The following is a 121,313-nucleotide window of genomic DNA, read 5'->3' as shown; positions in this document are numbered from 1 at the left end:
CGGATAGCAGGTTTTTACAGCCAGGCCTTTTCTCCAGGAGCTCAGGGGGTGAAGTAGCAGTGGAGTAGAGTGGTGCAGGTAGGTTCAAATCTCCATAAAAGAGACTTGTACTGACTTTCAAGACAACATGCTCTCTCTCTCTCCCCATGTGTTATTATTCATTTAAATAATATTTTTTATTTTTTATAATTATAATTTCATCATTAACTATTATTAAGCTATTAAGTTTATTGAAAATTTTATAAGATTATTTCATACTTATAACCCAACCTCAAGTTTAATAAATTAATTTGATTAATTTAAATTTTTGTTATTCAATTTAATTATTTAATAATAGATTAATTAAGAATTAAATTTTATGATTTATTTTTGTATGTTTTCTATAAAATTATTCTTATCTTATGACTTGGGTAATAAATTTAGCTAGTTAATTGTGATTGGCCTGAGTTGTTTTTATGTTTTTTTTGTATTTTTTTTTTAATTTTATATTTCAACATCAGATTGATTGAGAATTGATAACTATAATTTGTTTTAATTTGCTTTTAATTTGGTTATCATAGTCTCATGACCCGAATCGTGAATTTAACAAGTTAACATAAATTGATTACAAAAAAAATTTTAATTAATTTTTTTCAGTTTCATCATTCAACATTAAGTTTGTTGTAAATTGAGTTTCATGATTTGTTTTGGTTTTTTTCTTATAAGATTATCGTGATCTTATGACTTGATATACAAATTGATACAAGTTAACTCAGATTGACCCAAATCAAATAAATATACTATTGTCTTAATAATTATTAAAAAATCTCATCTTTAATATTTATTTTGAATTAAAATATATTTTTAGCAGTAATTTATGTTGCTTTTAAATTCACTTGATATAATGTTAATTTATGTTGCTTTTAAATTCGCTTGATATAATGTGCATGTATATAACTGAATTCAAGAGTTAGATAATAATACCAAGTTAGTTAGAGTTCAAAATGAAAAAAAAAAAGTTCTAAAGTTTTGGGGACCAATTCGTAAATGAAGAAAAAATTGAAACATCCTTTTCATCCAAGTTTAATCCAACCAAGCTGGAGTGCTTGTTGTCAGCTTTAAATCCGCAGAGTGGTTGCTTAATTTGGTAGAAAGACGAGAAAGAAATACAAGGGAAAAAGAGGAAGAGAATTCAAGAGAGAAATCTAGAGAGAGGTGTTTTGAGGTCTGGATTCTATGTTCGTTGTCATATCTTTAAACGGAGTACTCTCGCACCTTAAACACCGCTCTCCAGCATCATATATAGCCCTTGAGTACCCAGAAACGCAGACATTGATTATAGAATTCTACATGGATATAGCAGAGGCTTTCGCAACACATCCGGGAACGGGACCAACACTGCCTCTGGGCAAGTCGATCAACCGGCACAGGTGAGGATTATCGTTTGGATCAAACGCTGTGATTGTTTTAGGGGAAAATGCAAGCCAATGCTTTGTGCTGAGGAGGGTTATTGCTGTAGTTGGCGTGCCAGGAATTCAAGGGAGAGATTTGGCGATTTGAATCCAGGATGGTGTTTGGATGTTACATGGAGACACATAGGAATCCGATTCTGAGCAGAACCAGAACGTAGGTACTGATAAAGAAGGTCCCATGCTGCCTGCTGGCAATGAATCTGTTCGTGTCGACCACCCGATCCATAACAGGAAGCTGCAAAGAAGGATGAGATGTAGGAGAAAGCCACCGCTTGGATACAGATTTGGACTTGAATATAGTCTTATAGGGAAGTAAGTATAATGAGAATCAGCATGCACGAATCGATATTTATATTTTACTCGTAATTATCAAATACAAAATTTAAATATTTTTGTTTTATTTATCCAGTTTTGAGTTTTTATTTGAATGTATTTTTTAAAATATTATCTATAGTTTAACCTCGATTAAAAAAGTGATATTATATATTATATTATATTATTTAAAAGAATATAAATATTATATATGCGTGCGTGATACAAATATCTAATTTTACTTGTGCGCATCAAATTTTACTTGGCTTAGATTTTGAATAGAGTTTGATAATATTCGTATTTTATTAGTTAAATATCTTAAAAACCTACTATTTAAATGGTTTAAATCAATATCTATCAGGTTTAATTTAAATTACAAATACTTTTATAAAATCTCATCACCATATCACAATTCAATAAATTATCCAACTTGATAATAGACATAAACATGCTTATCGATCCCACCCCTCTTGCTGCTGCTGCTGCACTCTCTGATCCCACTCTCTTTTGATGCATTGTCTTTCTTTCCATGACTAGTAATCTAGATTCATGTTTTATATAACAACTACAACAACCCCCAGGAAGAATTTGTGGCCTTGCCTTTGCAGATATCCAAATCTCGTTATATATATATATATATATATATATATATATATAGATATATAATAACAAGGTTGAAAAGCAAACTAGACAGAGAAGTAACATAGAAAATAGCTGTGTATCATTTTAGGAATCTAGATTTCTTGGCTTGGGTGCTGGTGTTAGGGATATAAATGAGTAAACTTAGCTGTGTAAGAGTTTAGTTTAAACTAATTTGTTAGGATATAATTGGTTGAATTGGACCTGTAAGCAATTTTTTTTATTAAAAAAAACCTTGAAAATGAGCTTGTCGATCCAGCTTGTAAAAATGTTAAAGAAAAAACAAAATGTTTAAAATTTTATAAAATAAACTTGTTTGTTTTAATAATAGATAATGTAGTTTTTTTCAATTCAAAATCCTAAAAAAATAAAAAGCAATGCAACTATGAGAGACATCCAAAATAATTAGTTCTTATTCATCCCAAAAAAGATAGAAAAATATTGAATATGAAGTAATGTAATAATATTGAATATGAAAACAAGAATAATAATAAAAAACTTCTTATCGAATTCAAATTGTTTGTGAGGTGGAACTTTTATGATAAAAAACCTGTCATCCATCATGAAAGTGTCTATCATAGTGTTTTTTAAGCAGAATTTTCTCCTCCGGAAACTCAATGATCCTTTTATACGCAGGACAGATCTTGGTAGATTTTTATTATATATGTGCGAGGTATCTTATCAAGGAGCTCATTACTAAGATCTTCAATAATAACTTATAATAGCTAATCGCTAAAAATTATTGAGATTTGATATTAATTAACGTATCAATAAGTCAGAGGTAATGAAATCTGTCAAAAGCCAGAACCTTTAAGGATCAAAATAATTTATTCGACATCTAAAATACTTTTGTTTTATCCATTAATGCAAAACAATTATTACAACTCTTTATACATAAAAAAATAAAAAAAATTGTTAATACAAAACTAAAAATATCAAACTAAAAAAACATAACAATAAATAATATAAAAAAACAATGAGATCTAATATCAACTACCATGATCAAAAATAAAAAATAACGAGATTTGTCGAGCATCAAAATAACTTATTTGAAATACAAAAAATATTTATTTTTTATTTATTAAAGTCTCGCCTATTAAAAAAGTTATTAAAAATATAGTTATTAAATCGATGATTAATATGGCTAAGAAACCAGATTTGGGTTACATGGGTTGACTTGAGGTAAACCTGAATTAACCCAATTTAAAAAAAATATTTTAAATTTTAATATTTCATATAAAAATAAAAAAATAATCTATATGAATATAGATTATACATGTTGTAAATAATGAAGTTTAAAAGATTATTTTAAAATATTTTTTATTTTACATTGAAAAAATAACATTTTTTTTTAAGTTGAAGTATTAAATCAAAAAGGTTTTTTATCCCACACTAGAAAAACACAATTGTTTTTCTTATGAATATATAGTATATATACTAAAGGGTTTTAAATTTTATATTGAAAAAATAATTTTTTTCTTGTGAATATAGAGTAAATAAAATATTATTCTAGTATTTATATAATAAAATTTAAAAAATATTAATAACCAACAAAAAATTATAAAAAAAGAGGGATCTCTAATTGGAAGAAAACAATATTTGAAAAAAAAAGTTCTTTGTCAGGTTTTATTGGATTGTTCGGGTCATGGATCAATAAGATTTTGCTCAATCTAATCTTTTATCTTATTTGGACTGGTCTTGCTATTAAATCAATTTGTCAGGCATGTCTGAATTTAATAATTATGATTAAAACCTTCCATAAATAGAAAAAAATAGAAAACCTTATAAATAAAAAAACAAAAATATGAAACCAAAAAAGCATAACAATACTAAATAAAAAGATAAAAGATAAAAATAAAAATTTTAAACTAAAATAAAGAGAAAATAATAATTAAAAAAATTATTTTTTCAAAAATCCTTACGTCTTAATGAAATACATTTTTTAATAAAATAACAAAAATAATAAAAAAATATGCATTACACGAAGTTTATAAAATATAAATATCTATTTAAAAATCCATGAAATATACTATTTTTGTAAATAAAAATATGTTATTAATTTTTAAAAATTAGTTTTAAGAAAAAAGCAGGAAATCACATCAACCGTTTTATTTATCAACATTTTACCCATTTTCATCACCAATCCATCGAATTCGAAAACAAAAGGTAATTTTACCAACAAGAAAAGTGAAAAACAACTCTCTTTCATATTAAAAAAGAAAAGGCAGTAAAACTGTAAGACTGAAAAAAAATAAAATAAAAAAGGATAATAGTAACGGACAAAAATCCCCAAAACCCTTCCCACTTAAAAACACCTATCCATTTCTCACGCTTCCCTCCTCGCTCATTTCCTTCTTATCCTCCAAACATGGCCGGCGATAACTCAGCAGACCAAACCACCGACTCACCCGACCCGAACCCACAAGAAGACCCTAATGCTGATACCAACAAAGACAACAACCTTTTTTCCTCGTACTCCGACTCCGACTCCGACTCCGACTATGACTACGACTACGACTACACTCAATCATCCACCAACCAAGAGGACGGCGTTGTCACCTACACCAGGCCGGGAGATGAAATCCCAGAATCGGAAAACACACCGGAGAAAAACATTGCGCGGTTCGCGGAGGTCTTGGAGAGCAAAAGGATGAAGAGGATGAAAGAAGAAGAAGACAGAAACTATGTTTTTTACGAGGATTTGTTTGATTTTCCAAGGGACAAAGAGAATTGGAGGGAAGAGGATTTGAAGGAGCTGTGGGCTGACCCTCCATGGGAATCTACGAAACCAGGGTGGGACCCAGTGTGGGCGGATGAGGAGGATTGGGATATTGTTAGGAAGATGAAAGAAGAAGGGAGAGACCCGCCTATCGCACCTTTTTACGTGCCTTATAGGAGGCCTTATCCGGTGATTCCTGATAATCATTATGATATCTCGAATCCGAAAGCTGTTATTGAAGAACTAGATAGGATTGAGGAGTTCTTGACTTGGGTTAGCTACATTTTCGAAGATGGTAGCTCGTAAGTGCTTGTAAAGCTTGCTCGTTGTTGTGTTTTTTGTTTTTTGGTTGTGTTTCGTTACATAGGTTTTGGTTCATTTTTGATAATTTGCTTTGTGGTTATAGCTGCGTTGGTGATATTGAGAGCAATTGGATGAATGGTTGGTGATTTTTGCTTGGTTTATGGTGGGATTTGATCTTGTAATATTTGTATAAATGCGTTAAAATCTGCGCTGGTGTTCTTAGAGGAATTGGATGCACGATTATTCCAGTTTTTTGGATGGGGTTTCGCGGGATTTGATCTTGTAATTTTTGTATAAATGCGTTTAAATCTGCGTTGGTGTTCTTAGAGGAATTGGATTCATGATTATTCCAGTTTTTTGGATGGGGTTTCGTGAGTCTATGTTCAATTCCTGTTGATTATTTTCGGTGCGAAGAAAACGGAGTATGTTGTTTCGTGTACTGCTTTGTTACGTGTGGTTCATAATTCTTCATTCAATTTAAGTTGTTAAAGGTGATTAAACCATGGTATGCTTGCTAGCTTGCAATGAAATTACACACCACAAAACGTTCCCTTAGTTTTGAGATGATTTCAATAGTGATAATCGGATGATTCAGTTTGTTTTTCGATTTTGAACTCTTCATTTATTTGTCTAGTAGCTTAGGGTGTGTGTGTGACTAATGGACTGGACTTTATTTATCACAGTTATAATTTACGAGGTTAATAAAATATGCCTTTAATTGCTCATGTACAGTCTGGTCTGGATGTATATTTGATCCTTTCTATGATCTCTCCATCCTAGTTCATCACACGAGAATTCTTTTCACCAACTTGTTATATCGTGTTTTGGATTTGTAAAGGTATGAAGGCACTGTTTGGGATGACTTGGCACATGGCAAGGGTGTTTATGTTGCTGAACAGGGGCTTGTCAGGTTTGTACTCTGTCTATCTTAAAAGTTGCACTTGCACTTATATTTATCCATTGGAAAGTTAACAGAAAAGTGACACAATTTGATGTACACTGTCATCAAGAAAATAGAAGTGCTGATGCACTGCGATTATAGTTCTCTAGCTAGTACATGGCATGTTGTTATCAAATATCCAATACAATTTAAACTAGCGTGTGAGTGTCTGAGATTTATGCCTGCATTAAAAGTACTTTTTTAGAAACTAAGAACTTGGAGTTATGAAAAACAAAGGAAAGAAAAAGGACCGCGTGGCAGATAATTATTTGACTTCATCCTAGTCTTTGAATGATCATTGTGATTTAGCAACCTTGGAAAAAAGAGGAAATAATGTTGTATGGTAGATTTATATAGGAAGCTTCGCCATAGCTGAAGAAACCCCTTCATGATGTGCAAAGACTGTATCTAGGCTCCTTGGATGCAATTTAGTAATGAAAATACATGCTTTTTCAGCACCCTCCCGCTTTTTCTTTTTTCTTCATAGTAAAGTCAGAAAAACTCCAAGCTTACCGAACAGTCAATTTTTCATATGCTGTTAGAGAGCTTGCCACTTTCACAGCCCCTGTATGTCTAGATTTTGATGTGTATTAGGCTCCATAATTTTGAAACCAGGATAGAAACACTTTAAAGCTCTATTTATCTATCCATCATCAAGAATTTGCTTGGCCTATTAGCAATGCGCCTTCTACTCAGACTTTTATGTTATTCCTTTACTGTAGGTATGAAGGTGAGTGGCTCCGGAACAACATGGAAGGGCACGGAGTGGTAGAAGTTGATATACCTGATATGGAACCTATACCAGGTTCCAAGTATGTTCACGATCCGTTTCTCTCATAATCATAGTATGGTTAAGGTGTGATCTTTTTCCAAACAGAATAAATAACTTGAGTTGGTTATGACCATCTTTTCAGGCTTGAAGAAAAGATGCGTGCTGAGGGAAGAATTATATCTAGAGATTTTATGTCTCCAGAGGACAGGAAATGGCTGGAGATGGATATTGAAGATAGCATGCGTCTGGCTGGAGGGCAGTATGAAATACCTTTTTACGAGAATGATGAGTGGATTAGACAATTCGGGGAAAAACCGTAAGTTCTTTGTAATCAGCTGTGAGTTATTTTTGTTTTCTGTTATTGTTAGATTGGTTCACATCTTTTACCTAAACTTTTTATGTTTTTCAAATCTTCAGCATATCTTAACGTCAATCCCATTGCTTGCCTAAGTGCCTGGTTTCTTCCCTTTATCTGAGGGTCAATGAGTTGGCATGCTACTTTGGTTTGAACTTGAGATCACGTGTGTTGCATCCTTTCAAAGTTATCCTTTAAAATGTAGTTAGAAGCTGTTTCCCACTTAGTCTTAGTAAGAGCAGGAAATTGTAAACAGGCCTGCTGTTTTAAGGTGAAGATACTTCTCTATTTCCATTTTGCATACACACATTTGGTGTTTGTGGTACCATTGCCATAACCCATAAAATCCCAAAGAGGTGAACAAAACCAAAGTTGAATTTCAAGATCACAATGACAGCATTGGAGCATGTGTTTACTAACTCCTTGGGCATACCTCCCATCTTACAAGGATCCAATCGAAGGCAATGAGTCAAGGATTCTGCTCTCCAAACTGCTAGAAGTGATGGCCCTATAATCCAATGACCCCCAAAAAACTGAAAAGATGGAGAAAATCTGATACGCAACTAGGCAATGGAGTAATAGATGATCATCAATTAACCATCTTTTTGATGCTAAGTGATATACTTGTTTGTTTTTATTGGTGTCAGTATGAACGATCTTTATCTGTACAATTATCTTTTCTAAAGATAAAGAAGTGCTACTGCATTGTATGAATCTTTTGTTTTTTTCTCATAGAAGACATGGATTTTTATTTTGGTGAATGCATGTTTCATGTGATAATTAATTAATGTTGATAGTGTTTCTATGTCAGGGAGAAAGGTCGGTACCGTTATGCTGGTGAATGGAAGCATGGTAGGATGCATGGTTGCGGTGTCTACGAAGTCAATGAGCGCACCATATTTGTAGGTTCATGAAATATTAAAACCATATTTCAGAGCTCGGCCTGTATGTAACTTTAATGCTAATCTGTTGAAGGGTCAACACAAACTTGGAATAATATCGGGATCCAATTTTTCTCTGTTAGTGCTCCGTATCATAAGAGAGTTGATATTTCAAGTAACAAGTGGCAAAGTTGGAAATGATTATTTAAGACTTGAAATTAAATCAAATCCACTGGCTTGAAAGTATGCACTGTGGTGATAGAAATGTCATGAACACAGATATGCACAACCAATAAATTTGATGTGTGTAATTGGTCTGCTCTTTTTTTTTTTTGTGTGTTTTACAACTCTTAATATTTCAGTAAAATTTCCATTCCTGGTAAAGTGTCAAAGTAACTATTGCTTGGTCACTTTGCCTGGGTGGAAGCCATGGGTGTAACCACAAAGCTGCAGGTGGAGTCTTGAAAGCAATTATTTCATGCATATATGTTGAAGGATATACTGTCTCCAAACCTTCCTTCCCAGCACTGCACTGTGGCAGGACCATAACTGGATAACAGCTTTTTTGTTTTTTCCATTTTAATTTCATAAAAGAGTGACCCCCTATTTTTGGTGTACATACAGGGTAGGTTCTACTTTGGAGAGTTTGTAGAGGATGCTACTGATTGTGATGAAGACATTTCTGCGGTATGTTATCACTTTCCTTTAAAGGTTAAACTTTTCTAAGATATTTCTCTTACAAAAAGGTCTTACAGGTGCACGCAGGAATAGCTGAAGTAGCTGCTGCAAAGGCTAGGATGTTTGTCAATAAACCAGATGGAAGTATGTCTTTTTTACTCCAAATATCGCGTTTAATGGAGAGTAGCAATAGAGTTATGGAATAGTAGCAATTGAGTTACAAAGTAATGCATCGACTGGGCCTGGAAAGTCAGGGTTTGACTTTTTTGTTATGTGGTGATAATCAGTAACTGATGAAATATAATATCCATTTTGTGTAATCACGTAGATTATACTGTACAAATTGACAGACAACACAACCTTGGTTATTGATTTAGAGATGCACGTATGATGGCTGGCCAAGGTATATGCTGTCATATCTCTCAAAAATATTATCGTCATGGATACAAAGTCTTCTTGTTAGATGTGGCTGGTAAAATGTTCTTTGGAGACAGGATTCAAGCATTCAAACTAAGCATCGTAACATCATACATGTTGAAGCATGGGAATTGGGAATGTAGGATATAGCACTGGGTTTCAGCCTGCTTGCTTGAATGCTTAAGCTTTTGTTCATCTTTTAGACATCCATGTTTCCCCCCACTGAATTATGACAATTAATGCCTCTAATCGCAACTGTCACTAGATTTATAACTGCTAACTTGCACATTTGCGTATCCAATTTTCTATTGCAGAGTTCTTCCATAATGTATTGATTATGTTATCTCTCATTTATTCTTCTTTTGGTATTATGTTTGCTCACAGTGGTTTTCTATTGCAGAATTCTTCCATAATGTATTGATTATGTTATCTCTCATTTATTCTTCTTTTGGTATTATGTTTGCCCACAGTGGTTAGGGAAGCGTTTGGTCCATATAGTGATCCTCAACATCCCTATTTCTATGAGGATGAAGATGTATGGATGGCGCCAGGCTTCATCAACCAGTTCTACGAAGTAAGTTACTTTGTTTACCTACTTTTAGACTTATTTTTAGGCCATGGAGAGGATGAGAACAAATGTGCTTGTTTGGCAGGTACCTGATTATTGGAAAAGATATGTAAATGAGGTAGATCAAGAAAGAGAGATGTGGTTAAATTCCTTTTATAAAGCTCCACTGAGATTGCCTATGCCTGCTGAGCTTTCATACTGGTGGGAGAATGGTATCATCTCTCTCTCTCTCTCTCTCTAGTCCTGCGAGAAATTTTGCTTGTGGCTAGTTGTATGGATAGGTGTGCAACTTCATGATGCATGCCTTTTCATCAGGTCATTAAGAGTTTTCTTCTTCTTGTTTATGTGCTTCTCTTCAAAACAAACACGACATTAATTTGCAAATGAAAATAATATTAAAATGTCTCACCTTTTGATGCCAAGATAAATTGTCTTGTGCCCTCATTTTGTTCTTTCTTGATCCAGGCATTTAGCATGCTTTTATGGAGCCACAACCAGTTAATGAAGATAGTCCAATTAACTTGTTTTTAGGCTAGTTGCTAGTGTTTTCCTGGTTCAGTCCCAATGCTGCTTGTTTTTTTTTTTTTCCCTTTTTGTTTGGTGCTTACTTTTTTACATTCTTCTGGACAGAGGAGACTCCTGAATTCATTGTTCTTGACAAGGAACCAGAACCTGATCCTGAAGATCCATCCAGGCGCATATATACTGAAAATCCTGTCATCTTACACACACCAACTGGACGAATAATTGATTGGGTTGAGGATGAGGAACATGGGGTTCGGTTATTTTGGCAGCCATCTCTGAAAGATGGGGAAGATTTTGATCCTGATAAAGTTCAGTTTCTGCCTCTTGGTTTTGATGAGTTTTATGGAAAAGAGGAGGTGATAAAGAAGGAAAACATATGGCAGCAACTTCTAAAAAGAGCTGATAATGTGTGCAAGCTGGTGCATGGTAAACTAGAGAAATGGACTGAAGAGAAGAAGAAAGCTAGCGAGATTAAAATACAGCTGTATGAAAAGGAACTTGAGTTGATAGAGGCTGAATTGTGTTTAGAGGAGACCATGGAAGACTTGGATGAGGAGCTGAAGATGAGAGAAAAGGAGGAGGAAGAGGAGGTTGAAATTGGTTTGCAGGGGGGGGAAAGTACCTTTGTGTCACCTCAACAGGAGGAGAAACCTCTAGCTAAAGATGATGAAGAGGAGGAGGAGGAGGAGGAGGAGGAGGAAGAGGAGGAGGATGTTACACCATCAAGTTTTGGTTCTGTGACCCAAGATGAGGACCCAACAAAGAATGACAAGAAAGGAAACAGACCTGCAGGAGCTCCATTTTCTGCATCATCACTGTCATTTGCTTCCTGTAGTCTTCTTTCAACAGTAAGTTCAAAACTCCATGAATTCTTTTCCATGTGCTTAGCAGTCAATCTGAATGCCCTCCAACGTTTAGAAAAAAAGAAGCTGTAATATGCAAGGTTTGACAAATATCTGCTTTCTGAGGCTTTACATTTCATTAGAAGGAAAATATCTGCAATGCCGCTGATTTCTTTTTTGGTTCAAGTTACCTGACTAGTCCTGATGCATCACACCATCCTCTAAATATCCAAACCATGATTTTTTTTTCACTTTCCTATGCATAAAGGTTACAAAGTATTTGTTGAATCTCGAACACCATTTGTCTGTTTGTTTGGAATAAATTAGTCAAGGGTTAGAAAAAAGAAAAAGAAGCGCCTATGATGTATCAATTCATCCAAATCAGATGGATTGAAAAATGTAAGCTTGAAAGGTAGGATTGATCCTTCTTTCCTTCCTGGGGAGTATATCTATGCAACCAAAAAAGGTGATCTTTTTCTCCATGTCTTTTCCTCCCTGTTCATCTATCCATCTTGTTTGCCACCCCTTAGTAAATGGGTTATGAGATTTGCCGTTCATCAACTTCTGGAATATCGATTGGTTTCCTTTGGGAGATGTATTTTAGTTTGACAATGCAAGCTGTTTGGTTTAGGCTAGAGTGGTTTGATGTTCAGTTCTGTGGATGCTTAGTTTTATTCTCCCATCAGGAGATGACTTGTGTTTTAGATGGACTTGCATGCAGTTATATGGATGTTCTTTTCTTTGTGAAGACTTATTTTTGTATCTCCCCCTTGTGATCTGTTGACCGTTTCCTATACCTTTTCCACTGGCTTGACTTGATTTTCTCATTCGGCTGGTTTGCAGGTTCCTTCTAGGCTACAACAATCGTTTTTAACATGGAAGAAAAGATTGCCGCAGAAGGCAACTCCTTCCCTTTGTGTAGAATGCCCTAATGACCTCTCTGGAATGGTTAATTCAGTCTGTTTCCCCCCAGTCCTCGGCCAGAAGGGAAGGTTGAGAGCTGAAAGCTGTGCAGATCAGAGGATTCAAGCTACAAACCATTCCATTGGAAAGATGTCTCGGTTACATTCCTTGTCACGAATTCTATCCCATCCTTCAGCTTCTGTGAACCCCAGAGAAAATCTAAAAAAGCCACGAAAACAGAGGCATCCTTGGTTGCATGCAGCACCAGAGAGAGATTCAGACACCATATTGTCATTGCACACACAATTGTATTATTTAGAATCATATACTAATACAATTAAGTATGAGCCTTTCCTCTCTTAAATTAGATAGGAATTTCATGATATTGCAAGATGGCCAATTTTGTAGAGACCACATTTCAATTTTTTGGCAAAATGTCTATGTACTCTGTATTTTGGTTTCCTTCGGATAAGGTGATGGAACATATGAGAATGCAAATTGTTGGAACCTGGAAGTTTGGATGTTTCTGGCCATATAACGGTGCCTGCTTTTGGATTTCCGTGGCTGCTGTGAAACCCCACGGCTTCTTTCACGAGTTTTCTTTCGATGCAAGTATTGGTAAGTAAAGCTTCAAAAAACGTTTCTTATTAGTATCAGTTGTTGAGCCCCAAGATGGAGGTGATGCTGTCAAAATGGGCTGGTGTGTCTTTACCTTTCGTTTTTTAGCAGTAGGATCCAACCACTAAAAGTAGATTGATTATTCCCGCCCCCACTTATCTTCAACAGAATTTTGAAAGCTGGCTCAAGTCAGCAGCGGCTGCCGATGGAGACAGACGGAATATCAGCAATTACTGAAATCTCTAGAGTGCCTGTCTGCCTGATAGTGGCAAGACAGAGGGTGCTCTCTATCTTTAAAGGGCCTTATGGAATCTGTGGGATTGGAATTGAGTAATCGTTATCTTGGGGTTGTTTATTTCTAGTTTGATTGTGGCATTGTATCCTCATCTGGACAGGTCATGGCTCACATTCAACCGATCACTAATTCCCATTTGTGACTGCTGCGGCCATTTGGAATATCCATGCAACATATATACTAGCGGGATGGACATGGCTGCACCTCGTATTTCAATAATTGCCTATGAGAACCATTCGGTGTGATCAAATGGGTTTTTAGTCTTGGGTGATGATTGGTGGTGAAGGCCATGTATCTCAAATGGCCAATCTCTAGGTCAATCAATCAATTCAGACTCATTCCAAAATATTGTTTGGATAAAATATAAAAATTAAATTCTAAAATTTGATATAACCTAATTTTATCTAAATTTAATATAGCCAGTTATATTATGAATTGACATGTTGAGTTAGCTAGATTATAAATTAACTCCTCAAAGTACTTGAATTTAATCAAGTCTATCTTTTAACATTGTTTAAATAAACCTAATTCGAATCCATTTTAAGACAATGGCTCACAAGAGTTTTACCCTTTCTAACTACTAGAGCTAACTCTATAGCATCTGACACAATAAAAAATAAAATAAAATAAAATAAAATAAAAACAAAGAATTTATGTGTATATTTTGTCATAGAAAAATATTTAAAATATTTGAACAAAAATTCAGTTATCCGTCCGTGAGTGTAGAGTTGAGTTCCTCTAAAAGGATAAGAATGATGGGCAGAGCAAGTATCAATTGACATAGATCTTTTTTCTTCTAATATTCAGTTGACATAGGTCTTTAAATTTTAAAATACTATAAACTCTTGTATCTTATATTTTGGTTGTCTTGAGATATATGAGACAGAGGTAGAGATCATATGTCTCATGTATATTTAATTTTGAAAGAGCAGAAATTCATTTTAACACTGTTCTATATATATATATATATATATATATCCTTGTCTTAGTCCCTCTATCAAACACATTTATGTTATTTATGTATATGTTTTTTCTATCCTATAATACTAACCAAATACAATCCTTGTCTTAGTCCTTCTATCCTATATTACTTTTCTCCAAATTTCTTATTTTAAGCTCTTTATTATAATAAATATCTACCCCAACTAGGTTCTGAATTTCCTTTTTGTATTTATTTTTATTTTGTTTATTATCACATGCTATCCAATGGAGATTCACTAACACTTTTCTTGCCTTTTTTTTTCTTTTACAAATAAAATATAGACCAAGTATTTGTAAAGCATGAGGCAGTATGCTCTGGGACCATGATTCAATTTTGCACGCCCTGCCAAATTGGCAAATTGTTCACTACAAGACTACTCTTAAAGGGGGGACCAAAGCCTAATTATAGTGACCGTGACTCAAATTGATTGAATTCAATTTGGACACCTTAATCCCTTGTGAAATACTATGGTGTCACGGTCTGAATTGCAGCTGCGCTGTTGACTAGTTGAAGCATCCAAAACCCACCTATGAATTTATCAGAACCATGTTCATCTTGAAGCTTAGGATTCTAAAGAACTTCTCATCCATGCTGAGGCAAAACTCAGGTGCTGGTGATCATGCAACTGGTCTCAAGGATAACTACGTAGGAAGAAGGAAACTTCAAGGTTTTCATTTTCAGTCTGGGAAATGAGGACATATAATCCCCACCCTTCTATTACATATTTGTGTCTAAATAATAAGAAATTATTAGCTATTGAAATCTTTTGTGATCGCCAATTATTATCCACTTGTTTTTTTGTTTGTTTTTAGATTTATTGAAATCGAACCCTTTCTAATGGAGCTACGTACTATCGGGATTCAAATATTAGAATTTTCTGTCTTGTGGACCTGCTGTTTGCGTGTTCTTGTACTTATCTTCAACCCTTTATGCCTATGATCAAGAATGATCTGGTACTGCCTATGATCAAGAATGATCTGGTACTTGAAGTATTAGCCTAATGATAAAAAAAAATTGTTTTTTTTTGTATTTAGATTCAAGCTTCACTATACACGTTTATTATTCCTACGATCTTATATCTTTACTGAATTTGTAGAATATCTGATAAACCATGAAATTAATTGTGATACGTATAAATTAGTCCATATATCTATATAAATAAATAAAAATAATCTAGATAATAAGTAGACGTAAGATTAGACCTTTGTCCTCCTATTTATCTTTTCTAGTCTCAACAAATGTGTAGCCTTTGTTTACCCCCCAAAACTAAGATGGCAGCCTGGGAATATTGCCAACAATAATAATAATACTGGAGAAATTATTTCCCAAATAATAATAAGAATAAGAAGAAGAAGAAGAAGAAAAGAATATACACCAAGTTAAGTGTTCCTTTGGGGTGGGAGAGCCGTCAATGTTAGCGCAATCAAATATGATTTGAAGACCATAAATTATTGATAATAAAGCCATGCGACAAAACCATGAATAAATTTAAAATAATTACGAATGACACGGAGAAGTTTAGTGGAATTGGTAATGTTTTGTGTGATGTATTCTAAATAGTATTTGGATACTTTCTAGATATGTATAAAAAGATTGAACTACGGGAGATATAAATGATATATTTTCATGTATGAATGGTTTTGAAAGTATAAAAATCAATTTTAAATTTTGTATTAAAATACTATACTCAAACAACAACCGTAGAGTTTAGCATGCCCTGATGCTATTAATGTCAATAGCTTGGATTAATTTTATATAAAGTATAATTATTCATTCGAAAAGTTAGAAGTGTACACGGGTTTTCTAATTGTGTGGAAGAAATACTCATGAATATACTAATTTAAATGTAAATGATTTGTTTAGAATCCAATCATGGAATATCTCCCTCTGATTTATATAAAAAAACAAAACATCTACTTCAAGTGGTCTTGTAATAAGAGTTTAAAATTAAAATATTTGTTTTTTCTATAATTTTAAATTTAAATATTGTAATTACTAATATGATAACTACTAGAGATCTACATAGTCATTAATTTATAAAATCTAAAAAATTAATTAAAATGCATACAAGTAAATGCAGATATTCATATTAATTAAAAAAATAATATCAACTTGAAAATAACTTAATCATTAAATAAACACAGATGTAATTCTTGTTGTTGATACTTGGAAGAAAAGAAAGAAATCTCAGGGTTAATTGCTTGAATTAAAGATCAAGGCAAGACACTCCAAATCTCAATCTTTCTTTTCCTCGAGGCTATCTTGTTTGATTTTATCCCAATCTTTAGGCTTCATTGGCCTTATCCGAGTTATAAGCATTCTCTAAAATTATTGTTTATCTGTGATATGAAAAAAACACATATCGGCATATTAACTTGAGCTCCTTCTAATCCACTCCAGTGCATGTATGCATGACTTGGGTTTAAAGCAGAGATAAGACTGCTTATACATAGCTCATCAACCCAATAATCAATCATATATAGTTATAATTAAACTAAATCCAACCTGACATGTTATTTCAAAATATTCATGACCGGAATAAGATTTTAGATTGATCTAAACACACCCGTTTCAAATCCGGCTATGTCATTTCCACTAATCTAAAAAAAATAGTATTGTTTTAAGAAAAATGATTAATCAAAATTTACTTCCATATGATCCATAAACTAATCTAATAATTATGGGTTACATTTTTTTTTAAGGTGAAATTCTTGAAACAATTGGATTCTAAACAATACATTTCCGCTCAATAAATAGATTTGTTTTAATGCCGAAAAGATTTATTACAATGATAGCCAAAAGAATAGGGAAAGAAGACAGAGTATCGGTCTAAACATTTCACTCTTAGGTGATAAGGCTCAGTCAAAGTGAATCCAACCCGATGTCAAGACCAAAACGTTGGAGCTGTTCTCCGCTAGCTTCCTTTTCTTGTACTAAGAAAACCAAGTAGGTTGCTGGAAACTTGGAATATCTCAAATAATGAGGCGGTCTGCTTTAATAGATTAATGGGAGTATCTCTCATACAACAAGAAATGAGTTTGATGCTCTAATTTAATATAATATAATGTTCCTCGGATAGCTTGATTGGCTTCATGACAACAACATATGTATTTATATATATATATATATATGGATGCTAATAAACCTCTACACATGTATTTTTATATATATATATGGATGCTAATAAACCTCGTAACTTAAATCAAAACGCAGCTGCTTCTATCATTGTAATATTATATGTGCAAAAATAGAAATAAAAAAAAAACAGTAATTTTTTACTCAACTATTACTCAGGCCGAGTCACTTAAAAAGCTTAAAAAAAAAAAAAACTTAGATTGATTCTAGCTATTTTTTTAAAAAAAAACTTAGATTGATTCTAGCTATCAACTTGCAATTTAAACTTTGAATTAAATTAAACTTCGAGCTGGGTTTCAAGAACTATTATAGAAGATATAACCAAGCTGAATTTGTAGCTAGCAACTCGACAAGAACGGAAAATTCAGTCCTTTGAGACCAGACGCAATCCCATAACCAGATATACATAGCTCGTTCTTATCCTAGCATGCAGTACGGTCTTCTTTCGCTTGTTAATCGATATTCAATGAAAATATCACAAATTTCTTGGCCTAGCTATTCTTCCTCTTACGTTGTCTTTCATCTTTCAAATCTTTTATATTCTCGCCCACGAGTCACCAAGAAGTCATACGATTATGTATACACACTGCAATCCTGGGTACGTACCTCTTTGACCCTTCCTGCTCATGCACAGAAAATATCGAACTTCTCCCAAAAAATAATAACTAAACAACAAAGATAAAAGTAATGCAAGTTGCGTAAAAAAATCTACAAAGTCATTTTTTGAAAAATATCATGCACGGGATTGAAATTTTCTTGAAAAAGAATCTTCTGATAAGATTAGCATTCAAAGGATACTACCTTGTTTTATAATATATTCTTTTCCAAATCCGAAGAACCTCACATGGGCAATCCCACTCATAAATAATTAAGACAAAAGCTCCCTTAAAACGTGATTTGGATATTATCAGCGATTTATCTGTAAGAAAAAATAAATATGAAACTAATATGAAGTCTCATGATTTGATAATATTATAAAAAAGTAATAGTAAGATTCCATTCTGGCAAGATGTACTTTAATTTGGTTAATAAAGTTGGCCTGACACACCAAACATACACAAACTTTCTACTAATCTCAATAAATTCTCCTAACAATCAAGGAGATTAGTTCATATCCTTAGTTTTTTAGGTTTAAATCACTGGGCAATTATTAATAAAATATATTAAATATACCACATCAATATAGAATATATAGTTTTAAAATTGCTGGAAGAGTAATTTATTTTTAAATAAATATGTCATAGTATTAAAGAAAAACATAAATTTTTAACTGCCAAAAGAAATATACAAAAAATAACGGTTGAAATTATATATTTTTTTAAATTTAAAATTTTTATTTAAAATTAATTTTTTTATGTTTTTAAATTTTTAATATAAAAAATAATTTTTTAAAGTAAAAAATATTATTTGAATATATTTTTAAATTAAAAATAATTTAAAAAATAATACACAACTTTCATTTAATTTCGGTCCCTTTTTTTCCTTCACAGCTAAGTTGTCAACTGCAAAACGCAGACGGCTTCCTTTTTGACAAGGTAGTAAACAATCCCGTCTGATTTTCAACGCAACTAACATAATAATTGATGCCATGACAAAATGCAGAATCTCGTATGGTTGATGTTAATGACAGGAAAACAAGCCACATGAAATCAGCATCGGTCCAATCCGGGGAGGTTACGTGGGGTTATCTAACCAATAGTCTATTTACACGTTCCAACATACGCGTGCTGGAATTTCTCGTCGCCCAATCCCACCACGTGGTTGCGGGACCAGATATGACCCACACGATGTTTGACACGTGTCTCGGAGGGTGCCGACTAGTGTCACACTCCACCGCATTTACCTCGACGACGTCGATTTACAATTTGGGAGAGAAAAAACACACCATGCTAGCTCCTATATATTGTTGTATTGTCATTTCAGTTTTATGTTTTCATCTATTTCACCTCAAATATAATGAACAATAAAGGATATTACCCTTAAATCCATTTATTGTTAACAATGGTTAAATATCTGTCTATTTACACGTGTTCGCTAAAGTGTTTTTATTAAAAATACTAAAAGAATTCAATATATTATAATAAACAATTGTATCACCAAATAATTGTAAATCTTCATTTTATATGAGCCGGTGAAGTGGAGAAAATTACTATAATTTGACGGTAAAAACGTCTTTTAAAGTATACTAGAACTTATAATTTAATACAAGTCGAATGAAGTATTTAACAAGTGGTTAGATGGAGACGTGGCATTGTTCAATTTTCATTCTATTTGGAGTAAAATTGATAAAACCAAAATATTTTGGACTCAAATGATAATAAAGTAATTGCTTAGGAAGCTAAATTAAGGTTGCTCCTTTGTAAAATAGAGGATTTCAACGCTGTTTCTGTGATTTTGATCTCGACACTTCGAGGCAGTGCCTAACTGAGCAGCCAACTCTACTCTTACTCTGACTCACCACTAGTAATATCCACACGTGGGAAACATATGACCACACGCAACAGCCGTTCTCTATCTGGCATCTCACCATTTCTCAGACCACCACACAGAACAAAACCACCGCACGATCACCATCCACGTGTCAACCACAAATCGCAAAGACCAACAGTTAAGTTGGACACCATCCCCACACGTTTAACACGCATCAGTAACAATTTCAAAAATTACCACACACGCAACACACGTCCTTAACTACCGGCAATTAGCAGTCAATAACACTCCTCTCTGACCGTTGATCGATTAAGTTAAACCTAAACCGTCCGTTTTCTCTCTGCAACCGGTTATAGCAGATAATTGAAAAGAAAATACGTGCTAGTTTCTTTCCGTCCTCTCCATATAAATAGGCAAGCGCTGGCAAGGCTTTTCAGCCCGGAATGCCCATCTCCTATAATTCGCTTCTCAATTGCCCCTTGGTTTCCTTTTATTCACGGTCTTGCATTACAGGTTATGATAGTAAACAGCTACCGGAAACCTGAGAGCCAGCGCTCCTCTCCTGCTCTCGGTTTCCCTCGCCCGCGTTTCCTTCGCTACCGCCGTTTGAGGTAACTGGTGAAATAGAGTAACTGGAGGGAAAGAGATCTTTTATTGTATTTTTATTTTTTCGTGTAATAGCCTTACTGTCGCTTAAAATTATGCCTCCAACACCAACAAAGGGTTACCGGAGAGGAGGAGGACAGGAACTGGAAAGAAACAGGAAAAATAGGTTAAATGAAAAAGCGTTGTCGTTTCACGGGAAGATACCGGCGGAAATCACGGAGGCGAGGATTCGAAGGCCGAAGACACTCCCGGACTTGCTGGCCGGGAAGAATTTGCCTGCTACGGTACCGGATGTGAGGCCGAAGTTAACGAAGGTTTTACTCAACGTGACTGTCCAAGGAAGCGTTGGTGCGGTGCAGGTTTTGATGTCTCTTGAATCCACCGTCGGCGAACTAATCGCCGCAGCTATCCAGCAGTACATGAAGGAAGGCCGCCGTTCGATCATTGCCAATGACTCCTCCAGATTCGACCTCCATTACTCGCAGTTTAGTTTAGAAAGTAAGATTAATCATCAACAAATCACGCTTTGAGCTCTGTTTATTTTGAGAGGTGGACACGTGTAGGGCGGAGACTGATGGAAACCTTTGAAAATGTTTTTTCTTGGCAGGTCTGGATAGGGATGAGAAACTAATGGCGTTGGGTTCAAGAAACTTCTTTCTGTGTCCAAAAAAATCGGGGATGGTCGGTGCAAGCTGTAGTCGTAGTGGAGGATTGACAACGACGTCGTCTCCGTCATGCTCAAAAGAAGTTAAAGAGGAGGCTGCTAAAAGGGGGTTTCATCCTTGGCTTAAATTCATGGATTTCCTGCTGTGATTAATTAACCACCAGGTGATGCCTACTGGCTAATTCGTTGTCAGAATTGCTATTATTGATAGTCTTTTTTAATGCAAATCGTGGGTGTAAAAATGGGTTTGGGGGGGTTAATTAGGTATTAGAGTGTTAGGTATATTTGTTGGGTCAAATTAGAGCAAGAGATTCTTGAACGCAGTGGTGGAGTAGAAATGTGCAGTGTGGATTGTTGACCTATAAATTTTCCTCTCTATTGCTTTGAATCAATGGAGAAGTGAATGTAGGTTTGTACATTTTCTTGTTTATTTTTTTTTATCGTTATTATTATGCTGATAATGATTTTATGGAAATTACCAAGATCTTGAGCTTGTAGTTTAGCATTCTCTTTTCTTCATTTATGATTACAATGAGAGGAAACCTAAGAAATCATGATCCATCATGTTTCTATGATTTCAATTTGTAACATGCAAGGAAAAGAGATGAGACGAGACAAGATTTAGTCGGAATCGATCATTTCCTTATCAATAAACACCTCTTTAGCATTCAAAACGTGAAGTGTATGGATATATTATATGATAACGATATATGAAACTTTATGTGACGAGGGCAAACAAAACATGTGACTCTGCTGTCCTATTACAGTATTACCCAACCTGCGGTTAGATACTTCAGACATTTTACTTCTATTTGGGTGGATCCTCTTGTAAATATTTACCGAGCACGGCATGATTATTAAAATAATAGCTAACTTGATACAGCCAGAATTGAATCCTATTTGAAGTTGGCAGGAAATAAAATTAATATATTAAAATTCAGTTACTCTAGGCGAGTTTTTGATGACCAGGTCATACATGTTAATTTCAAGATTTTTTTTAAATAAAATAATATTATTTTAAAAAATAAATGACCAAGACTAGCATGTTAACAAACGAATTGATTTAGTGATTTCATTTTTTTTTTCAAGTCAGTATTCGAGCTAATTCTAATGATTATAGTTAAAATAAAATTAGTTATTATTTTTTAATATAGTAGATAGAATATATTCTTTTGAAGAAATTTAATAACAATCAATGCCTAAATTAATGCCTCAATCCCACTAGCATGCAACTAGTTTTCACCCGCATAAGTGTGCGTGAAAGCCTTCCACCTATCTTTTTGCAGCCGGCCCTAATGCAATGAAAAACATCGAAAATGGAGAGAGCTCAGCTCGTCACACTCCTCGGTGGATAATTCAGTTACATCTCGATTCATTTTAATTTCTAAAATAAATAAAATAATGTTTTAATTTTTTCTTTTTTCTTTTCTTTATAATTAGGACAACCTTCCAACTAGGCCGCTGCAATAATTTTGACTCTGACGACTCAATAACTGGAAACTCCAACCATCCTACAGGCTTGCCCCACAAATTGACAAAGGAAGCTGCCTAGAAATGGACTGGCATTAGCTTAAGCTAACGGGGCCTTGCCAATGCCTTTCGTCATCAAGTAAAAGTTCTTGAACTTTTTTCCAAGATCAGATCAATATCATCACAGGTTAATTTTCAGTCCAATCGAACAGAACAAATTCAAGTAATCACCGTGTTAAAATATACACCCCCGTAAAATTATTATTATTATTATTATAGATATCCAAATTAATTTATATAAATCTCAATTAATTTTTAAGATTTTAAAATTAAATATCAAGTAAGTTTTTATTGATTTAAAATTTTATAAAACTTAAATTAATTATTTTTAAGAAATAAATTTAAAACTTAGCTAATTAAATTGTACTTTTTAATATTTCATAAAAATTATTTTATATTTGATTAACACATTATCCTTACAAATATAAACCATACTACAATCTTTTTTTTGTGATAATTATTCTTTGTATTTTACAATAATCATTTTCTTACTAAATTCAGCGTGGAGTAGTCACATAGCAGAAAAAATTAAAATAATATTATCAGATTAAATCAACATGAATCAATTTGGATAGCAATTTCTCTCTTTGTTTTTCTTTTTTTTAGTTCCCACACACACTATTGGTATATAGAGGCGCTACATCATCAAACTACTCATTTTCTTATCATAGTTGCACGCGGAACACATCAAAAATACCTCTGTAACCGGTTCACTTTATGCTCGAAGGAAAGAAGAAACACGTGCTTTCATGCGGGTTATGCTTCCCAGTGGATTTCAAGAAATCACCGTGTTAAACTATGCACCCCCTTAAAAATTATTATTATTATTATTATTATGGATATCTAAACTCGTTTATACATATCTTACTTAATTTTTAAAATTTTAAAATTAAGTATCAAGTAAGTTTTCATTGATTTTAAAGTTTATAAAACTTAAACTAATTATTTTAAAAAAATAAATTTAAAATTTAGCTAATTAAATTGTACATTTTAAAATTCCATAAAAGTTATTTTATATTTGATTAATATGTGGTTGTTGGGGTCATTGCTGGATGGTCCATTTTCCTTACATATAAACCATACTACAATCTTTTTTTTTTTATATAATTATTCTTTGTATCTTACAATAATCATTTTCTTACTAAATTCAGCGTGGAGTAGTCACATAGCAGAAAAAATTAAAATAATATTATCAGATTAAATCAACATGAATCAATTTGGATATCAATTTCTCTTTGTTTTTTTTTTTTAGTATATATATATATACACACACACTATTGGTATATAGAGGCGCTACATCATCAAACTACTCATTTTCTTATCATAGTTGCACGCGGAAGTTTCATGCGGGTTATGCTTCCCAGTGGATGGGTATCGAGCAACTTGTGGTTCACCAAGACAACACCAAAAATCATATTTTTATTGTGGTGCAATCTGTGCTGCCCTTTTTTTTCAACCTTTCAGATTTCCCTTTTTCAAATTTTCAAATTTCAAATTTGGATGATGACGAACCTTGAGTTGCTTTCCTTTTTTCAAAATTTCAACCTTTTTTTTCCTCTTTTCAAATTTCAATCATGGATGATGACGAACCTTGAGTTGCTTTCTAATAAATTGGTCGAGTGTGCAGGACTTCTGGATTAGCAAAAGGCTCGTGAATTCAATTGGGTTTTCAATATTTCTCAGAAGTCCTGAATTTCAACCATGCATTGAAAACACAGATTTTCTCCCGACACTCGGGAAAAATCTTATGCCTGTTGCTTTGTATTCCATGATATCCTATGAATTGATTTCTTCTTCTCTCACTACTCGATGTTCTGTGATGTTTGAACTTCACAGGTCTGGATAATTTGTGTGAAATAAACATTTTGTCAAAAAATTAGAGCATCATCATTTCTTTATGGCCGCTTTGTGATTGTCTAGTGCATGTTTCCGCATCTTTTTAGCAGTATTATTCACGTGTCCTCAAGCTTTTGAAGTTTCTACTTTCTAGGCTTGCAGAACGATCCAGTTCACCACACATCGTACATAGCGAAAACCAGAACATGACTTGACAAGAAATTGAAGCAGACTTAATAAAAACATGTCCCTGTCAAATCATTGTAGCCTACATAATTTATACCCAGTCAACAATCCCAGAGTGCACTGGAGGAAACATTGTTGAACACAATAATCGTGCATTCAAACAAATTATATTTATTGCAAAAATTAAAATTGCTTACTACAGCACAAGCGCTTGCTCTGAATCCTCAAAATGGCTAGAAGAACTCAAAAGCTCATTCTTCTGTTGGCCTTTGCCCCAAAACTGGAATATCTTCATAACGTTTCTGCAGTAAAATGAAACATATCAGGGGCATTCAAGGAATAAACCAAGCACATTCATGAAATTCAAGTTTACCACCAACTTAAATTAAGCAACAGCATTTGAGTTTGGCTCTTCATATATTCAAATGGAGAGCAACTAATTCATTAATCAAGAGCAGTTACAGCTCTGAGGTTCTGAGACTCAAGTAGACGAAGGTAAGTGACAACTGTCACTACTTAACTGAAGAAGGCCTAGCAGTATAGCCATAAATCTTTTTAGTATAATCTGGAGATTTGGGCCAATTTTATAACCACAAATCATACAACTCAGAGAAAAATATCAGCCAGTATTGCCGAAGCAGCTGGAACTTACAATTTCTCTACAAATCTGTTGCATACGTTTCAAGACTTGACAGGGGCATCCTTTCCAAATTTCCAACACTTCCTAACTAATTCACAAGGAAATGAATGTGGCCTAGTTCTAACAGTTGGAAGCTCAAACCAAGAGTCAGCCACACCCCATCATAACTACCGACTGCAAGAGACACCTCCTTGGCTAAAGAAAGAAATATGAAATTTTGTATCCATGTAGATATCTATGAAATGACTTGACATTCAATATTATCAAATAATAAGTAGATAGGACCAGTTGCTGTCACCAGAAAGGTAAAGAAACAACTCCATTTGTGTAATGCATGCAAACTAAACAAATAGTTAAGCATGTTATAGCAGATGTAATACCCCAACATTGTTGTACTCCCATAGTTTACGAACACCATAATCCACAGCCTGCATGCATCAACAAAGATTAACCGGGATAAGATACCACATATTATTAAAAACAATTGCAAAATATAAGTCAGATTTTTGCAGTGATAAAGCGTAATTGAACTACCATAGCATTCAGCAAATTCAATTAGGCATTCACATAGTTGAACTACCCAAGAAATTTTTTAAATGCATCAATAAGTGCAATTCAAGTAGACTAGCCCCTTTCAGATTCAAAACATGAAAAAGATTTCCCACTCCATCAGATTGCTTAGAAAATATGTCTGTGTTTCTTAAGCAAAATCTAATCCAATTATACATTTATAGATTCATTTGCCATTGTGTCACATTTCATCATTTCCAGATCAAACCGTAGAAAAGTTCTCAAGCAAACAGAAGCTCATTTATATTCTCTATTGATCGGCTACTCCCAAAAATTTCAATAATGCAAGTGACATCTATGCAACATATGAGCTCTACATGGAAAGAGAGAAAAAAAGGTTTCCACTTAGCAAGTTTCATCAACAATTTTTGGTTTCTGGATCATTGTTTCCTTTGATCACGAGAAACAGATTTCTAATAATATTTTTTATAGCTTGCTATTTCCAAATTCTTACAAAAATTAATTCTTTTAAATAATTGATTAAAATTCAAATGCTCGAATAAGTTAGGGCACTGTTTCCGAAGTCACTAACTCCACTAATTCTTCAATTTTATACACAATAAAACATAAAACAATCTCACTAAAAATAAAATAAAAAATTCTTACCCTCTCACCGGCAAAAGCGCCGGCGATGACGAAGGTAACGTAGATGGAGTTACGGCGCATAATCAACTTGTAGATACCTTCGAACACGCCTCCTCCACTTCTTCGTGGTGTAGACTCCATCTCTTTTACTTTTTCAAGATCCCTCTGCTCAATTTTAGGGTTGCCAGATCACAAATTTCCAATTTACTCAGCTAATACATAAATAAATAAAAAATATTGAAGAAGTGAAATGACAATTATTCATCACCTTCGATTCAATTCACTAAAGAAGCAACAAAAACTAAATCGCGAGACGGAGAGAGAGTATTAACCCGAGTTCTCCACGGCTGCAACTAAGAAATTTGGAGGAGGACGAGGAGGTTAGGAGAACAATTAATCAACGTCAGTGGGGCTGCTCTACTGTTAAAACGATGTCGTTTCTAACAAGGGCCGAAAGTTAATTAGAAAGGAATCAGTTAATAGCTGGCCCAGTTAAGCCTATGAGATTGGCCCCAAACAGGCATGATTAATGGCCCAAAGCTGACAAACCTGATAACAATGACAGCTGACACGCACTTTTTCTGGGGGGCCATTTTCTCTTGAAAAACCCTATCTCCTACCTCGCTGCAAGTTGCTTATAAAAACCCTTTAAACCCTTCCCCGCCTCCGCCTCCGCCTCCCTCACTCTCACAACTCCCACAAGTCTCTCTCCACTTGAAACCTCAAACCCTTTAAGCTCTTTCATCTGTCGTCAGCCATGTCGTCCATGGAGTTCTGGGGTGAGCAGCTTCTTGCTCTTCTTGTTTTAGGATACAGTTTTTTATAATCTTTTTTCCTGTTTTTTATTCTAAATAGGGCCATCCCTTTTGTTGTGTTATGTTATCGATTGTTTGGTCATTTTATTTCTGCGTTTCTCTATGCTGTTCAGAGCTGCCCTTTTGTTTCTCTGTATGCTGTTCTATGAAACACACTGTGTGGGATTAGTTTTTATGGGGCGTGTTGTGTTTTTTCGGTTTTTGAGTTTAAGTTTTGATTTTCTGTTTGGTTTTTATTTTGGTTTCGTGTTTTTTTGTTCCTTTTTAGTTTGGAGTGGTTTTTTATTTTTACATCGGTTTTATAATGTATTTATGTAAGTTATGTGTACATGCTTATAGAACGAAACAAAGGAATAAAGATGCCCATTTATGAAGGAATTTGAAAATGAAGTGGAGAGATAATAGGATAATAGTATTGCTTGCTTTTTATAACTAGTATTTATAGTAATAGTTTTGTTCCTGCTATTTTCACTGTTTTTGTTTTCGGTTATGTGATTTATTTTGTGTCGGATGTTGTCTCTGATTGTTTTAATGGTGTGTTTTGATGAACAATGATAATTACTAGCCAAGTAATAGCATCTTATGCAAGCGGGTTTTATTTTTCTGTGTGTTTTGTGGTATGGTTGATGCAAGCGGCCACATTTCTAGGATGTTTTGTTTCTATTACCTATTTCTTGTTGTGTAATGAGGTCTAGGATTGGTATCGTTTCCATTTATTAATGTTACATAACTCCCTTTATTTCACTAGGTGTTGAAGTCAAGGCTGGTGAGCCCCTTAAAGTGGAACCCAAAGACTTCTGCATGATCCATCTTTCTCAGGTTAGATATATTAATTGAAGTATTCAACTACTGCTGAAATTAATTTGGCTTTGGTTTTTTTGTCTAACAAAATGTTTGTATCGACTTTTGTTCCTCAGGCAGCCCTTGGCGAGTCAAAGAAAGGAAATGAATCTGTTCCCCTTTTTGTTAAATTCGATGAAAAGAAGCTTGTGTTGGGGACCCTTTCTCCGGAAAACATTCCTCAGTTGTCCTTTGATTTAGTTTTTGAGAAAGAGTTTGAGCTCTCTCACAACTGGAAAAATGGGAGTGTTTTCTTCTGTGGCTACCAAGTTATTCCTGATGATGATGCTTCTGGTGAGTCCCTACACATACTTACAATGTGCCATTTTCTAGCTTTATTTTTCAAATTTTGCTGACTTTCTCAATGCATACAGATTTTTCTGGTGATGAAGAGGATTTTGAATTTGCGAAAGCTGATATTATGAAAGCTGCTACAGCTAAGGATAAAGCTGCCAAGCCTGAAAAACCAAAGGCTACTCTTGTAGAGCCAAGCATAGATGATGATGAGGATGATTCTGATGAGGATGATTCTGACGAGGATGGTGATTCTGAAGAGGTATCTTCTTGTAACTAGATGACATTAACCTAGTTACTTTTTCCCATAACCAAGAAACTAACATAGATATGCTTTTTATTTTTAGAATGCAATCACATCAGGGATGTGTGTATAGCACAAAACAAAGACGTTGACTGGGATCATACACTAAAGTATTACATATTTTAATTCTGGAAGGAATTCTTTGGCTTTTTAAATTTGATCAAGTAACCAAGTTTTTATGGAATAAAATGATGTAATATGATATGTTGTGTTTTTTCTTTTATTTTTATTTTCCCTACATTCTGGCCTCTGAAATTGATCAATTTTTGTGCTGCAGGGTATGTCTCTTGATGAAGATTCAGATGATGAATCTGATAGTGAAGATGAAGAGACTCCGAAGAAGGTATCAATATGCTGTTGACTGTCATTTTGGAATTAAATGAGATAGTTTCTTATTGTGTTTTTAATTTATTTTATGCTTTGAAGGCTGAAACCAGCAAGAAGAGGGCTAATGATTCTGCAACAAAGACACCAGTGTCCTCAAAGAAGGCAAAAACAGCTACTCCTCAGAAGACAGGTATTTTTTTAATATTGTTTTATGACTGTTTTGTTACAGATTTTCTGGGCCTTTTTTCAAGCTGAATGTATCCTATTTGTTTCTTGAGATGCGTTATTATGGTGATAGAGTTTTATGTTTGCTCTAATGCTTTACTCTGAACTCTTAATTCTACAATTTTTCTTAAATGTGGCTATATTTTTCCATCAAATATTCCCTGATTATGTCCTTTGGGTAGTCTGATGTGGAAATCTCTTGTATCCCATGTATTGTGTATGATTTTCTTCATTCTAACTCGTTGTATTTCTTTGGCTTGATCAAGATGGTAAGAAGGCCGGGCAAGTTACTCCTCACCCTGCAAAGGGAAAAGCTGCAGCCAATGGCAACAGCTCCAAGTCCCCAAAATCTGGCGGCAATTTCTCTTGCAAATCCTGTGACAGGTATGTACATACGCAACATTCTAGAAAAAAAATTCCCGTCAGTTCCCTATCCCTAAGTGATTTGGTTGGGTGACTGACTGCTTGTATTTATTGCTCAGGGCATTTGGCACTGATGGTGCTTTGAAGTCTCACTCACAAGCCAAGCATGGTGCCAAGTGAAACGACTACTAATTTATAGACTATATCTCATTGAAAGAACCATGCTATAGGGTTTTAGTAGTTATATGAGAGGTTTATGCTAGTAACTCATTTTGCAATTTTGTTAGAAATCTACATTTGAACAAATATTTTTTATGCATTATGTTTTGAGTTAAATGAAGCGGTTGTGATGTGATCATTACTATGTTGTTTAGCATGGCTGAAAAATCATTTCAGGAATTCATGACATTAGCTGCAAGTGGTTTAATCTTGTTCTAAAAATTATGATTGTTGAGGCCCTCATATTGGTGGAGCATTGTTTAGAAGTTAATTGATAACTGGCTTTCAGGTTGGAAGTGTAAACCTAGCTCTTTAACAAGCCAGTGCTTTCAGGTTGGTAGTGTTAACCGAGGTCTTTAACTAGCCTGAAAGTGTTCGGGGGCTCTATAAGTGCATAATTACTTCCCAAATTTGGGCAAATGATCATTTGAATCTTTGCTAAAATCCGTCCTGTTGGTTCGTCCAAATGGGTTATGGATTGGTACCTCTTAGATTTCTGCGTTCATATCTTTCCTCGATCAGGTGACTTCCTGATATTGAGGAAATTAAACTCTAGTGCCTGGGTCATTATCTCCTCAACTCATCCCGGACTGATATGAGCAAGTTTCAGTGGTTTCGCGGTAGATGTTGATGTTTTTAAGCTTGTTTTAGAGAAAAGTTGTAAATATACCCGTGGGCGTTTTCAATGGTATTGATGAGATATTATAAGAAATATATTGCACTTTTTAACTTGAAATATTAATTTATTTACTATGGCTAGGTTAACCCACCAGACAGCAACTTCAAGCAAAAGCGTCTAGGCATCAAGTACGTTGTAATTTTAGGTGATCGGCATCTTTTTGACATAGCAAACAATTAACAGCAGTATCCACACAAATTAAAATTTTAAATTGCTAGAATGGATTTCGTTTTTCCAATTCTTGCACAAACTACACGTGTCAAAATATCGAACGTCTAACAACAACATGGTCAGCGCAGGCAAGTACAGCGGCCCCAACGAGACAGATGAACGCAACTGCGACTCCTAACCTGCAACAAGACGTATCACTAGTGCTAAATGACCTTATGAACAATCATTCTGCTTCTGGATGATTTTGAACTGTAGTCTGACAGATCCTCTGACACTGCGCCCAACAACCTGTACACAAATTTCATGGTAAGCTGCAGTTAAAATAATTGTCTCGAAGAAGCAGGATACCTGAACCTGCAAAACTCATTAAAATGTACAGACCTCTATTTATTTCTCAATGTTAAAAAAAAAACATAGAGAGTTTAAGAAGCAAAACCCAATTTAGAACTGTGAAATTTGATGATGCACTAGCCTGATGTGCTTTGGCCAGAGTCCCCAACTGTAATACATGCAACACTAAAAACACGACATTCGCTGAAAATGAGCATCCTAACTGAGCAACTGGAAAATGAAAAATGATTAGAGTAGAGAGAAAACGAACCAGACATCAAAAGTAGATCAGTATCCAAATTCTCCTAACTGCAGTGGTATCTGCTGCTGATATTCATGATCATTTGCTTACTGTCCTTGTTACCATTGTCAACGTTTTACCTTATTAGCAGCATTTTCATGCTGTTCCCTTACCTGGTTCCATTGTGCAATTTTAGCTTGTCTCTCCTCACTACGTTCCCTAACTGGGCTTCGTTTACGCCTTCTCTGTCCTCTCCAATGTCCAGGGTTTATACTCTTATGCCTCCTGCTCCGACTTTCATGATACTCCTCCCGATCATCATATCTTCGACTAGAACCTCGCCCGCCATGCGAACACTCTTCATGGCTACATGCCTATAGGTCTTCATGCCCCAAACAATTAACGTCTCAACTCCCTAACATCAAGGAAAATAAGAAAATAAAAACCAACACAAAACAATCCCATGCCACGAGAGGACTCAGACAGATAAATGAATAAATTACCTGCCATTTCTTTTTCTTGCAATACCCACCACGATTACATACGTTCTCCTCATATTGCCTACAGGTAGCTTAACAGAAGTCTGTCACCGGGGAGAAACCCGCAATAATCAGACGCCCTGCAGTCATCCACATTCAGATTAAATATATAAAAAGAACAAAACCAAAAAAACCCCCAGGCATTGCCATGTACAAAAAACTAAAAAATGGGCATAAAAAATCTGACCAGGAAAAAATCTCACTGTCAAATCCTTAAGTGCTTTGGAAGAGCGCTCGTGCTCTCTAAACCGAACATAAACATTACCCACCTATGCAGACACGTAAAATAAATATGGAATACTAATTGTCACCATATGCTCAGCAAGATTGTCACAGACATTCAAGCTCTAATTTCTCCGTATTTGCTTAGCTCCTCATAAAGATCTTGTAATTGATTACAGTTGAATTTTTTTGAAATAAATTAATTACTTGAAACTCAACTGTAAAATAATAAATAAATAAATAAAATTAGAGTCATAATTACCTCGAAGTATTGCTGGATTTTGCGAGGATCGATGGTGTTACCCAGTGCATCAACCGCAGGAGTGATCATATCACGACGCCGGTACATGTTTGATAAGAGAAGAGTACGGCTGATGCTTGGTTTGGTGTGGAGACGAGAGCATCGGTCAACGTGTCTACAAGCTAGGCTCTTGAAGTAAAACGGACAGTTCACCCTGTCTTTCTCTGTTCCAAATATCGAGGCCGCCATTGATAAGCCAAAGAAACTCTCTCTCCCTGTGCTTTCTCCTTATCGGATTCAGATACGCCAATTTTGTTTGCGCTCTCCTATTTCTCTGTCAAAGGAGAAATGTTACTTCGTCGAAAGTTTAGAAGTTGATATATATGTGTGTGAACATATGTTCATCGAGCTGGTTTGCCCGAGTGGTTAAGGGGGAAGACTTAAGATCTTCTGTGCATAAGCACGCGTGGGATCGAACCCCACAGCCAGCAGTTGACATTATTGATTATTTTTTTTCACTCATTTACTGTATTTGAATAAAATATATTGCGTCTGCCGGGAGTCGAACCCGGGTCTATTGCTTTGAAGGCAATTATCCTAACCGTTGGACTACAAACGCTTGTTTGATATTGTGTTCTTAATGAATATTAATGATTATGAAGACGTCAACGGAACCCATCCAAGTACTCGCCGTTTTCTTTTAATAAAGAATCCGGTTCTTTAAAGCCCAAGCTGCGGTTAAAAGAGATAGGAGTGTGGTTTCTTACTAATTCGAGGCCCAGGGGGTCAGACTTGGCATGATGTGAAGGCTTCTAAGTTCTATTCATCCTGCCCATGTACCTTAACAAGTTGAATCAGATCTAAATCTAAATTCACAGATCTAACTGGAAGGGAGTCGTATAGTTGCTAGTTGCTAGATGTGATTTGAGAACTTATTTCCAGAAAGGGTATGGGATGTCGAGTCATTTGTCCATCCACGAGCATCAGGTGAATTATCTTAGTCAAAACAGTGTAATTTTATTATTTAAAAAATAATCTTAGATTTGATCGAGTTAATTAAGTCATTAAAAATTCAATCTGATTAATTTTTAATGGTTAATATATTTTTTGTAATTCAATTTAAAACTTGTTCTCAATCACGGGTTTACTAGTGAATCCATCGCATCATGTCGATTTTAATAACTATAGTCTGTTCAAATGAATAAAATTTTGAAAGAATATAGTAACTAACGTGCAACACCTTCAATCAGGATCGACTGACAGTTGATACAGAGATTCATGGACAGATTGGTCTTCTGTTGTGGCCATGTAATTGTGCATTTGAGCTGTTTGGTGCACTTCATTAGTTGCTGGTTACCCTTCCTGGCTGGGTATACAAGGCCTCATAAAATCACTAGTTGCCCTAAGGTTTACTTTTCCACGAGTAGACAGCTGCCATGCCAGGACTTGTGCTACCCCCCCAAAGCTTTTCGTTGTCGCTGTACAGATTGAAAAGGGCACTTCATTAGGCAATTGGGGGTGTTCATGTTTGCGTAGTGCCAACAGAAGGATAGCCTATACTTGTCTCAATCGAATATGGGACTCTTCCCCTCAATAATTGGAAAGATAAACTAAACCAACTCAGTAAAGAGTGGCTGTTATTTTTCAGAAAAGAGTTCATCGTCGCATTTATGCTATCAGTCAGTCCACCTTGTGTTGTTGTGTCTTTTTTCCCCTTTGGTGCTGGTGGGGACAGCTTCTCCGTTATCCTGGTAACGGCAGTTTTAATGACTCAGTTATTCAATTCAGTGCTTGGCATTAGGCAGTCTTGCCTTACCACGACCATTATTAATTAATGCACAAAGTTTAGTAATATCTATCGCTGTATCAAATAATTGTGAGAACATGGCAGATGAGCCATTCAGTATTGTCGTATGTAATTCGAAAACTAATCTAGAAAAGAGTCTAATGAAGACATTAGTCTTTAAATGAACAAAATCTGGTACACTCCATTCCATACAAGGCCAAGATGGTAATTATGGCTAATGAGTCCATTGTTTGATTGAGAAAATTGTTGCTCTCAAAACTCATTTCTATTTTGTTTGAAATTAGACGTCTTTTGGGTGATTCATATTCTGTCCATATTGTTGATCTGTAGCAGACTAATTTTGTCCCCCTCCGTTTTACTGATTCAAGTGCAAAAGGGTTAGGCTCAGATAAAATCGATGCTTTGAACAGAAGAAACCAACATGGAGCTTCTATTAAGTCTTAATCATTTGACAGGTTATTCCTTCAAACAAAATTAGCCTTGCAAATGACAAAGTGTCACGCAAAAAAATAATGGAAATGTTAAGCTGGAGATTAATGAATGGCTCCAGATTGGATGGATTTTGAGACATAATCCATGTCTCATGGGAAAAATGATTGCAACAAAGCAAGGCACGAAAAGCATTCGCTAGTGTAGGTATAAAACCTTAAACGATGTTGCTAAATTGACCCGCTAACCCATCACTCGGATCTTGAACGAGTCATATCCAAACCAAATCTTATAATTATATTTCTTGAAATAATGATGATGATAATAATAATAATAATAATAATAATCTACCTTCTATCGCCAAAATCAATAAATGTGGCCTTAGTTCTGTTCAAAGCATCAAATTCTCATGAAGAACCCAGCAAGACAAGTGAACTGGCCCTGTCTTGGAATCATTTTCGCATTAAAATATTGTGTGTCAATGTGTATATTGGCAATGAAAAGATTTGATACATTGGTGGAGTTGAGTTGTTCTCCTTGTCTATTGGGTTCTCCAACAAGTCACACATATTTCTGGCAACCCAATGGAGCTCTATTTACTTCGTCCTGCATCGTCTAAACGAGAAAATAATGGGCCTTCTATGCAGTACGTCTTAGATATGGACCTTCACGGATTTTTCGGGTACTTCAGTTCAGTCCCTCTGTGGGGTTACATAACTGGAGAGAGACCTCTCCTGTCTTCTAAAAGCTCTCCACAGCTTAGGATCATTCACCGCCACCGACAACTGGACTTGAACGTTGAAGCAATTTGGATAAAAAATGAAGCAGCAGCAGCAGCAAGATAGGTGGTGGGTAAACAAGAAAATGACTTCTCATACATACAGTAACATTGGGTGGAGAATATAAACCAGATGCTTGAGAATATATTGGCCTATAAAGAACTGACCCCATGTAGCAGAAAAATGGGGGGACTATGGTCTCCCACGTTAAGGGCAGCGAGAGTAAGGGAACCCGATGCATCACTGCTAGAATTGACAAGTCACGTTGTCATTGGAGAGATGATAAGACTAAGGGAGTGCTAATTCCAAAAGGGCTTAGCACAGAACGGCAACCAAGTGAGATGACATTTCAACTTACTGGTTTATAATATCTTAAATCTTTGGGTGATTGTTTGGAGGACACATGTGAGAGTTGTTGTCAGATCCTTAACAACGTTAGTATAATAAATTGTTTTGATTTGATTGAAGAATAACCGTAGAATTTAGACAAATTGTCTTAATTTATTATAACCTGTTACAATGGTGAAAGATCCATGTTGGCTAATGGCTAATGCTATATATTTTGAAAGGGCACAGAGCACGTGCCATGTAGAGGAAATCTCGCTGAGATTGGAACACTCATGCAATCTAGCATGCTTTGATTCCTTTAAAAAAAAAAAAAGATGAATTAGATTATGATACTCTCCTAGGTGAACATTCAAATTAAGCTCTAAAACTCAGCAATTAAAATGGTTCTTTGGAAACTAATCCTATCTTAGAAAAGACTACAGCTTTGAGTCGTTCCCTTTGCTGATACAATTTCCTTGCCATTTCCTGGAGAGCTGATGCTATTTCTGACAACCCTTTGGGGCAATCATTCATTCCCTGGTTACGCCATGGCTTAATTTCCTTGAATGTACAACTGTCATACAGAGATTTAAGCCATTGCTTCAAAACTCTTCGTTGTTATTCTAACAATTGAAAAGGGCACCTCGTTAGCCAATTAGGGGACCTTGCATGCCTTGGGTGTTAATGTTTGATGAGTGGCAACATTAGGGCAGACACCACTTGTCTCAATCAAATCTCGGATTCTCTCGCACAATAATTGGAAAGAAAGATAACCCAATAAAGATTGGCTGTTATTTATCAGTAAAAAAAGGTTTCTGACACACATTATATACACCACGTGCCTTGTGTTCTGTTTTCGCGTGTGGGTATTTTTTTTCCCTTTGGTTTTGGTGGTAGGGACAAGTTCTGCAATGTTATGATAGGAGGAGTTTTAATGGCACCGTTGCTCAATTCAGTGGTTGGCATTAGTTACTCTTGCCTCACCATGACCATTTATTGATGTACAAGAATCGGTCATACGCTGTCAAATAATTGTGAGAATGTAGCAGACGAGGCATTACTCTAATTAGTCTAACCACACCACGATCTTTCTTTAATGAACAAGGTTTGGTATATTCCATTCAATATAGGGCCAAAAAAGGGGGCAGAATATAGCCAATTATGAGGCATTAATCTAGTTGTAAAAGGCTTAAGATTTAGGGTTCTCAGAGTTGAGTTCTCCTGTATATTTAAATACTTTCACCCCAAGATCATAAAAGAACATAAAGAAAAGAGTGATGTGGGGATGGAAGTGATGATCTGAGCACATTGTTTTCTCACTAAAAGGCTATCAAAACAGCTTGCTTTGGAAGTTTCCATAATCAATGACTAAGAGTTCTAGTTTTCTAAGATGGTGATTATCATTACTCTTATAATTCATTTTTATATTGTCTGCAGTTAGGTTTACTAAATTATAAATCTCTGGTTTCTGATCAGAATGGAGCTGTTAAATGGTGTATATTACAACTGCAGGCTATTATTATTGTGCTCCCTATCCTTTCATTGATTCAAGTGCAAAAGGCTTGAGCACAGAAAATATTGACACTTCTATTAGAAGAAAGAAAGCAGCATGAAGCATCTTTTAAGGCTAATCATTGAAAGGTGATTCCTTGAAACAAAATTAACCTTTGTAAATGACGACAGGGTAACACAGCAAAACAATTGCACATAAAAGCAAGAGGTAAAAAACATGGCTCTAGATTGGATGGATTGTGAGAGATAATTCTTGTCACAGGGAACAAATGTCTGGCACCAGGCATGAGAAGTATCCATAAGGAAGTCCCATTCAATTGTCTACATCTACAGGAAAACAAAGAACATTAATGGATTGCCAGGCACTTGGATTTAGGACTCCTAAAAAATGCTTAGGCCAGAACGTGAGTACGCATACAATTATTGCAAGAATAGGTTACCGATTGCAGGTATATTATTTTTTAAAGTATTTTTTATTTAAAAATATATTAAAATAATATATATTTTTTAAGATATATATATATATATATATATAAATCAATTCCAGTTCTTCACGATGATGACAGGGTACAGAGTAGCATCACAAGTTGCTAAACATGCCCTCATAATCACGTAAAGTTGATCCACCGACATGGGAGTTAACCTGACCAATTTCATAACTCGGGTTTTAAACCAGGGTTTATAACTAATGCCCGTTAAAAGCAAAATCAAAGTCTTTCTTCTTGTAATGGAAATCTCACCGACAATTCTTTTTTTTTTTTAATAATAATTAGAGCCTGGGACTCGTTAACATTCTTGCAAACAGTCTCCATCAAGACTGCTGGTTTTGTTTTGTTGTTGGGGCCCATATTTAAGGGATGGAGGTGCTTAGACCACTGCCACTCTCAACCTTCAGGCTTCAATAGCAAAATATTATGTAAAAATGTAATTAGACAGAGGAAGGAGACAATAAATTAAGTGACAACCAATACACCATTTCATTGCTTCAACTTATTCTCTTAAACTAAGCAGAAGGAACAATGGGGAAAGGGAACAAAATCTCACAATTACAAGCAATCTATTCAATTGAAATAACAATCCTGTTGCCTAATACTGTCTCTGCTGCTGCTCTCCTTGAATCTGTATGGTGTGTTTCCACAATAACAGCGTCTCTTTTTGGTATTTTTCTACTTTCACTAGAATGATTCACACTAAGTCTTCTGAAGGCATTGGCTATGTCTTTTGTGCCAATCATGTTGAATGACCTTTTTTGTTTCCTTGAATGGGCTGAAATGGCAGGAATTGCAATCAAATGTTGCTCATAGATCCCCCACTTAATTATATATTGTGTTGTAGAGGAGAAAAAATAAAAACACAAATGGCAGCATGACATGCACAAAGAGGGTTTTGCTGTTTTTGTGCGTCACTCTGGCTGCTGCTGCTGCTGCTAAGAGCTATTAAATAATGGTACCAACGTATCCAATTCCAGTGATGAAGAAGGTGACTGTTTGGAGCCAAAGGTATATGAAGTAGTTGTTCTTTCCATTAGCAAAGTCATAGCATCCACACAAGAAAAGGAATGCTGAAAATCCCAGTTCCAATGTGTTGAGCCTGTAAAAAATCAAAAAAAGAAAAACATACGGCATGTTAAAAGAACAAAAACATACGCTATTGCTATATACTCCAAGCTTGGATCATCATTACTGATGACAAATATATATGTACACAGAGAAAGAGAGAGAGGTCCACTGGAAAATTATTGAATAATCTAGAGTTGATAGTGTAGGCCCCTGATCTCATTTAACTGAATCCAACATCAAATCCACATAAATTAATAAAAATGCAAATATTCTCAACTACTACAACAAAGAAGGCAAAAAAACAAGCAAAAATGTATTTTAGGATGGTGGGATTTGGTCATCTTGCTAAATAATAGTTCTATATGATATTTAGAATTTGTTAGTTTGGTATTTGCCACCCATTCATAGACCGACAAATCCCTTGACTGCGAATAAAAAACCTATAGCGAGCACAACTAGGACAAACTTACATTTTATGAAGGTATTGTAATCATAATCCGTGACAGGTAAAATATTTTGTGCCAATAGAATTAAAAGTAAAGGATTATTACCTGTCTGTAAATTTGAATCGGAATTTTCTGGGTGCTTTGAGGTTTGATTTCTTAGCCTCTGCTGCTTTCTGGAGTGTGTTCCCTAGTTTTTCAGTGACAACCCATTCATTGGCTCGCCCTGCTTCAAGCAGACCGATGAACGTTGCCTTAGTCCGATGCAAAGACATAACGTTTTCGAAAAGGATCCAGTAAAACAACAAGTGAATTGACCTGCGCGTTCAATTCATTAGTACTGTCTTGATTCTTGGAAGAAAACTTTCAATCTGTGAGTAAAATTTTGAAAAAATGACCATACCTTGGAGTTCCTACTGAATTTAGAATGGTAATGACAGAAGGAATGTAAACAGCTCCCCAAATCGGAACCTTGACTTCAGGGACCAAAATAGTTAATGGAAGTACAACGCAGTAGAAGGAGAAGGTCACCATGTGAGCTATGATCTTGCGAACGAAGAAAAAGCTGTAGATCACATAGAACTTTTTCCAGAACCTGACTTTCTGAGATACGCAAAAAATAAATTTAATTAGGAGTATAGCACAAAATATTAACTTTAATTTGAAACTAATCCTAATTAGCAACAAAAGATGAAGAATAAAAAGATCCAAACCTTATTTCTAACAATCTCCATAGCCATTTTCCTGAACAGATTAGCAGGACCACAGGACCACCTGTGCTGCTGGAACCGGAAAGCTTTGAATGTACTTGGAAGCTCACTTTTTACCTGCCAAGAAAATCAACCGTTAATTAAAAAAATAAAATCATTAACCTGAGATGAATTGTTCTAAAACCAGTATTACGAACGTACTTAAGGATAGTTAATTACATACTTGGAGGTCACCAAGGTAGAGAAATTTCCAGCCCCTGAGACTAGCTCGGACTGCAAGATCCATGTCCTCCACTGTAGTTCTGTCCTTCCACCCACCGGCCTCATTAATGGCCGCAATTCTCCATACCCCGGCGGTCCCTGTATTGGCATTCATCGTCACATTAAAAATCTTTTCATTGGTCACATCACAAAATACATTAGATGTTATAAATTTTATGTAACATTTTCACCTTTGTTTAATTCTTATTATTTTACCTCCGAAGGGCCGTTAATTATGACTTATGACCAAAATGGCGATAAAGTTCCTAAATTCAGGAAACGCTTTCCAAAACGGAAATAAGGCAGATTAAATTTTAATAATTACCATTGAAGCCAAAGAATGCATGAGTAGCTGACCCAACTTCTTGTTCCACTGTAAAATGATAATCCAAAGACATTTCTTGCATTCTTGTCAACAAGCACTCATCTGCATTCACTGCAAAAATTTCACCACCCCCAAAAGTAAAATCATTAGTATCATCATTAATCATTAAACATGTAATTAAATTAATGCATTATTAAACATTAAATTAATGAATTAGACTAGCCGTTTACTTCTTTGTCTTCACATGAGTAATGTCAGCGGCTATCCACAGTACCGGTCTTTGATTTATTTATTCTTTTTAACTGTAGTAGAAAATTTATATTCCTTTTTTTTATTCATTTACCATAAAATACAAAAAATGAAGGTGTCGGCAACAAATTTAAGAGGGGGTCCCACCCCATCTACGAACTCACTGCGGAAGGATAAAACGCACGTGACCAGATAATGGACTAGCTGCCGCTAGAAGAACAGAAGGTTAAGTGATACTGTAAATGACAAATTTGCCCCCACAGCATGGGCTGTCCATGTGATCCGCGCACCGTGGGGCGTTCCCGTAAGAACGCTCTAAAATGACTAAAATGCCACGGCAATTAGCAATTTTCAGGAACAAATTTTATTAATCTCAGCAACTTCAATTTGAAAAAGAAGACACTGGTATTTTTTTTTTTAGAGATACTATTATCGATTGATTTATTAATAACATAATTTGGAAACAAAATTAAAGATGGGAAAGCCTCGCTGAACCCGTTAGATTTTTTCTTTTCTTTTTTGTTTAGTGGGTTCCATGGCAGCGTGATGGACGGTCAGTAGACCCCCAACTGAAAAAAACAAGGTGGCCAAGTGAGTCAGGGTACAGTGGTCCCCATCCCGTGATTGTTGGGTGAACCCACATCATCACCCTCATGCAGGAGTAGCAGGAGCAGTCTCCTACCATAAAAAGACTAAACTATAACACATAAAGACCACCGACACTCGCAAAAACAACGTTAGAAATTTAAGAAAATAAATAATCAACTGACTTTAATTAACTGGCTTAATTAGGGTTTTGGTGTGTTTGTTTTTTAAATCTTTTTGCAGTTTTGAGCGAGCTTACCAAATCTCCAGCGACCTTGAACGAGGGCAATGTCAGGATTGTGGATCAAGAAAGGAATGGCACGCCGGAGGTAGTCAGGCTCAGGCTGGAAATCAGCATCAAAGATGCAAACATACTCGCAGTGTTTAACATAGCTTCTCTTTAGGCCTTCTTTTAAAGCACCAGATTTGTAGCCTGTTCTGTTCTCCCTGATTTGGTACCTTATGTTTATGCCTTTGCTCGCCCATCTTTGACACTCTAGCTCCACCATTTGCTGCATTGATGACAACACGTGACTCATTGACCAAAAAAGTAGTTTAATTTAAGTACATGAGCAAAACCCAGATCAGAGATTTAACAGTCCTTCTCGGAATTGATAAATTTGGAGCCTACACCGATTTGCTAAGCTTAACAAAAATGATTTACATGGCACGAATGTGATCAAAACCAATCAAGAACAAAAGGGGCGTCTAGGAATTATAAAAGATATACATTGGGGGCAGATTAAAGTGATTTTTGTTGTTTTTTACTACCTTGATGGCAGGGTCAGTTGAATCATCCAGGACTTGGATCACAAGACGATCTGCTGGCCAGGAAAGATTAGAGGCTGCACCAATGGAAAGCTTGTAAACCTGCCCAAAAACACACAATAATTATATGACGAAAAGCAAGAAAAGCTCTAAACTTCGAAGACCTTTCTCAAAATCCCAGGAATAAAGTATAAAGAAGAAAACAAACTGACTGAAAATAAAGTAAACAGAGGACACGGAGAAGGAACTAGAGACCTCTCTTTCGTTGAACATTGGGATTTGAACAAGAACAACAGGGAAGTTAAGATTGCCAGATTCCAAATCATCTTGCATGGGCTCCCATTTGTAACGCTTGTCTGGTTTCTTCCAAAAGAGCTTAACAAGGATAATGACAATACCCATGTAAACTCTCTCCATGAAGAGCATTAGTGACATGGCTAAGCAAATGTAAACCCCAAGTGTCAACAAAGGAACTATCAACGGTGCTTTGATTAGCTCCCAGATGAGTGTAAGCTGACCTGCAATGTCAGAACTTGATACCTGAAACTGAAATGATTCAGGTATCATGACTTTCGGTGAAACTTCAGCCATCTCTCTGTCTCTCTCTATCCCAAAAGAGCAGAGAAAAACAGAGGAAAAACAGGGGATACGCTAAATTGGCAGAAAGAACAATCAAGATGAGAACAAGAAAGAAACAGTAAATTTGTTTCTTGTATCGCTTTTTAAGATTCTCAGCAATGTGGTAGAAATAAAGGTTGTATATATATTTGGGACAGAGCTATGATTACAAGGAAAACTTGGTTAAATGCTATAAAACCCCAGTTCAAGCATTCCTGTTTCTTCTCTTTCTCTCCTTAAGAGTAAAGAACAACAAACCTTTAGTTTTCACTCTTTCAATGCCTCTCCACTCTCACAATCTGTGCCATCCAATGCTTCTGTTTCTTTTGATCTAATGAAGCAGGGGCAGAACAGATGTGAGGCAGAGCTGGGAGAGAGGGAGAAGCAGAAGGGGTTTTGCGAGAGGGAGAGAGAAAGGTGGTCATTTTATAGTCAATTTTGGTACTATTTGGAAGTAAATTTACTTCTTGCCCTAGCAAGAAGATCTGCCCCGAAAACGATTTATAAACTTTACCGTTCCAATTACAAAGTGTTAGTAGAGCCGTAATTACAGCACACAGATACCCTGCATGGAATTTTATGGAAAGGATATGCTTGTCACTTTCAAGAATGGGAATTGTTTGTTTTACTGAAATGGCCTCATCAAGATTTTCTCCTCTTTTTTTTTTATTGTGGGACTCGGAAATCCAGAGGAGAAATGGAGTAGTTCTCCCTAATTTAATAATAATAATAATAATAATACATTAATTATGACTCAAACCTGTTTTATTTTAAAAAATACCGGATGCATAATCGTTAGATATAGTAGTAAAAGATGATAAATATAGATGATAAATATCTCCCATTTATAGATTTTTTTATCAAATAAAGAAAAAACAGAACATTAAAAATAAAAAACAATGAATTGAAGTGCTGTGGTTGACTTTTGTGAAGAGTTAGTGGTGTATACAAATTTACAATATAGGGGTAAACAGGTGAAAGTGGAAGAGCTTTCACCGTTTTAGGTTCCCATCATGGTTAAGTTATTAACTGCCCGTACCTGAAAGTATAAAAGTACACACGTGAGGAGGGTCAAAACTCGAGCCAATGATGTATTAATCCAGCAAATAAATAAATAAACTCAATGCTGGGTTCAAGTCCCAAGTTGAATTACTTTCATCCAAATAATTCTAATATACATTACGTTTTGTGTCATAAAATATACAAAAATAAATATATCTCAGTAAATCATTGTCTATTATTCTAATTAAAATAACTCAAGTTAGCAGCGCACAGCGCTTTGACATGGTTATATTAAAATAATTTAAAAAAACTTAAAAAATTAATTTTTAAATAAAAACATTTTAAAAATTACAACATAAAAACAAACACTCAGGTAACGCTACTATGCTTGCAAATTTTAGAAAGAAAGAGCTATTGCAGTTGGCCCTCCATACATGGTAACTATTAAAGAGTAATTCATGACGATGTATATATTTATTATTTTTACAGTGTCTTATTAACTTACAGAATATTTAATAAATCTGAAAATTAATTATAATATATATAAATTAGCCTAAATATCCTATATTATATATTAAAAAAATCAATAAAGCTTCTTGTTTAGCATCTTATTGTTACATTATGTTCATATTTAATAATAAAAAATCGATCGCACCGATTTATAAAATCTATCAAAGCAAATATTATCTTTTAGTGTGTAGAAGCTAATTAACTGATATTACAGTAAAAGGAACGTATCATGAATTATTAATTTTTGTAGCATTATATATTTTCCAATAAATGAGATCCCAGATCCTCTTATATTCAATAAAAGAATTTCAATAAAATAAACGCAATGGATCAATAGGGAACTATATGTGTACTATGTTTTGCTAAATGTCAATTAAAATTTGCATGAATTATTTATTTGTATACCATCGTATATTTTTCTCTTTTATTAGCATGTTATAAATATTTATATAAAGTAGCCTGAAATAATATACAAAAATGGTATTTTTTTTTTCCTTTTTCATGAAACGGATAGCCTGTGACTCAAATAAAATTAATATTACAAAATAGTATTTTTAAATTGTTTTGATGTGTTTTTTTAGAGTCGTAAATAATTTTTTTAAATATTATTTTAATATATTTATAAATAAAAAAAATTAAAAAATCAATCACTGTCAAAATTCTAAAATGACACTCAAAACTTGGGGGCGCGCGTGACAATCCCATGTTCAAGTCTTAATTTTCATAATCAACGGGGATGGGAAAGGGATTTTTTCCAGCTAAATAGATAGTCAGTAACATTAATCACTCCGCACATGATGGCACTCCGTAAGGGTTTGTAGTGCTGCGGTCGTGGTCTAAAATGGACCACAACTTATTTTGAGATTTATCCTAATAGTTTTGTATTTTTGACATCCCCTACTCGAGCAATCCTAGTTCTTGGAACAGGCATATCGAATCTAATCTTCAGGAAAAACAAGTCCTTCTTTCATCTAAATCTGGCCTTTTCTTTTCCTTGTAAGCATTGTTTCTGCCATGGTCCCTCTATTTTTCATGTTGATCATTTAGCTCCTTTATTGAAATCCTGGGCACGCCATCACCAAAAAATGAAATTAAGAGGTGGGAATGTAGGGGTTGATGGGCCTGAACAATTTTAGTAAGGTGGTTAAATTAACAAATTTTAAATCTCGCAAGGACTGTATGTGTAAGTTTGTTTAAAAGCGTTGTAATTATTTTAAAAAATGCTTCTTGCATATAAATATATTAAAATAATATTTTTTATTTTTAATATAGTGTATCAAAATGATTTAAAAATATTAAAAATTTATTAATAAAAAATAAAAAATAAAAAAATTAAATTTTTTAAAAATATTTTTAAAACATAAAAAATAAAATTATTATTATTATTATTTTTTTTGTAAAAACTGTTTGTGCGCAACTGAGCGAAGGTGTTTAAGGCGACACCCGTGCCTTTTAATCATATTGCCAGGGACTCATATGACTTTTGACAGCCTCCCAGTGATGTTAGCATGGGCAGACCGACAAACTTAAGCATGAATTAAAGGTCACTGACCGTTGCAGCTGCGATGAGTATTAAGAACTTGTTTGGGAATGTCAGTGTTTTTTAAATTTTTTAAATTTTTATTTTAAATTTAATTATTTTTTATGATTTTTTATTATTTAGATATGTTGATATTAAAAATAATTTTTAAAAAATAAAAAAATTTATTTTAATATATTTTTAAATAAAAAACACTTTAAACTATAATTTTAAACATACTCTAAATTCATTAACTTAAAAAACTATTAGGTAAATTGTGAATTTGAAGTTTGGTGTAAGCATGCATGCCTGGAACTCATAGACCAGCGTAAGCCTTTTCTTATCAAGGTATGTTATATAAAAAAAATATATATTATTTTAAAATAAAATTACAAATTTAAAGATAGATTTGGCCAACTGCAAACCTGGTTATGATAAGTATGATTATTGCTAGAATGCCGAAATATTCAAATACCCCACCCAAAATTATTAAGAATAAAATCTTTCTAACACATAAGAAAATAGGAAAAGGAGATAAAAAGGATTGAAATTATTTTCATTGATTTGATTGTTAAACAAATACAGTGTAGCATATGTTCTGATTGTATAGATTTGCTTTGCCCTGCTTTTCCTGTAGCAACAAGAGAGCATGTTTAAAGCCTGGAGCCTCGTGTCAGATCACAAGCCGCTGCCAATGGAAGGTGCTTTTGCCTTCCCCCAACCCTCTTCCAGAATACTTCTTCTTCTTCTTTCAATCTCTTTTAATACAAAAGTTGCGGTAATTAAAAGAAGTCCCACATGCACTAGATAAAAACAATTTCGTACGTTGCCAAGACTGTAGTCTAATATAGCCGGCCCGTGCATCCACGTGTTAATTAGCAATAAAAATACTGATTTTGCTAATAAATTAACAATTCCAATTTGTAATCACGTGATAATGTTGAGCATCGTGGCCAAGAATTAAGGGTTTTGGAAATTATTCGGCTAAATGCCTGCCTACAATAATTATCTTAACTAACAGACCACTCACCAGGGATGCCAACAAATCTAGATACATGGGTCATGTGTCTGTCATTGATTCAAATTAAATCTAGGGATATATATTCAAATCTAGATACGTAGTGCGGAGAATATATATTTTAATTAAATCTTGAGATATATATATTTTAATTTTCCTTGTAAGTTTACAATTTAATACATCTATCAAATGGTGATGAGAGGATTCAAAATTTACTCATCGATGAAATATCAAAAATTCAAATAGTTTAAAAATAAAATCACGAGTTAGATAGTTGGTTAATTAATTATTCTTAATAATCTCATTCATTCTTTTTAATCAAAATAGTTAATAACTTGTATATGATACTTGAAAGACCAAGTATTAAAGCGTGCCACTATTTTTTTATTATAATATTTTATTATTATTATTATTATTATTATTATATCAGGTTGGATTAGTCAAGGCATCTAGAGTGGGCCGAAATGAGTCCAACCCGACTTAATCAGGTTGGGCTGATTAGCAACCCAATAAACCTTTCTTCTTTACTTTAAAGGGTTAGATTGGATCGAAATGAGTCCAACCCGGCTCAATTTAGTCATTAGCCCAGCCTAGTGACTAAGTTGCATTGTAAACAACAAAACATGATTTATAATTCACGATTTGCATGTTTGTATGCAAAGGAAGAACATGCGAGGAGGAGAAAAAGAAGTTTGCGTGGTGCAGGGGCTACAACTATTGAGTGAGATCCGAGGAGGTACGAGTGGCTGACAATAGGGGTTGAAGAAAGAATCAATTACTCCTGCTGATGAGGGTTGTTATGTGGAGAAAAAAGAAGAAGTTTGTGGTGGTGTTACTGTTTATGGCGGTGGACGCTAGAGATCGCTGAGGGAGGAGCTAATGTTTGTGAGGGTGTATAGGCTAGGGTTGTTAGGATTCATAGTGGAGAAAGTAGTTGTGGCAGTGGTGGAGAGAGTGGCAGGAGGCTAATAAGGAGAGAAAAAAAAATTGAAAATAGGGGAATGATTGGATTTTTTTTTAGACTTTGGCTTTGAATTTTTTCTCTCTTATGGCATGGAATCCACCCATATTTATAAAAGGTGAAAAATAAATATTTTATCTTTAATAGTTGTTTATGGCTAATACATGTAAAATATCCATTCTGGTAGAGGTGGGGACACTCTGATGCTTAAATAAATATCTTTTTTTAAAAAAAAATATAATAATATTTTTAAAAAAAGATGCTCTAAAAATATATAAAAAAAAAATGCTCTGAAAATATATATGTAATAGAGAATGAAGATTATAAACTTTCATTCTAAAGGTCTCGTGGTATATTTATAACGTATGAGTCTTTTTTTTTATGAAAATGAGAAACTGAAGTGTAATTTTATCTTTATAATATTTTAAGTTGTATTATGAGATGTATTCCACTCATTTTATCCGGCTAGAATATGATGACATGACCGGTTATGAAAGACTTTAATACATATAATGGTTTTGATAGAGTATAAACTTATTTAATTAAGCTTATTTGTTAATAAATAATTGCTCTGTGATTTTATATAAAAATATATAGAATTGATGGTGCTAGACTCAATCATCTCTTGGGTCTAGCCAGCGCCAAACTCAACTCGTCTAGGTTAGGCACACCATCAAGCCCATTTGTGGCTGGGTTCGACGCTACTATCAATTCTAGCTGCGAATGAGTTTAGTAGTGGCTAAACTCTACGCGTCCAGGGCTCGGCACACTACTAAACTCAATCATAATTAAGCTTGTTTAGCGTCAAACTTAACATGTGCGGGTCTTGGCATATTGTCCAGCCCAATCATGACTGGATTTAGCTAATATCAGGCCTATCACCTAAACCTAATATGCATTGAGTTTGATATATTGCATAGCCTAATCATGGCTGGATGTGATTGGTACCAGATTCAGATTCAAAACGTTTTTATTAAATGTGTTTGTATTTTGAAAAATTTATATCAGCAAAATTTTTTTTAATCAATATTTTTTAATAAAGATCTTGGTTTGTTCTGTAATTTTTTTTTTAATCGATATTTTTTAATAAAGATCTTGGTTTGTTACTCATGAACACAGGTGGAGGCGCGGTGGTACATGGATGATTATCATGCATACATCAGGTCAAAGCCACATGAGAAAATTAAAGGGTAGTTTGGATTAGGGTTTCGGTTACAGTGATGATCATCCTCACGAGTGACATGTTAGAGGCAAACCGACTATGCCTTATCTTTTTGGCAGGTAGCCCAGATTTCTCTCCTTTTGCTTTGGGAAGGTGAGGCTAATCACAATAATAATGTGTCAAAAGTTAGGACATATGGTGACCTACCACATTGAGAGTGTGGCTTGTGGAGCCTCCAGCTAGCCCCTTCAATTTAATCTTATATGCCCTACCTCCCTTTACCCCCAGAAAATATATATATATGTTTCACAAGGATGTAAGACTAATTAATTTTTCTTCTTGTTTTTCTCTTTCATTACTACTTTATTATATACACAGGGAGTGGTATACTACTTTATTTTTTTTATTAGATTAACGTGGATGTCCGGGCTAGCTTGCGTGCACCACGACTAATCCCACAGATCCTGAAGTTAACGACCATGTAAGCCTCCAGTGGCCATCATATGAGCAACCAAGAACTCGAACCTGAGACTACAAAGAGAATAAACTCCTTGATCCCAAGTCCTTACCACTTGGTCACCACTTCATTACTACTTTATTATATACACAGGGAGTGGTAAAACGGGAACAAATTAACACTTGAATTAACATATACGAGTCCTATCCCTTTCCATCATGCTTTGGTAAAATAATTTACTAATTAATTAATCCTACAGCAGTCATTATAGTGGACAGAACTACAATTTGAGGCTGTAATTTATTTATTTTGAATCAGACAATGTTAAACTTGGTCACTATAGAAAATGTCGTAGAGAATCATCGACAAGGAATTTTCTAAATCTTTTTTTTTAATGTGAATATTTCCACGTCAGACCACTAATTAAGCTGATGGACCCTCGTAAAAGAAAATGTGGATGGGAGATGTGTTTCTTGTACACAAAAGCCTAGCTATTAAAAGGATTGAGAAGCAGAAATAAATAGTAATTGTGAAGCTTCTCTCCATTTCTTCTTACGTAATACCTCTTTTTCTGAAACAAATCAAGACACGTCTCTCCCGACCCCCTACGTTCCATTTTATACCAGGATTGTCGGTTGCTCCTTCAACCCTCGGATTCCTGTTTTTTAAGGTACATGTTTTGGGTTTTTGGTAGGGACGAACAAATTAGCTTAGATGATCCAGGGTATTAACTAACTGATTTCTTAGAATTGGAAGAATATTTCTCGCATGGTTGAGCCGAATAATTTCTCGAATTTGTTGAATAATTTGATTAGATCTTTTTATTTGGTTGGATTCAATTCAAAATAAAAATAAATAAGAAATCAACATAAAAATATTCAGGTTGGCGCATGGAACAACTAATTAATTCGTTTTCAATGGGAAATTAGATGTGGTAATCAAAGTTAATTTTGAGATTAATTTCGTGTTAGAGAACCGCTAGCACACCTTTTCTTGCCTCCTGTTAAGACAAGTGGGAGGCAATGTGCTTAAGAGAAGGAGATCGGTGGTGAACAGGAAACATTTTCTCTTTATTCTTGCTGATGAACCATAAACCAAGTTAACAATGACGTGTTATGAGTTTGAGAAACATTCTTAGAGTTTATCAAAGCAGTTTTGTCGTATATAACATGAATTTATCAAGGTAGTTTCATGCTTATGTAATTGATTACATTTCTAATTAAATTTAAATTTAATGCGATTTTTTTTATTTAGATGGAGTAGTTTGAGTCTTTTGAGAATTTTTGTGAGGCATGCGGACCTAACCTCATATTAGCATCCCGACTTTTTGCCAAGTCTCAGTGTAGTTCCAAGCAAAAGTTTTTGTTGCTTGAGGTGCCCATTTATTCAAAATTCTCTAATCAGCCACTCATCTAAAATATAGTTTTGAAACTCTGCTTGATCTACAAGTTAAATAGGTTGATTCACAGTTTAGTAGATAGATCCAAATTAATTATTATTATTTTTTAATCTTTGTCCAAAAAACTGTTTTTATATCATTTTAAAAAAACTAATTAAAACAATATTTTGACCTAAAAAATAAAAAACTAATTAAAACAATATTTTGACCAAAAATATTGGCCAAGTCTCCTATAGGTTTTGAGTCTAATTAAATCAATCACGTGAATTGTTTTTTAAAAAACTTTACATGATCTAGGTTATGAGTTAACAATTGATCTAGATCAAGTTATAGAATTACAATCCAAGATATTTATGATTTTTTTTAATAAAAAATGTCGAAATCATCTTCAAATTTTGAGAATTCTCACTTTAGATGGACACTTTCAAGGGGATTCTATCGAGACATGTGAGAAACTTTGGACACACGATTAAGAGAAGTCTTTGTTTAGTATCGAGTTGAGAATTGATTAATAGTTTGGAAACTAATTTGAGTTTTGTAAGACGTCAATAATACTATCAGTCTATAGCTATCAATCACCATTACAGTGTAATTGATGCTGTTAAGACATCGTTGTATACTAATAATAATAAATTGACGACGAGAATTATTCGAAACTAATTAAAGGTATATAAACCGCCTTTCCATTGATAATTGTCACCTAACCTTCACGGAATTGATTAATTAGAGATCTTACGGTTGTGTGCTGACCTATCTACACAAGGCAGTGGCTGGCCACTGGTCTTTAATTAGTGAACTTCTTCAAGTTGTTTTTTTTTTTTAATATTTTATATATTATTTTTAAACAAGAAATTTAATGTCAAGAGAATTTTATTGTAATCTAAATTAGTGACTATATAATATATCTAATTAACAAAATAGTGTGTTTAATTTATTTTTTATGTGTTAGTCTTTCAATACCTTGAAGTTTTTTAGCTATGGAGGGATCCCCAATGCTGCCCCACCCCATCTTTATTAAAACAAAATTGCTTTATTGTGATTGGAGTGCCTGGTTTCTTGCTACAAAAGAGAAAAGGAGCTGTTGTGTAGACTATGAAGCCTGACACCGACACTCGAAAATGAAGAAGAGGGAATTTGATTAGATCAAGCAGAATTAATGAAGTACATATTGTCTCAAGTTCTGGGATTTTTTTTTTTGGTCTAGCTGCACTTTTAAAATAATTAAAAAATTTATATTTTTTATAGTTTTAATATATTGATATTAAAAATAATTAAATATTTCTTAAAAATATTTATTTAATATATTTTCAAATAAAAAATACTTAAAAAAATAACTAATATTAAACAGTACTATCTTGATTTGAAATGTATCTAAAGCTAGATCGAGGCTCTTAGCGTGCATCATAAATCATTCCAGTGTAACTCCTACAAAATTTGACTTCAGCAACATTTACGAGAATGGTAGAGGAAGCTTCGAAGGAAGAAACATCGTACATGTAGTCCTCCAACCATTATTGCTCTCTTCATGAGCACATGCAATTCTTGCAATTTTCAGACACAATTGAGTGTAATTTCTTCTTGATTTACCGTGGATTGTTCCCCAATTTCATCTGCTTCAATAAGACAATTTATGCTCAAAACCTTGGAGACAAAAAAATAAAAAATACACGTGGTTTATTGGACTAGTAAGATCCATTATAAAATCCTACCCTTAAGATAATAATATCCTTTTTATTTATTTATTTATTTATCAGGAGATTTATTGGATTTTGAGCTGCACAACCAATGTAGAACTTTAAAATAAATTGAAATTTTTAAAACTTAAATTTATTTTACTCAAGTATAATTACACAACTTGATTTAATATTGAACCGGCTTAAAATATGAATCATAGATTTATAAGGTGAACCTATCAACAAGTCAACTTGATTTTTTAAACCAAAACTACGTGATTTCAAGTTTTTTCTAATTAAAAAGATCAAAATAATTTTAAATAAAACACGATCGTTTTGGTTAAAAACAATGGTTCAAAGTAAAACCTATTCAAGCGCATAAGTTGACATCAATTTTTTATACCTTCTTGGACCTATTTCATTAGAGCCCACGGAAAAGGGATACGGTGCATCACGTTCACCGACGGCATGGATTTTTTTTTATTATTATTATTTTGGGGATGCTGAAATCCTGCAATTCCGAAGTCTTCTTTGGAAATCAAAGTTTCTTTTTCTTTTTTCTTTTACTTTTTGGTTCATTTCCCTCCATGCAGTACAGTAGGATACTTTATCAGCAATGCTTTCACTTTACTGGCATGAAGGTAATGCAAAGTTAGGTTTTGATATGCTGCTTTATGCACTCCCGCCTCATGTTTGTCTCTAATGTAGACACAGATATTGAATCTCAGATTTTCTTTATTAATGCCATTTCCCTTAATAAATCCTTTGTTTACATCTTAATTGGATCCCCACATCTTATGCTTCCTCTGTTTCTTAGCAAACCCGCTTTTCTCAAAAATCTTTTTTTTAATTTTTGTTCATGGAAATCGACAATCTCCCGCTGATATTGCTCTTAATTTTTCGTAATGTCCAAGTAAAGTAGATATCCTCCCCCTAAATTGATAATAACCTATTATTAATCCCTTTCCACTGCTCATAAAGAACAAGATCAATACACTTGAGGTACCGTGATTTATGCTGTGTGTGGATCAATGGGGTCGAGAGTCAAATATGTTTTAATGTTCTCGAATCCAACAAATACAAATTAATACAGAGACCTCTTCTTGCAGCTCCATTCCACGTATTCTTCTTTCGTACATCTAAGGGCATCAATCCTGGGAGAGGGCTGGTCCAAGAGGTTCACCATCGAGTAAATAGGGCAGAAAGCATGCTTCTTTTATGCTTAGACCTGAAGGCATTTTCTTTTCTTCTTCTTCTTCTTTTCTGGATTCACCAGGGCTTTGTTTGGGAATGCTGCCAACTGTGCAGCTGACTCCATTCCCAAACGGGTTCTAAAATGGTTACACTCTCCTTTTCTTATTTTCCTCTCCACTCTTGATCCAAGCAGAAATCGATTTTCCTGAAGTCAACATGACGGCGAATAAATTAATTCAAAGAAAAGTAAGAAAAGTTACAAATATGTGTAGTTAATTAAAGGGTAGTCATTTTTTTATTAACCTCGCAAAAGAGGTGAATCCTGCGTAAATGATGTACTTACAGAGTTCGATACCAGTTAAAGATGTTTTTCTCGCTCATTTTTCTAATCACATACCCCACAACTCAAGATTTTTTAAGCGGGATAATGAATGATGAATCAGTGATTACGAGACAAGTATGGAGGTCACTGCAGGCATAAACCAGACAACATGCAGTAACAACTAATAAGGAACATTTTGTGCCGACAAAATTTCATTACTGTTCATATTATTCTACGACAATGCAACAGTCATATACCCCGACATCAGATTAAAAAGAAAAGGATTAGCACCTAATTAATTAGTTGCAAGAGATGGACTAGAATACTATAAAAGGGGGGTAATCAAATCACCAATGGAATGCCCCACGTTGAAATTCTGATCATGATAATGGGCCACTGTGATTAAGGTTTTAGACACTGCTGTGATAGAATTATTTCAATGTCTGGAAAGATATACGCATAGGTTGTCATGATGTGGCCAAGTATGTTGGTGGTAATTTACTCTAGACAACACGTTTAATCTTGATCCGCCAGGCAAGTAAGCATAATGTCACTGCTATTAATTATTGCTAATCCACTTCATCTAATGCTTCAAAAATGCTCTTAGATATTACCACAACTATAATTCTTCGATGGAGAACTTTTAAACTTGAGGTCACTAACAGTGAACAATAAACATGTACCATTTCAAGTACAAATACAGAATTTTCATTTCACAAAAGACATGTTACTAACCTCAAAAGGATCATCCTGATCAGTGCACAGCAATGTCCAGTGAATGCGGGTAGCTGACATGCAACCTGCTGATTAATAAAAGCATGCCTTTGGTCGGAGTCCAGCCCCAATTTAGAAGCGGGGAAAGCTTTATTATAATTTTTCATGGATATCTACCATCGCAGTAGATTGATCAAGATGCAGACCTTCCCATGTCTTAACTCCAGAAGAGGAGCTTGAAAAGGCGTTTCTTTGGGCAAATGAGAAGCATAAATTCCCATTTATTCGACCATGAAGTCTGAGATTGTTGCGAATGAAAAAGATATCTTCCATTTTCTGCACTCCCAACCTGCCTGCTGCTTCTCGACATGAGAAGTCATTAGCTTGCCAAATCTCTTCAAACATAGCAACACTTGAAACCTGGCTCAGAACCTTTATGGCTAGTGTTTGCAAGCTGGGTGTAACAAAACCGAAGTTTTCCCACCATGCAACTGGGTCCATTTTATCCCTGCAATCCACGGCATCTTCCTCTCCCAAGGATCCCTCCAGACGCCAGTATGAGCTGAGCTGCTCCCTGAGAACACGTCTGGCTGTGCTTTCACCCTCGTATCTTTCTAGAGTAGCTTTCCAGCCCTGCATTATTTATCTTTTGTTTGACCCTTCCCAATATATCTAGGATTCAGTAAATAACCTGCAGCGTGAAGAGGGGAAAATAAGCTGCCCCAATAACAGATTTGCCAATATCAATGGTAGCAAGCGACCTTACAAATGGCTCATACAACTGCAACAGCGAATGAGCCTTTCTCCAGAAACCATCATCTAAAATGGCAGATTCCACATTTACATCCTCTGCAATATTATGCTTCCATTGCTTCCAGTCCTCACTACCATATCCTGGAGTGATTGCCTTAGCCCAAAGACCCTCAGGAGAGAACAATAGGAAGGTGCAAATTTGGGAGATATTGGATCAGACAACTCTTTCAAATTTTGACCGAAAGAACATGATGAATTATGTTGATATGTGATCATGCATTCCTCAATTGCCTTGGCACGCAAGACAATAGATTTCACCCATTCCACTTCAGCTATTTCTTCCATCAACATGAACACGGAATGTGAAATGCAAAGAGACCAAAATATATTAGGGAACTTCAACAATACATAGGATTCAGATGATTTGCATGCATCGCCTAGATGTGAGACTATCTGAAGAACATTTGTAGCGCCAACTTCCATAATTGTATCAGTGAGAGCACTAGTAAACACATGCTCTCCCTCATCAGTGTCATCCACATCAACTGCTTTTAAGAATACAAGTCCCCTTGGGCTGGAGACAAATATACTGATGTTTAGGCTACCTCATGCTCTAATCGACCTGCACACAGTATTGTGCATCCTGTATGTGGCCAGGACTCCCTAACTAGAGCTACTGATTTTTCAATCCTCCCTTTCTCTTTGCTTAGAAAAGAATCAGACAGCTTATCTATTGATGGGAGCTCAAACCCAGGCCCAAAAGAACCAATTGCTTTCAACATTTCACGAAAGTAAGAAGAGTTGATGATATCAATATTTAAACCATCAGCATAAAAAAATCTAGCTACTATGTCATCTACATCTTCTTTTGTGATGGTTTTCCGAGCAAGAGTTGGCTGAGAAGTCCGAACAAGTTTACCAGCCTTCCCAATGACAGAGCTCCTTTTCTTCTTCGGTGCAACACGCTCCTCTTCTAGGACCTGAAATGCTTCTCGCAAAGACCTGTCGATAGAAGAACTTTTGACCCCAACACCTGAGAAGCTAGAAGGTGGGCCCTGACACGTGAATAAGATCCATTATATTGTAGATCACAGTGGTTACATTTCCACCTTTTTGTACCAATTCCCCTGTCAAATCCACCAAACACACTAACATGTTCCCATCCCCACTTATCAGATTCTGATGGCATACTTCCAAGCCTTGTCCTGAATACCAAAGAAAATGTATGTCGTAAAGGCATCGTCCACTGTCCCTCGCATACCAATAAAACCAATATGACAGAAATGAAATTGGTTATATCAGGATATAGCAACTATTGAACAAAGAGCTGCATCATTTTCATGCCTTGAATCCAAGAAAGACAAAAATTTCTATCTTGATGTCGGTGTTCCCAAATTTGATTCCCAGTACTTCTCATTTGTTTTGATTCAACAAAAAAAAAATGGTCACAGGTAATGGACTCACACTTTTCTTATGTAATTTTGCACAATCAGGCAATGCTGAACACTATTCGCGGATTTTTTTTTCTCTTACCCTCTCAGTAATGTTAGTTTTATAATTACACTGAGCTCAGTCTAAAAATTTTGTATCGAATTTTTGTGCCAAGCCTTTCTTCTTCCACTTCTCCCTCCAAAACTTCTCTTAATTACCTGCACATCTCATTCAAAGAATTTCGTTTTAAGCATTAAACACAATAGGCTAACCTCTCTCAAATCAGAAAAGGCAACAATAACAAAATTGTCATTCCACTCAAACCAAAGAAAAGATTCAGATATGTGGATAAAAAGAGGAGGAAGTGAATGCCGTAGAGAAAAACACAGGTTGAATATCTTTGACAGCTCAACTATTCTGCTTAATGTTCTGACATATTAAAACAGTCTGCCTGCAATAGCAAAAGTTCCAGTTGAGCTATATGAAGCTGAATTGGAGGATGTAAAAACATTATTGTATCATGGCACCAAGAAACATAACTAATACTACGATTCAAAAGAGCTACAAGCAACGGAATTAGGGAATGTCAAGTCATTTTTTGAATGACGGCACCACTAAACATAACCATGATTCAACAGATCATCACACAGAAGGGAACTGAACTTCCTATAAACCAGCATGCCAAACCAAGGTACCCATGCAATGTATATGCAAAAATGGAACTAATTCTTTACACCATTGCCAAGGAAAATATAGAACGATATTTTCACCAAAGAGACTTTCCAATCAAACGAAGAACTAGCAACTTCCTAGCACACGATCTCTTTACACTATAGCTAAACTAATTGTAATGCATAGACTTCCAAACTAAGTTCCCTGTCCAGTACTCAACATGTGACTGGAAAACATTTACTTCTGGCTCTATCTCAGCATTTGGTGCATTTTATACTTGCCATTGTATACATCTTCAACTTCAACTTCCTAGTGTCACTGTGTAGTCTGGTAACAAACGCAGGTAAACATGTTATTGATGTCCAAATATTAAGCTAACTATCATTCCTTATCCAACCTAAACAAATTTTCCAAACCACATTGATCAAAGGTGGCAGGTTGCACTATATCTTTATGTAACCTCGTTGCTTGATGAAAGATTGAAGCTTTCCAAGTCTTTTCTGGTGATTCTAGCTTGGAAAAAATCACAACTTTACCAATCAACTTCGACTTTATTAAATTTGTATTTTAAATTAACAAAAACCCAGCAAAATCCCAATCACTAAAAAGATTTTAAATGTCACTAATCTTTAATCAAAACCAACTTCATTTCTAGCTCTCTTTAGGTTGTCATTTTTTTCAAAACATGAATGGCAAGAAGTCGGATACTTTCGAAATCAAAGTGAACAAGATAGAAATCAAATCAGCAAACAAGCAGGAAAATGCAACGATTTTAACAGCAATAACGAAGGGGGAAAATGATTACCTCAAGAATTTGTTTATCTTTTATATTTTTTGTGCTGTCGAAACCTGCGTTTCTTTTACAAGGGTTTCGTTCTGGTAATAAAAGTTGAAACGATGATGGGGTTTCCGTTTTTTGAGTTTTCAGTTTTGTTCATTTTTTTTTTTTAATTGTAAGCATAATTGGGCTTATTGTTTCAAAATTAGAGTGGGCTACATATTTTATTGTGGGCCTTTTTTCTGGGCTGAGTTACCTATATTTTTTAAAATTAAATTTGATTTTGTCATCTACTTGGTGGGCCTGAAAGTAATGATATGGCCTGAATGAATATCTAGGCGATATATAAAATGTTTGCAAGTATATTAATAATTATTTTTAAAAATATTTAAAAAAAATATATGAAAATATTTTTTTATTTTAAAAAAAATATTTTTTATATTAGTATATCAAAATAATATAAAAAAAATTAAAAAAATAAATATTTTTAAAATATAAAAACTAATAATCTCTAAATGGATTAATACTTTCCATCGTCACTCTATTTTTTATTATTATTATTTAAAAGGTTGCTTTTTTATTTATATATCAACTCTATATTCTTTTTCAATCACATTATTTTTTTCATTGTTGTCACTGGCACTATTAAAAATTAATATATATCATGCTTCCACAACATAAAATTTCCGCTGATATACATTTTGATTTTTAAATTTAATTTTAAAAAATTTAATTTGATCTTTGTATTTTAGTTTTTCTTAAAAAAATGTTCCAAGTATAATTTTTTTACATTATATTTTACAAAAAATATAATTTAATCCCTGATTTTTCTTACGTAATCTTTATATGTTAAATTCAAAATTTGATAAGAATTAGTCAAACAATTTAAATGAAGAGATTGATAAGGTAAGGGTTGAATGAATCTAAAACAGGTATAGCCATTTAAGAAATAAATCTTTTGTTTTCGTATTATATTTATATCTACTTTGATTCTAGAAAAAAGATATTTATTATGATAATTTTTTCTTTATTTTCTTTCTATAAAAAAAAAAGTTAATTTTTGGAGTATGGCCTAAAAAATCGAGAAAAGAATAAATAGAAAAGAAAAGAAATCATAACAGAGATATAATATTATGGAAATGATTCTTCCTTGAAGTAATGACTCAATCCCAAAACATCTTGATAATTTTTATCTGATTAGATTAAGTAATCAGTGGATGCGATATCTTTATGATTGTAGTTGATATTACTGTGATCTTGTTGAATTTTTGTTTCCTATAATATCATGTATTTATTTTGGAAAATCTAACATAGATTATGATTTGACATCTAGGTATTTAATTGAGAGTAATTAAAAAGGACTAAAGTGTATTTTGTAAAATATAATGATTTTTTTTTGCAATAAATAAATAAAATACAAAGATTATAGTAAAATTTTTAAAAACAATCCAAAGAGCAAAATATACATAAACAAAATTTTATGCTGAAAGAACATGATATATGTCAATTTTAAATAATATTGGTAATACTGACTTGTAAAAGGATGTGATGATAACGGAAATATATTATACAAGGATGATATAAATAAAGTATTTAAGAGATTAAAAAAGAAGAAGAAGAATAGCAGAGGGATGCTAAACCATTAACCCGTGCTTACACACACATATATAACATATTTAATTTTTTATTATTATTTATTAGTGTTTTTAATTTCATCTTTATTTTTATGGGTTTTTTTTTCTTAATCGTTTTATGAAAATTTTATTATTTTTAATTTTACTTTTCAATCCAAGCTAATGATTTTTTTTTTTTACTGATTTTTTTGTTAATATTTTTATTCTTTTTAATTTAACTCTCAAAGTAAAACTTTGTTGTTATCTTTTAATTTATTTTTTTTATTTTTATTTTAACTTTTATTTTTTAATTATGAATGTCAATAGCATTTGATCAAACTAATCAAAACTTAATAATAATAAAAAATGCCCGACACTCCCAACCCAATCCTGGCCCTATACGCGATAGCTAACCAGTCAATTTCGTCATCTTCTTTCGAGTTGCAAGCGAGCTTGTGTTGACTATATATGCCCACATGTGTGATTTTAGCGGTGGACCTTAATTTGCTCTCTCTTCCATCCTTCACCCCAATTTCAGAGACGGGCAGATAGGGAGATGGGCGCTGTTGCAGCTCATGGAGAGGATGGCAAGGTCTCACAGCAAGGAGCTGATCACCAGCTAAAGGACCTTGATGCCGGTGCCCTTTTTGTTCTCAAATCCAAAGGTAAAACACACCAACGAGCTGCTTCATGCAATATTTTACGCCTTCCATCTTCTTTTTGTATGCAGTTTCCATTCTCAGTTTACAGAGTCTTTCTTTCTTTTCTTGCCTTTTGGTTTCTCCCTTCTTTTATATCCTTCGTGTTTCTTTTAATAAAATCTCTTCTATTCCTTCTCCTTTAGCACAAACACATGACTACTGCTTTCCACATATAGAGGAAAACGTGCCCCAGATAATACTATTCAATCTCCGATATCGGCCAATTGTTTTTTAAAAAGTGTATATAAATATAATTAATTGGTTCTATAACAAATTAAACAAAGATTTAGATATAAAGATTTTCAATACGACTCTCTAATTTATCTTGCCTGATGCCAAGTGATTCTACTAACTACTGAGAGAGCACTGTAGTATGAATTTTAATGCCATCTGGGCATGATTGTTTCGATGTTCTGACTCGTATTTATGGCAAAGATTTTTGTCCATTGCTCAATATATGTAATGATTTAATTAACAATATCACCATCTCTCACATAAATACCAATAAATTAATAAATGAATTTATTACGCGAAATTAATTTATAAGTATGTTGCAAACTAATCATACACATAGTTTTCCAGAAATGATCTTCATATATATCAAAAGATTTTAAAAAATAGTTTTCCTCAAGAATCAAGATCGTTTTTCTTTGTTCATTTGTCACAAATATTGACCACAGCTCATCATCTCTAAAATAATAGAGTAAGATTTGCATTATAAGCCTGTTGATGTTTAAGATCATTTCTTAGAAAAATTATAGCAATTAATAAGATTCGAATCTTATCTCATTTTTTTAAAATAAACTATTAGTATTAATTAATCGAGCATAAAAAACCCATGAAATATTTGGTTTGACTTTTTTTATATTCTCAATGCGTACACAAACAACTTCAGGATCATGGCTGCATTGTGGCTACCACCTAACAACATCAATTGTGGCACCACCTCTTCTTAGTCTGCCCTTCGCTTTCACATTTCTTGGGTGGGCGGCCGGAGTTGCATTCTTGCTGATCGGAGCTGTGGTCACTTTCTATTCATACAACTTGTTGTCTTTAGTTCTTGAACACCATGCTCAAAAGGGTAATCGCCAACTTCGGTTCAGGGACATGGCCAACCAAATACTGGGTAATTAACTCATACACCTCCTCCCCCTCCCTTTTTTTTTTTGCTTGGATTTTGAATAGATAATTAACACTAGCATTTTTTTTTATATATGTGTTTTAAGTTTCCTGATAGTACTAATAAATCAACAGCATGCACAGTCTCCCAAAAATGTTGACGAAGATATCCAATTAGTGGTGTGATGTCTTTTCTCCATGTCAGGACTAACTTAGCCTGTTGAAAAAAAAAATCAAATAAAAACTAACTATTTAAAAGCTTTTATAATCTCAATTATGTTTTTTAGTCAACTATATAGAGATCTGGATCTATATAAATTTTTCATTAAATTTCAGCTTGATTTAACAATTATATATAAAATAATGAATGTTTTTCATTAAAATAATGAATCTTTTCTCAAAATTATTTTGTCCAATTGATATATAAATATATCCACGATATATTGCATGGCAATCTTCCACTTGAGGGTTTAGGATATTGAATTTTAAAAGAGGTTATGAAAAAAAAAACCCATAAATGCACTAATTCTTGTATGGATGTCATGTTTGAATTCCGAAGAAAGAAAATACCAAAAGAAAAGAGGGTGCGATGATTTCTTGCATCAGCTTGCACTAGTTGAGACCAAATTAATGGGAGAGCTTGCAAGAAATTGAGAGGTCATCATGGTGTTGCATATTCCATCTGTTTGATAATGATGACGACGACATTTAGATTTACAAAATATATAATTGTGATGGGAATCTTGTGTTAAAGTTTTTCTATTGTATGTTTATTTTTGTGTTTTAAAAAAAATTAAAAAAAATTTTAAAAATTATTTATTTTTAATTAATATATTTTTTAAAAAATATTTATTTTTAATTAATATAATTTTAATATTTTTAAATCATTTTAATATATTAATATTTAAAATAATTTTTAAAAAATAAAAAAAATCATTAACATATATTTTAATATAAAAAATTATTTAAAAAATTGACAACCACCACGCTGCGAAACAACTGACTTTCCAACTTCAATGTTTCGGCCGTAAATGCAATTGTTATTCAAAAACCTCAGGTCCAATGCAAGAGTAGTACTCCGTCAGTTTCTTTTATGTCAAGAAAGGTGGGTCCACAGGAATCCGAAAAACCTCGGATAAATGGATAGATAATGGTTATCAACATTGATATTAAATTTATGTCAATCCGATGTACTTGGGTCAAAAACTCAAATCAATTAATTTTAAATTTGTTAATTTTTTTAAAATAAAAAAATATCAAATTAGTATTTTATTTAAAAAACTTTATTGATCCTTATCAACCTGGCTTTTAAACATTTCCGTTTTATATTATTCCTTGGTTGGAATTAAACTTTTTATTTCATGGTAATCCTATCAACTAAAAAGTCAAGATAACTAGGTTGAAATTTATTGTTTTAAAAAATAAAAATACCATATTAATATTTTATTTAAAAAAATTTAATGTTCCAAGTCAATTTAATTTAATATTATTTTTGAATTGGGATTAGATTAGAAGATGTCGATCATGTATACGGGGTTATGGTCATCAAGCTCTTAGCATTTCACACCCAAACTGTTGGTTTTATAGGGCCAAAATGGGGCAAGTATTTTGTGGGTCCAATTCAATTCATGGTGTGCTATGGTGCTGTAGTTGCTTGTACTCTTCTTGGAGGACAATGCATGAAGGTGAGAACTATGGCGGCAACAATTTCTTCTTCTTTTTTTCAAAAAATAAAATAAAATGAAAATAAGATAATCTTACCTTTTTTGTTTTTGTTTTTTTCTGCAGACAATTTATTTAATGTCAAAGCCAGATGGGCCAATGAAGCTTTATGAATTTATAATCATATTTGGGTGCTTAATGTTGATATTAGCTCAAATCCCATCTTTTCATTCGTTAAGGAACATCAACTTGGTATCCTTGGTTCTAACCCTAGCTTATAGTGCCTGTGCCACTGGTGGTTCAATTCATATTGGTAAGCAATAATAATGAACAGCACTCGTTTCGGCAATTTATATAAGTTAATAATTAATTAGAATAATGAACAGCACTCGTTTCAGCAATTTATAGAAGTTAATAATTAATTAGGCTGTTTTTTTTTTATTATTATTATTACTCACAGGAACTTCATCCAAGGAACCAAAGGACTATTCTCTGAATGGAGACACACAAGATCGCCTTTTCGGTATCTTTAATGCCATTGCTATCATTGCCACAACATACGGCAATGGGATCATCCCAGAAATCCAGGTATGGACAGCCCAGTTCCCTCTATTATGCATGGTATCCTCAGGCCAGATCTTGCTCGTTCAGACCAAGTTTCTCCTTGGTCTAGTCAAGGTTTAAGATCCTTTTCAGTTTTCAATACGAACTTCAATAGGAGAAGATAATTTAACCAAGTGCACAAAACATTTCTCGTTGCAGGCAACAGTAGCACCTCCTGTGAAAGGGAAGATGTTCAAGGGATTATGTATTTGCTATACTGTACTTTCTCTTACCTTCTTTAGTGTTGCCATCTCTGGTTATTGGGCATTTGGCAACAATTCTGAACCTCTAGTAATTAGCAACTTCTTAGCTGATGGGCAAACTTTGGTGCCTAAATGGTTTGTTTTGATGGTCAACATCTTCACCATTCTCCAACTATCAGCAGTAGCTGTGGTATGAGCATCTCCTTTCTGTCTCTTTCTGTTCCTAAATCTGCACAACACTAACTTAAACTACATGGCATGCCTACAGGTTTACTTGCAGCCTACAAATGAAGTACTCGAAAACACCTTTTCAGACCCGAAGCGAAAAGAATTCTCTGCTCGAAATGTAATCCCCAGGGCAGTCTCAAGGTCAATGTCTGTCATCATAGCAACTACAATAGCAGCAATGCTTCCATTCTTTGGAGATATCAATTCATTGATTGGTGCTTTTGGTTTCATCCCTCTTGACTTTGTCTTGCCTGTTGTTTTCTTCAACTTGACATTCAAGCCATCGAAGAGGAGCATTGTTTTCTGGTTGAATGTCACTATTGCAGTAGTTTTCTCAGCAATAGGGGTTATAGCAGCGGTTGCAGCGGTAAGACAAATAGGTCTTGATGCCAAAACTTATAGGTTATTTGCTAATGTTTGATTAGATTAAATGGCATATTGGCTCACATTATTAGTAGCAAATTTAAATCTTGACACTCTTCTTTATGATTAATATAGAGCCTTCTCAGCTCCCCAAAGTAAGGAACTAACGATATCCTGTATTCCTGTTACAACAAGCAATCTCCCAGCAAGAAAACTTTCTATATTAAGCTGATATAGCTAACTCCCTGAGTAAGTTTAGAGAAGCACAAAATTTTGATGGCTTAAAGCTAACAAATTCAAGGAATTGAGATTCAATTCAACTATATATCAGTATGCAACTGCAAGAACAAGATTCCTCTCATCTAATAGGAGGTATTGGATATGAAAAGGGAAAAAAAACAAACGAATTCCAAATTTCAATTGCTAGTTGCTAAGAACTATCACATATATAAATATAGAGATTTTCATAGCCGGGGGTCTCCAGCATTGGCATCTGGAGGTACTGTTTGGTCTGGAATGGGCTGTTGGGACTGCAAGACATTTTGACCACTACTGTTTTGAGAGCCAGTATTTGCTTGTTGGTTTGAAATGATTGTGCTACCTGCTTCTTCATTTCTTGGTTCTGAAAGTGCAGATGTTGGTGTAGTGCAGTTATCTACTGCATCTGTGGTTCCAACAATTTGTGTGGGAACCCTTACCATATCGGAGTTGGCAAGCAGACTGGGAGCTGTAGGAGGGTCAGCTGATTGCCTCCTCTTAATTTCCTTGCCGATGTTCTGCTTGAAACTGGCAATAATGAGCTGGTAAATCAAAACAAATATAGCGTGAAGTTCACAAAAACGAACAAGCTGATAAAACAGTTTAATTGCAAAGAAAATTCATAAATCCTTGAACTCTGTATTCCGTAAACAACAGATTGTAGACAAGAGACATAAACATCTAATGAATGCTTTCTTAGAAAAATGAACAGGCAAAACCTACTTGAATAGGGCCGGCTGCGATTAAGGAGCCTGCAACACCACCGCCAAAAACCCGGCCATCAGGTTTAGCTAGGGAAATACTTAGCATGCCATTTTTGCTATTCGAACCTCCTGTTTCGCTGAAAGTGAATGATCCAGATAGAGATAGAATTTCAAAGGGGCCCTATAAGAAATGAAAAATTATCGAGAATGCACATCAGAAAAAAGGAAAAGGAGGAAGAAAAACAAATTAAAGGAAGTTTTTTTTTTCAGGTATGATCATATCATACATCATATCTCAAAATCCCCCCAGAAGAACCAGGCTGACGCATAATAACACTCGAGACAACACCAGTCGCTGAAAGAATGCAAACTGCTCGAGCGCCCTTTTGAGAAAATGCTAGTAACTTAGTAACAATATCCTGCAGACCACAAAATAGAATTAGAACATCTTGACACAGGCGAAACTATGAGAAGCACTGTAATTATACAAAAAGACTAAGCAAATTAACTCAATTCTCACATATTTTACAGTACCTCTCCAGTATGCACGGGCACTACATGAGGGGTGAAGCTTCCTCCTGCTGTTTCTGCAGCAAAACCACCTTTACATAGAGAATTTCAAAATGAAATTAAGGAGGCGGCAATTTAAGAATTTTGGCACGGGAAATTAAATAAAATGTAACAGAAATTAACACATTTTGATTTAAAATCAAATTTTACAATCCCCTTCAAAAAATTAAGCAAGAGATTTAAGCTTACTCTCGCAAAAGGAAATCATGATTTTTTCTTCTTCTTTTATTACATGAAAGATAGGATTTAAAATTTGGGATAACATTTACAAATAAACACTCTATTAAACTAGAGGATTCTCTTCCTTCTCACTTATTGCCACATTCTTCAAAGAATTGACACACAAAAGAGGAAGTCTTAATTCACAGCTCATTCTATGATCTGAATACATCCCAACGATGATTAATACAGGACGCATAACTTTCGCATGTGAGAAACAGGAAATTGTTTTACAAAACAAGCAAACCATTGAATATTAATCCAACCTATAAATGAAAGGAACAAAGCAACACAATACCAACTAGTACTCCTTACAATAAAAGCAAGTGCATAATTTGAGGGCTCACCAAGGGAAGCCAAGAGTTGAAGTTTACCAGAACCACGGGGCCTCCCTCTAACCCGTTTCTCGCAACTCGAAAGAGAAGAGGAAAGGCCCGGTGGCGGAGAAAAAGGCGGTGATGATACTAGGTTTGCACCCACATCATACTTCCTAGGTCTCCCTCTCTTTCTTTTCAAGGTGTTTTCAACAACACTCTCTGAGCCTGACCCTCCAGAGCAGCCTGTTCCACCACCACCAAGGTTGTTTGGCTCTAGAGTATGATCACTACCACCTGTTGCCACCTTGTGCACCACCTGGTTGGCTGGTGGTTCATGATCCTTTGTTGTTATTATAATAGGAGTCTGATCAGAGAATATCATGTTCTTCTCTTCCATGCAACCGGCCGTAACTACTACATGAAAGAAAAAAATAATAATACGAAAAACACGTTAAAGGAAAATAAAAAATAAAAGAGAGAATTTTTTTTTTTGTGTCAATTAAAATAAAATAAAATAAAATAAAGGGGTTATGGGAGAAGAAGGGTTTTGAACTAACAATGGTGGTGTGGAAAAGGCGCCATGAAAGAAACCTATATGTTAAAAGATTTTTTTTTCCTTGGGATTATGTTGTGACTACTAGGCAATAATATATAATGGAGAAAAAACAGAATTTTTTTTAATTAATTCCTTGAAATATTAAAAGTGGGTATTTTGGAGTTTCTATTAGAAAAGGACAAATATTGCGGTTACAATATTTATTACTGGTTTTTAACTTCTTTTTTTTTCTTAGGGAAGAGAATCTGCCTTGATTAATAAAATAAAATAAATATCTATGATGCATTTAGTAATAAAATAATAATTATGTTAATAATTAAAATTGATTTTTTATTGTATTAAAGAGATTTTATTTCCAAAAATAAATGGAAAATGATCTAATATTTATCACTGATATTTACTTTTGAAATTTGATTTTTGAATTTTTTTAAAAAAAAATTCGTGGATTAAACAAAATATAATTTAAAAACTGGCTAATTATCCCATGCACCATATATTGTAGATACTAAATATAAATCTTACTTTATAAATTTATATATCGTAGATACTAAATATAAATTTGAAGTTATATTTTATAGAATATTAAATATTTTGACGTTTTTTACCAGCAAATTCGACATGAAAAAATAGGCAAATATATAATCAGATAATAATCATTATAGACTCGGTTCGAGCCCAACTCTAAATTTAGGTTTCCTGAACCAACCCACAAGACCAGGCTTCTATTTACTTAGTTATATTTTATAGAATATTAAATATTTTGATGTTTTTTACCAGCAAATTCGACATGAAAAAATAGACAAATATATAATCAGATAATAATCATTATAGACTCGGTTCGAACCCAACTCTAAATTTAGGTTTCCTGAACCAACCCACAAGACCAGGCTTCTATTTACTTGCACCGTCTGTATTCAGGCTGATCCACTGAGCAGATGATTGGGTCCAACTCACAAGCTTTCGGCCAGTGTTCTTGACAGCAACAAACCAGAACTTGCTTGCTAGACAAAGAGTCGTAGGCAAAAGCAAGAATTTCTCATTGAAATATTTCTGATACATCAAGCTGCAAATCTGGTTGTGCTTACAGCATGCCGGTAAATATATTTCTATCCCTCGCAAAAAAATATAAGATTATGCAATTAAGCTGCCTTTTTTTTTGTCAAAGAAATAATCACAGCATTCATCTACACAACAAGTAACTGAAATCAACCTTGCATTCAGGGTCGAAAGAAGCACTCAGCCACGGAAATGAAGTGCATTACCATGGAAGGGAGTGCCAAGAAGAGCAGCAACAATCCATTTAAGTTCAAGCTGGAGGAGGAAAGAAGAAGGGATTGGATTTTAAGACAACTAGCCTGCCATGCAAGGCCTCCAGAACCTAGCCCATATATACTCAACTGGTTTAAGCAGTCATTTTTATTAACTACAGAACAACATGAAAGAAGCTCAAACAAAATCATGTTGCCTCTATCTGTATCAATAAATGGGTTTGATCAGTATATCCTGCCTCAATACTACTCTATTATTTTGGTAATAACCATGGGAGACGGTGCAAACCAAGCAAAAACAAAATGCAGCCATCTGCTTCAGAAAGAAGGCAGTGATTCGGGTCTTCATTCCCCTCCATCCAGGATAAATATTGATCAGTATATCGATTATCTTCTCTCTTATCTTTTTATTAGAGTTCATCATTCTCATATCATATGTGATTATTTACAGAATTAGTTTAACTAAACTTTTTAGTTCGGGCGTCATTATTTGCCCGTGGACAACTCACGTGTTTTAAATCATGTTACTTTTGATTAACATATATAAAATTTCAATTCAAAATTTTATAGAGATCTAATAACTACAAAATAAAATTTAAAATTTAATGGTAAAAGAGAAAAGATCACAGAAAATATATTGAAGTTCTATTTTTGACATAACCGATGCCGTTAGAAATAAACTCGAAGAAACAATTTTAACCATACCTTAAAAAACAAACAAATATAATTATAAATTATTATGGGTCTTAATCAAGATTAATTTAGAGTTAATTACAATCTTATTTGATGTTTTTTTAATATATAGTTAGAATTCTCTTGTTAAAATCTTTCTAACAATACCAAAAATATCAAAAACAAAAGCTTAGTACATCCCGAATGATTCACTCTTTCTTTTCTTTTTTCTTCTTCCATATTTATCTCTCTTGCCACGTTACTTTTTTTTTTAATTATTAAATCTTGAATTTCACTTTCCAACTATAATATCTTTCATAAAAATTTAAATTGATTTTTATCTAGATTAATTAATTTGCAAAAAAATAACATATCTCTTTTTTATCATCTTTTTTCATTTCCTCATTCAACACAATCATTAAAAAATATTTTATTACATGGAAAATTCTTCAAGCCAAAAAATATTTAAACGAAACAAAAGCATCCTCAGGCTTCAAGAATTTTCATGATATGCACGTGGAAATACTGCCAATGGACAAGGACTTGAGATGGCTTGGTGTATGGATGTGGTCATCGAAGATCCCCGTATAAGCAAAACCAATAATTTGAATTAATTAGCACAAATTCCATAATTTAAAGGTTTTGCTTGCTATTATAATTAATGGTCCCTAATAAACCGGAAATCGTTGGGGAGAATCAAGATTTGAGACTTCCACCCATGGAAGCATATATACAAAATGATGGTTTTCTACTTCAGTAATTGAACAAAAGCCGAGAGAGGAAAATAAGCCTATAATGCCTATAATGTCATTTCACGGCAACCGTGATCATCACCTTCTCCCATCGCGAATGATGTTCCTCTCATCCCAGATCGGACAGCTACATGTAGGTTTCTTGTTCTTCCACTTAGCTCCACAAGTATAACAGAACTCGTATCCACATCTGTCAGAACAAATAATAGGAAAGGAATGAAGTTAGAAAAAAAGTCTTTAACTTATTAACCATGACTTCTTATTCCAGGCTGTATCAGATCACGACAACGATAAACAAGATGCAAAAAATTGCTGCAGTAGGGCAAGACTGCTGGGTTTTATAGGTGACAGCTGGGTTCCCACCATAGGAAACCATACCATTTTCCACCAGTTCAATGTATATAAACGAGGAGCAATATTTCCCAACAAACAAGGCAGTAGTTTAGTGCTCCATTAGTTTTTTTTTTTCTTTCTATCTTATAGTATTGCTAAGTTTCCATTAAGAAATCATACGTAAAAATAGCAATAAGTGTCCAGTAAATGATACAGAACACGGTTACCTGCAAGTGATATGATAGCAGCCTTCAGCAAGTTCCACCATATTTTTGCACATCACACATTGGCGCCAAAGTTTTCTTTTTGCAAGACTATCAAGCATCTTATCTTCTGTGCGGGGATGAGGTTTTGATCTTTTATAATCATAACAGGTCATATTGTAGTGCCATGGAACTCTGCAGTTGATGCAGAAAAAGAGATGACATTTTACACATTTCCTGGCTCCAGATTTTTCACCACCAACAAATGAAGAATTTGTATATTCCAAAACCTCACTTGTTGACATTAATGCAGAGCATCTTGGATATGGACAGTAAACTTTCTCTGTAACAGCAATAGAAGCTTCCTTTTTCCTTTGGCTCATTATCTCAACTAATCTTGGGTCCAGGAATTTCCCACAAGTCTCAATACTAACATCAGATTTACAGCCTTCATGAGGACACTTAGCCATTGTCCCTTGAAGTAACTTCACTTCAACATGCTGTTTCATACAGGGAAAGCAATATCTATGAAAACAGCCATCAACTGAGAATATCTGATCTACATCTGTATCTTCATAGCATATTACACAAGTCTCTTTCAGTTTCCTTTTGCCTTTGCTATCTTCTGCAGGCCAAGTGATCTGAGAAACTATTGCGTCTTTTGCAAATCTAAATGCAAACTTGATATCAGAGCATGCTACAAGGGACGGCTTACAATCTGCAAACTTTTTCTGAAGAAGAGACACCTGATTCACCAAGGTCGAAATCTTACTGTTTTGTGGTTGAACAGCACCTGTAACCTGCATATACATACAATTTTAACCATCCAATAGCCTGGAAGCTTAAAAGACTGAAAAAGGAAAGTGTCAGTGCTGACAATAATGACTAGCAACTAGAATTTCAACTAACTTAGCTTTGCTGAAAACAAACCACTGAATGTTTCAAATTAGGAATCACAGGAAGTCTCAATTGAAACAAATAGGAGAAGGAAAACAAATAAAAAATTTAACACACCACAACAATGATATTGCTGACTTCAATTGAAGCAAATGCTTGTCACTTGCAAAATGATTTGTGACAGCAGACAGACTTGGTGCAGGGGTACTTCAGGTCTGGCCGACATGGACATCATGTTCTTCTCGTGGGGGAGGTTTGTAATGGGGCTAAATTCATCAGGGGTACACTGAGAAAAACCATGCTGGAATGACATAGTGGCAAGTGACAGCCTTTGGGACAATGTTGAAATCGGCAGCGTCGACAAAATTAGCAGCAGGAGCTGACAATGAGTCTAAACAATGAATAATCCAAGGCTTGACAAAAACACTATTAACATGAATGGCAACATGCATGGGCAGTGGCAGATTCGGTAGCAGTGTAAGTCTAGCGAGTCAGCAGGACATGGGTTGATGTTCAGCATGAATTTAGACTTGGACAGCGGACAGTCCAAGGCATGCTGAGACACAGTAGGACTGACAGCACAGGTGTTGACAGTTGGGCAGTTGGTTTGTGGGGGGCAAGCCAAGGGAGTAACAGCAGTTCCGGACAGTTTATGGCAGTTTCAGGCAGTTTCTTGTATGGGGAGATATGGCCAGGACATGTGGAAAAGTGTCTTAATCTGTGTAGGAGCTTTGGGACTGTTTTCCTTGTAACTTCCACTATGTTCTAATATATGTAGGCCATCAATATTTACTGTGTAGCATGCAAGGCAGTGACTGTGCATGAGTTCCATGCAATAGTTTAGTTGACATCACTTGTATACTTCAAACAAATATAGACAGCACGAAAACATTTTAATTTGATCTCTGGCTCTGCAGCTTGACCGTGTAACTAAACAGTTGAAAGAGGAAGCTATTTGCTGACTTCTTTAATCAATAACCGGTTAGGATTTAGGTTTTCTTAATGGTTGGGCCTTTGAATTCGAAAGTTCAGTAACCAGAATCATTCCTGTCACATTGTGGATAGTTTTGAAAGAAGCCATATTTTTGGCTAGGATCTTAAAAAAAAAAAAAACAAAGGCATCCATTACAATCCAACCAAAGTAACATCCTGAAAGAGGAGGCCTTAAAACAGCCCAACAGTAACATTTTCACAGTGAATTCCCAAGGCTAGTTGCACAAAGATACTATTAAACCAGTGCAAACAGACCCGAAGATTATAACAGCAAAAGTTTCTTTACAGCATGAAAAGCTCCTAGGAAGGTATGTTTGTTGTTCAGTGGCCCAAGAAGCTAGTAAGCTTGTTTAGCTTATCGGTAAGAATTTTACCCGTTTTAAGGAGCAAATCAAATATCTTTTGAGTTTCACCATCATTTACAAATAGTATAGGATCCTCTGTCATGTAACCTAATGAAACCCGTTGTAGTTTTTTGGGACACGGTTTATAATCAAGGTAACATGAAGAGTTTCGAGACAACATAGTTTGTAATCTTAAAGAGAGCTATCATGAGATTAGTGATAAGAGATTTAACTACATAAAAATCATACCCACAACAAATCCAGACAACTCAAAGAATGACCCATCCACATAAACTAAAATCAAGCATTAAAAAAATTAAATCTTTAGATAATAATAATAATAATAATAGAAAACAAAAGGAGTGAAATTCACATACATATTGGTAGAGCATAGAGTGGTCAACAAAGAAGGTGAGGTTTTTCAAATCCAAAGCAAAAGCAGCATTTAACCCTTCAATCAAAGCCTGGAGCTCCACTGAAACCCCTGCACAACTCTTATTACTACTACTGCCTTCTGCACCAACATCTATACCCTTGCTAACTTCAAAAATCAAATTATCCTTAGAATCACAAATGGCAACTCCAATTCCACCCACAATTACCTTCATATCCCTGATCCTCTCTTCACTCTCCACTCCCTTGCTATACACCTTGAAAAAACTAACCCTCTCTCCATTCTCGAACGGGTCTTCGTAATCATCTCCGTATTCCTCCCATTCTTCGTCAGGGATGTTCATGATTTCGCTAGCGACTTTTTGATCGTGCATTCGACGGTCCAGATCTTCTCTCATTTCTCTCATTAGATTCTCACTTTCTTCACGGTCCTTGCGTTCCTGATCCAGCCTCTCGATATCCTCCAGGAAAAGAGTCGAGCAGCAGTCGAAATCTTCTGCTTCCGCTTCTGCTTCTGCATCCGCTTCTGCTTCTTCGTTTTTGGGAGTGGAGGAGGAAGATGGCGAGACCGTTGAGGGAGGATGATTGAGGATGGAAAGGGAGGCTGTCATCGCTTCTTGCATTTGGAGATTGAATGCGAAGTCGAGATCAGAGTTTAAGGTTTTGGCCTCTTCGATTTCGCGGCGTTGCTCCGTCAGCACTCCAGACTCCATCTCCATGTCTCGGAGTCGTGCGATCTTTCGTTTTCTAGGCTGGCTATGTTTTTATAGGTTGACGATCAGAGCTGGCTTGCGTCTTTGGGAAGTCTTTGCAAACCGGTTACTCAAATTTTGATTTTTTAAAAAATATTATTTTTTATATTTTTAAATAAATATTAAAAAAAAATTAAAAAAAAATATATACATTATTTAAGATCCCCATAATACTCAGCAATAAATAAATTATATTTATTAATTATATTTTATAAAATAAAAATTATACTCGCTTCATAAAAAAAACTTCAATTGTAAAATTAAAATTTGCAAAAACTTTACTTATCCAACGTGTATATAAAAAACATTAAAAAAATTAAATATTTTAAAAACTTTCTTTATAATTTTGCTAATCCCAGTCACCTTGGAATTTGTTCTTACTTGTGTAAATTGTATTGTCACCCCTGTAAATACATAAAGATTATAGTTTTGTCCTGTAGTTTCAATTTTCTAAAAAGCCCCCAGTATCTACCTTGTGTTTTATCACCTCGGCATATGAGCTCTTGGTGAAAGCATTTGGTCAAATTCTACTTTTAAGTTGTATTTATGAAGTTCTATCAATTTGATCCAATCAGGTTGTATTGCACTAAATTGAAAGATGATTTCTAAAGTTTCATTTGCTATTATTATACCTTTCGATTGCTCGTCGTTCATGTGTTTGATTGACAGCTCTTTAATGCTTTTGAGAATCTAGAGAAACAACGGTATCAAGGGGTCAGCCGGCGCTTAGAGGCTCGAGTCCTCACTTGTCTAGTTCAGCGTATGGATTAAACAGTCCTTCCAACTAGTCTCGGATGATTCAGTATTTACTTTCACGAAATTTGTTTGTCGTGATTATTCTATGGATCATTGTCGTGCTTGAGTATTGCGAATCGTCGTCTGGTTTAAGGTCTTGGTCGTAACTTGCTCGTGATGAACAAGATGAATTGAAAAACTAATTGAGATGATTCTTCGATGCAGAGAAACACGCACAAACACCATTGCACGCCTTGTTGGTCTTTAATACTCGTGATGTGCGTTTGTTTTCCGTGAATTGTAATCCTGAATCGATGGTTTTGTCCATGGTTCGCGTGTCTGTGAGGGATGTTATTATGATTTTGAATGAATATTTATTTTATAATTGATATTTTAAATTGCAAGTATTTAATTTTTATTATGAAAATTACAAATAAGTAAAAATTGTTTTGAAAAGAAAATAACAAACTTGGCCACACCATGGATTTTGTCACATGTGGCTGAGTTATTCTAGGTGTCATTATATTAATATTTTTTTAAAAGTTTTGTTTTTGGTTTTTTACATGTTAATTTATGTTTTTGTTAATAATAAGGTTGTTTTTAAACCTATAAAATTAACTAATTTATATTAAAATAGCTTTTATATAATTTAAGAACCGGTTAAATCAGCCACACCATGGATTTTGTCACATGTGGCTGTGTCATTCTATGTGTTATTATATTAATATTTTTTAAAAAAAGTTTTGTTTTTGGTTTTTTACATGTTAATTTATGTTTTTGTTAATAATAAGGTTGTTTTTAAACCTATAAAATTAACTAATTTATATTAAAATAGCTTTTATATAATTTAAGAACCGGTTAAATCAGGAGATTTAAAAATTTACATACTTGTCCGGTTTTGATGGTGCTACCAAAAAATTATTCATGCTCTTAGTGTTTTTTTTACATCTTAAAAATTTTGATTTAACCAAAAAATAATAGTTGAGTTCTACACAAAGATGAAACCCTTGAATCCATGGAACCGAATCTTGATTGGGGTTGATGCACTTAAATCCACTTGTTATACTTGAATAAAACATGCATGTATCGAATGAAAACATGATCATTAGGCAATGTTCCTGGAGATTAATCATTTTGTCGCCGTAAACAACACACAACTTATAGAATAATGACAATCTTTGCAGTGATCCACTCCAAGATCTTCAAGCAGTCAAAAAATGCTAATAGTAAAACATATCTATTATCGTGTTACTACACGAAAACACCCAGATGAGTTAGAAAGTTGTGCAAATAGTCTAGACTTTCAAGGCATTGAATCTTTACTATTTGAACAAAACTTCTTGTTTTTTCTCTTCAAACTCTGTTTTACAGACACACATGACATGTTTGTACATGTTTTACGTACACGGTACACACGTATGTTAGCCTAGATCATCGGACTGGTTTTGTCGAGGCCCTTCTTTGCATCACTAGCCACCATCACCATTTTTTAACCCTTTGAAAAATTAAAATGCAAGACATAATAGATCTACATTTCTAAAATCTGAAGTATCGTGGGCTATGTCATTCCAGTGTTTGGTTTAGTGGTGAAAGAGACTTATCTTCTTTTATTGTATCTGAGTTCGAACCCTAACGTGCATGCCTGTCACCTCACGGTATTTTACATGGCTATTGGATTTACAGGGTATTTAATAGGTTATAAACATACTTGTCCGGTTTTGATGGTGCTACCGAGAAATTATTCATGCTCTTAGTTTTTTTTTATATTTTAAAATTTTTGATTTAACGCGTGAAAGATGGCAAGTCAAAAAATACTAGTTGAGTTCTAAACAAAGATGAAACCCTTGAATCCATGGAACCGAATCTTGATTGGGGTTGATGCACTTAAATCCACTTGTTATACTTGAATAAAACATGCATGTATCGAATGAAAACATGATCATTAGGCAATGTTCCTGGAGATTAATCATTTTGTCGCCGTAAACAACACACAACTTATAGAATAATGACAATCTTTGCAGTGATCCACTCCAAGATCTTCAAGCAGTCAAAAAATGCTAATAGTAAAACATATCTATTATCGTGTTACTACACGAAAACACCCAGATGAGTTAGAAAGTTGTGCAAATAGTCTAGACTTTCAAGGCATTGAATCTTTACTATTTGAACAAAACTTCTTGTTTTTTCTCTTCAAACTCTGTTTTACAGACACACATGACATGTTTGTACATGTTTTACGTACACGGTACACACGTATGTTAGCCTAGATCATCGGACTGGTTTTGTCGAGGCCCTTCTTTGCATCACTAGCCACCATCACCATTTTTTAACCCTTTGAAAAATTAAAATGCAAGACATAATAGATCTACATTTCTAAAATCTGAAGTATCGTGGGCTATGGCATTCCAGTGTTTGGTCTAGTGGTGAAAGAGACTTATCTTCTTTCACTACATCTGAGTTCGAATCCTAACGTGCATGCCTGTCACCCCGCAGTAATTTACATGGCTATTAGATTTGCAGTGTATTTAATGAGTTGTAGAATTAATCGTGATATGTATAAACTAGTCCGAACATTTCACGTAAATAAAAAAAAAAGTATCGTATGCTATGGATTTCTTTCGCCACGTTACGATGGCAGTTTCTTACCATCACAAAAATTAAACTGAAAACGCGAGTTGAATACACGGAAATGATCAATTAATTGATTGGTCGAGGTAGACCCATCAATTCAAGTTTCATTTCCTCAACTTATGTTAGTTGGATCAATAAAAACTAGAGCACGAAAATCAATTGTGTCAAAGCCTTTTCTGGGATAAAGAGTTGTTTTACCATGCAAGAAATTACCTCTGCCATGCTTCCGAATTAAAGATTCTTGGTGATCATGTCAACAATGGCCTCGATTTTACTATAAACTCTCGGCAATTGCACACACGTCCTCAATTTTGCAATCACGGTTGAAAATCTTGGCGGGATATTGAAATTAAGTGTGTATTTGGTAATTTAATGCAAGATATATTTGTAAAAATATTTTTTAATTAAAAATATATAAAAATAATAATATTTTTAATTTACCCTGGGTAATTGAACACACTAGAGCTGCTTGCGGTTCGGTTCGGTTCGATTCTGCAAAAACCAACCAAACCAAGTAATTTAAATTTTGAAAAATTTAAACCGAACCAGATTGAAAATTGATTCAAACCAAACTGGTTTGATTCGGTGAAATTTGGTTTTTTTGCCATAAAACTAGGAAATCCAATCCTATTATATTTGGGGGTTTTTTTCGGTCTAGCCAGAATCTTGTTGTTCAAATTCTACAAGCACAATAAAGCCCTAAAAGTTTTAGCACTCCGATTAATAAGAATATTTGTTGGCGATGAAATTTACAAAAAAAAAAGAAACAAACAAACCAGATTGAGAAGGCTAGCCTTCTTCTATTAACACTAGGCTACCAATCTAAAATTACACATTTAAAATTATCATTAGTTTTTGTTATAAAATTTTTTTTTATCATACTTAGCAGGTCAGTGCAAACAATACTAAAAATCAAAAGTACTTTGACTATCTTTATTCTTCTTTACTCGCTTAACAAAAAGACAAATGAGATCTTCCCGATAACTTGCATAAAAATAAAAAGAGAAGCCAAAGGGATGGAGATGTTGATTTTTGTCTGGCTTGCACAGAAGAGATGGAGATGTGGGTTGCGTAGAAGAGATGGAGATGAAGCGTATAAATAAAAGGAAAATCCAAGGAGATGGAGATGTGGGTTTTTGTATAGCTTGCACAAGAAAGATGGAGATGCTGCACAGAAATAAAAGGAGAAGCTAGTGAGATGGAAATGTGGGTGGATGACTTGGCTTTAAAGTTTTGAGATGGAGAGTGAAGGGCAGGGCAATTTGTTAGGGCTGGATTAATTGTAGTATTTATAAGCCTTTTGTTTTTTTAGTTGGCTCGGTTTGGTTAATTGGTTTCAATTTTAAAATCAAAATTGAATCGAACCAATAAGATTTTATAGTTTAAAAAATTGATTTAATTGGTTTTTTTATCTCGATTTGGTTTTCTCAATTAATTTTTATTTGATTTTCTTGATTATTTGAGTTTTTTGAACACCCTTAAAACACACATCCTTGTTGGTCTAGTAAAAAAGGTAAAGATGAAAATTATGTTTGGGATTTTTGGGTCGCGTTTTTTTTTTAAGTTTTTGCTGTTATTAGTGAGTATCCACACCTCCTTCACGGATCATGATATAGTCAATTAAAATTATGTGTTTATAAATAATATGAATATCTAGCTTTTACTTGTAAGATTTTGACTGATAATGAATTTATTTTGTTATATCGTTAAATTTAAAATAATCGAAAGGTTAAAAAAAAAATTCACATGCAATATTTTTTTAAGTATAGAAAAATAATTTAATTTAAAAGAATATTTAAGAGTGTGATTAAGGTTATGATTCAAAATATTTTTCATTTAAAAATATATTAAAACAATACTATTTTATTTTTAAAAAATTATTTTTGATACTAGTATATTAAAATAATGTGTATATATATAATTTAAAATAATAAAAAACAATTTCTTTAAATTTAAAAACTGCATTCCCAAACAATATTTAAAAAAATAATTTAAGAATAAAGAATGATTCAATAATTTATTAACTATATGTAAAAAATAAAAACAAATATGATGACAATATAATCAATCAATTGGATCAATCGACCTAGGTAGACTAATTTAAATCTTATTTATTGAATTATTTACACAAACATAATTACACGTACCATGAATACACAAAATGATTAATATTTACCTGAACAGTTTACCATTAGCGGCAACACCACCCATTTCTCCAATTATATTTAAAAATCTTGGCGGGCTACGTAATTAAGTGGAAGATGTTCCCGCCAATTCGCCCGGTTTCATGTTCCATTTGAGCCTTCTGGAATAAAGTCAAGGAAAAAAAAAACACCAGTGCTTGGACCTTGATTTCATGTCCCAGTTAACTAAATCAGGCGCATCTCCGAGTCAACTCGTTGTCGCCACGAGTGGATTGTAAGATTCCCGCCTTGTTAAATTTTTAATAGACATGAATTTTAAATGATGTAAATATTTAGCGGACGGTAAGCTTGAGCATTTTCGTAGTCGAGAGGGTGTGTTTGTCTACGGGTAGGCACATGTGGCGTTTGCTGTCCAACACGCCGTGATCCAATTAATGGGCCCCGCTCACGTGGCCACTAGCCGCCTTCCTAGAACGTGAAGATAACTTTAGGGGGGGGCTTGAGCTTGTTCCGTATTAATGTTTAGCCGCCTTCCTGGAACGTGAAGATCACTTTAGGGGGGGCTTGAGCTTGTTCCGTATTAATGTTTTTAGATTTTTTTTTATGATAATCATGTTAATTTTTTTAAAAATTTATATTAATATATTTTTAAATATTCCATTCGCTTATATATTACTGTTAAGAAAATAAAAATCAGAGCAAGAAAATCTAAATGCTAAAATATTTGTAATATTTCGTTTAGAGAAGGCTTAACAAAATTGTGTTGTTTTATATTTAAATACCAATTAATATATTCTTGTAATATTTACCTCCAAGCATGTTGATTTGTGATTTCTACCCATGCCAAGATTTATATATAATAAAATGTTGTAGTAAATATTTTTCTATATAAATACATCGCTTTGAAAAATAATTTATCTAAGACTAGTCTATAAAGAACTTAATCTCATTCTGCAGAAATTAACTTGGTTATATTTCTAATGCTAAACATAAATAAAACCTTGATGCAATTATTTATTTATAGTTTTTTTTAAGAATAAAAAGGAATTGTGCTTTTAGTTCACAGATCCATCAACCCATCATATTTTGAAAAATAAGAAACGAATATAAGTACTTATTTTATACACTCTTTTTATTTTTATTATTCCTTTTATGATGTTTACCTATATCATTTTGTTTGGTTATTTTTAAATTTAAAGTTTTATAAAAATTAATTTTTATTGTCACGTACTTTGATATATTTTTAATTTAAGAATTCACAAAACATTTCAAAGCGTGCATCAAAATAAGTCATTATTGCTGGATTTAATGATTTTTTAAAAAAACCATCCAAGTTTTATGGTGTGTAATACATGTAATTTTACATAAATTATTTATCTTACAAGAAATTAAAAATATGTTTATTTTTGTGATAATAATTTTATTTTTAAAATATTTTTCACTATATCTAAATATTTTTATTTTAAATTTATTTTTAACATTAATACATGAAAATAATCTAAAATCATTATCTTTAAAAAAAAAATCTATAGAAAGACTTGGCATCCACATTCTCATTCTCCAACACATTTTGAATTCTCTAATTTCTTTATAAAAATAACACAATAAGAAATCATTGCCTACCATTTAATTAATCATTTAAAATAAAAGATTAATTAAACAACCTTGACTACAATTTCAATTAATAAAATAAAAATGGTAAAAATATATTTTTGTGGTATGTAAAAGGTGTTTGAAAGTATTGTAGTTATTGTTTTTCAAAGTATTTTTATTTATAAATAAATTAAAATAATATTTTTTATTTTTAAAAATTATTTTTAACACTAGTAAATTAAGGAGATGCAAAAACACAGAAAAACTAAAAAAATAAAAAAATTCTCAAGTTTTTTTTAAATATTTTTAAATTACAAAAACATACTGCCCATAACTTCTTACCCCACTTTTAGAAATTGCTATGGTATCATTCAAAAAAAGTCAAATTATAAAATGCAATCAGAAAAACAAGAGCGAGCGTGTACACTCTTGCCGTAAGATTGCCTCCATTATACCAATCCTTTCCCCCCAATTTCTCTAATTTACAAAAAGGAAAAAATAACCACGTCAACACGTAAGCAAGAAAAGAAAAACCCGAGTGCAAAACAACTCAGATGAGTCAAACTCGGATCCGAGTGTCACACGTAACTCGACATTGGTATTTTTTATCACTATTTCATAGCAGAGAGATGCCGTTCTTCTCTCTTACCAGGGCACCTTTCTCTCTAAAAAATCCTCAAAATCTTCTTCAATGGTGACCGCTAAAACCTAACAAAGATAACCTGGCTTTCTCCGTAAACTTAAAATCACAGCAATAAATTTCTATTCTGATAATTGAGTTCTGCTTCTTCTTTTCTGTCAAATTGATGATTTTTTTCCTTTTTTTTTAGAGACCTGGATGAGTTTTTGATCCACGAGGAGATACAACCGAGTGTGCTATTGAATGTTTGTTTTTATTTGAGTGGAAAATTAGCGATTCAGTGACATTTTGCACTGGATTTTTAAGGATTTAGGGTTTGGTTATATTCGATTGTGATTTTATAATGGAGTTTACGGAGGTTAAAAAAAGGGGCAGAGGTAGACCGAGAAAGCGGAAGCTAAACGAGGAGGAGAGTGAAGATAAGAAACTAGTAGCTAGTGCTTTGAAAAAGCAAGCTTTGGGTTGTAGATGGAAGCCAGTAGTGGGTAGGTATGTGTTGAAAGAATTTGGGAGTGGGATTTTTTTGGGGAAGATAGTGTATTATGATACTGGACTGTATAGGGTGGATTATGAAGACGGGGGCTGCGAGGATTTGAAGAGTGGTGAGTTTCGTAAGATAACATTAGGGGATGGTGATTTCGATGATGAATTAGTTCTTAGAAGGGAAAAGTTAGATGAATTTGTTTTGCAAAAGAGTGAGAAGAGGAAGGTGGAAGCCGAGATGGAAGTGGTGGATTCAAAAAACGAGTTGGTTGGTGGGTTGACGGTTGAGAATGAAGGGGTGCATGATGAGGATTATGCGGATTCCTCGAGTGATTCATGTGAACATGTGCGTGTTGGGGGTTTGGGAATGGAAATGGAGACTCCAGTTGCTCCTCCACCGCAATTGCCTTCATCATCAGGGAGTATTAGTGTGCCGGACGAGTATGTCTCCCATCTCTTTTCCGTGTATACATTTTTGAGGTCATTTAATATCCGTCTTTTCTTGAGCCCTTTTACATTGGATGATTTGGTGGGGGCGATTAATTGCTCAATCCAGAACACTTTGTTGGATGCCATTCATTTTGCTTTGATGCGAGTATTGAGACGTCGTCTTGAAGCACTCTCTTCAGATGGTTCTGAGCTTGCATCAAAATGCTTGAGGTATGTATAAAAGAGTTGCTACTTAATTTTCCTATTAGAGCTCTTCAATGACCGAAAATTTGATGACAATTTTGTAACATTTACTTAATTTCATAGTTTTTGTGAAAATGATATAGTGTGGATTTTAACTACTTCGGGGTGTAGGGTGATAATATAATAAATTCGATACTTTATCTGTCATTAAAAGATGTTCTGATGGGATACTGCTCTTGCATGTATGTGTACAAATTCTGCATGTATACTTAATTCCCCTTCCTGTTTTTGTGTTGTATATTCCTGAGCTTAGACGTGGGTGGTATATGCATGTGTTTGTATGTGATGTTGTGTTTGATTTTTTATCCAATTTCTGCCAATTAATCTATGGAATTGCGTTCCACTCCTGTGCAGGAGTGTGGATTGGCGCTTGCTTGATTCACTCACTTGGCCTGTTCATTTGGTCCATTATTTTACAATAATGGGATATGCGAATGGAGCCGAGTGGAAAGGACTTTATGATCATCTTTGGAAGAGGGAGTATTATTCCTTGCCAGTGGGTAGGAAGTTGATGATTCTGCAGATTCTATGCGATGATGCCTTGGATTCTGTGGAGCTAAGAGCAGAAGTTGATATCTGTGAAGAGTCAGAAGTTGGCCTAGATCCTGATGTTGCAGCCATTCTTCCTGATAATGGACCAACAAGGGTTCATCCTAGATGTTCCAAGACTTCAGCTTGCAAGGACAGGGAGACCATGGATATCATTGCAGGAAGCCAGGGAAGCAAGCCTCTCAGTAATTCAAAGCATTTGGGCTCCAAAGGTACTGAAAGGGATGGGAATGCATCTGATGCTGACGTCGATGGGAATGGGGATGAATGCCGTCTTTGTGGCATGGATGGAATCTTGCTTTGTTGTGATGGATGCCCATCATCATATCATTCAAGATGCATAGGTGTTGTCAAAATGTATATACCTGAAGGCCCATGGTATTGTCCAGAGTGCACCATCAACAAGCTGGGACCTACTATTTCAATGAGAACATCACATAGAGGAGCAGAAGTATTCGGAATTGATTTGTATGAGCAAGTCTTCATGGGTACTTGCAACCACTTACTGGTGTATGTTTTAGCCTTCCTTTTCCCCCCCATTTTTTGAATATTATTTAAGTGCATTATGACCCACTAAGCTTCATATTATTTGCAAAAAAAGTGGCATTAAAACAGCCAAAGCAGTTCTTAGGTTCTGTCTTTAGGACCGTGAGCATCTTGTCTTTTGCAATGCTTCTTAGTCTATTGATTTCCTGTTCATGTTTTCCCTCCTTTGGAATTGTTTTTCTTTCCAGGCTGAAAGCTTCTCCTAGTGGAGAACCATGTTTCAGATACTACAATCTGATGGAAATCCCAAAGGTTCTGCAAACACTTTCTGAATCCATGCAACATAGATTATTATACTCAGAGATTTGCAAGGCAATTGTACAGCATTGGAACATACCACAAAGTGCATCCTCACTTTTGGAAAAGATGGAAAGAGGCTTCGATATAGCATCTGTGAAGAAAGATGCAATAATTTCTACTATATCTCTTCCTTTTTGTGAGGAAAGCCATAAAGTTCCAGAGAATGTTGTTGCTGAGAATGCAGTTACTTTAAATGGAAGCAATACAGATATTGTAGCAGTTTCATGTCTTAATACCTCGCTTGATGCATCGTTTCAAGTTGGTCCTCAGTACATTGTGAGCGACGGTGAAATGTCAAGAACAGGAAATTGCCATCTTATGAGCATGAAGCCGCATGAGCAGATTAAACTGGAGTCTACTGAATCGGTTAACCAGCTTGCTGATCCATCTGGTGTAACCCAGCAAAGCCGGGTTGACAGGTCAAGTGCAAAAGAACTTACCATATGCACATCAGCTAACAGTGTAGGCAGTCATATTGAGAATGAAATTGGAAATATTTTACCAGCTTTTGTGTTTTCCCAAAGCAAGGAATGCAATCATCCAGGCTTTGAAATGGTTGAGAGAAATTCAACAAATAGTTGTTCTTACACGGGAACTTTTTTCAAACCTCATGCCTACATAAATCACTATATGCACGGGGATTTTGCTGCCTCTGCTGCTGCTAATCTCAGTGTTCTTTCATCTGAGGAAAGTCACTCAGAGACTCAGAAATCAGGCAATGGCAGGAAAGCGATTTCTGACATTGTATTGCAAGTAAAAGCTTTTTCAACTGCAGCCTCCCGTTTTTTCTGGCCAAGTTCTGAAAGAAAGCTTGTGGAGGTGCCAAGAGAGAGGTGTGGTTGGTGCCATTCTTGCAAGCAGCCCTCCAGCAACAGAAGGGGATGCTTGTTAAATTCTGCTGCCTTGACTGCTACTAAAGGTGTCTCGAAGATAATCAGTGGACTTCGCCCAATTATGAATGGAGAGGGAAGTCTTTCTAGCATATCAATGTACATTTTATGCATGGGGGAGATTTTATGTGGTCTTATAGTCGGCCCCTTTCTGAGTGCCATTCACCGAAAACAGTGGTGTAAACAAGTAGAAGATGCTTCAAGTTATAGTGCAATAAAACAGCCCTTGCTTGAAGTAAGTTTATTTGATTTCATGTGTGCTTATTAAGTCGGTCCATTTTTTCAGCCTAGTTAACCACGGAGGCTGTTGGTCATTTCTTGAGTCCCCCTATTTATGTGTTAAATGTCTTTGTTTTTTATCATAATGTATGTCAGACTCTTGGCTTGGTTGATGTGACCTGTTCTTGTTTATTTGCAGCTTGAGGAAAATATCCGCCTTATTGCTCTTTCTGGGGAGTGGGTCAAGGCAATGGATGATTGGTTGGTTGAATCTTCTGTGACCCAAAGTTCTGCAAGTATTATTGGAACCACACAAAGACGAGGAGTAAATGGGAAACGACATAGAAAACATTCTGGTGTGATTGATGTTGCAGCTGATGGTTGCCATGACAAAAGTTTTGTCTGGTGGCGAGGGGGAAGTCTATTAAAGGTTGTATCCAACATAGCAATTTTGCCTCAGTCAATGGTTAAAAAGGCAGCTAGGCAAGGTATATTTTTTAAACCTTTGCTGCCCCTTTGTTCTAAAATTAATTAAACCATACTTTTGCTTTGTTTGCGTATTTTGTATTATTGAAAGTTCCAATGATATTCTAGCTGCATTTAGTAATTGTTATAAACGGAGGTAATATGAAAATTGCAATTTTTGTTTGTGTCATAGGTGGTTCTAGAAAGATTTCTGGTATCCATTACACTGATGATTTGGAGATTCTGAATAGAAGCAGACAGTTGATTTGGAGAGCCGCAGTCGAAAGGAGTAAGAATGCATCACAGCTTGCACTTCAGGTTTGGTATCATATTCTGTTTCTTGCTTCCTCCTCCTTTGTTTGGCATATTCTGTCTAACAGCAATTTGTCTATAATAGTTTCTAGTTGTCCAACTTGTGAAAATGGTATTGGAATTTTCATCAGGTTAGATACCTAGACTATCATGTGAGATGGAGTGATCTTGTTCGACCTGAGCAGAACCTCCAGGATGGAATAGGTTCAGAGACTGAGGCATCGTTTTTTAGAAATGCAGTCATTTGTGATAAGAAATTTGAAGAAAAGAAGATTAGGTATGGAATTGCTTTTGGCAACCAAAAGCATCTTCCCTCCCGCATCATGAAGAATATAATTGAAATTGAGAAAACTGAAGATGGAAAGGATAAGTACTGGTTTTCTGAATTGCACGTTCCTTTATATTTAATCAAAGAGTTTGAAGAAAGCGTAGATGCCATTCCACCATCATCTAATAAGCCTTCAAATGAGTTATCTGTGTTGCAAAGAAGACAGTTGAAAGCTTCCCGCAGGGATATGTTTTCTTATCTTGCCTTTAAGAGAGATAAGTTGGACAAATGTTCTTGTGCTTCATGTCAATGTGATGTTTTGATTAGGTAATATTCTATGCTTATTCTGTTTTTGTTTCTAAATTCACTGCAACTGTCATCCTGGGAAAGAAAAAAAATTCACTGCAACTTGCCCTGACCTTGTTATTCTCTGTCGATGTGATTTTCAGGAATATGGTCATATGCAGTTCTTGCCAAGGTATGCTTATGACTAAGTTGCTATTCTTAAATATATTGCAAAGTGCTCTATTTTGATTCTGAACTTTGACAAATGTGTTCTAAACTTGTGTTAATCTGCGCCTCTATTTGTAGAAAAAGCAAGCCTGTATTTTTTCAGGTGATCATAGGATTTTACCGCTGTGCTAAAATATTTACCTGTCTCTTACATTGGTAACTGCTTAAGTCACCCTTGAAATTATCCCATGCACCCTTTCATTTGAATTTAGAAAAGACTATCCCTCACGGTAAAGTCCGAAGAGAAAAATTGTACGAGGACCCAGTGGAAAATTGGGATGGAGAACTTTGAATAGAGCTAAAGTTCAGCTCAAACATCCCTTGCTTTGGGGAAAAAAAACACGATGTTGTGGGGTTGTTTTTGAACTGTTAAAACTGGCTACTTCTTTGCTTCATATGAGGGTGTGCTAAATGCCTGCATTCAAATTTACAATGACACTTAGGTTTACCAGCCTTAGCGCAATTTTTTGTTAATGTTTACAGTGCTTAGAGTGTGTAATTACAGTTATAGCTAACCACCATCAAGTTTTAAGAAACTTCTTGAGAATTTTAGGCTTTGAATTATAAATGCTACCATAAGTGGCAATCAGAAGGTAAGCCAATGTTGTTTCAATATCTACAGACAGACTGCAGGATGACTTGGAAGTTGCAAAAGAGGATGACGTTCATGATTATAATATTTGTTTTCAATGCTTTACATAGGAGCTAAGTACCATAGAATACAGCAATATTCTTTGATTCTTGAACTTGCATGAGGGTGGAAATAAGGTTTCTGTGCTTCGTTTGTTTAGGATGGAAAAGATCCTTTTAGGAATGAATACAATAATGCGGGGATGTAACACACTCCAAATTGAAAAACAAAACATGAACAGATTTATTTTATTTTATTTTCTTGGATAGTTTACAGACTGACAAGTATGCTGTGTTCTTGGGAAGTTTAAGCTGCCTTTTAGATCTGCTCTTATGTTTTTCCTTGGCTATATAAGCGGACAGGAGAGTTTGATTGTTTGCACAAAGGTTACATTTTTGTTTTATATTGTGGTTAGGTTATTGTCACCAGGACTGTACTGTAAGTTCAAGAACTTATACAAATAAGGAAGCTCAGTTTTCAGTCACCTGCAAGCGATGCTACAGTGCCAGAGCTGTTATTTATAGTGAAAAAAGTAACAAATCTCTAACCAGTCCATTTCCCTTGCAAGAACGTCATACTGCGGTGACAGTTACAAAAGACACAGGGATTAAAGTTCATAATCAACCATTAGTGTCTGTCAGAACCCAGGAGAGTTGTTCTGAAGTGAAACAAAATACTTCTGCTTCTAGTAAGGCAACAAAAACCAAAAGTAGAACCCAGGATAGTTGTTCTGAAGTGGAACAAGCTACTTCCTCTTCTGGTAAGGCAACAAAAACTGAGAGTAGATCACGTAATTGGGGTGTCATATGGAGGAAGAAGAACAATGAAGATACAGGAGTTGATTTCAGGCATAAAAGCATTCTATTAAGGGGTAGTCCAATTGGAAACTGGTTAATGCCGGTGTGTAATCTGTGCAAAGAGGATTATAATTGTGATCTGATGTATATCCATTGCAAAACCTGTTCAAGTAAGCCTTCTGCACATCATAGGTGCCATTCCCCTTTTTAGTAGAAAAGTATGGTTTTTTTTGTTTTATGAAACAATATCTTTTTGTCTTCTGCAGATTGGTTTCATGCTGAAGCTGTAGAAGTTGAAGAGTCGAAACTTGCTGATGTTATAGGCTTCAAGTGTTGTAGGTGTCGTAGGATAAAATCACCAAATTGTCCTTACAGGGTTGATCATGGATATGAGAAGCTAGAGGTTATGAAGCCACAAAAGAGAGCATTGGAGCAAGGAATAGGAGCTGAATCTGGAACTATTGTTGAATCCAGAGGATTTGAGCTAACTACTCCAATGTTACCTGTTGAGAACGTGTTTGTACAGGATGATGATCCTCTTCTTGTCTCTCTTTCAAGAGTTTGCAAAATTACAGAGCAGAATCCTGGAGTGGATTTGGAATGTAACATTGCTGGACAAGGGCAGCAAAAGCTTCCAGTCAGAAGACAAGGAAAGCGCCAAGGAGATGCTGAAGATATTTCTGGGACTAATATCTACCATGCCGATTCATCCATGTTTCTTGAAACAAACAGTGCCATGAACTGTGAAGGGGAGATATCTTGTGCAGAATGGGATGTTTCTGGTAATGGCCTTGAAGGTGAGATGATGTTTGATTGTGAAGATGTACACTACAAGGATACGGAGTTTGAACCACAAACATATTTCTTTTTAACGGAGTTGCTGGCATCTGATGATGGTGGCCAGTTGGATGGATTTGATGCCTCTGGGAGTGGTTTGGGAAATTGTGAAAATCAGTTTCATGCAGTTTCAGCACACGAGTTCCCAAAGCAACATACAATGGACACATCTTGTAATGCGTCTCTGCAATCTGCTCCTAACACAATGCCTTGTAAGATGTGTTCTGACTTGGTACCATCTCCTGATCTTTCTTGTGATATCTGTGGCGTAGTGTTGCACCGCCATTGTTCTCCTTGGGTTGAGTCTTCACCTGTAGAGGGCAGCTGGAGGTGTGGCAATTGCCAAGAGTGGCGGTAGCTGGCTTTTGTCGTACAAATTTTTGTTTTATTTTTTTTGTCATGCGGGGATTCTTCAGAGTTCTGATGGATGGGGCTGTAAATTGAACAGCAGTTGAAAAATCTCTTGTGAAGCAGGCTTGCGCTGAGGTTGTGCCTTGTGAAGTAAAGATGATGATGAACCAGTTCATGCTTCATCATTGTCAAAGCTGGAGAAGGTTTTGTAAAGTGCCATGGTGATATCTCTTTCTAGCTCGGATGTTTTGGTACTTGGTACAACATGATGCTTCATCGCAAGTTCCCTCCCACTTAATCATTCAGGTTCGAAGTTTAGATTATTTTTTTCAAGAATTAACTAGGATGCCAAGGTGGTCCTCGATTTGGCACTCATAAAATCTTGTGGAGTGAATTACTTCACAAGCTTCAAATATTTTCCCTGATAGGAAGAGATAAGCAACTCTTTTTTCTTATGCTTATCTGATTGCATTGCATGTATAAATCAAAGTTAAATCACAAGTTTCTTGAGATAGGTTGAAATTGATATTTTTAGAATGCTAGTCTCTATATTTCCTTCTCGAAGATTGATCAAAAACTGGCATTTTAGCTTTCCGTAGAATTGAAAATTTTCATCCCTGCCTCAAATCTTGGATCTTAATACATCTTTTCTATTAGGGTTTTGATCATGTACAATACAATAGCTGGTGGATTCTTTAAAATTGCCTTCCATCAGCAGTTCATTGTCCATTAAAAAGCTGTACGTTTAGATGATAATTCGGTAGTTAAGGCATCGATGGTTTTCTTTTTAAAAATAGCAGCAGTATTATAAACCAGCTACGATACCTCAGTAACCATGGTGGTCTACAAAACCCTAATTTCACTGGGATTTTTCAGTTGACAGTCCAAGGGGCGACAAGTTGACTAGCAAACTTGTTTATCAGTTAAAGGGTAAATAGCGTTATGTTTCTAACACAAACCAAATTGTCTCAACCAAACAAGCAAAAATTTGACAACAAAGTGCAGGAGACAGACTCATTATTGTCAAGATAATGAACGACCAGCTCTTGATCAGAGGGGAAAAACCTGTAACCTGGTAGAAGACCTGGACGCTGCATTTTCTTGAATCTCTATTACCAACAGAGATTTTTGGTGGGAAAAACACAAACATTATTAAAAGCATGGTAAACACATGTTTTTTAATCATTATTCTAATGTGTGAATGTGTTTTCCTATGTATCTTCTATACATGCATGCTTCTTTTATTACTTGCTCTCTAAGCATGCTCCCAGTTACCTGAGTAAAGGGTATACCCATGTTTTTCTCAGGAGGAGGGTATATTCCTATACCAGAAAGGAATTTGTGTTAAAAAAAAATCACAAATCGGAAATTACCATCATAGCTAGGGATTAATTCAAGTATCTTCTTGGAGCAGTACAATATGTCAGTTTAATGTGTCACATCTCTCCTTGCTTGTTATTCTTAAGAGAAAATGGTGGCTTTCGGTTGATTACTTTGCCTTGAATGATTGATTAACAACGCACCAACCCAATGTTTCAGAACTAAACCAGACCGGTTGGTTCAGCAGTGAACTGGCCACTAAGCCGGTCTGGTTGTTCAATTAGATTGTTTGGGTGATTGACCTGGTTTTTCAATTGGGTTGACTCATCGGTTTTTATAAGTGATGTCATTCTCGAGTGACAAGTCGTTTGCTACCATTATTGACAGATCATCGAACATGAGCATTATAGTTATTAGAAAGTAATTCCCCCACCTCTCTTGTTGCTCATTATTCAGGAGGAGAAATATTGGCTTTCAATTGAGTATTGTGCCTTGGATAATTGAACGAGAAACCAACTTTTCTGGCTGATTCCTAAAGAAAGAGTCCTGTGTTGCTTCCAGTCGAGCACTGGCAACCATTTTCTGAAAATTTGAAGATCCTACATATTAGATTTTAATTATGGTAAAGAAATGAAAATTAGACCTTCGCCCTATTATGTGTTTGAGTCTGGCAAATTTTGGATTTTGTATTACCATGGCAAGATCAAGTATCGATCTGGTCACGATGGCATGGGATATGCAGAGCGAGCAGATTTCCAATTGTTATACAGGAGTAAAGAGGATGTGGTGAAATTGGGGTTCATTTTCTTCAATTCATTTTAAGATTTCAAGTACAATTAAGGCTTAATAAATTAATGCTAGTAAGAATATGAAAATTTATTAATTAAGATGTTATTTAATTGATAAATTAATAATAATAAAATAATACATCCATGTATTCTTTATATTTTTCTAAAACATTGAACTTAATACATGAATACATTGTGTTTTACTGATATTATCTATATATATATATATATATATTCAAAACTTCAAATATCATGATACAATGAATGTCAATAAATTTAACTAATTATTAATTTATCCCATGTCAGAAAAAAAATACATCATTTAATTGAGTTATTAATTTATAGAATATTAATTTACCGAGGTTATACTGTATTTAAGTTAAATACTTAAGTCAAACAGTAATTATAGCAAACCGGAGTACAAATTTGAGATGCAAACATACCGAAGTACAACTTCTGAATAAAAAATAAAAAAGAGTGAAGCAAAATCAGAAAAAAAAGAAATAAAAAAGATTGCTCTAAGTTTCCACCTGTAACTCTTGCTGAAAATATGATTATGCATTGAGAATCAGATACAAACTATTACAACTGGTTCTTCTACTTCAGGTAAATATCTTACAGCGCTGTCAAATTTTGTGCTACAGAAATCAAATCCAGTAAAACTGGGAAGAGAAAGGAGTGAATTTTTCAAGGAAAAAAAGAAAGCAAAGAAACCCTCACCCCAAAATAGAATTTAGAAATGGAAGCGAAAAAAGAGAAAAACTCACTAAGCACATTACAATAGTGCAAAAGAATCTCAAAATCCAGACCATCCCCTGGAATTCAATTTGAATACTAGAACCGCTCGAAATTAGCTCACCCTGGATTCCGCCAGCCCTTGCTTGTGAATTTCCTGATCCACCTCTTGAGGACAGATGGGTGGACCAAATGTATAAATCAAGTTTACAAGTGTATATGGAACAAATCTTCACATGTCAATCACCTCAATGTTACAGCAAACCAGCCAGCAGAGCTCCAGGATCTGTCAAAGCTGCAGGATTGGTTGGTTGAGCTACTGGAGCAGCTGGTGGTGCTGGTGCAGGTGGAGGCGGTGCTGTTGGAATACTAACTAATTGTTCTTTGATAAACTCCTTCATCCTGTGTAAGGAAAAGGTGGAGAAATGTAAGTTGTTAAAAAGTGTGGGATGAGAAACTTGTGGCACACGGCTTAGACATAAAATACATACTCAAGTGTTAGTGTTGGGTCCCCTGAGGCAACTGTCATCCGCAACTGTGTTCGGTCTGCTGGATCTGTTTCAATTCTAATCTGAAATATAGAACTCAAAGAAACTGTCAGAGGGCTTTCATGCCAAAATTTGAATTCAAACAATATCAGCATTGCAAACTAACAAGAAGGAACTAATTGTGAGAGGGAAAAAGAGAGTTAATAAGTGATTATACAAAGCAACTTGTTCGGAAAAGGTTTCACTTTGTATTTTCAACTCTAAATCTGTAACGGACTATAGCTAGACAAAAGGCTTTCAACCCACGTGTTACATACCCACTAACAAATCCACCATACAAAATGCTCATTCTATGACAGCAACAGAATTGCAAAACCATTTATTTAGCTCAAATAAAAAGAAAAATCCTTACCAAGCAAAGCATGGGCCGGATGCTCTCTGAGTAGAAGGTAGTACTTGCAATCAGGTTATTGGGGTTTGGGTCCTAAAACAGAAAATAGAACAGTGAACAATTTGCTATATAACTCAAAACGAGGGAATAAAAAGGAAAGAGAGAGTCACTTACAAGCCCTGGACAAACTGCCAACCGAGAGCTGGTAAATATGTTTGCCATGTCAATGAGAGACAATGGTCTTACACCTCTAACCTGTGTCATTAAAAGGGTAATAATACAATATGATGATGTTAGTCAATGGAAAGGGATACGATATAGCAACATAATAAATGGCAACAGAACTTGCAACTGGTCATATTAATGAGACAAAACTCAAAGATTGACTGTTTAGATTTTAGACATCCTTGAAAAATATGAATGAAAAGGTAAGGCTACATCCTCTAAAGGCAGAGATTGACCATTTACATATTGATGCCGCCAAGGAAGAGGAAATTGTAAATTATTATAACTTGACTTATATAGGTTTTGAGATTTCTTGTAACCTAGTCTATTGGGATTTTTTTACATAGATATGTCAATAGCACACTTTCTAGGAATCTTTGCCTATCATGGTTTTCCTTTTCCTTTTCGTATGTGATTTTCTGTTTCTTATTTAGTTTTGGACCACTAGGATAATGAAATTATGAGTATTTTCATTTAGTTAGAGAGCTGTGGTCTTAAGTATTTTCCATTTTCTTTTTCTCCTAGTGCTTCTATTTATCTTTCTTGTGGACACCTGTGGGCCTCAATAAACGAACTCTAGCTCAATACCAAATCTTAGCGGGACTAAGAAACAAAGTTGCCCAACATCACATCACATGTCCTTCCTATCATGAATGAGAAAGGAAGTGTATACTGCTCTAACGGCAGTTGTGATCAGTTCAAACAGTACTGGAACAGTGTAACAAACAAGCATGAGTGCACAAGAAGAAATATCAATTTCGTGAAAGCCTGTCAAAAGATCTATTGCCGCAAGACTTCAATATACTACTCTACCAACTAGGTCACATAAAAGGCAGCTATATCCATCACCATGATACAGACCAGATGAAATGGTGACATAATAGCATACTGAAAGGGAAAGAATTTTCTACTCAACAGAAAGGCAAAATATACGTACAACTTCTTGAAGCTTCAGTGGTGGCCCGGAAAGTGATCTCCACTGAGGGAAAAACTCATCAGCAGACACTGTAAGAGGCTGAAGAAATTTGTTCAGAACAGCTGGAAGGCGAAGCTTGACATTGGCCTACAAAAAGTCCAAAAATTAGATAAGTGTAAAGATGAACATAGAAGGCAGCTAAAAATTAGCTTGATATTGGCTATGTCAAAGATTAGCAATGCAGAACACATTTCATATATAATGTACCATGTTTGTACCAAACTTGTACGAGAAGTCAAGAACAGCAACATCCCTGCTTGGATGGAGATTCATTATTTCAAGCGGGCATTGCACCTATACAACAAGAGGAAATAGTAAGGAATACTATAGTTGAAGAAAAATTACAACAAAAAAGGTGCCCTATAGTGATTAACAGCCAGCTCACAATTACAAGCATTTTACCTGTGCCCGTGGAGGAATTGTTTCAGGTACCAATGAGAGTTCAATTTTTAAATGGGCAGGGGGTAATATCTGAGCCCGAACAGAAAGAAGTGGAGAAGTGTTTTTGTTTCCCAAGAAAAGGACAAGACGTCCATGCTGAGCTCGCCACTCCGCTTTAATACCAATCTGCAAAATATTTGATTCTAAAATCAGGGCAGTTCTTGGAGAAGCTTTTGCAAACTGTAAGGGCAACTTTAAATGCATAAAGGGAAATGGCTTAAGCATCTAACCAAGAAAATTAACTGTTTGGAAAAAGGAAACTTGTACCTGAATGTTTGGATCCTCATATAAAACACCACTATCCTTCAAGCATAAAGCATAAAACCTTTCATTGATATTTCCAATTGGCTGCAATCATCATGAACAAACTCAGCTCGTCAGAAGCAAGAATCAAAATGCTATAGAAGTCATGTTACATCTGCCAATGCACAGCAGCTAAGATAGAACAGGATTGCATTATACATTCAAAGGCACTCAAGCAAATCCATCCACCTACCCAATAAAATGCACAAACAGTTTGAAATGGAAAAAAACTTTCAAGTTATCACATCTAAATTTCCTAGACTAAATAGACAATAACACTATAACAAACTACATACCTGGACAGAATCAGTTTCCTTTCCTACAGGTACAATAGCTGCTGCATCATCCGCTGGAATTGGAACCCCTTCCAGTCCAGAAACTACATTTGGCTCAAATTGGACAGCAGCTCCAGGAGGGCCCTCAATTGCCAGTGGACCCAAGAGATCACCTAGGAGATCTGTTGAAGGAGATTGAGGATCTACTGTAGCCAAAGTCCCATTTGCCTGGGACAATTCTTGAACTGCTGAAGCATGCTCCTGTCAAGATAAACATAAAACAGATTCCCCAATGCAACTCAGAAATTTTTTAAACATTCTTCCAAGCAAAACTCCAGGATTCATAAATACTAGACAAGAACTACCCACATCGCCACTCATGCTGGGAATCTTTACTAGACTAAGCTGGCCAACAGATTGAGGGGTCCCATTCGAAGGTTGTTGGTCTGTTACAACCAAAGCATTAGACATATGCTGCTGCGCCCGCAACTTAATAGCACTTTGCTCTGCAGTATCTACTTCAGCAACCTCAGCTTTTTTAATCAATGCAGACTGAAATTCAACATGAGAAACAGTTAGGCATGCAGCTGAATCCCTTAATCACAATCATTGATGAACTTGCAGATGGTAGCCTAGAAAGATTCTTTATTCAGAAAAATTATTGAGTAAACACACTTACCTGGCGCTCAGGGAATTTAGGCATTTCAGCCAATATGTCCATTAGAGCTGCACCTTTCCTACTTAATGCAAAATACTCAATTGCTCGCTGTTGTATCTCAACATCAATGCAACTCTCGTATCTATGACAATACCAAACAGTTTTAAGGAGGTTTGCAGAATAACCAACAGATACCAACTTAACATGGAGGATGAGAGGAGCAAAGTAAATCTTACTTGCTAAATATCGCCAAGACATGTTTCTGTAGTTCTGGGTCAGGGGGTTGAGTGTGCATTAAGATCTTAGCATACGTGGAAAGAAGAATTGGAATGGTAGTAGTTCTGCAGACACATTCATTACTCATATAAATGACCAATGAAGACAAATCACAAGTTTGACCAAAAACATGGAGAAAGGTTAGGTGTTCTTACGATACAGTAGGAAGCTTCTCATGTATGACACTAAAAATTTCCTTCGGACTACACCCAGGCCGTCTGGCCAAAAGGTGGCTGTACTCTCCAAGGAGATATGCACTGACCTGTTACAACCACATACAAATAACAATAAGAAGTCACACATCTCCATTCACCACCACCAACTTTCTTTCTTGTATCAGTGTAATAGCAAACTAGTAATAGTGTCAAAAGGTGTTAGCACAGAACTACACACCTTGACCATTGTCTCATGTATGGCAGGCTTGTCAAGATACTCTCTGGCCTTTGCTGCTGCATAAGGCTGATCAAATGTTTCAAGTCTCAGTTGAAAATTTCTAGATCGAGGTCTCTATAATAAACAAGATTCATTATGCTTAAGCCACAGATATTTTAATTACCTGCAGGTCTTCATTGTTTGTAACAAACTGCACAACACGAAACCATATATCATCGCTGACAAAATCTCCTGCCTTGTCAATCAATTGAAGGATCACATCCACGTACCTATGTTCAAGATAAATAAAATACACATTGATAATTGATATTTGGGTGTTTCTGATTAATAATAAACAAATTATCTAGCCATGCTAAACAGGAAATGACAACCGACAAATGGTTGAGCCATGAGCTTTAGTTAATACCACTGTTATAGGTTTCATTGGCACTGAAATTCTTACATCTAGTTAAACTATTATGAAGCAGGAAAGAAAGTGCAGTGTCTCACGGAATGTAGAGCAATTAGTTTGCCACTAATATAAGCAGACTAATATGATAAACACCATATAAGAAATATGAAACCAAGCATTATATGAAATTTCACATCCTTTAAGGCAGTTGCTAACTAGGGAGACCTGTCATTCCAAGTATGTATTTTTAACACCCAAAATCATATTCAACATCTCATTTTAGCAGTAAATGCCAATAATGTTTGTGACTTGAATTGAACACTTGTCCATTCTATTTCCTCTAACCCATGTCCAAATAATAAAGAGATTATGCTTTCACTACTACTATGCCCAACATTTCCCTATAGCTAACTGACAAAAAATCCTTACCAAGACAAATCAGGAAAAAACTTTTCTGCAAGAATAGCAGCTTTAAGAGACAACTCTTCACGCATTGCAAAATCAGCTGTGCTAAGATACTGAACATCAGATAAAAGTCAGTGCACATTCTCAATGCCCTATGTAGATCAATAAAGAATTCCAAAGGAACTGTGAACTAAATTCACATCAAAACATTAGTCCATAGATTCATAGTGTTTATTTATACCTGCAACAGTTCTTCCACTATGTCCTTTGCATTTGAAACATCACACATACCATAAAGCAAATCAAGAGCACGCCGACGGATACTGGAGGGAAAATTTGAAGTCAGCTAAAGTAAGTCTAAAGAATATATTTGATCTAAGCTTTAAAGAGAAGCAGTTGGCATTTAGGGCGAGCATTCAATAGTTTTATCCTCGTAAACATTTGATATTCAATACACTGCGCATGCATCTGATCCACATCTGTGGCTAAGATGCCATCCTCTTTACAATCATTGACATGAAATACCCAAAAGGAAACAAAGAAGAAATGTGCAGCGCTCATATGCATCAGAAACGACATAAAAAAATAGAAAATATTTGAAAAATGCAACACTCTCAAATTTAACCTGATGTCAGGATCTTTCAATGAGGTGATGATCTGAGCCTGATGTCTTTTAATGATATCATGCACATCTGTAACCATCAACATCCGAGTCATATTCTCCTGCAGCAGAACAGCAATGCCATGTAATACTCAATCATTCAGCTTTACAGCAGTAATTAGAGATTTACTCACCAAAGTTTCAACATCAATCAACTCTCATAAGTTTGTTGAGTTGCTAAAAAAATAAAGTTACAGCATCTCTATGACTTACCAAGCCAAGATAACGGATATTTGGTTCGCGAACGGCAATAAATTTGCCAAGGAGGGCAACACACTGAGACATCATCTCTTTTTCAGCATCAAGGTGCATTACCTGCAAAAAGGAAATTAAGATCCAGAAACCACAACCAATAGGCTCGCAAATCATTGGTACTATTGCAAAGTAAGAAGGGTGAGACCTCAAGTTCAAGTCCCACCTTTGTCAATCTATCACCCATCTCAATAAATAAAACACAACACCAGGTCCCTATAAAATACTCAAATAACTATAAACTTTACTTCATTAATCATCTATTTATTGAAAGTGAGGGCAGGAACCAAATCACAAGCATTTCCAACAAGAGTAGAGAGGCAATTAAGAAGGATGGTCTCAAAATATCACCCAATGCCAAGAGCTTAAATGGTGATGTAAGCACCAAAGCCCATCAACTTGAAGGCAGTTCTTTCCTTCAAAAACCTTTTCTTTCTTTAATCACATGCACATGAGAGGAAGAGAGGGAGAGAGGTGCTAGTATCCACACAACACAAAAAATATATGTTCAATTATGTTATTACATAAGCAGTAATAACACTTGCATTGAGAGCTTGTCCAATTTCCCATTGAACACCCAAATTCCCTTTTCAAGATAAATGAAATGATGCTTACTGAGCATCCAAATGAAGAACTTCTATAATGCTCTTTGTTTTGTGCCTATGGTTAGTTTCTGCAAAATCAGACAAGGTACTGCTGCTCCCACAACACACCAACCACGAGCACACGCTTGTCAATAACAACACTGTAAATCGTATCAACAAACAAAATCTAAGCTGTTCTATATAACATATTGATGCACCAACATGCTTAATTGAGCAGTAAACTCACAAGAGCAAGGGCTTCAAAGAGAACAGCATGCGATGCGTTGTTCTTATTTACATTTTTTACAACATCAGTTCCCATTAGTATCCGCTGTAAGACCTGAGACCACCAATTAGATTTTATTAGAAACACAAATTCTAAGGAAAATGTCGAATTAAATTCTTTGAAAATAGTCAGACCTCAAACAGGGATCTTCTAGTATTAGGATCTTCAATAGTTGGATAGTACTGAAGAGCCCTCATTGTCTTAACCTGTGTAATATCATTAACAAGAACTTGTCAGCTATAAATGGAGAAATTGCTGACAGCTAACATTCATGAAATTTAAGAGTTACTGCTTAAGAGGAAAATTGTATAGACTAGATCAGCAGTAATCAACTTCTCTAAGGATCTCATTCTTTCTTTTTCTAAAAGAGAGAGACAGGACAAAAAGAAGAAAAAACATACATACATTCATGTGTGTGTGTGTGTGTTTATGTATACTGACCTGAAGCCAAGGAGATGGAATACCATAATAAGTGTATTCTTGTGGAATATCCTGGTTCCTAGCAAGTCGCTCCAGTGTCTTAACACATTTCGGTACACAACTCCAATATGCTTCATGGTTATTTGACACTAAAGCAACGAGAAGACTCATACAAGACGTCAAAACACCAAGATCACGTTCATCTAACAGCTGAGCCATGCGATCCGACCTGAGGCATTTGGAAAATGAGAGAATTTGATTTGGCAGAGATAAAAGGTAATCTTGGATAATAGTCTAATGGTTAATTTGCAAAAGCATACCAGCCATCTACATTAACAACATCTGGATTTTTTCTGTACAAGCGCAGCAAACATAATGCAGCCTTCTTTCTCACAAGTGGTCTGCAGCTACTAGAAATCTAAAACAAAAAATGGGGGGAGGGTCAGCTTTCAAAATATGCCAGTCAAGCTCACAATCTTTTTGCTGTCCCTTACTAGTAACTTTTGAACGTCTGGTGCCAATGATTCAGCAAATTCTCTTCCACCAATATTTCCAACCTACAAAGATTAGAGAGATATCATAGTTCACATGATTGAGTCTAAGAGTTGTGAAATCAAATACATGTTGTAGAGCGAGGCAGAGAAAGGAAAGAGGGATAGACACTAAAGAGAAAACAAAAGAACAGATAAATGTACTTTTCTGAAACATCTTAACAATATGATCGTGTAGTCTAGAAACAAGAAAAAGGTCTTCTGTTACCATACCATAGTCAAAGCCAGGCACTGAAAAGTTTCATTCCGACCAATAATATCATTGCGCACTGTATTTATTGCTAATCTGAGAAAATCATGGTTCTCATTGAGCAAAGATGATGTCACTATGTATCCAACCTGCAGGCATTCACAGAAAGGTGAAAATCAATTGAACACCAAAGTTGATTCATAATATAAAGAAAACAGGAACACAGGTACATTTGAACTTAGACTGATCACATCATGGAAAGTATAGCTTTGCAGAAAGACTTGACATTCATTTAAGAAAATGAATAAAAAATATCATCTCCAACAATCTTGAAGGCCTCCACTAGTCATTATACAAAATTTTGTTGTTATAATTATATGGCTTTCAGCTTTTATCACCATGTTAGTGGTTCCTATTGATTGGAGTACATCCATTGGATTATGGAGAAACAAGGCAGAATAACCATTGTTTCAATAATTCAACTTATACAAGCTGATAATCATTAGAGATTGTGAAATGCAAAAATTACCTGCTTTTCAGGGTACTTTGGTGCGGATATTAAGGAAACAGCTTCCATGTGACCAAAATCTACATCGTAGCCTAGCATGTAAATGTAAAGCATTTTCCAAACATATTTCTTCTTTTCATAAGGAGTCAAGCCCTGTCAAAAGAAACAAAAATGCCCATGCATAACAGCTCTCTCGACATATAAAATACTGCAAGTGTTGTCTGACACAAATATAAGCAAGAATTAACACCTGCATAGATTCTTACATGAGCTAGGTAAAAACATTCCTGTTATCCCTTGAGATTGTACTTTTTCTGATGGTGTGGCACTTTAATAAAATTGCATTGAAATTGCAGGTAGATATTATGAACAAATGTCGAGATTATGTCGACCAAAGCACAAGATGCAGCAAAAACACAGTCTCTAAGAATGTGAGCAGAATCCTTGCTAAAAATTCTGTCCTAGTGAATGAGCCTAAACCCTCTAGTAAGAAAATAAACCTTTCTCTTCCCGAGAAATTATTAGGTGAACTTAGTTCACCACTTGAGATCATGGACCAACCAATTTTAGAATTATATATCATCCTATTTTGTGAATTAGAAAAATCAAATCATTTTTCTCTTACCTCTTAATAAATATTTTGTTTTTTTTTATAATCAAGGTTATTGCTTGTTCATTTTAAAGTTGATGGTGTGGATAGATAGGATGATATTTCATTCTACAATTGGTTGGTCCATAGTCTAGAATGGTGAGCCAGGTTCATGTAACATTTTCTCCCATGGCTTTTACAAACAAAATTTATGAGGCTTGAACGCAGCTTTTTAGCCTCCCACCCACCAGCAAAGAAATTCAAAGATCTGAGTGCAATCTCCAAGACAGCGACCCAAAAATTTGAATAGGATTCTTGTTCTAGTGAAAGCACTTCATCTTGAAATTATTGGGTTGCCAAAACAATAATCTAAACTTGTAGTCGAGTACCAGCATATCATGGTCAATGCATTTCTTGTTTCCACGGAATTGCTCAAAACCAAAATATCCTAGGTCTTATTGAGCTCATCATTCGATCATATGCATTTCAATACAATAAAAAAGAAATGTCCTTTCAGATGCATCGCCAGTACACATCTACAGAAAGAGTAAACATTCAGACACACTACCTTAAAAGGCTCTAGCCTATTACCTAGAAAGAAAGATAGTATCTCGATAACAGAAACATCAAAGAAGCTCAATCTTAATGTCATTCACCAGCATGAGCTCACTCGACATCGCTTTCGCAGCCCTAAATACTTATGCTATGAGAAATGCTAATCTTACAAAAAAAAAATCCCGCATTCACTTCCCGAGAAATCTCAACCATTAGATTTGCAAGACCCATCAGTAGGGTCCACTCAATCAACGGATTCAGCTGAGTCTTACTCTTATCCCCATATACTTGCATTACCTCAGTTAAACTTGAAATATTTCAAACTTCACTAAGAGAAAAAACACAGATTATTAAAAAAAAAAACAATTCTTATAATTACATGATGATCTAATAAATAAGAAATTGAAGCAATCAGTTCTAAATTAACATTCTCTATTTCTAAAAAGTGATTAAATTACATATAAAAAGAAGAATAAAAGAAAACTCTAACCTTTTCGTTTTTGAAGCGAGTACGTATATTGCCAAGCTCTTTATCAACGCGAAGTCTTTCTTGCTCTTTGTTTTGACAATTTCGAATATCGCTTATAAAGACAGAGAGTCCTCTCATGCCTGACAACGCCATTTCCCTCTCAGATCCAACAATTAGAGAGGGCTGATTTATTAATTAATCGATTATAATTAAATTAATCACCAGTTTTCCACTACAAAATCGTATTTCTCTTGAAAATAAGAATGGAGGTTAGATCTAAGATAATAAGATCTTGAAGAAATGGAGATCTGAGTGTGAATTTGATGCATAAATGGTGAGGGGAAGAGGAAGATTTGACGGGATGATCTGTAGAGAGAGAAAGGGTGGGAGGGAAGGAGGGAGAAACAGAAATGAAGAATTTATTTTTCGAGTTTTTCTTTTTCTTTCTTTTTTTCTATAGAGAGAGAAAGGATGGACTGAGGAAATTTGTAAAAGCCGTCAGGGTGCTGCGGGAGACGACTTTTATTTATTGTAATTTAATTTCATTTAATTTAACCTCTTAAAATCCAACCTGAGGTAAGCTGGGTAAATTTAAAAAAAAAAGTGTATATACATATATATTATTTTAATAAAAAAATCATAAAGTTAACGGATCAATAACTAAATTTTGATAAGTTATTAGATTAATCTAGATTTTTAATTAGGCTAACCAAATTTTTAACCAAGTTTTTATTTTATTTTTTAATCTAAACCAATTTAAATTTTAATTAATTAAATTTTAGATTGAAACTACCAGGCTAATCCATGTTTCGAGATAATAGTTGGAAAATTAATGGATTTTAAAAAAAAATACTACCAGGCTAATCCATGTTTCGAGATAAAAGTTGGAAAATTAATAGATTTTAAAAAAAAAAAACGTTAATTGGATATGGTTTAATTATTTTACTGTGGTTTCATTTTCATCTCACTATCCACATATTGCAAATATTTTTATTTTCTTGAGAATTATTCGTCCTTGAAGCGGTTTTCAAGCATGGAAATCAAGTTCCCAAATTTAATATATTAGTATTTTTTTTTTCAATTTTAGATAACAAGATGAGTCTACAAAATGATGTTTTTGATTATTTTGTTTAATTAGGAGGTTTGTTTAGCTTAATTATACAGGAACATTAATTTTTGCTGGAGGAGATGAATTTGATCTCAAACCGTTTATTAACATAAACAAAAACAATTATATCGGTCTCGTCTAGTCCAACCTAATTAGTTGGAGTTCTTCGTTTTCCCACAATTTATTAGTTGTGCCCCTTTCCGCTGATGTGCTTAATTTAGTGGAGGAAAATTTGTATAAACCATGGAATTTTTTTATGTTTTTTTTTTTTTTTGTTGGTTCAGGGAAATGGACCGACCTGAATACACAAAATGCTTTTCCTGTATTTGAATTAAATTTCAAATTCTGTTTAAAAATGCGAACGAGATTGTATTTTAAAATATTATTTGACACTAAAAAATTTCAAACGAAACCTTAAATGAATAATTGTATTTAGTTAAACCATGTTTAAATTTTTAATAGCCTACCAACCGCGTGTTCCAGTTGTCATGCTGACAAGCCAAAGCATAAAGAAGGAAAAGGTTTCTGTTGATCCCATGATAGATGTCATTACTCTGCTTCAAGGTGATGAATGGAAAAGCATGGGTCCATCAATGGCTTCGGGAGGTATGAAAACCTTAAATTCAAGTGCCTTTCTGGTCACCATCGAGCAAAGACATGTTCACCTTGAGGAATTGGGAACTTTCGTGTTCATTTCATAACAGGAAGAAGAAAGTGCATGAGACGACTTCAACTATTGCACCCCACTCAATTTTGCCCAGTCTACGAACTGCATGCCACCATAAATATTGTTGGCAAATCGCACACCAACAGTGAAAGCCATGGCAACAGGCGGGACCTGTTTTGCCACAGGTGATGCTTCAACCAGGTGCTCCAGTCCATTAATAATTTGGTAACGAGTGTTGGAAGATAAAGCAAGAAACACACCTGACAAGGCAAAAACCATAAACAGCAAGGCATCGATGGATAATTTAAAAAAAAAAGAAGAATCATATAAATATGTCATCAAAATACCGATGGGAGAACAAAAGTCTAGCCAGAATAAAAATTGAAAGCAAATTCCTTATGTCATCCTAATGAATAAATGAAATTACTGCTGCAAAAGAGACTAATAATGAAATGGAATTTTAAATGTTGCAGTATCTACTAAAACCTCAGTTCAGCTAACTCGGAAACCAATAGCAAAAATAGACTGGCCAACAAAGTTTGCAATGATAAATTGCCACTGTTACCAAATTAGAAAAAAATTATATATAAACATACCCCAAAGAACCGCACTTTGCACAAGAGGTGGAACAGGAATGTCCTCATCTGATTTCTTTATGCTTCTGATGATAGAGAAAAACAAAACAAAGCAATTAGCACTTCATCTCCAAAAGAACAAGCATAACCTTTAGTAAAAAAACCACCACTGTCATGGTACATTGTATTTTTTAGCAATACAAATAAAATAGAACTCTTATGCAGCTTCAGATGCTTAAAGAAAACAAGTAGAAGGTTTTTTTTTTTTTTTTTTTTTTTTTTTTTTTTTTTTTTTTTTTTTACAAGTAGAAGATAGAACAGGTAAATGCAAACGCAAAGGTATCGTTTTCAATACAAATTTCTCACACATATATTTTCCAGCTGCAACAGGGGCATGTTACTCAGTAGATTTTCCTCTAACATGCTAAGCCATGCACTCTTATTGTTAAATTTCCCTGGTATACTCAGCAGACAAAACAGAATAATATACAATTCAATTGATAATGAAAATTAATTACGAGAGAAACTAATGCTTAATGGCCCATTTGCCAGACCAACTGCAGAGCACAACTGACAATCATAAGACAACCCAAACATCTTGAAATAGAGAGAGTAACATCTTTATGAATATAAATCGAACTTCAATAGAAAAACAGAACAAGCCAAATTGCTTAATATGGCATTCTTAAATGATTTAGAAGTCAGAACTCAAGGATACATTTTGTATAAGAAAAAAGACTCAAGGATATATTCATAACATCACAAGGCCCATTCATTTAGGAACAACAATGAAACAGAACGAGAGAGAAATCATGAAGATAAAAGGAGTACCGTTTGGCAGTCATTATTAGATTAGCAATGCCTTGGCCAATAAGTCCACACCCAAACCCAACTGAACCATATAATACACCCTGAATACAGAATTTCCAATAAAGTACATCAGAAGCAGAAGAGAGTAATAGTAAAAGTACCACTAGAAGCATAGAAAACCAAGTACTAAATATGAAACATGCATTCATACACAGTTCCAAAAAATAGGAGTTGTGAAATGAGATACCAATAAGAATTATAATGCACCCTCCCTTTGGGGTGTCAGTTTTGAGGATTTCTGAACATGCAGCTATACTTGAATCACATGTGGTACCTTGTAAAAGTAGGTAGCAGTGCGCTGTTTCACAGAGAATTTGCATCCTGGCCTTTCAGCTTCAAAAACACTGCAAAAAAAAAGAGGCTTTGTGCAGGAAGCAAGAAACCAACGGTATATTCTCAAAATTGAGAATCTGCGATAAGAGAATCTGAATGGAAAAGGGAATCAACAGGGTACAACTTGGTACCCTTGAATGGAAATGCTTCTCATTGCATTTATATAGTAGCGGTTACTTTAATTTTGTATCAAGTGGTCAAATGCAACTCTCCAAGTGCTACATGAATTCCCGCATATATTGTTATTGAAGTAAACGTTCAAGAAGGTCAAATCCTACGATAGCTAAATGAAGACCTAAAGGTCACCATCAAGTTCTCATCCAGCCAAAGTGGCATGGCCAATAAAGCCCTATATGAATTTTACTAGCAAATAACCATTTCCCTCACTAGTCGAGCAGCACGTCAAGGTTCTAACCAATGAAGTTGAGTTTATAAAAATGGCTAAAGTATCTCAGCTGATTACAGCATTAAAAAAAAAAAAAAAACATTTCAATATTCTAGGCAATATGGCGCCTAGAGTTCAAATCAGCCATACAAATCATAAAGCAACACTACTCAAGTTTAATATTCAAGGGAGAAGATATAACCTGCTAGGAAGAGCCGCACATGCCTGCTGTATGCTCCCAAACAACCCACCTGAAACAGCCGGCTTCCCAATACGAGCATAAGGAGCTAACAATCCAACCAAAGCAATGTCGACCACAATCCCAACCAAAAGATCCGCCGCATACAGCTCAAACTCTGACCAGAAATCCTCTCCCCTCTTCTGGAACTCCGCAAACGTTGCACAACACGAATCGATAACTATCTGCAACAAACATCATCAACAAGAATATTAATTTCAATGGATAATATGAATACTTCAAATTCAAATAACCCCGCATATACAATTCTCTCTATCTATATATATATATATTACCAGAAACAAACCTCTGTTCCAACTTTGAAAAGAAAAGAAGGATCAGCCAGCATTCGATTACGCAGCATAGTACAGTATTTCATCAAAAAACCTAGTGGCCAAGCTGATCCCTGCAATAACAGATTTACAATACCAACAAAATCAAATAATTATTATATTTTTTCTATTAAATTTTAAAACAAAAATCAATAACCTTATAAAATCATTAAAAAAAAAGACCTGCAAATCGAGGTAACGAAGGAGAAACATTTTGCGAATCCCGGTAGATTTTGCAGCTTCCATCATATCAGCAGGAAGCTCAACTCCACGTGCCTCTATTTCCTTCATTACTTCCTCAAATTTCATTATCGGTCCAAACTCCTTCTCCTCCTCACTATCACCACCGTCTCCTCCACCTCCTCCTCCTCCTCCACCACCACCACCAGAAGAACCTCCACTATCACCTCCACGACCATTACCACCGCCATCAGTTCTCAACTCAGAAGCAATATCCAAAACCCCGGGATCATCGTTCAAATTACCGTTAGTAACGCTACCGGAGGTAGAATGAGAAAAGGAGCATTTAACAGAGTGAGTGGTATTGTTGAAAGAGCAGACTAATTTTATTGGATGAGAACGGAAATCATTGAGGTTGTTTTTGACGGAACTGAAAATCTTGACGGTGAGATTGGTGATCGGAGCAGCGTCGTTAGAAGCAAAGGAGTTGGAGAGAGGGGAGAGTTTACAGTACAGCGAAGAAACTGACATTATTTTGTTCTTATCGAAAAATGATTTTTTTAAGTAATACTATTAAATAGAGCTTAGTTACTGTTGTCTCAACGGAGACAACTGATTCTTGACTCCGATTTGATCTGTGGTTGTCCGGCGAGTCAAAAAAGCGAAGTCTGTCGCCTGTTTGGTTTTTATTTTGTAGAATGTTGGGACTTAAAGGAGGAGTCACTAGGTTTAGGAGTTCGGGGAAGTGTCAAGTGAGAACACTGGTTTGGGGGATTGGATGCGGTCGAGAGCACAGAGATTGGAGAGGATGTTTTGGGGAAAGTCCCTTGCTTGTGTAGATTATCACGATTAAGTACTCAAACAATTTTTTTTTAATCTCAATTGAGTCATCAAAAGTTTAGTCTCAAGTTTTTTTTGTTTTCTCATCAATTTTATTTTAAAAAAAAGATAGTTTGTGGGAGTTTAAGCATTCAAGCCATTCAAAAACTTTAATCTTGATTGGATACTTCTTCATCTATGCTTGTTGGTGTACATATTCAACTTTTTTTAAAAGATAATTTATAGGAATTGAAGGTTTTTTTATTGAATTTGGGAATGAAAAAACTTTTATTGTGTCTGGGAGGGTGAAATGCACATGGAGAGAATTAGGGTGGAATAAAAATTTGAGTTAATGTATGAATTTTATCTTTCGAGATTCAAATAAAAAACTTTTCAAGATGAAAAAAAAGAAAAATAAATGTGTAAATTCTAAATAAAAAAAATAGATAGTGTTAACTCAATCTAGGAATTTTGGGTAATTATTAGTAGAAGAGTACAGTAATAGCTTTTTGGAAAAAAAAAATGTCTTGTTAGAGCATTTTTAACGAAACTGCTAAATGAATAATCAAAAATAAAAAAAGTAGTATTTTGCTTTTTTTTATTTGTTTTTCATACTTCAAAGGAAAAGCTAAATAAAATATGAAAATATCTTCTTTTTTTTATAAATATTATTTCTATATATCTCTTAAAAAATTCAAAACTAACAAAATAGGACCAACAAAAAAATAAATCAATTAAATCTAGTTATGTAAAAAAAATAATATTAAAATCATTAAAAAAATAAAACACTTATTTATTGTACTATAATAAAATTGACTTTTCAAATGATTTTTTCTATTGAAATATACATGGTAAAGAAATTATATTTATATTATTTAAAATACTATTTTATCAATTTATCATTTTAAAATAGCATTTTTGATAGAGAGGTAAATTTCTTTCCTCTTATGCCCTGTATTATAAAGGTTGTCCGAGGGACTCAAACGAAAGAAGATCCAAAATTGAAGGACTCTTTCGAAATTTTCCAAAACGTCGCCTGAGAGATTCGAACTCTCGCGGGGAAACCCCATGTACTTAGCAGGCACATGCCTTAACCACTCGGCCAAAGCGACGTTGATGGAAGAAGCTAACAAACCTATTAGTCTTAAAACACAAATAATTCTTGAAGTCTCCCTCCAAAGTATCTTTCTTCCCTCTGGAATTAATTTTATCATTTCCAGGTCTCCTGGAAGTGTTTTAGGGCCATTCATCTTTTCTTGACTCATGGCACGTTTTGAGGATAGCTTAGCACTCCCATGGCTTATTCTTTTGCAACAGTACTCCACTTCAGGCATATAAGTTTCTTAGGATCCTGAATCTTGGCTACATTATGCCTTGATGGGCATGAAATTGGCACCCTAACAAGACTAGCTTCGTGCCAAAACCCATAAAGGTTCCATCAACGTAACATCTCAAACACCCCATTAGGATGTTAGAAGCAAATCCAAAAAATGCTGCTTGCTTTGCTCGTTTTCACCTGTATCTTCAAAAAGAATGCCTAGAGGCTTTGCAGACAAATTCCACATGCATCAGACTTCGTTCTGTTTTTCCCGTAAAGCAACCAGAGGCTCTAGAACTGCAAGCCTTAGGTTCCAGGAAGAAAACAGCAGCTTATATTAGTTGATGTATACTATGCATTTTAGAGAGCCGAATCATCATCAAAACTATCCAAGGCATAAAATTGAAAACATACAAATTGGAACATCAAACATAAAGAAAACAGAAATTAGTCAGACTGAGATGGAAGTTCAAACATGCAACATGAGTTTTATGATTTATTTCCAACGTTTGGCAATCTTAAAAAACAATTCACAGAGCTGTACACGTATGGGCCGTAAAAGGGTGCCAGAAAAGCCACAAACAAAAAGTAACTACACTTTTCCTCTATGATAAATACATGATGTATGACAGCTCCATTCTAAATCTGGTGTAACATTTCTCTACAAGTCCAGATTTGGATTGGAGCATCTTGCTTTTAAAAACACTATGGGACTTTCCATAACCCTGTGGTTCGAGAAGTCTAATGGATTTCCCTTTCAGATGGTCAGATATTTTCAAAAGAAGTACAATTCAACGAGGATGAGGAGAAATTGCATTCCATTTTCCATACAATTTGAAACCAATTCTGTGATACGAAACTGTGATCCTCTTTGCCCTGCCTTGTAGAATTAGCACACCTTCTATGCATCAAATCAGTCTTCAGTGTCCTTGTGTTACTCTCAAAACAAAGAGAAACTCTTCCGGTGCCTCGAATGGTGGGATCGGCGTGCTTGTTCAACAGATGCTCTGGGAGTGGGTCCAGCACTGTCAACAGGATCAGGCTGGGCATCTGTGGATCGTGGGATAAGCTTGCACCCAATTTTCCTGGCAACCAATCGAGGGGAACTAAGAGAGCTATGTGATTTGGTCACTTTCTTCATCTCCTGTTTTATTTTATTAAATTCTTCTTCGAGTTCCCCAACTCTAGACCTCATACTTTCCATATCTCCCTTTAAAACCTGGTTCTCTCGCACCACTGTTATCCACCCATCTCTCTGCACAATCTGGCCTGCCATTTCACTAGGAACGGTCATTGGACCAGCAGGGGCACTTTCAGTGTCCAAGACATTTAGACAGCCAGCAAGAGCAGTTCTCAATTGCATCTGCTCAAAGAACAACACTTGAAGAGCAACTCTAAGTGGTAACCTTGCATTCTGGGAAGCATGGGCACAGGCATCAATGGAGAGCTTCTGGTAGTCAATGGTGTTGCAAAGTTCTTCCTTCTCCTTCTCTGATAGCCAAGGGTGTGCCTGCAAAATTCCACAAGTAATCAGAAACCTTCTAAACTAAGAAGGTTGTATTTCAGAAGCAAATACAATAATTTCAAACCTTGAAGTATATATCTAGTGCTCTGTAAAGCCCATCATGCAATGGCCTTGAAGATTCCGGAAGGGCCTCTGCAAGAAAGCGTATCTTTCTAGGTTTCAAATTTACATCAGAAGCAACCTCTGCGATGTAGTTATCTATCAGTTTTGCAACCTTTCTTAGTGGTTCAGATGCCGGAGATGTTTCTGGGTCCAATGATGGTGGAGAAAATGATGTAATCCTTGATTCTGAAGACATGAAATGATGAATGATCCTTTCTACGCAGTCAACATCATACAAAGTATCAGAATCTGAATACACAGGAATAAGAAGACTATCTAGGGTCGCCACTTCCAGCTGCATCCCTACTCTCCTCTCTAAAGAGTCCTTGCACATTTGACTGACACCCAGTATCAGTGCCACTCGAAGAAGTCCCAATAAAAAACAGCAAAAGGATTTCCCCTTCTTCTCTGGGAGAAGTTTCTCAATGGTTTCTATCAAAACCTTTTGATCAACAACAGCAGGTGTCAAGCTAAAACTGGCAACTGTTCTAGTTTTCCCACTTTGTCCACTCTTCCACCTGCCCAGGCCAGGTAAGTACTTCCTGCCATAATACATAATTGCACCCACAAGAATTTCAGGTCTTATGCCTCTGGTTTCCATTGTATTTATCAATCTTTCAAACAACCCTACACTAAGGTAGGAGATGTCCTCAAACCACCAGTCAGATTCTGCGCTCCGGATTCTTGCCCCGGTGTTTATACCATTCCACAGGATGCTACCACCAGGGCTCTGTAAGCTACCATACATCATCATGGGCCATCCAAACAAACTAGGATCTGTGCATACCATCATGGATAGAGAACTCAGACATTTGCTTATAATCTGGAGCTTTTCAGCCCTTGCAATAACAGGATCAGAACTTTGAAGAGCCAATATACAGTCTTTCCAGTTGTGAAGTACATTCTTGTGGAAGAAGTTCTCAGACTTGGAAAGCAAATTATCTTCTCCATACTCATCCGTCATTTGAAGGTAGTCTGCTGCACAATACACCATTACTATGTTTCTAGGAGTCAATTCCATCCGTAAGCCATAGCAAAACTTCACTGCAATCAAGAAAGTGTCTGGACCACCAGGGAATTCCTCTAATACTGTGACGAGTGCCTTTTCAGAGGATTCTTCACATGTTCGTGCTATCTTCCCACATTTTGACACCAATGGAAACTGGACAATAAGATGTTATCAAATTTCCAAAATCCAATTTGACCAATACCATCAGCTACCCATTAAGGAAGTCTTTGTACAAACAAGTAATACAGTACAATTTGATCAAGTCAAGCATAGAAGGCACCAGATGATTTGGTAAGATCTTAAAATTCATACCAGGTGCGGTGAAAAATGCTGTCATTTTATTTTTTCAAGAAAAATCAAACCAGATGTTTAAAAAGAAGTAAACTAAACCTTCAAGTTTTTCGTGCCACAATAGGCACTCTGTTCACAGGTTAAAGTATTAGCTAGCGGATTTTCTGCATCCTGCAGCAATATAAATGGTTTTGGGTTTTTTTATTAAAGGTATTTTGTTTCCTGGATGAAAAGCATATTGGAGTAAGGTCTCAAGGAAAATGATGATCCCACTAAAAGCAAGTGATTTACAATATCCAGTAATATCCCAGAAACTGCACTACACTCCTGAGCGCCACCACTATAAACCATGCCAAACACTCTAATCGTGATCGGCATCAAACATGTTTGGGTCAAAAATTCAACCAGGAAAAGGGTATAAACTATCCACAATTTTACATGAACCATAGATAAAGAATTCAAAAATATTAAAAGGCAGGTACACTAAACAACAAAAAGACGATGAATCAGTGACTAGAGTTCTCAACCCCTTCAAGTAGGAGAATATCAACCTACCTTATGAAGATGAAACTTTATACCATCCACAACAACAGTGATATCACTTGGCAACCCTGCATTGCAGAACCTGCAAAACCCACCAAGAAATCATATTATCAGTCAATCACACACACAATCAATTTTTTTTAAAAAAAATTCCTTCTTTTGTTCAAAAGCCCGTGAATTACAATAGAAGGCATGATTTTAACCAAGGAAAAGAACTCATAATTCAAAATTCAATACATAATTCTGGTAACTACACACAATCACAGGTTTAAAACAAACCCAATGACAAATAAACTCGAACCGAACACACCCAATACAGAAAACTGTCAAAAATCCCAAGACAATAAATTTAAAATATGGGTTTGAGAGATTAAAAGAGATATGGTGAAGAAACATACCAGTCATTACCCTCTTTGTGAAAACCAGTAACTTTCCCTGCAGGGGCCATAGCCGAGCTAAGAGAGAAACAAAACCCCTTCTCTTTTTCTTCGCTGTTTTTCCTTCTCAAACAAGCAAAATCCTCAATTGGATACAAAAGAAAAGGAATTTAAGGCAAATAAGCACAGAAACAGAAACATGCTTAATGACTTCACCTTCACGGTGTTAAAAAGGGAAAGAGAAAGAGAAAGACATGACAAAAACACAAGGGGAGAGAGGGCGAGTCAAGAGAGGTATTAGCTTTAGGGGTGTCAAATGTGGTCGTGTGGGCAACAATAGAAACTGTGGGCCTCTTTACAGCTAGGAAAAACACATACAAGTGTTAAGTTTTAAGTGTTTTGAAGCGGGTGTAGGTGTGTTCTAAATGTGAAGAATTTTGCATGCCAGGTTAACAAGAAAACCACTAACAGCATGGACCATGTAATAGAAAAAAAAAAGTGTGTTCTTAATTATTACGGTTTCCATGTATCAGCGTATCAATCTGAGTTGTAATTTAAAAAATTCTAGAAAGATGTTTTTTAAGAACAATATTCCTAGTGTAAAAGAGTAAAAAAAAACAAAGAGAATATGGTGGCATGGAAAGGGAATGCACAGATCACGACATGGTTGGTATAAAGAGTGGGGAGGTGAAAATGAAAACCTTTTGTAATGGAAAATGCTTGTGTGAGATTTGATGCGGGCGAAGGAGAGAAAACAAAGCACGAGATTCTGGGAGTTAATGGCCGGCTACTAAGGTATTTAAGAGGAACAGGAAGGACATGCGTCATGATGAGAGGGGGCAAATTATGGTTAAAAAAATGATGGTTTGTCTCGCTTTTTTTCAAACACCTTGCCGGCAATCATCATTCAAAACGCGTGCGTTTTGGATATGTCTTGGATTTGGTACCATAATTATTAAACTTGGTTAGTCTTCACGATCGAACTTTGCGTTTTGGAGATGTCTTGGTTGGTACCATAATTATTAAACTTGGTTAATCTTAACATAGTAGTTATTGTTATTTAAAATAATTAATTTAAATTTATCTAATAACTATCAAAATTGATCGAATTAACGCATGAAAAATTTTATTTTAAAAAAATTAAAATAATATTATTTTAATATAAAAAATTAATTTAATTTTATCTAATAACTTCATAATTCATACTTTTTTTTCCATCAAACTCAAAATAAAGATCATATTATTTTTTTTAGAGTCATTTGATTTTTTTATTTGTTTTTAACGAGATTGACTTTGAGTATTTATTTTTAAATGTTCTTATTCTTCTTCTTTTTTTTCATGGGAAGTACTTAATTTAAAATTCTTATCATTTGATACATATGATATTTTTATTTGATGGTTAAGAGAGTGGGAATAAATTCTTCTTCCTTGATTTATTTTTTCTAACCTATGCACGAGTGATTCAATCATGGAGACCAATTGGTTCGATGTGGCTTGAGTTACACAATTAGATACATCTCTTTCTTGTTTTAAAAATGAATCCCATTTCTTTGTAGTATTCAAACACGGTATATTTATCTCCATTCCAACCTTTCTTTAACATGTGTTATAAATCCTTATACTTGCAAGAGAATATTTACATTGTTCTGGTTAAGATTATTATTGAGTGATTATTTTTAAAATATTTTTTATATAGAATTGTATTAAGATAATAATTTTTTATTTTTAGTTTTAAAAAAATTATTTTTGATATCAGTACATGAAACAAATTAAAAAAATATTATTTAAAACAAAGAAAATATAAAACAAAATATTTTTTTACAAAAATATTTTTAAAATATAGAACCAAACATACTCTAAAGAAATGATGGTGTCATTACTTCAACTTCAACTTCATCTTTTGTTATGTTATGTTCATGATGGTTATGATTAATTCTTGACTTAACAATATCTACCTCTACAATCAAGGATTTAAAGATCTGTTACATGGGTATTGTCATGTTCAAAGTCTCATGATAAATTTTGTTTTGTTTTTAAGAATGTGCTTTTCAAGGATATATATTGTATTTGAAGCATGTATAAACTCTAAACTGTGTTCTAGCCGAAGGCTTCGATAGCACACTATCCATGTTCTCGCGCATGATGACGCTAAATGATGATTGGTCCAAATTCGATATATGGCTGGCTTTTAAAAAAATGTTTTAAACCTATCCGGAACAGAAGATCTCAGATCTGTATGGTCGGTGGATGACATGTTTTGTGCTTTGGAAAGGAGGCGAGGATAACAAGCAAACTGAAGAGGTATGTATCATTTGTAAACCACTGTTGCAGTGGTTATGCTATTATTGTTAGCCAGGCTGTCGAAGCCCAGTGAAGAAAACGCTGGAGGGCAAAAGGAAGCTATTTACAAATGGAAGCGCATAATTATATATTCAAAACTCACCACCGTCCATGCAAGTGTACAAGCAAGGCACCTAATCCTGTTGTTTCAATCATTATTAGCGTCATCGTCAAGCTAGTTTCATGTAGAAAATGGGTCAACGGTTCTCGGGGAGTTATTTTGTTTTTGCTCTTGTTCAAACTCTGCACGCTGCGACCAGGTATTTGCTGCTCAAGTTGTCGAATATTTAGTTCACCAAATAAAAATGTTAAATTAGCTTCTATAAACATTATGAAAAATACACATCACGATCTGGAAAATTATTTTTTGGATTAAGAATATTGATCTTGTTTATTGAAAACTTATTTCATAATCTTCTTCTATTGATACAAATAAACTCAAACTCGATTCTACAACGAATCTGGAAAGGTCTCCTGGTTTTTTTAAAATAATATTGTTGTTCTAATGTTGATCATACTGGATCTGAATTGGATTCAACCAAATCATCTAGGTAGCTAAAAAGTTAACCAGGTCGATCAATAAATGATACGATTTGATTCAATTAAAAACCAGCTCCCTTCCTTTCAATTTCCTCTCTTTACGCATCACGCCCCCAAAATATGAGGCTAGCAAAACACAAAGTAGCCCAAAACCATATACTCGCAGACAAGAAAACACAACTTCAGCCCGCGTTAGCAGGCTTAAGACTCTGGATGCACGAGCATCAAGCTCTTTGAGACTCAAGCTCAAACAGGTCTAGATTTTGCGAAGAGAGGAAGGTAACAAGATTGGAATTAATAAATAATAATTTGAAGGAAAAAGGCTTAAGAGGGTAAACAAATTAATACAACACTATGCAGCAGAAACAGAATGGAGGCACGGACATGCAAACCTCTCTAAAGAAATAGAACATGCTTGTATAACGCCCCCTTTATGTGGCAACCCATGCTCAGTGACAAATTACAGCAAGACAGATGTACTTGCTGATCAGAATCTATAATATATTCTCGAGGTTTGACGTTCAGAACACATCCCTGAGCTACAGTACGCCACTGACCACCGACACCCCGGAAAAACAAAAATTGAAGCGTATTGGGAATCAACCATTATGATATACTTCCGACTTCCTTGAAAAGAATAGAAACGCCTGCTAATTACCAGCCCGTCCAAGAATATATCTTTTCTCATGTCTGGTTTATTTCTTCAGCTGGTTGTGGGTTTTGAGATAACCTTCTTGACCGCCTCGGCATACGTCTTGTGTTGATAAGTGAGGGTTGAATCAAGCAAGTCCCACAGAGATGTCTTGGGGTTCCAACCTGATGATCCACCAAACAAATGTCAAGAACTAGAGAGAGTAAAATTGAAAATGTAGCTCAAGAAACAAGGCAATACCAAGTTGTTTATTGATTATGGTCATGTCTGGAATTCTCTTGTCACTATCGTCATATCCTTCACCGTAGAACTCTTTGGAGCTGACATCAACTGTGGGTTCCTCAAGTGCAGGTTCACCACTTACGTTTGCATAGACCTGTTACAAGAAAAGTAAGAGCATCAATTTCAGGAGGCAGAGAAGGTAGCACTGTAGTCATTAACATAAACGAAAATACAAGCACAATTCCTCACCGCTGTCATCATTTCAGCAAGCTGCCTAACAGTGACTTCATTGTTAGGGTTGCCAACATTAAAAATATGACCGTTGGCCCTGTCAGGATTTTCCTGTATAAAAATAACACCATTAGGTATCCCCATTTTTTTAGGGAAAAAAAAGAGGGAAGGGGGGAGAAAGAGGATATAATTAACACGTACGATCATCAAGAGGACCGCCTCTATGGCATCCTTGATATAAACAAAAGTTCTCTGGGATTCACCACCATCAACAAGCTTGAGTTGCTCACGACGAAGAAGAGCCTGAGACCAAGCAAAAATGGAACATCACAATCAAAGAGCACAAAAATATAAAATAATGAGATTAAAATCCATGGTATGAAAAGTAGACTAACATTGCTGAAGCATGCCAGAACCCTGGGAACACCCTCACTTGGGCCATCAATGCCAGGTATGAAATCCATTCTGGGTCCAATCCAGTTGAAAGGCCTCACAATGGTGAACTCAAGCCCATTCTCCGCACCCTCAGCTGCCACCATTAAGAAAGGAAGTCAGAAAAAAGTGTTCCAAGTAACTCAAAATCACAAGATCATAGGACAAGATTGATTACCATAAATCAACCTCTCAATCAACTGCTTTGCACATGCATAGGACCACCTCTGCTTCTCGATAGAACCGAAAATGCAGGGAGAGGCATCTTCTTTGAGGACATAGTAGGCAGGGTCCTATCACAACACATCGAACAGAATTACTGGCCTCATTTCTAACTATAACCATATGAGGAAAAACTAAATAACAGAACAAATCAAAATCAAAAGCAATTCCAAAACATAACAACTTTTGTGACTCCCACTTCAAACAAGAACATCAATAATAGACAAGCTATGATCCAACTGCGCAATTTTATCAGTTTCTAAACTTTACCTCTAGTCGAGCCAAATCAAAACGGAAAATACCAATGACCTACACTCTCTTATAAACGTTTTACATAACCTAACTAATTAATCAGAAACTTTTGTGATCACACCTTTTGTAACTATTTCAATCCAGAAGCGTAGACAGTAGGATAAGCCCCAAAAATAGTTATTCATTACTCTCTAACACATCTCTTCGACTAAATGTCTGTGAAACTTTAATTTTTTACTCTAATGACTTTGATCAAGCTGAGTATGTGCACTTAACTATTGTAAAAATATCGAAAAAGACCTATACATGTAAATGCAAGCTCATCAAGTGCAGCTTAAATCACGAATCTAAAATTACAGACAGATCAAGACCCTTCAAAATCGCAGTACCCAAAAAACGCTCCTTCGCTAACATACATCAAGAAAGCAAAGAAAACACGAATCTTACCTGACGAAGAGGACTATCTTTAGGAAGAAAACTACCAATAGTTTTTCCATACACTTCACAAGTCGAGAAGTGAATCAAACGCTTCCCATTCTCTGAACAGTACTTCACCTAATATAATTCCAAAAAAAAAAAATTTCAATCAACATTAAACCACACATCAACTTCAACAAAACAAATAGAGACCGAATCTTTATCAATTTCGACGATAATAACAAAACCAACGCAAACATTACCACGGGCAGCGCGTCAATAAAGTTGCTATAAATCGTATCCAAAGGACGCGTATTATAATCCGCTGGAGTACAGATCGCCGCTAGATTTATCGTCTGCGTCGCACATTAACACCAAAACACCCAAATTAACACAATGATTAGCGCTTGATTATAGATTAACAACTTAAAAATAAGTTGCAGCAATTACCAGATCTGACATCTTAATTAGGCCTTCGAGGCGAGAATCGTGCTTAATATTGATGCGGTGAAACTGGATCCGGCCAGCCCATTCAAGACTATCCGGTTCGAGAAGGTGCTTGATCTTGTCACTGTAAACATCAAGAGCTAGGATCTTGTGTGGAGTTTCCTGCAAGATCTTCTCACAGAGGTGGGACCCGATAAAACCACCGGCACCGATCATCAATATTGTTAGCGGGTTTATCGGTTTTCCATCAAGATTAATCCTCACCGTTGATGCTGCCATTGCTAGGAATCACGGAGAGGGAGGGAATGAAGTGTTTTCTGAAGAGAGAATGGATAGAAATGAGAGTATTTTGGAAGGAGAAGAGTTTAGGGAGTGGTTTATATTAGTAGGGAGAGACGATGTTAATGCGTGATAAATTGATTGATTTTGTGGGTCTATTTGTACGCGCGGGTGTGGATGAGGTAAATACTCGCTGTGGATGCGTATCGTGTTGGGGCTCGTGATACGCGGTGGAATGGTGTGCGTTTTACTGTTCGTGTTGCTTATCTGGGAAATAACCTCCTGTTTTGGCGCTTGTGTTTGCAACGGAAATCCAATTTCCACCTTCCTTTCTTTCTTTTTTTGTTAATTTCTTCCATGGTTGAAAGATATAAAGCCAGATCAGAAAACGGTTGTTATTTAATTTATACGACGAGATTAACTTCTCTTGAGTTCGTTGAGAAATAATCGGGGAAAATTTAAGTAATTAGATAATTTAAAAAAAATCAAAATAAAGTATCATTGATTTAAAAAAAATATGATCGGATCATTCAAGACATGAATTAGCCCACAAAATAATTTAATTTAAGTTCATTCAGATTAAAAAAAAAGATCAAATATCTATATTATAAACTAACAGGTTTAATTAATAAATTATATTAGGTTTCAAAACTATAATTTGAAGACATTCATTGAGTATGATCATCTAGCATAATTTTTTTTCTCTCGCGTTGAAATCGTACTTTTAATTGGTTTGTAGCTTTAAGTGAATAAATCTATATTTGCAATCATCAATTAAGATGGGAATGTAACACAAAAATCATAACAAGAGTTAATTAGATGAAAATAAATAAGCCAAACGATGAATTTATTACATGAAATCTGAGTTATTCAAATCATCTTGGGATAAAATTAGGGTTAAAATGAGTTGTAGTTAAAATTAGGGATGAATATGCCAGGCACGGTTTGTTTTTATATTTTAATGAGTTGTAGTTAGTATTATTTTATTGTTTTAATATGATAATATTAAAAATTAAATTAAATTAAAAAATATTATTTTTATATAAAAATATATTATATATTAAAATATTAAACACTCCGAATATTATCTCGTGGCAAATTACCCATTCATAACAGTCTCAGATCATGATGTTTATTATTTCTATTAATTAAAAACAATTATTTGAAAATATTTATATTAAGTAATGCCTTTAAATTTATTTTATTTTATTTTTTAATATTAAATTAATTGATAATTACAATTATAATATATGAAAAAAACATTATTGTTTTCATTATAAATTACTGTTGATTGCTGCAGTGTTTTTTTTAAATGGTTTTTTATTTTTTAATATTTTTTAAAAAATAATCTATATCCATTTTATTTTTTTAATATTAAATTAATTAAAAATTATAATTATAAATAATTACAAACAAGAAAAAATTATATAATATAAATACTATAGTTTTCCTCACGGAACATTATAAATTACTATAGTCAATATAGTGTTTTTTTATATGGATTTTTCTCTTTTTTTTGTTATAATTTTTTTAAAGGAACATTATAAATTACTATAGTCAATATATTGTTTTTTTATATAAATTTTTCTCTTTTTTTGTTATAATTTTTTAAAAAAATTTATTTATTAATTTTATTTTATTAATATCTATTCATAATTATAATACTATTAAATATATTTGTTTTATAAATATACGACAACGCGTGAATTGTCTTCTAGTATACTCCAATGGCTGGTCATTTCATTACGTGAAAATAAACATATTATTATGAATTATTAAAAAAAATGATTATTTTTCTCATTTTTTATAGGCGAGGAAAATTAGATCACTGGTTATAAGAGTAATTCAGTCTCTTTTAATAGCTTATTAATCATCGAGGCTATCCAAGGGCAATTAAATCTTTTTAAATTGTTTACACGCTTTTCTCCCATAAATCAACAAAACTTAAAGTTGTTGACCATTATTTTTTTTTTCACGGGGGTTGGATCAATAAAAATATTTCTTTGCTCTCTCGGTAAAAAAAAAAAA

The 121,313-nt window shown here is 34.8% G+C and overlaps 14 protein-coding genes, 1 long non-coding RNA gene and 3 other non-coding genes across 31 annotated transcripts; 6 read left to right on the top strand and 12 right to left on the bottom strand.

The window, feature by feature from the left end:
• The first annotated feature begins 4,692 nt into the window (after positions 1-4,692).
• On the top strand, positions 4,693-12,824 carry EMB1211 (MORN (Membrane Occupation and Recognition Nexus) repeat-containing protein). The gene is made up of 11 exons (XM_011046146.1): positions 4,693-5,423; positions 6,263-6,334; positions 7,087-7,176; positions 7,279-7,452; positions 8,303-8,393; positions 8,997-9,059; positions 9,128-9,194; positions 9,938-10,041; positions 10,121-10,247; positions 10,666-11,408; positions 12,246-12,824. The coding sequence occupies exons 1-11, from the start codon at positions 4,771-4,773 to the stop codon at positions 12,666-12,668; spliced, it is 2,607 nt and encodes an 868-aa protein (XP_011044448.1). The 5' UTR covers positions 4,693-4,770; the 3' UTR covers positions 12,669-12,824.
• Positions 12,825-20,183: 7,359 nt separating this feature from the next.
• Positions 20,184-21,532, top strand: LOC105139629 (uncharacterized protein At4g22758). Its single transcript, XM_011046133.1, has 2 exons — positions 20,184-20,869; positions 20,979-21,532. Exons 1-2 carry the CDS (start codon positions 20,467-20,469, stop codon positions 21,182-21,184), a joined length of 609 nt encoding a protein of 202 aa, XP_011044435.1. The 5' UTR covers positions 20,184-20,466; the 3' UTR covers positions 21,185-21,532.
• Positions 21,533-24,608: 3,076 nt separating this feature from the next.
• On the bottom strand, positions 24,609-26,775 carry LOC105139618 (cytochrome b-c1 complex subunit 9-like). The gene is made up of 4 exons (XM_011046121.1): positions 26,651-26,775; positions 26,404-26,547; positions 25,608-25,655; positions 24,609-24,889 (listed from the first exon to the last, which is right to left on the bottom strand). The coding sequence occupies exons 2-4, from the start codon at positions 26,521-26,523 to the stop codon at positions 24,839-24,841; spliced, it is 219 nt and encodes a 72-aa protein (XP_011044423.1). The 5' UTR covers positions 26,524-26,547; positions 26,651-26,775; the 3' UTR covers positions 24,609-24,838.
• A 208-nt stretch (positions 26,776-26,983) lies between these two features.
• HDA3 (histone deacetylase 3) lies at positions 26,984-29,947 on the top strand. Its single transcript, XM_011046111.1, has 8 exons — positions 26,984-27,161; positions 27,946-28,016; positions 28,115-28,331; positions 28,412-28,593; positions 28,913-28,978; positions 29,062-29,152; positions 29,454-29,571; positions 29,670-29,947. The coding sequence occupies exons 1-8, from the start codon at positions 27,140-27,142 to the stop codon at positions 29,728-29,730; spliced, it is 828 nt and encodes a 275-aa protein (XP_011044413.1). The 5' UTR covers positions 26,984-27,139; the 3' UTR covers positions 29,731-29,947.
• Positions 29,948-30,628: 681 nt separating this feature from the next.
• LOC105139572 (splicing factor U2af small subunit A-like) lies at positions 30,629-32,565 on the bottom strand. Of its 13 annotated transcripts, none has more exons than XR_845016.1 (5): positions 32,214-32,565; positions 31,917-32,114; positions 31,694-31,809; positions 31,523-31,580; positions 30,629-31,465 (listed from the first exon to the last, which is right to left on the bottom strand). XR_845016.1 is itself a non-coding variant. In XM_011046061.1 (4 exons), the coding sequence occupies exons 1-3, from the start codon at positions 32,439-32,441 to the stop codon at positions 31,763-31,765; spliced, it is 357 nt and encodes a 118-aa protein (XP_011044363.1). In that variant the 5' UTR covers positions 32,442-32,559; the 3' UTR covers positions 30,629-31,605; positions 31,723-31,762. The 13 variants fall into 13 exon arrangements, 1 of the variants encoding a protein (XP_011044363.1); XR_845015.1 differs by having other exon boundaries at positions 31,511-31,605; positions 32,214-32,561; XR_845007.1 differs by having other exon boundaries at positions 30,629-31,605; positions 31,917-31,998; positions 32,041-32,114; positions 32,214-32,560.
• A 35-nt stretch (positions 32,566-32,600) lies between these two features.
• On the top strand, positions 32,601-32,683 carry TRNAL-UAA (transfer RNA leucine (anticodon UAA)). The gene has a single exon. It is a non-coding gene; the product is annotated as a tRNA-Leu (tRNA).
• A 56-nt stretch (positions 32,684-32,739) lies between these two features.
• TRNASTOP-UCA (transfer RNA opal suppressor (anticodon UCA)) lies at positions 32,740-32,811 on the bottom strand. The gene has a single exon. It is a non-coding gene; the product is annotated as a tRNA-Sec (tRNA).
• Positions 32,812-37,990: 5,179 nt separating this feature from the next.
• On the bottom strand, positions 37,991-42,981 carry LOC105139564 (glucomannan 4-beta-mannosyltransferase 2-like). Its single transcript, XM_011046045.1, has 9 exons — positions 42,202-42,981; positions 41,950-42,048; positions 41,438-41,690; positions 40,345-40,455; positions 39,982-40,118; positions 39,762-39,875; positions 39,452-39,651; positions 39,157-39,366; positions 37,991-38,636 (listed from the first exon to the last, which is right to left on the bottom strand). The coding sequence occupies exons 1-9, from the start codon at positions 42,535-42,537 to the stop codon at positions 38,483-38,485; spliced, it is 1,614 nt and encodes a 537-aa protein (XP_011044347.1). The 5' UTR covers positions 42,538-42,981; the 3' UTR covers positions 37,991-38,482.
• A 10,601-nt stretch (positions 42,982-53,582) lies between these two features.
• On the bottom strand, positions 53,583-58,290 carry LOC105139554 (uncharacterized). Of its 2 annotated transcripts, none has more exons than XR_844998.1 (3): positions 58,157-58,290; positions 54,517-57,130; positions 53,583-53,664 (listed from the first exon to the last, which is right to left on the bottom strand). It is a non-coding gene; the product is annotated as an uncharacterized LOC105139554 (long non-coding RNA). The 2 variants fall into 2 exon arrangements; XR_844999.1 differs by having other exon boundaries at positions 54,517-56,897.
• A 1,915-nt stretch (positions 58,291-60,205) lies between these two features.
• LOC105139546 (Transmembrane amino acid transporter family protein) lies at positions 60,206-64,784 on the top strand. The gene is made up of 7 exons (XM_011046021.1): positions 60,206-60,407; positions 61,339-61,569; positions 63,150-63,247; positions 63,351-63,537; positions 63,685-63,812; positions 63,987-64,220; positions 64,299-64,784. The coding sequence occupies exons 1-7, from the start codon at positions 60,299-60,301 to the stop codon at positions 64,677-64,679; spliced, it is 1,368 nt and encodes a 455-aa protein (XP_011044323.1). The 5' UTR covers positions 60,206-60,298; the 3' UTR covers positions 64,680-64,784.
• A 78-nt stretch (positions 64,785-64,862) lies between these two features.
• Positions 64,863-67,071, bottom strand: LOC105110957 (uncharacterized). The gene is made up of 5 exons (XM_011006174.1): positions 66,720-67,071; positions 66,118-66,185; positions 65,871-66,002; positions 65,603-65,764; positions 64,863-65,421 (listed from the first exon to the last, which is right to left on the bottom strand). Exons 1-5 carry the CDS (start codon positions 67,069-67,071, stop codon positions 65,086-65,088), a joined length of 1,050 nt encoding a protein of 349 aa, XP_011004476.1. The 3' UTR covers positions 64,863-65,085.
• Positions 67,072-69,773: 2,702 nt separating this feature from the next.
• Positions 69,774-73,900, bottom strand: LOC105139536 (uncharacterized). The gene is made up of 3 exons (XM_011046012.1): positions 73,085-73,900; positions 70,498-71,273; positions 69,774-70,127 (listed from the first exon to the last, which is right to left on the bottom strand). The coding sequence occupies exons 1-3, from the start codon at positions 73,817-73,819 to the stop codon at positions 70,016-70,018; spliced, it is 1,623 nt and encodes a 540-aa protein (XP_011044314.1). The 5' UTR covers positions 73,820-73,900; the 3' UTR covers positions 69,774-70,015.
• Positions 73,901-81,568: 7,668 nt separating this feature from the next.
• LOC105139518 (uncharacterized) lies at positions 81,569-89,986 on the top strand. Its single transcript, XM_011045991.1, has 9 exons — positions 81,569-82,738; positions 83,126-83,830; positions 84,055-85,291; positions 85,475-85,763; positions 85,934-86,058; positions 86,184-86,647; positions 86,770-86,798; positions 87,880-88,431; positions 88,528-89,986. The coding sequence occupies exons 1-9, from the start codon at positions 81,939-81,941 to the stop codon at positions 89,454-89,456; spliced, it is 5,130 nt and encodes a 1,709-aa protein (XP_011044293.1). The 5' UTR covers positions 81,569-81,938; the 3' UTR covers positions 89,457-89,986.
• Positions 89,987-92,080: 2,094 nt separating this feature from the next.
• Positions 92,081-103,048, bottom strand: LOC105139527 (AP-2 complex subunit alpha-1-like). Its single transcript, XM_011046002.1, has 27 exons — positions 102,601-103,048; positions 100,988-101,119; positions 100,482-100,607; positions 100,212-100,274; positions 100,038-100,135; positions 99,739-99,946; positions 99,432-99,503; positions 99,259-99,351; positions 98,389-98,490; positions 98,140-98,237; positions 97,756-97,837; positions 97,539-97,627; positions 96,882-96,987; positions 96,719-96,784; positions 96,481-96,587; positions 96,286-96,390; positions 96,071-96,191; positions 95,761-95,943; positions 95,413-95,652; positions 95,081-95,161; positions 94,775-94,939; positions 94,580-94,666; positions 94,334-94,459; positions 93,346-93,426; positions 93,193-93,264; positions 92,784-92,863; positions 92,081-92,694 (listed from the first exon to the last, which is right to left on the bottom strand). Exons 1-27 carry the CDS (start codon positions 102,730-102,732, stop codon positions 92,547-92,549), a joined length of 3,063 nt encoding a protein of 1,020 aa, XP_011044304.1. The 5' UTR covers positions 102,733-103,048; the 3' UTR covers positions 92,081-92,546.
• Positions 103,049-104,095: 1,047 nt separating this feature from the next.
• RER1 (reticulata-related 1) lies at positions 104,096-108,081 on the bottom strand. The gene is made up of 7 exons (XM_011045976.1): positions 107,271-108,081; positions 107,063-107,161; positions 106,720-106,940; positions 106,074-106,143; positions 105,761-105,840; positions 104,951-105,015; positions 104,096-104,614 (listed from the first exon to the last, which is right to left on the bottom strand). Exons 1-7 carry the CDS (start codon positions 107,796-107,798, stop codon positions 104,421-104,423), a joined length of 1,257 nt encoding a protein of 418 aa, XP_011044278.1. The 5' UTR covers positions 107,799-108,081; the 3' UTR covers positions 104,096-104,420.
• A 1,035-nt stretch (positions 108,082-109,116) lies between these two features.
• Positions 109,117-109,198, bottom strand: TRNAS-GCU (transfer RNA serine (anticodon GCU)). Its single transcript has one exon. It is a non-coding gene; the product is annotated as a tRNA-Ser (tRNA).
• Positions 109,199-109,868: 670 nt separating this feature from the next.
• Positions 109,869-113,977, bottom strand: LOC105139500 (BTB/POZ domain-containing protein At3g44820-like). The gene is made up of 4 exons (XM_011045965.1): positions 113,273-113,977; positions 112,887-112,956; positions 110,994-112,193; positions 109,869-110,914 (listed from the first exon to the last, which is right to left on the bottom strand). Exons 1-4 carry the CDS (start codon positions 113,320-113,322, stop codon positions 110,345-110,347), a joined length of 1,890 nt encoding a protein of 629 aa, XP_011044267.1. The 5' UTR covers positions 113,323-113,977; the 3' UTR covers positions 109,869-110,344.
• A 2,435-nt stretch (positions 113,978-116,412) lies between these two features.
• LOC105139493 (UDP-D-apiose/UDP-D-xylose synthase 2-like) lies at positions 116,413-119,422 on the bottom strand. Its single transcript, XM_011045953.1, has 9 exons — positions 119,010-119,422; positions 118,823-118,915; positions 118,590-118,697; positions 117,847-117,961; positions 117,632-117,765; positions 117,438-117,539; positions 117,255-117,347; positions 117,024-117,159; positions 116,413-116,947 (listed from the first exon to the last, which is right to left on the bottom strand). The coding sequence occupies exons 1-9, from the start codon at positions 119,283-119,285 to the stop codon at positions 116,835-116,837; spliced, it is 1,170 nt and encodes a 389-aa protein (XP_011044255.1). The 5' UTR covers positions 119,286-119,422; the 3' UTR covers positions 116,413-116,834.
• Positions 119,423-121,313: the final 1,891 nt, after the last annotated feature.

This window comes from Populus euphratica, unplaced genomic scaffold (assembly GCF_000495115.2).
Source record: "Populus euphratica unplaced genomic scaffold, PopEup_1.0 scaffold3.1, whole genome shotgun sequence".
Lineage (NCBI taxonomy): Eukaryota > Viridiplantae > Streptophyta > Magnoliopsida > Malpighiales > Salicaceae > Populus > Populus euphratica.
This window is presented reverse-complemented; position numbering and strand designations above follow the sequence as displayed.

Excerpts from the sequence above, each read along its gene's own strand:
- LOC105110957 (XM_011006174.1), bottom strand. The coding sequence starts at position 67,071 with ATGATATTCTCTGATCAGACTCCTATTATAATAACAACAAAGGATCAT. Across the intron at positions 66,186-66,719 it reads TCAACTCTTGGCTTCCCTTG|GTGGTTTTGCTGCAGAAACA; the intron begins GTGAGCCCTCAA and ends CTCTATGTAAAG. Across the intron at positions 65,422-65,602 it reads TCGCAGCCGGCCCTATTCAA|CTCATTATTGCCAGTTTCAA; the intron begins GTAGGTTTTGCC and ends TTGATTTACCAG.
- LOC105139618 (XM_011046121.1), bottom strand. The coding sequence starts at position 26,523 with ATGGAGTCTACACCACGAAGAAGTGGAGGAGGCGTGTTCGAAGGTATC. Across the intron at positions 25,656-26,403 it reads GCGCTTTTGCCGGTGAGAGG|GCTGTGGATTATGGTGTTCG; the intron begins GTAAGAATTTTT and ends TGATGCATGCAG. Across the intron at positions 24,890-25,607 it reads GGGAGTACAACAATGTTGGG|AAACGTTATGAAGATATTCC; the intron begins GTATTACATCTG and ends ATTTTACTGCAG.
- RER1 (XM_011045976.1), bottom strand. The coding sequence starts at position 107,798 with ATGTCAGTTTCTTCGCTGTACTGTAAACTCTCCCCTCTCTCCAACTCC. Across the intron at positions 107,162-107,270 it reads TTCGTTACCTCGATTTGCAG|GGATCAGCTTGGCCACTAGG; the intron begins GTCTTTTTTTTT and ends CTGTTATTGCAG. Across the intron at positions 106,941-107,062 it reads TTTTCAAAGTTGGAACAGAG|ATAGTTATCGATTCGTGTTG; the intron begins GTTTGTTTCTGG and ends TGTTTGTTGCAG.
- LOC105139546 (XM_011046021.1), top strand. The coding sequence starts at position 60,299 with ATGGGCGCTGTTGCAGCTCATGGAGAGGATGGCAAGGTCTCACAGCAA. Across the intron at positions 60,408-61,338 it reads TTTTGTTCTCAAATCCAAAG|GATCATGGCTGCATTGTGGC; the intron begins GTAAAACACACC and ends AAACAACTTCAG. Across the intron at positions 61,570-63,149 it reads CATGGCCAACCAAATACTGG|GGCCAAAATGGGGCAAGTAT; the intron begins GTAATTAACTCA and ends TTGGTTTTATAG.
- LOC105139572 (XM_011046061.1), bottom strand. The coding sequence starts at position 32,441 with ATGGCGGCCTCGATATTTGGAACAGAGAAAGACAGGGTGAACTGTCCG. Across the intron at positions 31,999-32,213 it reads AAATCCAGCAATACTTCGAG|GTGGGTAATGTTTATGTTCG; the intron begins GTAATTATGACT and ends GTGTCTGCATAG. Across the intron at positions 31,810-31,916 it reads GACAGTGAGATTTTTTCCTG|GGCGTCTGATTATTGCGGGT; the intron begins GTCAGATTTTTT and ends GGATGACTGCAG.
- LOC105139500 (XM_011045965.1), bottom strand. The coding sequence starts at position 113,322 with ATGGCCCCTGCAGGGAAAGTTACTGGTTTTCACAAAGAGGGTAATGAC. Across the intron at positions 112,957-113,272 it reads CACAAAGAGGGTAATGACTG|GTTCTGCAATGCAGGGTTGC; the intron begins GTATGTTTCTTC and ends TGGGTTTTGCAG. Across the intron at positions 110,915-110,993 it reads CACTAGATATATACTTCAAG|GCACACCCTTGGCTATCAGA; the intron begins GTTTGAAATTAT and ends GGAATTTTGCAG.
- LOC105139564 (XM_011046045.1), bottom strand. The coding sequence starts at position 42,537 with ATGGCTGAAGTTTCACCGAAAGTCATGATACCTGAATCATTTCAGTTT. Across the intron at positions 40,119-40,344 it reads TGCATTCTTTGGCTTCAATG|GGACCGCCGGGGTATGGAGA; the intron begins GTAATTATTAAA and ends ATGCCAATACAG. Across the intron at positions 39,652-39,761 it reads TGGAGATTGTTAGAAATAAG|AAAGTCAGGTTCTGGAAAAA; the intron begins GTTTGGATCTTT and ends TGCGTATCTCAG.
- LOC105139518 (XM_011045991.1), top strand. The coding sequence starts at position 81,939 with ATGGAGTTTACGGAGGTTAAAAAAAGGGGCAGAGGTAGACCGAGAAAG. Across the intron at positions 85,764-85,933 it reads TAAAAAGGCAGCTAGGCAAG|GTGGTTCTAGAAAGATTTCT; the intron begins GTATATTTTTTA and ends TTTGTGTCATAG. Across the intron at positions 86,059-86,183 it reads CATCACAGCTTGCACTTCAG|GTTAGATACCTAGACTATCA; the intron begins GTTTGGTATCAT and ends AATTTTCATCAG.
- LOC105139493 (XM_011045953.1), bottom strand. The coding sequence starts at position 119,285 with ATGGCAGCATCAACGGTGAGGATTAATCTTGATGGAAAACCGATAAAC. Across the intron at positions 117,962-118,589 it reads AAGATAGTCCTCTTCGTCAG|GACCCTGCCTACTATGTCCT; the intron begins GTAAGATTCGTG and ends GTGTTGTGATAG. Across the intron at positions 117,348-117,437 it reads AGGCGGTCCTCTTGATGATC|GAAAATCCTGACAGGGCCAA; the intron begins GTACGTGTTAAT and ends ATTTTTATACAG.
- LOC105139527 (XM_011046002.1), bottom strand. The coding sequence starts at position 102,732 with ATGGCGTTGTCAGGCATGAGAGGACTCTCTGTCTTTATAAGCGATATT. Across the intron at positions 94,460-94,579 it reads ACAAGTTTGGTACAAACATG|GCCAATGTCAAGCTTCGCCT; the intron begins GTACATTATATA and ends GACTTTTTGTAG. Across the intron at positions 93,427-94,333 it reads CACTGAAGCTTCAAGAAGTT|GTTAGAGGTGTAAGACCATT; the intron begins GTACGTATATTT and ends TTAATGACACAG.
- LOC105139629 (XM_011046133.1), top strand. The coding sequence starts at position 20,467 with ATGCCTCCAACACCAACAAAGGGTTACCGGAGAGGAGGAGGACAGGAA. Across the intron at positions 20,870-20,978 it reads CTCGCAGTTTAGTTTAGAAA|GTCTGGATAGGGATGAGAAA; the intron begins GTAAGATTAATC and ends TTTTCTTGGCAG.
- HDA3 (XM_011046111.1), top strand. The coding sequence starts at position 27,140 with ATGTCGTCCATGGAGTTCTGGG. Across the intron at positions 28,594-28,912 it reads AGGATGGTGATTCTGAAGAG|GGTATGTCTCTTGATGAAGA; the intron begins GTATCTTCTTGT and ends TTTGTGCTGCAG. Across the intron at positions 28,979-29,061 it reads ATGAAGAGACTCCGAAGAAG|GCTGAAACCAGCAAGAAGAG; the intron begins GTATCAATATGC and ends TATGCTTTGAAG.
- EMB1211 (XM_011046146.1), top strand. The coding sequence starts at position 4,771 with ATGGCCGGCGATAACTCAGCAGACCAAACCACCGACTCACCCGACCCG. Across the intron at positions 5,424-6,262 it reads ATTTTCGAAGATGGTAGCTC|GTATGAAGGCACTGTTTGGG; the intron begins GTAAGTGCTTGT and ends GGATTTGTAAAG. Across the intron at positions 10,042-10,120 it reads TCATCAACCAGTTCTACGAA|GTACCTGATTATTGGAAAAG; the intron begins GTAAGTTACTTT and ends CTTGTTTGGCAG.
- LOC105139536 (XM_011046012.1), bottom strand. The coding sequence starts at position 73,819 with ATGGAGATGGAGTCTGGAGTGCTGACGGAGCAACGCCGCGAAATCGAA. Across the intron at positions 71,274-73,084 it reads ACTCTATGCTCTACCAATAT|GTTACAGGTGCTGTTCAACC; the intron begins GTATGTGAATTT and ends ATGTATATGCAG. Across the intron at positions 70,128-70,497 it reads TGCTATCATATCACTTGCAG|ATGTGGATACGAGTTCTGTT; the intron begins GTAACCGTGTTC and ends TTGTTCTGACAG.